General features: G+C 46.7%; 3 protein-coding genes and 1 long non-coding RNA gene across 5 annotated transcripts; 2 read left to right on the top strand and 2 right to left on the bottom strand.

Annotated features, from left to right (window-relative positions):
* Nucleotides 1-32002: 32002 nt before the first annotated feature.
* Nucleotides 32003-34063, bottom strand: LOC127580966 (protein BTG1-like). The gene is made up of 2 exons (XM_052034973.1): nt 33913-34063; nt 32003-33120 (listed from the first exon to the last, which is right to left on the bottom strand). The coding sequence occupies exons 1-2, from the start codon at nt 34022-34024 to the stop codon at nt 32789-32791; spliced, it is 444 nt and encodes a 147-aa protein (XP_051890933.1). The 5' UTR covers nt 34025-34063; the 3' UTR covers nt 32003-32788.
* A 47298-nt stretch (nt 34064-81361) lies between these two features.
* Nucleotides 81362-99375, top strand: LOC127580882 (uncharacterized). Its single transcript, XR_007957895.1, has 3 exons — nt 81362-81528; nt 87014-87284; nt 99163-99375. It is a non-coding gene; the product is annotated as an uncharacterized LOC127580882 (long non-coding RNA).
* Nucleotides 99376-103225: 3850 nt separating this feature from the next.
* LOC127580707 (acidic mammalian chitinase-like) lies at nt 103226-121152 on the top strand. 2 transcript variants are annotated; one of them, XM_052034475.1, is made up of 12 exons: nt 103226-103478; nt 109812-109841; nt 109925-110126; nt 111811-111867; nt 112018-112183; nt 113804-113928; nt 115198-115321; nt 116428-116610; nt 117053-117169; nt 117938-118076; nt 120017-120226; nt 121004-121152. In XM_052034475.1, exons 3-11 carry the CDS (start codon nt 110017-110019, stop codon nt 120220-120222), a joined length of 1227 nt encoding a protein of 408 aa, XP_051890435.1. In that variant the 5' UTR covers nt 103226-103478; nt 109812-109841; nt 109925-110016; the 3' UTR covers nt 120223-120226; nt 121004-121152. The 2 variants fall into 2 exon arrangements, with proteins under 2 accessions (XP_051890435.1, XP_051890434.1); XM_052034474.1 differs by lacking the exon at nt 103226-103478 and adding an exon at nt 105174-105297.
* Nucleotides 121153-127890: 6738 nt separating this feature from the next.
* LOC127580727 (acidic mammalian chitinase-like) lies at nt 127891-143541 on the bottom strand. Its single transcript, XM_052034509.1, has 12 exons — nt 143504-143541; nt 139058-139078; nt 138179-138367; nt 136442-136498; nt 136126-136291; nt 134381-134505; nt 132986-133109; nt 131697-131879; nt 131138-131254; nt 130231-130369; nt 128662-128919; nt 127891-127997 (listed from the first exon to the last, which is right to left on the bottom strand). Exons 1-11 carry the CDS (start codon nt 143539-143541, stop codon nt 128666-128668), a joined length of 1413 nt encoding a protein of 470 aa, XP_051890469.1. The 3' UTR covers nt 127891-127997; nt 128662-128665.
* Nucleotides 143542-144179: the final 638 nt, after the last annotated feature.

Genomic DNA, 144179 nt, shown 5'->3' with positions numbered 1-144179 from the left:
TACAGAGCAAGTGCAGTGCAGGCAGACATATGAAGGGCAAGGGCCATGATGAGGTAGATTGGGAGATCAAGAGTTCATCTTTATCATATGAGAGGTTAGTTCAAGAATCTTATAACAGTGGGTTAGAAGCTGTCCTTGAGCCTGGTGGAACGTGTTCTCAAGCTTTTGTATCTTCTGCCTGATGGAAGGGGGGAGAAGAGAGAATGACTGGGGTGGGAGACATCCTTCATTACATTAGCTATTTTCCTGAGGCAGTGGGAAGCATAGACAGAGTCAATGAAGGGGAGGTTGGTTTGAGTGATGGACTGGGCTACATTCACAACTCTCCAGAGCAGATGCTGTACCAAGCTTCGATGCATCTGGATAGGATGCTTTCTATGGTGCATCTAGAAGATGTGGTGAGGGTCAATGGGGACATGCTGAATTTCCTCAGCCTCCTGAGGAAGTTGAGGCGCTGGTGAGCTTCCTTGGCCATAGCATCCACATGGCTGTACCAAGACAAACTGGCTCGGTGACTGTGTCCCTAAACCCTCCTGGGAAGAGAATTCCAAAGATTTACCACCCACTGCCCAACGGGCCGAGTGGCCTAGTCCTGCTCCTATTTTCTTGTGTTCTTGTGTTCTCACCTGGGTCTTGAGTGGCTGACCCCTTATTTTGAGACTGCACCCTCCTGATTGTAGACTCCTTGGCCAGGGGAAGTATCCTCATCTACCCCATCAACTCTTTAGGTTAGGTGGACCTCTTGCAGTTCCTGACTGGACTTACACATGGCCTTTTGTGGAGGAGCTGAAGAGTTGTTCGACCCTCCCCCATGGTATCGAGCCTCAGGAAGTGTTGATAGCTTGAGGAGAACACCTCAGGTAATGTTCCACAATTTATGGACACACAAGAGACTGCAGAAGCTGGAATCTGGAGCAACAATCAAGATGCTGGAGGAACTCAGCAGGTCAGGCAGCATCTGTGGAGGGAAGTGGACAGTTGACATTTCAGATCGAGACCCTGCATCTGGACTGACTGACTATGGCTGGTATAAAGAGGTGAAGGGAAGGGGTGGAGCAAGAGCTGGCAGGTGATAAGTGGATCCAGGTGAGGAGGGGTGATAGGCAAATGGAGGAGTGAAGGGTGGAGATAGACAGAGGCTGGGAGGTGATGGGTGGAGGTAACAGAGGTCTGCAGATGGTGGAAGGTGGAGCATGGAAGACAAAGGGATGGTCGACGTTTCAGGTCAAGACCCTACATCAGGACTGTAGTACAACTTATGATATCTGGCCTGTCAGCAGGATCATTGAAGCAAACATGTTTCTACAGAGTGAACTACAATTCAACACAGGGTGTTTGGATAATCACCTTTCTGCTTATATTATGCTGCTTATTGGTATTGGTATTGGTTTATCATTGTCACTTGTACCGAGATGCAGAGAAAAACTTGTCTTGCATATTTTCATACAGATCAATTCATTACACAGTGAATTGAGGTAGTACAGGGTAAAGCAATAACAGAATACAGAGCAAAGTGTCACAGCTACAGGGAAGTGCATTGCAGGTAGACAATAAGATACAAGGTCAAACAAGGTAGATTGTGAGGTCAAGAGTCCATCTCATCGTATAAGTGGGATAGAAGCTGTCCTTGAGCCTGGTGGTACGTGCTCTCAGGCTCCTGTATCTTCTGCCTGGTGGGAGGGGGGATAAGAGAGAATGACCCGGGTGGGTGGGGTCTTTGATTATGCTGGCTGCTTCACCAAGGCAGCGAGAGGTAAAGGCAGAGTCCATGGAGGGGGAGGCTGGTTTCCATGATGCTCTGTGTTTGTGATGCTGCTGCAGGTAAGTTTTTCACTGCACCTGCGCACACCTGGACGTGCATGTGACAATAAACTCAACTTTGACTTTTGACTTTGACTTCAAGGCATTGTTATAGTCACCAGTTATTTGCTGCTCCATGTGACGTCAGGTTCAGCCCAATAGTGACACACCAGCAGTAGCAGAGTTACACCCGCCACACAATCCCCTGCAGCCTGTCTCTATCCGCTTTCCGTAAACCCAAGATTGAGACCCAAAAGACTGCAGATACTGGAATCTGCAGTAAAAAGCAGGACCTTGGAGGAACTCAATGGGTCAAGCACTATCTGTGGAGGGGAATGGACATTTCAGGTCGAGACCCTTCATCTGGACCTTCAACTCACGCTTGGTCACGGGGAGAAAGTGCAGACTCCACACAGTCAGCACCTGAAGTCAGGGTCATCTTTCATCCAGATAAAGGGTCTCGACCTGAAACATCGACTGTCCATTTCCCTCCACAGATGCTGCCCGACCTGCTGAGTTCCTCCAGCATCTTGTTTTTCATTCCATGAACCCCAGGTCATCCTAAACTCTGCTGCCCTGTGTACTAACTGATTGACTTTAGTTTCACAGTATGCCTACTAACAACTGAAGTTGTGGCTTGCTTTTAATTGCATTCCACTCGCAAAGACCAAGAAGCAGGTGAACTTTGGTGCCAGTCATTGTCTTTGCTTGTTGACACCGAGCTGCTGCACACTTTGTGAGACAGGGCGTTACACTGAAAATAACACACTCACACTCAACAGTTCTTTTGTTTCATCATTCCTTCTGTGTGGGAAAGGAAGCTGGGGTTGCTGCCAAGCTATTATGGCACATTATTTTCCAACACACTGAAATCTCCAAATAATGGTGTGTCCTTGCACTGAGTGATCACAGCCTGCCCTTCCCTGCTCCCTGGAGAACAAGTACTGCTGCCTCTGTAGAGAGGTCACCTTATAAATGCCCAGGGAGCATTCTTAAGAGGTTAAGGAAGTCCGGGTTTTCATCAAACACTCTAACAAACTTCGACAGATGTACGCTGAAAGTATCCTGACTGGTTGTGTTGTGGTCTGGTATGGCAATTCAAATCAGAATCAGAATCAGGTTTATTATCACTGACTTATATGCTGTTTTGTGGCAGCAGTACAGTGTAAGATATAAAGACATAACAATTAATGTAAGTTACAAAAATAAATAAATAGTGCAAAAGAGGAATAACGAGGTAGTGTTCATGGGTTCATGGACTGTTCAGAAATCTGATGGCAGAGGGGAAGAAGCTGTTCCTGAAACACTGAAGACTGGTGTGTGTTCTCCCAACTTCCCATTCCTGAAGTTCACAAACAGTCCCTTGGTCTTGCTGACGTTGAGTGTTACGTTGTTGTTGCGACACCACACAACCAGCCGATCTATCTCACTCCTGTACGCCTCCTCATCACCATGTGAGATTCTGCCAACAACAGTGGTTGCTGCTTCCCACAATCCCACAATCCTCAGACAAAAATTCACAACCCTCTCCACAAAGAATCTACTCCCAGCTGTATCCAGTTCTGGATGTGGAGATCCAGGTGTGGAGACTTGCCATAATGGTTCCAAGGATGAGCGACTTCAGCTGTGAGGCGAGACGGGAGCTGCTGGGATTGTTCTCCTCAGAGGTGAAGGGGATTTGATGGGGTCGGTGAGGCCCTGGCAGGTTTAGAGAAGATAAATAAAGAAAAACTGCTCCCATTATTTGATGGTCAGGACGAGGGAAAACAGGCGAGGATTTGGACGAGGAATGGTGGAGGGGGATGAGCGGGGTGGAAGGACGAGTTTTTAATTGGGAATAACCTGGCACACTCTGCCATGGGGAGAGCAGTACTTTGTGACCTGGACTGGGGGCATGATCCCTCCACACCATTGGTAGTGTCTACATGCAGCGCTGCCTCAGGGAGGCAATGTCTATCATCTGGGCCGCGCCATCTTCTCGCAGCTACCATCGGGCAGGAGGTACAGAAGCCTGAAGTCCCACCAGGTTCAGGAACAGCTACTTCCCTTCAACCATTTGGTTCTTGAACCAACTGGCCTAATCACTGCAGTTTAGCAAAACCATGACCACATTGCACTAAAATTGACTTTATTTTAATCTTGTTCTAATTGTATTCTTGTAACAATTAGGTATAATTTGTGTTTAATTTATGTTTTTCTTGTGAATGCTGCTTATCTGATGCTCTGTGCCTGTGATGCTGCTGCAAGTAAGTTTTTCATTGCACCTGTGCACACATGGACTTGTGCATGTGACAATAAGCTCGACTTTTACTCTGGGCCTCTTTTTAAAATCTTCTCATTAATTTGTCCTCGACGATCTCATCATGGTCCCTGGGAAATTTAAATAAAGTTAATTAATTAATGTAAATTAGAACATTTATAAGAAAGGGTACATGAATAATGGTTGTCATGAAATTACTAGTCTCCAATAAAAACCCCATCTGGTTGCTGATACCCCTCAGGGAGGGCATCAGCTGTCCTTGGCCAATCAGGCCTGTGTGTGACTCCAGGCCCACCACGTGGATGGCTTTTAAATGCCCTCTGAAGTGGCCCAAACGGTCAGGGCACTGGGAGTTCGACGGGGAATAAATGCTGGCATCTGGAACTCAGACTGAGCCTCCTCAACCCTCCAGGGTACAGAATCCCACAGGGTCACCAGTCCCTGAGTGAAGAAACTTCTCCGCATCTCAGTCCTAAATGACCTCCCCCTGGTTCTGAGACCGTGATCCTGGCCTGGACCCCTCAGCCAGGGGAAACACCTTCCCTGTCGAGCCCTATGGTTTCAATGAGACCTTGTCTTATGCTCTAATCTCTGGAGAATACAGACGCAAGACACTGTGTTTGCTGGAATCTGAAGCAAAGAAAGGGTCACGATGCAGGCTCTTGAACTGAAATGTCGACCAGCCCTTTCCCTTCACAGATGCTGCCTGACCCGCTGAGTTCCTCCAGCAGTTTGTTTTTTTGCTCTGGAGAATACAGTCAAGTCTACTCAATCTTTCCTCAGACCTGCTATCCTAGAACCAGGTGGAATCTTCACTGCACTGCAAGTGCATCCTTTCTTGGGTACTGTACACAGATGCAGTGTCACCATGATCCGATATAATTGCAGCAAAACATCTTTACTGCAGTATTCAAATCCTCTTATAATTTGCCTGCTGCACCTGCACATCAGCCTTCAGTGACGCGTCTACAATGATACCCAGATCCATCTGAACATCAGCATTTTTCAACCATTAAAAAATACTCCCATTTTCTCTTTTGTGTCGCAAAATGGAAGGCTTCACATTTTTCCACATCTGCTATGTTCTCACCCACTCGCTCTGATTGTCCATATCCCCCTAAAGCCTCTTTATTCCCCCCTCCATTCTCACTGTCCCACCTACTTTTGTATCAACAATGGCCAAGAAAGCTCACCAGCACCTCTACTTCCTCAGAAGGCAAAGGAAATTCGGCATGTCCTCGATGACCCTCACTAATTTTTACAGATGCATCATGGAAGGCATCCTATCTAGATGCATCACAACCTGGTACAGCAACCGCTCTGCCCAAGACCGCAAGAAATTACAGAAAGGTGTGAACACAGCCCAGTCCATCACACGAACCAGCCTCCCCTCCACTGACTTCATCTACACTCCTCGCTGCCTCGGGAAAGCAGTCAACGTAATCAAAGACCCCTCCCACCCCAATCATTCTCTCTTCTTCCCCCCTCCCATTGGGCAGAAGATACAAAAGCCTGAAAGCACGTACCACCAGGCTCAAGGACAATTTCTACCCTGCTGTTATCAGACTCTTGAACGGACCTCTTATACGATAAAGATGAACTCTTGATCTCCCAATCTGCCTCGTCATGGCCCTTGCACCTTATTGTCTGCCTGCACTGCACTTTCTCTGTAACTGTAACACTTTATTCTGCATTCTGTTATTGTTTTCCCTTGTACTACCTCAATGCACTGATGTAATGAAATGATCCTTATGGATGGCATTGCAAAACAAAGTGTTTCACTGTACCTCAGTACATGTGACAATAATAAACCAATTACCAATTACTATTTACCAATTACCAACTTAAAAATATGACATTTAGTCCCCGCGACTAAACTGTTGATAAAGATTTTCAGAGGCAGTGTTCAGAGACAATTATGTTGAACACAAGGGGTTTAGTCCAAGAAATCAAGGCAATTCTTGCTGTGCCTGCCTCAGTCAAGTGTGGATCTGACAAAGTGTCATGGAATTCTACAAAACAGGAGACCATGTGGCCCACCATCTCGGTGTCAGTACTTTGTGAAACAATCCCATCAGTCCGATTCCCAGCGCAGTATTTTATTTCAAAAATAGGTTTTATTCATACAGTAAATACAAAAATACAGTGAATGGCATTTTTACATTCATAGTGTCATTCAGTCCTATACATTCACAGTGTTGTCAGTTCTATACATTGGTAGTGTCAGCACATTCCATCACAGCCAAGTCACAACCAATTATGTGGCCTTATGGGATGATACAAACTTCACATGTTTAGGCTGAAGTCCCACTCCAGAGATTTAAAGTCATCGAAAGATACAGGCGCTTCAGCCCACTGAGTCCATGCCAGCCATCAACCACCCATTTACACTAATGCTATTTTGTTTTTGCCACATCCCTGTCAACTCCCCCAACATTCTACCACTCACCTCCACACTAGGGATTATTTACAGCGGCCAATTAACCTACTGACCTGCACCTCTTTAGGATGTGGGAGGAAACCGGAGCACCCGGGGGAAACCCACCAGTTCGCAGGGAGAACGTGCAAACTCCACACAGACAGCACCCGAGGTCAGGATCGAACCCGGGTCTCTGGAGGTGTGAGGCAGCTGTGCCACTGTGCCAGCCTGTTTGAGAGGCTTCTACACAGGGCTTAGCCCCTCAAAGTCTAGTAGCAGTAGGACCTTAGACAGGGCCTTTGCATTAGCTGCACCATGTGTCCCTCCCACAGCCTGGAATGTGCCAGTCAGCACCATTCCCTGCACATTCCCCATGTTATCTCCCTCCTCCACCCATCCATGGAAATCCTTTTTGGCTCGGTTTCCATCACCCCCACAGTCAGGGAATTGCGGATCACCGAACCTCTTTGCATCTTTTGCCCAAGATTTTAAATCCAGGAAAAGGTGCAAGAAGCAAAAGCCTGCGCACCATCACAAAAGAGAATGAAAATCTGAAAATGAAAACATGGATATGAAAACACATTACCATAAATTAGCATATATTTGCATATCAATATTATTACAAGCAGAAACATGATTCTATTTTAATGCTGGTACATAAAGCTCACCATGATGAAATGTATTTTAATACATATGAAAATGCAATGCCATTTTCTCTTGCTTGGCAATTGAGATTAAGGTTTTGAAAGTGTGCATAAACTCTGATGAATATCTTCATTGATAGGGAAGCAACTGTGCTCTGCACTCATTACAAACTATTCAGGAAACAACATACGGATGTTGACTACTACCAAGGGAAGCTTGCTCAGAAATTGAAAATGTTAATGCAGACTTGACAGAAGATATCTGCGTGGGCTGCCTTCCAATCATCGGCTTCCCAAATGTTGTTTATTTTTAGGAACACAGGCAGATTGGTTACATGACTTGGGTTGGTATCCAGCAACCTGGATTGGGTGTGAGAAGCTTGGATCTTGCCTCAGGACCTGGGGAAGTTGAACTCCAGTAGTTATGTAAGTCAGGAATAAAAGGCTAGTATGTTGTACAGAGGGATCTCGGGGTCCAAGTCCATAGCTCCCTGAAAGTGGCAAAGCAAGTAGATAGAGTGGTAAAGGAGGTGTGTGTCATGCTTGCCTTCATCGCTAGAGGCACAGAGTGCAACAGTAAGGAGGTAATGTTGCTGTTGTCTGAAACTTTGATTAGGCCACACGGAGTATTGTGTGCAGTTCCGGTCACCCCGTTACAGGAAGGATGTGGAGGCTTTGGAGAGGGTGCAGAAGAGGACACTGTCTGGATTAGAGGGCATGTGCTATAAGGAGAGGTTGGACAAACTTGGGAGGCTGAGGGGAGACCTGATAGGTTCATAAAATTATGAGAGGCAAAGATAGGTCAGGATCTTTTTTCCAGAGTAGAAATGTTGACTTTAAGGTGGGAGGGGAGGAGTTTAAACAGGATGTTTTTTTACAGAGAGCGGTGGGTGCCTGGAGCAGGCTGCCGGGGTGGTGGTGGAGGCAGATACAATAGTGGAATTCTAGAGGCTTTTAGACAGGCACAGGAATATACAGGGAACGGAGAGGTGTGGATCATGTGCAGGCAGAAGGGAATAGCTTAATTTGGCTCATGCTCAGCACAGACACTGTGGGCCGAAGGGCCTATTCTATAAACTATTAGTAATAGTAACCCTGAAACTGCCAGACTGGACCTTTATGCTTTCATGATGTCCATCAGGAAAGGAAACCTTCTGTTCATACCCACAGATGCTGCCTGACCTGCTGAGTATTTCCAGGTTTCTGTTCCTACCCACAGACAGACACAAAGTTGACTTGGTGTTCGGAGGAAGAGCGGGGAAGTGGAGGGTTGTTTATCAGACTGGAGGTCTGTGACCAGTGGTGTGCCGCAGGGAATTATACTGATTCCTCTGTTGTTTGTCGTATGCATTGATTTGGATGAGAATGCTGGTGGCATAATTAGTAACTTTACAGATGACAACAAAATTGGTGGTACCGTGGACAGTGATGAAGGTTTTCCAAGGTTACAACAGGATCCAGATCAGCCAAGGGAAATGAGCAAAGGAATGGCTGAGGGAATTTAACTTAGAGTCCTGTGAATTGCTGCATTTTGGGAAATTAAACCAGGCCAGGACTTACACAGTGATCAGCAGGGTCCTGGGGAGTGTTTTGGAACAGCAAGACCTTGGGGTACAAGTACATAGTTTCCTGAAAGTGGAGACACAGGTTAGACAGAGTGATGAAGAGGGCATATGGTATGCTTGCCTTCACTGAGTACAGGGGTTGGGACGTCATGTACCGTACAGTTGTACAAAATCATCAGTTAGGCACACTTGGAGTATAGTGTGCATTTCTGGTCACCACACTTCCGAATGTGATTAAGCTAGAGAGGGGGCAGGAAGGTTTCACAGGAACGTTGCCAGGACTGGAGGGCTTGAGATACAAGGAGAGGCTGGATAGGCTGGGACTGTTTTCCCTGGAGTGAAGGAGGCTGAGGGGTTCATAAAATTATGAGTGGCATAGATTTGGTAGATAGCCAAGTCCTTGTCCCCAAGTAGGGGAGTCTGAAACTATGAGGCATACTTTTAAGGTGAGAGGGGAAAGATTTAAAGGGGACCTGAGGGGCAACTTTTTCACACAGAGGGTGGTGGGTATGAGGAACAAGCTGCCAGAGGAAGTGATTGAGGCGGGTACAATTACAACATTTAAAAGACACTTGGACAGGTACATGGATAGGAAAGGTTTACAGGGGTATGGACCAAATGCAGGCAAATGGGAGTAGCCTAGTTCGGCATCTTGGTCGGCATGGACAAGTTGGGCCGAAGGGCTTGTTTCTGTGCTGTATGACTCTAATGAATCTATAAATGTGGCAAGGTTTCTGACTCCATCATCTTTTCAGCCAGAGAGTTCCAGTCACCCACCGCCCTCCGGGAGAAAATGTAAGTCCTTCCTATTTCTCTAAGTCCCTCATAGTTTCATACATCTCAATGAAGTCTCCCCTCAGCCTCCTCTATGCCAAAGGAAATGACCCCAACCTCTCCGACCTATCCACACAGCCACAATTTTCCAATCCTGACAACGTCCTCGTAAACCTTCTGCGCACCATCTCCAGGTATCGCCACACCTTCACTGTGATGCGGTGACCAGAACTGTACGCAGTGAGGAACGTTGCTGTGGAAATCCCTGCCCTTCCTCGAATGTCCGACCGAAACACAGACACCAAAGCTGAGGTCACACTTTGTAGTTTCACTTTCAGAAGCCCACTCGCCTCACCAGCTGAGCCGTTGTGGGAGATGGACTTCCCTTTGCAAACAGCATTTTATTATTTCACTTCTTCCTTGTCTTAAAATAATTTCTTCTTCTCCCTCTGGTTTCAGTCACCACCCACAGAGTAAAGCCGTGGTCAGCCTTAATGCCCAGTTTGCCACAGTAATCCCTGTACTGGGAGGAATGTGAAAGAAAGTCATTGGACTTCCCCTTGCCATTCCCTCTTGCACTTCTCCCTCTCACTGCCCTACAGAGCCGGGTCATCAGAGGTTTTACTCTCTATCAGGCTCAATGGTGAAGCAGGCTTCTTTGATATACAGAGGGATCTTGGGGTCCAAGTCCATTTCTCCCTGAAAACAGCTGCACAGGTCAACAGGGTGGTAAAGAAGGCAAATGGGGTGTTTGCCTTTATTAGTCGAAGAACTGAGTTCAAGAGTCAGGAAGTTATGTTGCAGCTTTATAAAACTCTGGTTAGGCCGCATCTGGAGTAGTGTATTCAGTTCTAGTCGCCCCATTGTAGGAAGGGTGTGGAGGCTTTGGAGAGGGTGCAGAAGAGGTTCACCAGGATGCTGCCTGGATTAGAGGGCATGAGCCATAAGGAGAGGTTGGACAGACTTGGGTTGTTTTCTCTGGAGCAGCGGAGGCTGAGGGGAGACCTGACAGAAGTTTATAAGATTATGAGAGGCACAGATAGAGTAGACAGCCGGTATCTTTTTCCCATGGTTGAAATGTCTAACACCAGAGGGCATGCATTTAAGGTAAGAGGGGGTAGGTTCAAAGGAGATGTGCAGGGCAAGTTTTGGTGGGTGCCTGGAATGTGCTGCCAGGGGTGGTGGTGGAGGCAGATACGATAGAGGTGTTTAAGAGGCTCTTAGATAGGCACATGAATGTGTAGAGAATGGAGGTTTATGGACATAGAACATAGAACACTACAGCATAGTACAGGCCCTTCAGCCCACAATGTTGTGCCGACATTTTATTTTTCTGCTCTAATATCTATCATGTGCAGGCAGAAGGGATTAGTTTAATTAGGCGTCATTAGCTTAATTAGTTCAGCACAACATGGTGGGCCGAAGGGCCTGTTCCTGTGCTGTACTGTTGTATGTTCTATGTTTGAGGTTCTATGTTCTATGTTCAGGCTTGAGAGGCCCAGTGGCCTCCTCCAGTATTCTGCCTGGCACATCCACAGGCATCAACACAGACACCAAACAATCTGCAGGAGGAACTCAGCGGGTCGAGCAGCATCTGTGGGGGGGAAAGGAATTGTTGATGTTTCAGGTTGAAACCCTGGACAATTCCTCTCCCCCCACAGATGCTGCTCGACCCCTTGAGTTCCTCCAGCAGATTGTTTGTTGCTCCAGATTCCGGCATCTGCAGCTCTTGTGCCTCCGACACAGACATGTCTTCCTGCCTCACACCAGTGATCTTTTGGGCAGAAACTTTCTGTGACCCCCCCCCCCCCCCCCCCCCCAGGTTCCCCCTTAATGCTGCCGTCTCACCGATCGGGAGGCTTCAGTTCTGAGGCGGATGTGGCTGGGGCTTGTGTGAGGTGGAGGGGTAGCTCTCAGTGTAGGACCTCGGCGAGAGATAGCAAAGGAAGCCGCCGTTTCCCTGTGTTGTCCCCAGCTCAGCCCAGCGAGGGCTTCTTCACCGGCTCATCTGAATGGCCCCAGGTCACAGCCAGAGGGGACCTCCCACCACTGCCATCGCATCCTCCTCCCCCTCCTCTCCTCCTCCTCACCCTCCTCCTCCCCCCTCCTCCCCTCCTCCTCCCCTCCTCCTCTCTTCCCCTCCCCTCCTCTACCCACCTCCTCCCCTCCTCCTCCCCTCCTCCTCCCCTCCACCTCCTCCCCTCCTCCCCCTCCCCTCCTCCTCCCCTCCACCTTCTCCCCCTCCTCTCTTCCCCTCCCCTCCTCCTCCCCCTCCTCCCCTCCTCCTCCCCTCCACCTCCTCCCCTCCTCCTCCTCCCCTCCTCCTCACCCTCCTCCTCCCCTCCTCCCCCCCTCCTCCCCCTCCTCCTCCCCTCTTCCTCCCCCCTCCTCCCCCTCCCCTCCTCCGCCCTCCTCCCTTCCACCTCCTCCTCTCTTCCCCTCCCCTCCTCATCCCCTCCTTCCCTCCTCCCCTTCCTCCTCTCCTCGCCCTCCCCTCCTCCTCACCCTCCCCTCCATCTCCTCCTCACCCTCCTCCTCATCCTCTCCTCCTCTCCCCCTCACCCTCTTCGCCTCCCTCATTTCCCTCACCTCACTTCATCCTCCTCCCCTCCCCTCCTCTCCCTCACCTCATCTCCCTTCCCCTCCCTCACCCTCCTCCTCATCCTCCCTTCCCCTCATCTCCCTCACTTCTTCTCCTCCTCCCTCCTCATCCCCTTCCTCCTCATCTCCCCCTCATCTCCCTCATCCCCTCCACATCATCTTACCCCTCCCCTTCCTCCTCCTCATTTCTGCCTCATCTTCCACTCCTCCACCTCCCCTTCCCCTCCCTCTCCTGCTCCTCATCCCCTTTCCCCTCATCCTCCTCTTCCCATCTCCTCCTCCTCTACCTTTCCTATCTCCTACCCCTCCTCATCCCCTTCTCCTCACCCTCCTCCCCTCTTCTCCTCACCCTCCTCCCACCCACCTCGTCCTCCTGTTGCAGACCTGAGGTCCTTCCCCTCTAACCACTCGAGGGGGAGCTGAGAGTTACTGCCCCTGTACCGGGCAGTGTGGCCAGGAGTCACACTCGATTAACAGAACGACGTGGTGTTCACGGCTCCTAGCACCTCACTGCTGCTCAGAAACATCATCCATTTGTGGGGGAGGCAGCTCGCTCAGGACTTCCAATTGAAGCTGACAACATCTCGCCGGCTGTAGAGAATCGGTTAGCAGAAGCTCGATTGTTATTCTTCATTTAATGGAAGACATTACTTGTTTCACCCGCAGCAATGTCAAGCTGTCAAAAATGGTTCAGGGTTTGCCTGTTATGAGCACTCTGTTGTACCGATCCATTGTTAATGATGTTATTAAGCTTTTGTTATGTGCAGAGTCGGGTGCTGCCTGGGTTAAGTTTTATTCACTTACTTGTGGCCGACTAGTCCAAGCTTTATTTGAGTCTGTTACTAAAATGGGCCGTGCTTTCTGCAGGGATTCTTCAGTTCCTCTACTTCACTTTAATCTGAAAACAGGACAAGACCAAAACATCTGTTCGATACGGGGTCCCTGGGAAGTGTGCTGTCACTCAAGTTCCTGTCCAGGTCAAACTTATCTACATTCTTTCATCAATCCTGAATCTAACTCGTGCATCTCTCCATACATAAACAGACTGAGTAAAGCTCCCTTGTGTGATGGGTGTAACTGGGAGCTTGTAATGACTATTTTCTTAACAGTGCAGACATTGTCAAAATTTTACAGGCATCTTGCAAGGTGTTGATGACTGGAAGCTTGTAACCTGGAGAGGGTGCAGACAAAATTCACAGGAATGTTACTGGGACTGGAGTACTGGAGTTCTAAGGAGAGGCTGGATAGGCTGGGACTGTTTTCCCTGGAGTGAAGGAGGCTGAGGGGTGACCTTATAGAGGTTCATAAAATTATGAGTGGCATAGATTTGGTAGATAGCCAGTCCTTGTCCCTAAGTAGGGGAGTCTGAAACTATGAGGCATACTTTTAAGGTGAGGGGGGAAAGATTTAAAGGGGACCTGAGGGGCAACTTTTTCACACAGAGGGTGGTGAGTGTGTGGAACGAGCTGCCAGAGGAAGTGGTTGAGGCGGGTACAATTACAACATTTAAAAGACACTCCGACAGCTACATGGATAGGAAAGGTTTAGAGGGATGTGGGCCAAATGCAGACAAATGGAATAGCCTAGATAGGAATCCTGGTCGGTATGCACAAGTTGGGCCGAAGGGCCTGTTTCCGTGCAGTATGACTCTGTGACCTTGTGAATCTACGATATGGGGGTTCAGTCTCTCTGGGGTCTGGGACTGAGCTACCAGGCCAGGGAAATCCAAGTTTAAAGCCTGGCCCAGCTGGGATCAGAGGATGGGATTCACTGCAGTTACTCACCTGGGTGCTTCTGCAACACCCTGCAAACCCCCAACCTCTACCACCAAGGACAGTGGCAGCAGGTGTTGGGGAACACCAGCACTGAGGGGTCAGCGCGCACACACACACACACACACACACACACACACACACACACACACACAGAGAACACAGAACACACACACACAGAACACACACATACATGCAAGCGTGCACACACAAATGCACACTCATATATACACACAAAGGCACACACACGGGTGTGCACACACACAGAGGCACACACATCCATGCACACATAAGCAGAAATGCATACACACGCACACATGCACACACATGTATGCACACACAGACACACATACAGAGGAGCGTGCACACACACGTGCACACACTCACACACACAGACACACACATGTGCACACACTCCCATACACACAGACAGACACATACACACACACGCACACACAGTACACACACACACACACACACACACACACAGGCATCAGACACACACCTGACACACACACGCGCGCGCGCACCTGACACACACACACACACACATGCACATACACACACACATACAAACACACATGCATACACGCATACACACACATGCACACACCATCCTGACTTGGAATTCTATCACTCTTTCTTCATTGTCTCTGGGTCCATCTCTTTCCCCGGCAGCACTCTGGGAGGAGTGGATGAAGGTGGTAGCTCACACCCACCTTCTGAAGGGGCAGTTAGCCAGCATGAGCACACGTGTGGTTTGTCCATTTGATGCTGTAAGATTCCAACATTTGGTGCAGGACCCATTAACTGAGCTGATGTTGGAAAACCTTTCCAGCAGGAGATCAGATTCAGGTCAGTTTATTGTCATATACACCAGGGTGAAATGAAATCCCTTGCTTGCATGAAGCCCACAGAGCAAACAGTACACACGTACCATTAGAATACACAGGGATATAAGAAGCTGCAGAGAGTAGTGGACTTTGCCCAAAACATCATAGGTAGTATCTACCCTCCCCACCATCGGGAGTATCTACAGGAGGCGCTGCCTCAAGAAGGCAACATCCATCATCAAAGATCCCCACCATCCGGGCCATGCCATCTTCTCGCAGCTCCCATCGGGCAGGAGGTACAGAAGCCTGAAGTCCCACACCACCAGGTTCAGGAACAGCTACTTCCCTTCAACCATTCGGTTCTTGAACCAACTGACACGACCCTAATCACTACCTCAGTATAGCAACACTATGACCACTTTGCACTACAATGTATTTTTTTTTGTTCTAATTGTGTTATTTCTTGTATAATTTTGTATAATTTCTGCTTTTCTTGTGAAGGTTGTGTATCTGATGCTCTGTGCCTGTGATGCTGCTGCAAGTAAGTAAATACTACAGTAATGAGCGCAAAACAGCAGAATGGTGTATAGATTGTCGTGCAGTCTGAAGTAGTGCAGAAAGAAATGCTAAAGTGACAAAAACAGAAAAACAAGAGAGGTATAACTAACAGTACAGGCAAGGGATATGAAAGGGGTTTTGGTGTTCATCTCTGATTACAGGGCAGGCTTGGTAAAGAGAGTTGCAAAGTTACCAACCATCTTACAAAAGGGCCTCTACCCAGCGCTGAAACCACCTGGCATTCTCCCTCCACTTTACCGATCATTTATTTCTGTTTTGTGACCTGTGGAAAAAAAAAATTATCACCCGATCAATATTAGCCTTCATTCAACAGGTCCAGATTCCAAAGGTTAACCAAGACGGCACAAATAAACCTCTGTAAAGATTAAACTCGACTGAAACCAGTGTTGAAGGAAACTTGTTGACTCTCACCGAAGGATGAGGAGATTATTGAAGTGCTGCCCTCAAAGTCAGAGCTCGGAGTGATTCCGGCACCTGTGTCCTGAAGGTGATGGGATCAGCTTTGGCTCCCTGCGCACCAGTAGACATTTCCAAACTAATGACAGTGCCTTTGATTTCCCTCTCGATCCGCCAACAACACTTGTTTTTACGCAGAATCCTCACTGATAACATAAGCATCGTCAAACTAAAATTCCCCTCCAAGCCACAAAAGCAGACACCAGAGCAGATCTCCGAAAGTGTAGTCGAAGATGTTAATTCTTTATGGGGATGTGGAGGGGTTAATGAAGGGAGCTGAGGGCACAGCAGCTGACAGGTGACCACAATCAAGGTCTCCAGTGGCTACACACTGGTGTGCCAATAACTATTCAATCATATTGATCTTCATCAAGATTAACAATAAAGGAAGAGTTTTGATTTGCTTCTTCCATAGAACATAGAACAGTACAGGAAAAGGCCCTTCAGCCCACGGTCTGTGCCAAGTATGACATCAAATTAACCGAATCCCATCTGCCTACACATGATCCATATTCCTCCATTGCCTGCCTGTTCATGTACCTGTATAAAGGCCTCTTGAACACCACTATCATATCTGCCTCCACCATCCCCCCTGGCAGCATGATCCAGGCACCCACCACTCTGTGTAAAAAACTTGCCCCACACATCTCCTTTGAACTTACCCCCCTTGCACCGTAAATGCATGCCCTCTGGTATTGGACATTTCGACCCTGGGAAAAAGATTCTGACAGGCTACCTCATCTATGCTTTATATACTTCTATCAGGCCTCCCCTCAGCCTCCACCGCTCCAGAGAAAAGATAAGATAAGATAAGATTTCTTTATTAGTCACGTGTACATCGAAACACACAGTGAAATACATCTTTTGCATAGAGTGTTCTGGGGGCAGCCCGCAAGTGTCGCCACGCTTCTGGTGCCAACATAGCATGCCCACAACTTCCTAACCCGTACGTCTTTGGAATGTGGGAGGAAACCAGAGCACCCAGAGGAAACCCACGCAGACACGGGGAAAACGTACAAACTCCTTACGGACAGCGGCCGGAATTGAACCCAGGTCGCTGGTGCTGTAATGGCGTTACGCTAACCGCTAGTTAGTCCAACCTCTCCTTATAGCTCATACCCTCTAATCCAGGCAGCATCCTGATAAATCTCTTCTGCACCGTCTCCAAAGCCTCTATATCCTTCCTGTAATGGGGCGACCAGAACCGCACAAAATACTCCGAGTGCAGCCTAACCACAGTATTTACAAAGCTGCATCATGACTTTATGACTCTTTGCCCCTAGCGATAAAGTCAAGCATGCCATACGTCTTCTCCACTTTCAGTGAGCTATGGACTTGGAACACCAAGATCCCTCTGTATATCAATGCTGTTAAGAGTCCTGCCATTTTTCATTTAGAATCTTTAAGGGTTAAGCTACAGGTGACTGTTAGCAACAGAGTCACTGCCCTCGGTTAGGTGTGTACGACAACAAAATTCTGATCTTTTGTACGTCTTCCTCACCCCTTGCATACAGTTATCTTTATAACAGATTTGTGGCAAAACATACAGATTTTTTGTTATTTGTCAGTGTAAATGACATTTTAAGCATTGTTTTGATGTAATCTGGAACATACGGTAGGGGTACTGGAAATGAAATATCTCAACGCTTTTATCCTAGTTTTATTCCTGTTCAGTTTGAAAGCTCCCCATTTGCATTGCAGTAGGACCTAAGTGTCATCTGTCACCTCATCAGCTCATCACAAGGAGGTGTTCAAGTGCCTTTGTGAAGCCTTCACTAGAACTTCTCAAAAGCCGGAGCAATCCCAAAGGATGTGCATATCCTTCCATGTCTCCCAAACCGTTGTGGGAAGTAGTCACATGTTTTGGTATATAATGCAAGCCCCACCATTTACAATCACAGCCAGTGCAGTCAGGATATTATTGATGATTCAATGTGGTCACATTTACTTATTCATTTCTTCAAACCTGGGCATTGCAGACAAGGCCAACACGAACAGCTTCTCCCCTCTGCCATCACATTTCTGAACGGTCGATGAACACTTATTCCTTTTTTATTGCACTATTTATTTATTTTGTAATTTATAGATTTTATATCTTTGCACTGTATTGCTGTCGCAAAACAATAAGTTCCATGTCACATGTCAGTGATAGTAAATCTGATTTATTAATCACCCTTTGGAAGGTGGTGACAAACTGCCTTCTTGAACTACTTCTAGCTCCCACAGTGCTGTTGGGGATGGAGTTCCAGGATTAAGACCCAGCGATGATGAAGGAACGACGATATATTTCCTAGTCAGGACAGTACGAGACTGGAGGGGAAACTGCCCTTGGTGGGAGAGGTCCTGGGTTCGAGAGGTGCTGCTGCTTCCTCAGCCACTGTACACTGGTGGTGTCGGATGGTGGACAAGGTACCAGTCGAGCAGGCTGCGTTGCTCTGGATGGTGCAGGGTTGGGAGCTATTGGAGACTGTACTCATTCAGGCAACTGCCAAGCATTCCCTCACTCTCCAGATTTGTGCTTGTGTTTGAGGATAGTGTTCACTGTTGCAAGATGCATGTCCCTTTTGTAAGCAATATCCCTGCTCTCAAGACAGTAATACAGCAGCCTTCCTATTAACAAGCCAGTACAGTTGGAGAAAGATTTTTGCTCAGCAAGTCCAGGGGTCTGCTCTTGCTAATAACTTATGAGATAGCTATAGCTTCCTCCTCTGGAAACACCCTGGCACTCTGATTCATGGTAAAGTTCATGTGATTCCTTGCCACAAGTATCGTATGTTGAAAATGAATACTTAAAAGGAAGAGGGAAAGGGAGTGGAACTCTCTGGGTGGCCTTCAGAAAGCCAGCTCAGATGGGCTGAATGGCCTCATTATAACAGTTCTAGGATTATTTTGTCATTGAGGATGAATTGGTGTCTGTTTTGAAACTCCCTGCTGTTCTTCATGGTTTTGACACTGACTAAACTTTTCCCCAGTGCCTTAATTACTGTTTAGTTGAAGAGTAGTAACTTAGTTCAAATCCTGAAGCTCCCTGCCACGTGAATCATGAACATTGGCAATTGGTGCTTGGTTTATTATTGTCACATGTACCAAGTTACAGTGAAAAACTTTTGTCTGCATGCCATCCAGACAGATCATTCTAGACACAAGCACACTGAGGTAGTACAAAAGGAAAAGCAATAACAGAATGTAGAATATACTGTTACAGTTACAGAGAAAGTGCAGTGCAGGCGGACAATAAGGTGCAAGGGCCATGATGAGGTAAATTGGGAGAGCAAGAGATCAGCTTTATCGTACAAGAGGTCCGTTCAAGAGTCTGATAACAGCAGGACAGAAGCTGTCCTTGAGCCCGGTGGTACGTGTTCTCAAGCTTTTGTATCTTCTGCCCGATGGGAACGGGGGGAGAAGAGAGAATGTCTGGGGTGGGTGGGGTCCTTGATTATGTTGGCTGTTTTCCCAAGGCAGTGAGAAGTGTAGACAAGAGTCCACAGAGGGGAGGCTGGTTTCCGTGATGTGCTGGGCTGTGTCCACAGCTCTCTGCAGTTTCTTGCGACCCGGGCAGAGCAGTTGCCATACCAAGCCGTGGTGCATCTGAACAGGATGCTTTCTAAGGTACATCTGTAACCAACATTTCCGACAAACACTCACTCCATGGTAGAATATTGGCGGCAGTGAGAGAATCCCGGAGTTGGAATCAGACACCTTCTAATAATTCATCAGGCTAGCTGAGCAGCCTGTCTGACTGAAGGATTCTCACAGAGAGCAAACCGGGAATGAAAAGCACTAAATCTTTTTAACTTTATAAATAGTTTACAGCTGAAAAAAACATTGAAGCATAGACCTCAGATTAAGGTAGAAGACGAAATGCCACAAAACAAATTAAGAACAATTTTCATTATTTCAAATAATCAAATATTCCCCTGACTGTTCAATTATGTAATGTTAGTTTTGAGGGCTAGAGAGGTTGTTAAACAGACAAAAACTCCGTTACACTTCACTCAAGGAAGAGTAACATTTTCGGAGGTTTTTTTACTGTAACAGCAACAGCTCCCAATCCTGTGACCTCTCTCACCAAGGAGGACAAGGGCAGAAGACACATGAGGACACCACCACCAGCAGATTGCCCTCCAGATCACACAACATAGAACATAGAACAGTACAGCACATAGCAGGCTCTTCAGCCTATGATGTTGTGCAGAACTAATTAAGCTAATGATGCCTAATTAAACCTGCCTGCACAATGTCCATACCCCTCCATTACCTGCACAGCCATATGCCTACCTAACAGCCTCTTAAACACCACTATCATATCTGCCTCCACCACCACCTCTGGCAGCCCGTTCCAGGCACCCACCACTCTCTGTGTAAAAAAACTTGGCCTGCACACCTCCTTTGAACTTACCCTCTCTCACCTTAAATGCATGTCCTCCAGTATTAGGCATTTCGACCCTGGGAAAAAGATATCGACTGTCTACTCTATCTATGCCTCTCATAATTTTATAAACTTCTACCAGATCTCCCCTCAGCCTCTGCCACTCCATAGAAAACAACCCAAGTTTGTCCAACCTCTCCTTATAGCTCATACCCTCTAATCCAGGCAGCATCCTGGTGAACCTCTTCTGCACCCTCTCCAAAGCCTCCACATCCTTCCTGTAATGGGGCGACCAGAATTGAACGTAATACTCCAGATGTGGCCTAACCAGAGTTTTATAAAGCTAGAACATTACTTCCTGACTCTTGAACACAATCCCTCGACTAATAAAGGCAAGCACGCCATACGCCTTCTTTACTACAGAAATACATTGCTGTTCCTTCATCCTCTGTCCAAATCCTGGGATTTCCTGCCCAGCAGTACTCTGGGGCCCTCCTCCAGTTAAGGAACATCCAATAGCAAGGAGCAATCAAGAGAACAGAACTGGAGGAGGGAAGGGATCTTGGAAGGTTGCAGGGCTGACGAGGACCATAGAGACACAGGAGTGTCTCCTTCAACAGAAGAACTGCAGCAGTTCATGAAGGTGGCTCAGCACTCCCTTCTCAAAGGACAGTTAATGATGGGCAATAATAATTAGCCCTCCACAAGTGGTAAATGAATATCAATAATAGCCAGTGATCGCCTGCCTTTGCTCAGAATTCCAATCTTTGGCCATTTGGTTAAACAATTTAGTCTCCTCCAAGCCTTGACTCCAAACAGAATGGCTTCTTTCTTTCCGAAAGGAAAGTTTCCAAAGTACTGCATCTATTTCACAAGGTCTGCAAACATGTATTTTGGGTCTCACTCAACTATGAATAAAGAATTATTTCACCTTGCTGAGAACCACTTTCCCTGAGACTAATTTTCATCTGTCACAGACTGAAGATCAAGTAATTTCTGCATCTCTCTACTCAGACAGTTAATTACTTCAGAGGTCACTGAAGTTCCTACAAAGACCCATTCAATCCTATAATTCTCTCATATTCCTCTAACTTTTAAAAGCTTTTCCAACTCCAGACTAAATCACAGCCACATTTGGTTTAATTGAGAAAGCTACATCTTGAATAACAGGTTATGGTGACCTTTTTACACCCAATTATTTTTTTAACCTGGGCCTAACACATTGATGCAACCACGAAGAAGGCACGCCAGCAGCTCTACTTCATTAGGAGTTTGTGAAGATTCGGTACGTCACCAAAGACTCTTATAAGTTTCTACAGACGTACAGTGGAGATCATTCTGACTGGTTGAATCACAGCCTGGTGTGGAGGCTCCAATGCACAGGATCGCAAGAGGTTGCAGAGGGTTGTAGACTCAGCCAGCTCCATCACGGGTACAACCCTCCCCACCACCGAGGACATCTTAAGATAAGATAAGATATCGTTATTAGTCACATGTACATCGAAACACACAGTGAAATGCATCTTTTGCGTAGAGTGTTCTGGAGGCAGCCCGCAAGTGTCGCCACGCTTCCGGCGCCAACATAGCACGACCACAACTTCCTAACCCGTACGTCTTTGGAATGTGGGAGGAAACCAGAGCACCCGGAAGAAACCCATGCAGACATGGGGAGAACATACAAACTCCTTACAGACAGCAGCCGGAATTGAACCCAGTTTGCTGGCGCTGTAATAGTGTTACACTAACTGCTACACCACCATGCCTTCCATCACTAAGGACCCTCACCACCCGGGACATGCCCTTTTGTTACTACCATCGGGGAGGAGGTACAGGAGCCTGAAGACCCACACTCAACGATTCAGAAACAGCTTCTTCCCCTCCGCCATCAGATTTCTGAAGGGTCCATGAACCCATGAACACTTCCTCGTTATTCCTTTTTTTCTGCACTATTTAGTTTTGTAATTCATAACTTTTTTTGTCTTTGCACTGTACCACTGCCACAAAACAACAAATTTCACATCATATGTCAGTGACAATAAACCTGCTCCTGATTCGAATTTTCCGTTCTACTCCTCAGCTTGGTTTGTGGAGACAGGCAGCAGACATGAGCTCAAACAACATTAGCATTTGATTACTTTGGAAGCGGCTTTGCAAAATTGGGACAGGATAAAGGCAACACTGAATAAATTCCCACATCTCAATGGGTCAGTTACAAAACACGGGTTGAATTCCCCACAAGTTACTCCACCGTCATTGAACTTTAACTGTAGTTTACGGTAACAAACACTCAAAAGAATGATTCGTATTTCATAACACTTTTCACAACCATAGATTGTCCCAAAGTGTTCCACAACCAATGGAATACCTCTTTGGAGAGTAGATGCATGCATAATGTAGGAAACACAGGAGCCATTTTGCGCACAGTAAGCTCCCACAACCAGCAACAATGCCACAGAGCACATCAATATACTAAAACATCCCCAGGAGCTCCACAGGGGTAATATCAAGTAAAGTTGGACTCCAAGCCACAGAAGGAGATATTAGAGGTGAAAAACACATAAATATGCAGGGCTTGGAGGGATATGGATCACGTGCAGGCAGAAAGGATTAACTTGGCATCTTGTTTGGCACAGATATTGTGGGCCGAAGGGCCTGTTCCTGTGCTGCACTGTTCTATGTTCTGTGCTCTGTGTTCTAGGGCAACTGACCAGAGGTTTGTTCAGAGAGGTTGTTTCTAAAAAAGCATTTTAACAAAGGGAGGGGGAGGTGGAGAGGAGGGGAGGAGTAGGGAGGGTGCTTGGGGTTCAGGCAACAGGGAGCCAGAACTGGAGGAAGGAAGGGATCTCAGGAGGTTGTAGGGCTGATGAAAATCACAGACACAGTGGGAGGAGCCCACGGAAGGAACAGAAAGTAGGGAGGTACCAGCTTTGGTAATAAAGTCAGGTTATGCTGCAAACACTCAGGCAGTCAGGCAGTATCTGTGGAAAGTTAATGTTTCAATGACCCTTTATCAGCTTTAGTGACTATAGAATCATAGAAATGTACTGCACAGAAATAGGCCCTTCAGCCCACCTCACCCCTACTATTTACGCAAATCCCACTTGCCCCCATTAATCCCTCTGTGCCTTTCCGATCCAAGTACCTACCAACCAACTTTTGAATGTTGTGATTAGATGTGTCTCCACTGTTAAACTGTTTGTTAAAAGCCAAATATTGTCCAGGGCACTTGGATAATTCCCCAAATAATCTCACAGGATTGTTTATTTACATCTGGGATAAAAGAAGGGTCACTGTTTAACGTCTTGTTTGAAGGACAGCGCCTCTATCAGCAGAACTTTCCCACAGCATTGCTTGCTGTTTTGTGTTCAAGTCTCTGGAGTGGGAATTGAACCCACAACCTCTGAATCTGACAAGGTGCTAACCATAAAGCCCTTGGATGAAACTTGATGTTGCCTTTGTTAGGATATCCTTTCCTGCTTCTCTACGTCTTTTAGAAACACGCAGAGAGCCCGAGCTATTTCCACTTCTGACGCAGTATGGTGTTTCTTATTAAGTTTGCAATATATTAGAGAAGACTTCAGAGATTTAAAACATGTGGTGCATGGCCATTTGGACCAACTGCCCGTCACAGCCACTCAAGAAAATGGATCAGAACTGCAGGGAACTGCCATCAAGCTCCTTGAACTTAGTTATAGATAACTTGTTAATTCATTAACCAATAATAGAAATTTATGCCATGGGAGGAAGCCATTCAGCTCAGCATGTCCATAGAACATAGAACATAAGATAAGATAAGATGTCTTTATTAGTCACACGTACATTGAAACACACAGTGAAATACATCTTTTGCGTAGAGTGTTCTGGGGGCAGCCCGCAAGTGTCGCCACGCTTCTGGCACCAACATACCACGCCCACAACTTCCTAACCCGTACGTCTTTGGAATGTGAGAGGAAACCAGAGCACCTGGAGGAAACCCACGCAGACACGGGGAGAACGTAAAAACTCCTTACAGACAGGGACCGGAATTGAACCCGGGTCACTGGCGCGGTAATAGCGTTACGCTAACCGCTACACTACTGTATCTAAAAGGTAGAACATAGAACAGTACAGCACAGGAACAGGCCCTTCGGCCCACCATGTCTGTGCCAAACCTGATGCCAAATTAAACCACATTTCTTCTGCCTGCACATGATCCATATCCTTCTATTCCCTGCATAGTCATGTGTCTATTTACAGCCTCTATCATATTCACCACCCCTGGCAGCCCATTCCAGGTTCCCAGCACTCTCTGTGTAAAAAACTTGCCCCGCACATCTCTTTAAGCTTACCCCCTCTCACCTTAAATGCATGTCCTCCAGTATTTGACATTTCTACGCTGGGAAAAAGATTCTGACAGTCTACCCTATCTACGCCTCTCATAATTTTATAAACTTCTGTCAGGTCTCCCCAAAGCCTCAGATTCTCCAGTCACTCAAAGAAAACATACAGGGGCAGCAAACAGTTAAGAAGGCAGCCAGTGGGTTGACATGGAACATAGAACAGTACAGCACAGGAACAGGCCCTTCAGCCCACGATCTCTGAGCTGTCCATAGGTCAGCTTTCACTGCTAGAGGTTGTGGCTACAGGAGCAAGAATGTCAAACCACAGTTATACAGCAGACACAGGAGACTGCAGATGCTGGCATCTGGTGCAAAAAAACTGCTGGAGGAACTCAGAGGGTCAGGCAGCGTCTGTGGAGGCAAAGGGATGGCTGACATCCTGCAGCACAACTGGATCCAGAAACATCAATCCATCTCAAGCCAAAACACCGCCCATTCCTTTGCCTCCACCAGCACTCCGTTGAATCCTCCAGCGGTCTGATTTTTGCTACAATTATACAGGGCCTCGGTGAGACCACCCACACCCGGAGTATTGTGGACAGTTTTGGTCTCCCTATCTGAGAAATGATGTACTTGCCATAAGAGTGCAATGAAGATTCACCAGACTGATTCCTGGATATCAGGACAATGAGACATTGGGTTAACCAGGACTGTATTCAGGAGAGCTCAGAAGAATAAGAGGAGGGTCTAACTGTAACATACAAAATTCTGATATGCTGGACACACTGGATACATTAAGGATGTTTCCCTGGCTGGGAAGTCTAGGAACAGGGGTCACAGTCCCACCGGGTAAGAGATCTGTGTCTGAGATGAGGAGAAATTTCTTCACTCAGAGGGTGGTGAGCCTGTGCCATTTTCTAACATGCTGGACTGTGGAGGACATGTCCCTGTGGAGGACACGTTCCCATGGAGGACACGTCCCGTGGAGGACATGTCCCTGGTCATACATTAGCAAATAGGCAGATTTCTAGATACAATAAATATGGGGAGAAGATGATGTTGACATGGAAGATCGGCCATTATCATGACCATGAGTGGAGCAATTGAATAGAACTGTGTGTAGCGGTTAGCGTAACGCTATTACAGCGCCAGCGACCCGGGTTCAATTCCAGCCGCTGTCTGTAAGGAGTTTGTACGTTCTCTCCGTGTCTGCGTGGGTTTCCTCCGGGTGCTTCGGTTTCCTGCCACCTTCCAAAGACGGACAGGTTAGGAAGTTGCAGGCGTGCTATGTTGGCGCCGGAAGCGTGGCGACACTTGCGGGCTGCCCCCAGAACACTCTACGCAGAAGATGCATTTCACTGTGTGTTTCGATGTACATGTGACTAATAAAGATATCTTACCTTATCTTATCTCATCTTAGAATCTCAAATGGCAACGAAGAGGCGTACAGGAGTGAGATAGATCGGCTGGTTAAGTGGTGTCACAACAACAACCTCGAACTCAGCATCAGCAAGACCAAGGAATTGATTGTGGACTTCAGGAAGGGGAAGTCGGGAGAACACACACCAATCTTCGTTGAGTGGTCAGTGGTGGAAAAGGTAAGCAGCTTCAAGTTCCTGGGCGTCAACAACTCAGAGGATGTATCCTGGGCCCAACACATTGATGCAATCACAAAGAAGGCACGCCAGCGGCTCTACTTCGTTAGGAGTTTGAGGAGATTTGGTATGTCACTAAATTTCTACAGATGTACGGTGGAGACCATCCTGACTGGTTGCATCACTGCCTGGTATGGAGGCTGCAATGCACAGGATCACAAGAGGCTGCAGAGGGTTGTAGACTCAGCCAGCTCCATCACGGGCACAACCCTCCCCACCATCAAGGACATCTTCAAGAGGCGGTGCCTCGAAGCGGCGGCGTCCATCACTAAGGACCCTCACCATCCCGGACATGCCCTCTTCCCGTTACTACCATCAGGGAGGAGGTACAGGAGCCTGAAGACCCACACTCAATGCTTCAGAAACAGCTTCTTCCCCTCCGCCATCAGATTCCTGAACGGTCCATGAACCTTGTTATTTATTTTTTATGCGCTATTCATTTATATTTGTAATTTATGGTAATTTTATGTCTTTGCACTGTACCACTGCCACAAAACAACAAATTTCACTTTGTATAAGTCAGCGATAATAAATCGATTCTGATTCGGATTCTGAGTGCGACAGCAATCTCAAAGGCCGAATGGCCTCTTCTTGCTCCTCTTTTCCATGCTCTAGGTTCCTACACTGGAGCTTGTAATCTGGTGTTCCTCATGGAAAGCCACACCAGTTTCATTTCTGCCTGTGGTTCTGGCCCTGGGCTGAGTAGTAATGAATATTGAACCTCTTACTTGTGGATTAACCTTTATAAACAAAACCCTGTTTACTGAAGGGGATGTTTTGGGTTTTACTGAGCTCATTTTCATAGCTCATCAATGCTATAACAGCTTTGCATTTACATTAGAACAGGAAGATCCAAATTGTGGTTTGACAGGGACTCTCCAGTAATATTGCTCAACCTTTGGGAGCAGTAGTGCATTACACAGCTTTATCCAACCCAGTCCAAAACAATTCCGCCTACGTTATACCTGAACAATATGCAAAGTCAATGAAAGCTGTGTTCAGAGCTTTTTCAAGCAAGTTAAAATTTCAACAGAGAGCAGGGAAAAAAGGACTTTACAACCCAGTGAATAGGTCTATTTAGAGTTTTCAGGACACTATGAGGGTTAACAACCAGAAACCATCTCCGCTGGTTGGCGAGTTGAAGGCCAGGGGTAAAACTGAATTATCAGAGGCTGCGTTTCAGGAACAAATTTCAGAAAGACTTCTCCACAGAGGGAAGGAGGAATTTGAAACTCTCTTCAGCAAATGACAAGATTAATTTTAAATCTGGGACTGTCAGATTTACAGCCATAGAGTCACCGAATCCATGCTGACCATCAAACACCCATTTGCACCAATCCTAAACCAATCCCATTTTTATTCCCCCCACATTCCCATCAACTCCCCCCCAACATTTTGCCACTTACCTGCACACTAAGGGCAATCTACGGTAGCCAATTAACTTAATACCTGGGAGGAAACCGGAGCAAACTCGCACCATCGCAGTCAGAGCGTGCAAACTCCACACAGGCTGCATCGAAGGTTAGGATCGAACCAGGGTTGCTGGGGCTGAGAGACAGCATTTCCTGCAGGTGTACCGCTGCGCCACCACGATTTGTGTTGACCTAAGGAATTAACAAAGGTGGATTGAGTTTGGGTCACGGTCTAGTGGTCTCCAGGTCTACATGATCTGTCCTGATGTAGGGTTTCGACCCAAAATATCGACAATTCCTTTGCCCTCCACCAACCCCCCCCCCCCCCAACTCCACAGATGCTGCTCAACTGGCAGAGTTCCTCTAGCAGGTTGTGTGTTGCTCCAGGTTCTAAAATCTGCCATCTCGTGTCTTTATATGATCTCCTCCTGTTTCTCGTTTACAGTAATTCAGGTCTCCAAGAGAGCTCTCCTATAAACTGTTGCTTGCAATCTCTCCAAAGGATGGCTGGAATCTGGAGCACACTGCCTGAGCAGCTGGTGGAGGCAGAGACTCTCACAACATTTTATAAGTATGTAGACAACCACCTGAATCACCAAGGCAGAGAAGGCTACACACCAAGTGCCAATGAATGGGATTAGTATACAAACACTCAGGTCCTGATGCAGGGTTTTGATCCAAAACATTGACATTGCCTCCCCACCCCCACACCCCCCACCCCCCACACCCCCAACAGATGCTGCTCAACCGCTGAGTTCCTCCAGCAGATTGTTTGTTGCTCCAGATTCCAGCATCAGCAGTGCCTCCAATGGGATTAGGATAGATGTGTACTTGATGGTCAACATGGATATAGTGGGCCGATGGGCCTGTTTCTGAGCTGTACGACTCTGTGACACTGAGTGAGAGGGATTGTCAGTGAGATACAGAGTGCAGAAGTCGTTTAATATTCCAGATGAAAGGACAGTTTCTATCCCACTGTTATCAGACTATTGAACAGTTCCCTAGTACAATAAAGTGGACTCTTGACCTCACAATCTACCTCGTTATGACCTTGCATTTTATTGTCTACCTGCACTGCACGTTCTCTGTAACTGTAACACTTTATTCTGCATTCTCTTATTGTTTTCTCTTGTACTACCTCAATGCACTGTTGTAATGAAATGATCTGCATGGATTGCATGCAAAACTTGGTTTGTACCTTGGTACATGTGACAATGATAAACCAATTTATTATTCACCAATTTTTTTTACTCTTTGATTTTCCTTTTGGTGTGATTACCACAATGAATGTGCCACGTGTACAAACTTGAACCTTGTGCCAAGGTCACAGTGTGAATGAACTACAGCAAACTGCTTCAATCCACCAGTCAGCTTGTTTCAGGCTGTTCTGACCTAATTTAAAGCTGTTAACTAAATGCATTATCGGAAGGTGACACTGATTTGGTTACCTGTCTCCACCCCTCTTCAGGCTGTGTGTTCCAGACTGCATGCACACTTTGGGTGAAACAAATTCCTCAGATCTCCTCTAACACTCTTAATTCTTACGTTCAACCTCTGCTCTCTCTGTTATGGGGAAAAGATTCTCACCATCTACACTTTCCCCTCACAATCTGGTACATCCATATATCTTATTATGCAGCAAATGTTCGAATCAGCAACATTTCATTGCAATAGTAAAGATGCCATTGAAGAAAATGTGAAAATCTAAGACAAATAACTAATGCAGATGCTGTAAATCTGAAGCAAAAACAGAAAATGCTGAAAAACTCAGCAGGTCAGGCAGCATCTGTGGAGAGAGAAACAGTTTTAACATTTTAGTCCTGACATTCTTCATCAAAACTGGGAAAGAGAGAGATGCAAGTTAGTTTTCAGCAGGAGGGAAGGTGGGGAGAGATGTGTAGAACAGAGGGAATGCCTGTGATAGGATGAATCAAAATGGCTTAATGGTGGTAGTTACCAGCTCATTTCTCTTCTGGGTCTGTGTAATGTGTTGCTCATGGTAGAGTGGTGGGACCTGTATAGTTGGCTAGACTTAATGAGTAGAATAAGAAAAACTGAGCCAACAAAAAATGGAAAATGCTGGAAACATTCAGCAGGTCAGGCAACATTGATGAAAGAGCATCAGTTACCGTTTCAGATGAGGGATACTTCATCAGTCCTGAGAAAAGGAAACAAGTTAGTCGAAGTAGCAGTGAAGTGTCTCTGGAACCAGGGCAGGTGGCCCCAGGCAGTGGTCAGGCCAGGTTCACGTTGGTTGTGATCAGTCTGGAGTTGGATTGGTCATGACTGGGTATGGGTCAATGGAACCTAATTCCCATCATCAACGTTACCACCAAGTAGACAAGTCCCAACCCCCAAATAAAAATGGAGAAATCATCAAGGTTATGATATTATATCTGCACAGGGTTGTATTTCAACTTCACACCCAAGAATTGCTCTGCACAGAAGATCAAGGATTGTTCTTCTTGGTTCTGGCATGTGTGTGTTGGATGGACAGCCTGCAAGATTCCAACAATGGAAAAATTATTTTGGAACAGAGTTGTGGAGGTGTTCAGCACTGTGAAAGAATGATCTTGAGATGTTTCCAGGTAGGATTTCTATGTCATTAAATGTCCATCCCTGGATCTGGAAACAAAGAGTACTTAAATCAACATCGGTTAACAACTGCAAAAAATGTTTTGACTCATGATGAAAAGAATGTGAAAGGTTCCATGAATGTCTTTACAATGAGTTGGTTACAAAACCACATTGACATTAAATGCTTAAGTGCATAGCTTGGCATAAAACAGCAAAATAGATTTTAAAATTTGCATGCACAGTGCACTCAATTCTAAAACTCCATTAATGGGACTGAGCTTTCAGGTATTCTCTGCATATTTGAAAAGCAAAACTGCTGATTATTTGGTTAGACCTACTGAGACTATGACATAGTGGGCTTGAGCCAGGATCTTTACAGGAAATAATGAGCTATCAGCAATTTGAACAAACATTATACTTTGCAGTGTACTGTACTCAGTTGTGGCAGTGCCAAGTTACTTGAAACTTGAAGAAACTTTGCAAGGTTTGGTCTCACAGAGCCAAGCTTCCATTGCAGAGTGGGCAGGGGTTTCATCAATGCAAGGCATAACTAGGTCAAATGACTGACCTTCCATATTTATAACTTCTTGTGCCCACAAAGACAAAAGGGTAACATTTATACAGCACAACCTTGCTGCTCTGAAGTCCTTTATAGCCCGTTAAGCATTAAAACCTAGGAAACAACCATTTGTACACAGCAAGATTTCAGTGATTAACAACAAGGTACTATTTCTAGAGAGATAAAAAATAGGAGAACAGGATAACTCCCCTGAAAAATACACCTACACATGACCTTTGTCTATGGTTGGACAAAGTGGCCAGGGTCAGACTTACCCAAGACCACCCAAAAATATGGCACTGTAGCATTCCCCTTTGTACTGCAACAAGGCACAAGAAATTCTACAGATGCTGGAATCTGGAGCAATACACAAAAAGTGCTGGAGGAACTCAGCAGGTCAGGCAGCATCCACGGAGGGAAATGAACAGTCAACGTTTGGGGCCGAGACCCTTCATCAGGACTGGAAAGGTAGAACAGAGAGAATAAGGTTGCTGAGAGGAGGAAAGGAGTACATTCAGGCAGGAGAGGTGAGTCCAGGTGAGAGGGAGAGATGTAATAAGCTGAGAGGTGATAGGTAGAAGAGGCCAAGGGCTGGAGGAGGAGGAATCTGGTAGGAGTGGGCTGTAGATCATGGAATAAAGGATGGGGGAAGGGAAGGGGAGGCAAGGCAGGGGGAGGAGCCATAGGAATACTGCAAATGAGAGCTTAGATTTGTACTTAGGTCAGGTGGATTCATATTACAATTAACCAAAACCTGATGCAGTCAAGTCAATGTTACAACCTGGGAGTATAGTTCCACCCCTTCCCCCCCCCCCCAAATGTAGATGGAAGAATCGGGAAAGGCTATGGCGGGATCAGAGAGCTTGGGAAAGGCTATGGCGGGATCAGAGAGCTTGGGAAAGGCTATGGCGGGATCAGAGAGCTTGGGAAAGGGTGCGGCGGGATCAGAGAGCTTGGGAAAGGGTGCGGCGGGATCAGAGAGCTTGGGAAAGGGTGCGGCGGGATCAGAGAGCTTGGGAAAGGGTGCGGCGGGATCAGAGAGCTTGGGAAAGGGTGCGGCGGGATCAGAGAGCTTGGGAAAGGGTGCGGCGGGATCAGAGAGCTTGGGAAAGGGTGCTTATGTCCAGGTTTCTTCAATTATATTGAGGAACAATTGGAGGTAACACAGTTAAGGAAATGAAAACCAATTTCAAACTGTAGGCCAGCTGGCAAGTTACAAATCATCCAAGGTAGCCAAGATAAACAGCCCAAGTGACAGATCCACATGGGAGTTCCATGGAGTATTCATGATGACCAAATGTGCAAGGAATATAGTGATCTGAATTTCATGTGTTCACTTCTGTGCAAAGGATGCCTCCCATATCAAGACTTCATGTGCACTCAACCCCATTCATGCACCAGAAGGTGGTTTCCAAGCAAAAGTATACTTTAATTAAAACTTAGAAAACTGTACAATTTCTCCAATACAGCTGTACAATACTTAAAAATGTACAACAGTTTCCATTCACATAGCTTAGACTCAACTTATGTACATCGACCAGAATAGATCCACAATATGCTACCAAAGGGATTTTTCCTCAAGCTCATTTTAAACAGCATTATACAAAATCCTGTTGGTATTACAAGCTACTGGAAATCATTCACAGTTTAGTCCAAAAGGCAGTGTCCCCTTAAACATGGGATATGCAAAACATGTTTTAAAATGGGTTCATGACAAAACAATGAATCTCTTTACAAGTCTGATGTGTGCACTGTTAGCAAGTTCCCAAAAAACAACTTACTAGAGTCAGACTTGTAAAGTGATACAATTTTAAAAACCAAACTCGTTTTTGATCAATACACCATGTTTGTGAAAAAGTCAAATAGGATTAAAGTGTTTTTTCAGTGCTTTATCAAGTTTCCAACGCTCAACGTTGAATTATCAGAATAAAGTTTAATTAGGTGCCAACCTTAGTTACATTTACTCAGCTAAAGTAGCCATGAAAACCCAGTTATGAAGCTATTGTTAAAATAGTTTCATAATTAGATTACAGCCCACTTGATACTCCCTTGGAAAATCCCTTTTCAGATAACTGTTAAGTCATACCAGACACCAAGTTCTGCTTATGCAGGTTGATAAGATCCAATGATTTAAGCCACAGAACTTTAAAAAAAAATCCACTTAAGGTATATATTGTTCAGTTACAGCAGTGCTTCAGCTCGAAACGGTCATCCAGTAGTTTTTGGGAGGACTTGTGCGCCCCAGGTTCAACTCATCTTTACAAGTTAGCATTCCAAGGTTATTGGCTGGTGTCGCTTCATAAAGAACACAAATGGAGCCATCTTCACCGATGCGGTAAGAGACCTCGTATGGGTCGACCCAGAGGGTCAGCTCACTGGGCAGGAGTCTGTAGAGCTGCTGACTGCTGAGCCCTATTCTGCTGGCGGCCTTCCCAATCAACGGGTCCATTTTGTGATTTATTCGGATGCAGCGGTAACCCGACCCTTTGCACGGCTTGTCTGGGAACCAGTGATGTCTGTAGTGCTCTGCAGGAGAAAATGGATGCCATCGTTAACGTTAATCAACTCCTAAACAGCAAAAGTCGATCACCCAAATTTAAATCAAGTTATTCACATCAAGAATGGAGTCTCAGTCCTTGTGGATGAAATTCTATTCAGAGGTTTTAGACAGATTCTTGCAAGCAGCTTCAGAAGCAAGCTGAATTTAAAGATATTCCTCCAAAACAACTTTGAGGAAGTGTTAATTTGGCACCAGATTTCAATCAACATCGTGTTGCACAATCTTGCTCAAATCAGAGCTAGTTTAAGTTTATTTTGGAATATATGAAAACAATCAGAGCTCCAGACTCAAGTCCGGAGAACTCTAAGGAATCTTTTAAACTTCAAACCGACTTATTTACCCCCTGCACTCGGTACACATTCTACAGTCGTCGGGGGCGAGGCCACGAAGACACAGGAGCGAGAGCTAGCGCTAGCATAACATCGTCTAGGGGGACCTGGGTTATATTGAACTGCTCCCGACCACGGCTGATGTTAGTGACCAGGTTGGTAAATTAGGATTAGTTAGAAGCTAGTTACGCCAAGTTTAGAACTAGTTGTAAAAAGTTTAGAACAAGTTTCTAAACAAAGTTTTAAGTTAATGCAAGCTGGTTACAGGAGTGTTGCTAGTTGAAGGGTTACAGCAGCCAGCGTTCAGGGAGCCCCGGGACCGGCTGACCCTTCGCCCGGCTTCTTCTCCCCACCGTCCCGTCCCGGGACGCCGCTCCCCCAGGGGTGGTGGTGGTGTATGTCCGGGGGGGGAAGAATAAAATAACTCACCGGCCAGCGCGTCCTGCAACGAGCGGCCGAAGACCTGGAGCTGCGCCGGGCTGACGAGCCCGGTGTTGCGGAGCAAGCGGCTGACGAAGCCGACGGCCGCCGCGATCTCCATCTTCGCTCTGCCTGCCCGCCGCTCGCCGCCGCGCCCTTATAGAGCCCGAGCCGCCGCCGCCCCGCCAATCAGAGCGCGGCCGCCCTGAGCGGCGGCGCCCCCGCCCAATGGCGTGCGGCCCGCCCGGCCAATCCCCCGGCGCGGCGGCGGATCGGGGCGGGATCGTCGGCGCGCCATTGGTTGGCTGGGGGATTCTGACGACAGCTGTCACCTCGGCCAATGGGATCGCGACGGTCTGAAAAGGAAGCATGACGTTCGCGGTGACGTCAGGAGAGTGGTCTAATTATAGAGACAGGAATAATTCGGAGTAATAATGGTCCTAGTAACAACTGAGTAATAATGGTCCCAACAACATCAGAGTAATATTGGTCCTTGCAACAGGAGATGTTTCAATGAGTAATAATGACCAAAGGTACCATTAGATAACTAAGTGAGTAATAATGACACAGCAACAATAAATAACTAAATGAGCAATAACGTCCAATAGCACCAAGATAACTGGAGTAATAATAACCAATAGCAAGAAGAAATAACCAAAAGAATAATAATGACAAAGAGCACCGAAAAAATTGAGTAATAATGACTTATTGCAGCAAGAAATACCTAAATGAGTAATAATGACCCAGAGCAACAAGAAATAATTAGATGAGTAATAATGGCCTAAAGCAATTGGAGATAAGGGGAGGGATATTTGGGAGTAACAACAGCCCAGAGCAACATGGGGAGTAACTGAATGACATTGGTCTATCGTAATAGGAAAGTAACATGGCTCATAGCACCTGGGGAGGAGTAACTGATAGCAACAAAGGAAGTAACTAAGGGGTAGGAATGGTGAGCAGCAAAAGGGCAGTGGCTGAGAATAATCTATAGCAAAAGAGGTGGGAATAGGTGAGCAGAGAGGATAATAATGGTCCGCAGCAACAGGGAGAGTAATAATAACCCAAAGCAGCGTGAATAACAGAAAATAATACACCTTAAAAATGGGGTAACAAGAGGATTAACAGTAACAATGGAGCAGAGTAAAAAAACAATAATTGAAGGGAACAGAGAGTAGCAAAGGATCTTTACAACAAACAGAGTAACAGACAGTGGCACTGGACTAAAGCGAGAGTGGGACTTACAGAGAGAGTGGCCCACAGGAATATGGTAGGAACAGAGGTTAATAACAGGGGGAATAACAATGGGAGTAACAATTGGAGGTAGAGGAGTAATATTGAGATGAATACAGTGACTGTAAAATGTAACAATGGACATAACTAAGAGTAACAGAGGATAAGAATGGATCATAGTAACAGAGGGAGTAACGAAGGGTGTACTGACGGGAGTGAGTACATGAGCAACGATAGCACATTGTGTGACAAGCATCTCTGAGCCTCCTTGGGCTAAGCCCCTCGCCAGCACCTCTAGTGACCCCTGTTTGGTTCAGTGTCACATTCTTCATTTGACTTCAAACCTACGAAGCTCCCTGTGACTATGTTCCATGTTAATGGCCTCTGTATAAATGCAAGTTGTTGAGACAGGGAGTGCAAATATTAATTTAGAAGCAACTTTTAGCAACTTGGGCAGCACAGTGGTGCAGCGGGTAGTACTTCTGTCTCACAGCTTCAGCGACCCAGGTTCAATCCTGACCTCGGGCGCTGTCTGTGTGGAGTTTGCTCATTCTCCCTTTGACAGTGAGTTTCCTCTGGTTTCATCCCACATCCCAAAGACGTGTGGGTTGATATCGGCCACTGTAAAATACTCCAAGTGTGCAGGTGAGTGGTAGGACCTAGGGAGAGTTGATGGGAAGGTGTGGGGATTAGAAAATTAGTAGGGAATGGGATCGCTCTGTGAGCTGGCATAAGACTCGATGGGCTAAATGGCCTTCTGTTTTGTTTGAAAGGAAATAATAAGATTTTCAAAGCAACAATAGCAGAAATAATTAAAGTATCAAGGTAACAACCACAGTAGTATCAAACAATCTGTTGGAGGAACTCGGTGAGTCGAGCAGCATCTGTGGGGGGGAAGGAATCGTCAACATTTCAGGTTTAAATCCTGCGGGTGGTCAGAGAAATGGCATCTTCTCCCTTCCATACACCAAAGTCAGACATCCTATTGCAGGGCCAAGGTGTAAGGCTGATGAGTTGGTCTTATGAGATAAGTGATTGGGACAATGACTACCTGTGCTGTAACTTCCATCTGCACAGTTCTGGATGAACCGCTGGATAATGGGATTGAGTTAAGGTGCATGGGACCCAGGCTGTGAAGATGCCATCACCACAAGTCCGGCCCAGAGGGGTAAGTAACACCCCAGGACATTCTGCATCTCAGCCAATTCTGTCACTTAATAAGATCATGGCTGTTCTGATTGTAACATCAATCTGATTCCCTTCTGATAAGATATTTATTTATTAGTCACATGTACATCGAAATACACGGTGAAATACGTCTTTTTGCATTGCTAAGAATGTGCTGGGGGCAGCCCGCAAGTGTCACCACGCTTCCGGCGCCAACATAGCATGCCCACAGCTCCTAACCCGTACATCTTTGGAATGTGGGAGGAAACCGGAGCACCCGAAGGAAACCCACGCAGGCACGGGGAGAACGTACAAACTCCTTACAGACAGCGGCCGGAATTGAACCCAGGTCGCTGGCACTGTAATAGCATAAAGCTAACCGCTATGCTACCATGCCGCCCTCAGTATGATGAAGATGATCCCAATCCCCAAGGTCTAACAGTTGATGGGTTGTAGAGGAGCAGGGGAAGTGGGGAGTTGGCTTTGTTGTGGCTGCAAGATGTTACAAAGCCAGAGGGAGCTGAAACCATGAAGATATTTAAAGGTGAGGAGAGTGATTTTTACCCTACAGCACCAGGAACTGTTTCAGTTGGGTGAGGATGTGCTTTGTACGGGCTGAGGTTTCTGGTTGTGGGTGGACAGAGGGCGAGCTGAGCCAGTGGGTAATGGGGACGTGTACACTGCAGTGGCAGATGCACTACGATGGGGACAAAGATATGCTGTACTGGGGAGGCAGAAGAATAGAACACTGGTGATGGAAAGTACCTGGGGTTGGAAACTCAGCTCAGGTTTGAACAGGATGCTGAGGTTGAAGGAAACTTACTCAGCCTAAACCCCAAGAGGTGTCTGAGTGGGAGGGCTGATGAGGAAGTGAAATTTGTTTGGAGGGGTAAGGAGGGCTTGACACAATAAAAGATGGGAAGACTTGCATTTCTATAGCGCCTTCCACACCTTCATTGGGGGATTTTCAAAGCATTTTACAAGCATTGAAAGACTTTGCAGTTCTGTAAAGCAAGAGCACAGCAGACAATCTGTGTGTAGCAAGCTTCTGCTAACAGCAACCTGATAACATCCATGTAATGTGTTTTGGGATGCTGGTTGAGAGAATAAATAATTGGCAAGGGGACACTGGAGATCACCTTCATCATATTATCCTGGAATGTTTTATACAGGAGCATAGACACACAGTCCACCCACCTCCCTTATTTGGTTCCTCTCCTATCAGATTCCATCATCTGCAGCCCTGTTGCCTCCACCCATCACCTCCCAGCCTCTGTCGCCGTTCCCACTCCCCCCTCCTCCATCTGCCCATCACCCCTCCTCACCTGGATCCACCCATCACCTGCCATCTCTTGCTCCACCCCTTCCCCTCACCTCCTTGTACTGGCTATCTCCCTTCTACCCTTTCAGTCCACATTGAAGGGTCTCAACCCCAAAGCGCCAACTGTCCATTTCCCTCCACAGATGCTGCTCAACCCACTGAGTTCCTCCAGCAGATTGTCTGTTGCTCCAGATTCCAGCGTCTGCAGTCCCTTGTGTCTCTTCAGTCTGATATCTCATCTCATCCCAACGGAGTGTCAGCTTGGTGCTCAAGTCTCTCAGTCGTAATCGGACTCAGAGGCAACAGTGCATTACAGCTACAGGATGTAATGATAATGATGGCTGGCCCCAATCTTGTGCTTTGTCCCCTGATGTCTTCTCACTAACCTGACCAGCACTGCCCTAATCCAGCCTTCTGATTAATAGCATTCTCTCACATGGAATGGCATTCTTTTATCATCTCTTCCAAGAGGTCCCTCTTGATCTCGGCAGCCAGATACCTTGCCTCTCCTCCCCCTGAGGCACCAGGTCTCAAGAAGAGAAGGGAAGGGAGGGGACATTGATGGAGAGGGGCCCTGATAAAGAGCATCCTTTCATGCACCATGTTCTTTGCCTTTCCACATTGGGTCCGAGTCTTTCATTGCCTCAAATTTAAGACTCCCTATGCATCCCTACTGTTTCTCTCACTCTGCTCTCTTGAGGGCTCCTCAGTCCCGTTCCCACCCACCACCAATAGGACAGAGTTCACACAGCTAACCACGGCCTACTTCTGGAACACTCTCCCTAAACCTGTCCAGCTCCTTTGAGACATTCTTTGACCCAAGATCTTGCACCCAAGATCTCCGTTTTTGAGACACAAGAGACAACAGACGCTAGAATGGTGAAAGGTCTCGACCTGAAACATCAACTGTCCAGTTCCCTCGACAGATACTGGAGCTCCTCTTTTGACTTGGATGATATCTCCAAGAAGAACCCTGGAGTGTTTCTCTACATTAAGGCTGTCCATTGACACATTGTCCATGCACAGTCATTCTTTTGATTTGGGAGCGACTGGCGCATCATCCGACAGGTACTCCCAAATGGAAATATTGAAAAGTGACTGAGTTTTATTAGTTGAGAGATTGTCCTTTCTCATTGAACTGAAAGACTATTTTTAGTGTTTGTTTTTATTCAAATCGCTCCACAACATTACCTCTCCCTTTCTCCAACCCTTTAATCATCCCAGAAATATACCTTCCCCCACCTCAGGACTTTTGCCCATTCCCAATTATAATAACTTTGAGGAGCTGAGCTTTGAAATTCCTTCCCTGAAATTTTCAATATCTCCAAGCAAAAAGAAACAAAAATTGCAGATGCTGGAAACCTGAAACAAAAACAATGCCGCAAACACTCAGTAGGTCAGGCAGTGTCTGTGGGGGGAGAGAGAGTTAACGTTCTAAGTCAGTGACCTTTCATCAGCCAACGACACCACCACTAGCGCTATTCACACTCTCCTGGTCTCTACCCTATCACAGACATTCCCTTTCTCCACTCCACTTCCTCCTTCCCTGCTGCTCAAAACATTTGTTTTCTAATGTTTCCAAGTCCTGATGAAAGCTCATGTTCTTAATTCCACCTCTCTTCCCCTCTTTCCTCTTTTATGACGCTCTGTCAAACCTATCTCAAGCTCAGCATCTCCTATGTAGCCCCATGTCAGTTTTTGTTTAGTAATGCTCTGGTGAAAAGCTTTAGGATGTTTGGCGATGTTAAATGTGCTACAGGAATGGGTCTGCTGTTGTTGGAAAGTGTTAATATTGAGAAGTTCCTGAGACATAACAGTTCTGAGGAACAGTGGTCTGGTTCCGGGCCAGAGTTGGGCTGAATCTGAAACAACAGCAAGAAGTGAAACTTGCAGTTGAGTCTGATTGAAACCTTTGTGGCAACAATTGTAAAACAGGAAAAACAAAACTTGACATCCTGCAGCAAAGTGCCAAAGCTTCTGAAGTTGCATAACTACTAACAACTTTGTTTTTAAGGCAGCACCTCAGAATACCTAGACTTCCAAGAATATTTGCAAGGTAAAACAGTTTGAAGAGCCTTTTGCCCACAGTGCTTTTGATGTTCCTTCACATCCTCCTCAGCTTGAATTTACCAACAATGGAAATAACTACGAAACTGCATTTCCTTTTACGTCACATATGTGATGCTTTCCTACATCCCCTTCCCAATGCGTTTCAGTTAGGGCAGAAAAAACGGTTTTACAGCAATTGCTAATCTGATGTAACATATCCTTCTCCAGCTTATCACGGAAGAACATTACCCTGAAGGAGTAGTAGCTATTATTCACACATGGTGGTTGAGATTTCTAGATGTGGAGGTTGCCCCATGAAAAGACATTGTGTAGGATGTTTTTATACTGATAGATGTTCAGAATAAGAGTAGATCTCAGTGACATTGAATGGAGAATAAGGTAGAAGGAGCTGAATGAGTTTCCGCTTTGTGTTCTTATGTAGGATTTGATCAAGTAGGGGCTGTTTTCTTGGGATAGAGTGTCTAAAACTAAGAGGCATAGTCTCCTGATGAGGGAGTCAGCCATTTAGCACAGATGAGAAAAAAGGCTTGTAAATCTGTGGAATTTTCTGAGCCAGAGGGCCTTGGTTCAAAGGGATGGATAGTGTTTTGGATATCAAGGGATATGGGGACTAGTGGGAAGATGAACGAGTCACAGGATCAAAAACCTTATTAAATAGTGAAGCATGCACCCGCACTGCACTTTCTTTGTAACTGTAACACTATATTCTGCATTATTTTTTTTCCTTTCAGTAAATTGGTTTATTATTGTCACATGTACCAAGGTACAGTAAAAAACTTTGTTTTGTATGCTGTCCATACAGATCATTTCATTACAACAGTGCATTGAGGTAGTACAAGGGAAAACAACAACAGAATGTAGAATAAAGTGTTACAGTTACAGAGAAAGTGCAGTGCAGGCAGACAATGTGCAAGGACATAACGAGGTAGATTGTGAGGTCAAGAGTCCATCTTATTGTTTTTACCTGTACTATATCAATGAACTCTGTACTAACCCAATGTAACTGCACTGTGTAATGAATTGACCTGTACGATCGGTTTGTAAGACAAGCTTTTCACTGTACCTCAGTACAAGTGACAATAATAAACCAAATACCAATACCAATAGTGGACCATTCAATAGTCATAACAGTGGGATAGCAGCTGTCCTTGAGCCTGGTGGTACGTGCTTTCAGGTTTTTGTATCTTCTGGCTGATTGGGGGGGGGGGTGGTGGAGGAGAAGAGAGAATGTCCGGGGTAGGTGAGGTATTTGATTATGTTGGCTACCTCAATATAGTGATGTATGGAATGATCTGTCTGGGTGGCACGCAGACAAAAGCTTTTCACTGTATCTCAGTACATGTAACAATAATAAACCAATTACCAATTACTATGGTCAACTCCTGTTCCTTCTTCTCATGCCCATGGACTGTTCTTGCAGGTAAATTTTCGACAAGGACCACAGGTTGGGGAGGATGCCTGCAGAGAGAGGACAGTTCTCTTCTTCTCTATGTTGACTTGCTCCTGTCAGTTTAACTCGCCGTGGTTCCATAAGCTGGGATGTGGTTTAGACGTCACACTGACTGGACTCACCACTGGAGATGTTTTGTTTTAACGTGTTTGATTTCTAACAGCTGTAACGTTAAATCATCTTGCAGCAAACTCACTGTTCCTTCAGCACTTTCAAAATAGCAACAAGCTGCTGAAATTGATATTGGTTAAATTAAAGCACATCTTCCAAATTCCAAAATAACAGAGCTTTCTAATAGTTTAAAAATATGTTTCCACCTCTGTAACATTGCCTGACTCCACCCTTGCAACAGCTCATCATATTTTTGGTTTTATTACCTCTACATTAGATTAATCCAACAGAGACAGCCTCCCTTGTTCCATTCTCCAACCCATCCTAAACTCTGTTTCCAACTCACACTACATCTGGTTTACCCCTCACCCTCCTGCTTACTGACCTATGCTGACTCCCATGTAACCAGCACCTCTGAATTTTCTCCCTAAATCTCTCAAGTCTCTTTTAAGATGAGACAGTATATAACCCACTCTCAGTCTTGATGCAAGGTTTCGACCTGAAACGTCAACAGTTTCTTTCCCCTCACAGACGCTGCTCAACCCGCTGAGTTCCTCCAAGAGATTGTTTGTTGTACCATGGTCTGCTTCGCTCACTGAGGAGTTTTGGATGAATTTGAACACTGTACAACCATTGAGACACAAGAGATTGTAGATGCTGGAATCTAGAGCAACAAACAATTTGCTGAAGGAACTCAATGGGTCAGGCAGCATCTGTGGAGATAGAGAGAATTTTTTTGTATATTTCAAAAATAAACTTTATTCATAAAACAAATATATACATGCAAAAAGTAAAATTCAGTACAAAAACTTTTTACATATTTGGACAGTCAGGGACTTTTTCCCAGGGCAAAAATGGCTAACACGAGGGGACATAATTTTAAGGAGATTGAAGGAAGGTATAAGGGGGACGTCAGGGGTATGTTATTTACACAGAGAGTGGTGGGTGCGTGGAAATGCACTGCCGGTAGAGGTTGTGGGGGCAGATACATTAGGGACATTTAAGAGACTCTTAGATAAACACATGAATGATAGAGAAATGGAGGGCTATGTGGGAGGGAAGGGTTAGATAGAACTTAGAGCAGGATAAAATGTCGGCACAACATCGGGCTGTATTGCTACTGGTATTGGTTTATTATTGTCACTGGTACTGAGGTACAGTGAAAAACATGTCTTGCAAACCGATCGTACAGGTCAATTCATTACACAGTGCAGTTACATTGGATTAGTACAGAGTGCATTGATGTAGTACAGGTAAAAACAATAACAGTACAAAGTCAAGTGACACAGCTACAGAGAAAGTGCAGTGCAATAAGGTGCAAGGTCACAACAAGGTAGATCATGAGGTCAGAGTCCATCTCATCGTATAAGGGAACCGTTCAATAGTCTTATCACAGTGGGGTAGAGGCTGTCCTTAAGTCTGGTGATACGTGCCCTCAGGATCCTATATCTTCTACCCGATGGAAGAGGAGAGAAGAGAGAATGTCCCGGGTGGGTGGAGTCTTTGACTATGCTGGCTGCTTCACCAAGACAACGAGAGGTAAAGACAGAGTCCAAGGAGGGGAGGCTGGTGTCCGTGATGCGCTGGGCTGTGTCCACAACTCTCTGCAGCTTCTTGCGGTCCTGGGCGGAGCAGTTGCCGTACCAAGCCGTGATACATCCTGATAGGATGCTTTCTATGGTGCATCGGTAAAAGCTGGTGAGAGTTAAAGGGGACAAACCAAATTTCTTTAGCCTCCTGAGGAAGTAGAGGCGCTGGTGAGCTTTCTTGGCCGTGGCATCTACGTAATTTGACCAGGAGAGGCTGTTGGTGATGTTCACTCTCAGGGACTTGAAGTTCTCAACCCTCTTGACTTCAGCACCATTGATGTAGACAGGTTCATGTACACTGCCCCCTTTCCTAAGGTCAATGGCCAGCTCTTTTGTTTTGTTGACTTTGAGGGAAAGGTTATTGTCATGACACCATTCCACTAAGCTCTCTATCTCCTTCCTGTACTCCGACTCATCGTTATTTGAGATGCAGCCCACTATGGTGGTATCATCTGCAAACTTGTAGCCGTGTCATTTGGTCATTACGTTCAGTAGTATCAACAACACACAGAAAGTGCTGGAGGAACTCAGCAGGTCAGGCATGGAGGGAAATAAGCAGTTGACGTTTCAGGTTGAGACCCTTCATCAGGACTCACTTTTTTTTAAACCATAGCACCATTGCCACTCAGGTGGCTCTCCCTGGGGTGATGCACCCTTTCAAAGTTTGAGGGGCTTCCTCACCCAACTCAGCCCCTCCACGTACAGTGGAAGCACTTAAGACTGTGGTTCTTTCTGTGGAGGTAAAGGGATAGGTGACTTTTTGGGTCAGGATCTTTCAACCAGACTGAAAGAGTATGGAGGAGATAACCAGTAATAAAGAGGTGAGGGGGAGGGGGGGGGGGCAAGAGCTGGCAGGTGATAGGTGGATCCAGGTGAGGAGGGGCTGATTGGCAGATGGGAGTCAGGTGGGGGAGGGAAGGGTGGAGGCAGCGACAGAGGCTGGAAGGTGACAGGTGGAGGTAACAAAGGGCTGCAGGTTGTCCAAACTGAGGAAGGAAGGTGCAGAGTGGAACCAAATGAGGGAGGGACAGTGAGCCAATGGGAACAGTGGGGGAGGGGTGTGTGGGGGAAGAGAAAGAAACTGGGTGATGGGGGCTGGGGGGGTGGGGAGGGGCTGGGAAGAAGGGTATGTGCGAGTCATACAGAGTCATAGAGTCATGCAGCATGGAAACAGGCCCTTCGGCCCAACTCGTCCATGTAGACCAAGATGCCCATCTAAGTTAGTCCCATTTGCCGGCATTTGGCCCATATCCCTCTTAACCTTTCCTATCCATGTACCTGTCCAAGTACCTTGGTATTGGTATTGGTAAATTATATTATATATTAATGTACCTGCCTCAACCACTTCCTCAAGCAGCTCATTCCATATACAGACCACCCTCTGGGTGAAAAAGTTGTCCCTCAGGTTCCTGTTAAATCTCTCCCCTCACACTCTAAATCTACACCCTCTGGTTATTGATTCCCTAACCCTGGGAAAAAGACAGTGCATATTCAGAGGGCCTGGGTAGATCAGGAGAGAGAAAGGGACAGAGGGGGAGCAGATTACCTGGAAGTGGAGAATTCAACGATCAATGTACTAGTCTTTCACACCGGCCAAGACCTTAAATTAACACCTTGGCCAATAATATTTTGCATTTTAGCAAGATCTTCCATTCCCTGGAGATTTTTTACTGTTCAGATAGATCATGGGCTAATATGTGTCTTCACACAATTACCGGCCTTGACTCCATAACTCAGTTTAACAGCGATCTCTCAATCCCAGTTTGGAAGCTTTCAGTTTACCTCCTGCCTCAGTGGTTTTTTTGGAGTAGGAGTTCCCCATTTCTCCTCCACTTTGTGTAAAGGAGTGCCTTTTGACAGCACCCCTCAATGGTGATTCTAATTTTGTGCCTTCTGTTCTGGATTCACACCCTATAATTACTAGGCTGGTAATCTGGGAAGGTGAGTTCAAATCCCACCTCAGCAGCTGAGGAATTTATATTCAATTAATTAAACGCCTGGAATGAAAATCTACTATTGATAATGAAGCAACTGCACTGTTTCAAATGCCCATCGGGCTCACTGATGACACCCGGGGAGGAAATCTCCCACCTTTACCCAGATGGCTCCAGATGTGACTCCTTACCCACACGGTGTGGTTGACTCTCCACATGTGGTCCCACTTATGAAGAAAGCGACTCACTGCCACCTTCCCAAGGGAAGTTGGGGAGGGCCAATAAATGGGTTGTGCAAATGAATTTTAACAGATGTTGATTAGTCTATTCACCAGAACGGAAATGGAAAACCTGAGGTTTTTTTTAGCGATAATTAGTGATTGGTTTATTGTTGTCACATGTACTGAGGTACAGTGTTTGCGCCATCCAGCCTGCAAGTGCTGGGATCTGGAGCAAGAAACGAGCTGCTGGAGGACCATAAGACCATAAGATACAGGAGCAGAATTAGGCCATTCAGCCCATCGAGTCTGCTCTGCCATTCAATCATGGCTGATTTTTTTTTCTCAACCCTATTCCCCCGCCTTCTCTCCATAACCCTCAACCTCCAAGATCAAGGACTTGGGTCAGGCAGCATCTGTGGAGGCAAAGGGATAGTCAATGGGTTGGATCAAGACCCTGCTTCAGGGCTGAGTGTAAAGGGAGACAGCCAGTATAAAGAGGTGTAATGGTCATGTGTGCTGTGTTCCCCACAGCATCTAAACACTGATGTTGGGAACTAGCTGCACATAAAATGCTGGAGGAACCCAGCGGGTCAGGCAGCGTCTATGGAGGGAAGTGGACGGTCAACGTCAGGACTGCCTGATGAAGGGTCCCGACCCAAATTGTCGCCTGTTTATTTCCCTCCATAGATGCTGCCTGACCTGCTGAGTTCCTCCAGCATTTTGTGAATTGCTCCAGATTTCCAGCATCTGCAATCTTTCATGTGTCTCCCTGTTGGGAACTAGCTATTCAGGTTTTGTCTAAATGGCCTCATTAACAATTAGTGGGGAGGCTGAATTCTCCATTGCCTTCCTTTAGCCCTTGCCTGCCCTCCCCCCAACACACGTAATTGTCGGGCAGACTGTTTATCTCTCTGCTGCTCAGCTCTCAGCCCAGACAGATGGAGGATCAGAGACGTGGCATCTGCACATTACTTAAGCACTTCACATATTTACAGCTCCTTGAACGGTTTGGCTGCAGAGTTTCCAAGACCAGCTTACGCTGTTTATGTGGCCTTCCACACACCACATTAGCGTTGCAAGATTTAAGCCGTCGGATATCCCACAGTATTTCTGAAGATGAAGTCAGTTTCCTGTCATTAAAGGCCAACCCTGCAATATTTTAGTGTATAAATAGCTCTTTGAATGTTAATTAAATTGGTTGAATTAAATGTTTGATTTAAAATAAATCACTCAGATTGATGATGTCCCTGATTTAAATCTGCTGTGAGATAAGACCCATGCATCACACCCACCATTGCACTGACACTGATTTAGCTGAGAAATGGCTAGGAATGAGACACGCCCCAATGCTGGCTAGTTTCTCAGCCACAGGTACAGTGAAAAACTTGCTTGCAGAAACATCACAGGCACATAGATTCAGACACCACGGAGAATACAAGTTATACATCAATTATACAAGACAGTGAAGAGAAAAAAAATACCATGCAAAACAACATATTAGTGCAAAAGACAACACAATCAGAGACAAGTCCACTGCAGTGGAAGAGTTGGTCGGTGGTGTTCCGTTGCTGAGGTAGGGTTAGGGTTGTGCAGGTTGGTTCAAGAACCTGATGGTTGTAGGAAAGTAACTGTTCCTGAACCTGGTGGTGAGGGACTTCAGGCTTCTGTATCTCCCATCTGATCCCTAACTTTTCTCCCTGACCCTTGATAACTTTCTCCCACAAATATTTCCTGCCCCCTTGTCCATTGGATGTTTCTCCATTGACCAAGATCTTGGACCTCTGTCCTTCTGTTTTCCTTCTTTCAAAGTGTCAGCTTTGGACTGATTATGCTCCTGAATGGTGCCTTTGGATGATTCAGGGTGCTATATAATTGCACATTGTTGTCCCAGGATGAGGGAGCTGTGTTAACACTAAAACCTGGCAAATGGAATCCAATCTCTCATGGTCTGAACTAAAAAGACAGCAGTGGATATAGTCCACTTTTCTGTTAGTATAGCATGTTGTACATCTGTCAGCACTTAGTCCATGTGAGCTGTAGTGCTGCGAGTGTGTTTCAGGCAATTATTAATCAGGAACACTGTGACATTCACAGCAAGAGGTGTGACTCCACCTCTTGTGCTTTGTTCCTGAATAAACTGCTTCAGATGAAATGCAGAGCAGTTGGGATTTCAGGTTGTTATATCTTCAGTCAATACCAGGCAGTCACGCTGCATTTTATGTGGTGTAAAGTAGATTAAAGTTCAGGCTGGTTTTAATGTTCGACCTGACCCAGTGTGTAGCGGGCCTTTTGCTCCTGGCTTGGCCTGTTCGCAAAACTTTTCAAAATCAAAGTTTAAAGAGTTAACAGGGATGTTTCACCGTTAAAATTTTGTAATTTTATTTGAAATCTTGTGTTCAGAAGTCTGGTGGCTACACTAGAGTTCTTTGGACCTGGTGTCCGTTACGTAGTAATGATGTGGTAAGGTGGACCCAGCCAGTTCCATCACGGGTACAGCTCTCTCCACCGCCGAGGACATCTACAAGAGGCCACGTCTCAGGAAGGTGACATTCGTTAAGGACCCCCACTGTCTTTTAAAAGACACTTGGACAGGAAAGGTTTAAAGGGATATGGGCCAAATGCTGGCAAATGGGACTAGCTTGGATGGGCATCTTGGTCAGCATGGACCAGTTGGGCCAAAGGGTCTGTTTCCGTGCTGTATGACTCTATGACACCACCCGGGCCATGGGCATTCTCGACGCTGCCATCAGGCAGGAGGTACAGGAGCCTGAAGACCCACACCTCACGTTTCAACAACAGCTTCTTCCCCACTGCCTTCAGGTTCTTGAACCCACCTGAAAATCTCTAATTCTACCTCAGACTGTATTTCCCTCAACTTGCACTGATGTCGTTCTGTTTATTTTGGTTTATTGTGTTGTGTAAGTTATGTATAACATATGTTCATCTGAGTTTATGTATTTTATGTTTGTTGTGTCTGTAATGCACTGTGCTGCTGCCGTAAAAAGCTCATTTCTATGGCATTTATACCCTGGGTATGTTTGCCTGTGACAATAAACTTGAACTTGAAAGGGAGGGATTCCAATACGAGTGACCTGTGCAAGGTAAATCCAGTAAGTACTTCAAGAGAAAACCCTTTGCTCATTTTTTTTATTTAAAGGTAACGTGTGTACTTCAAGTATTTTTGTAAGGCCTTTCAGCCCATCTATGCCAGCTCTCAGAGGAATCCTATCTGTTCCAGTCTCCCACTTAATTCCCTGCAATCCCGTTCCCTTTCACACGCCCATCAGTTTCGCCCCCTGATTCCCCCCATCGCTCACCTATACAGGGGGGAATTTACACAGTGGCTGACTTACCTGCCAACGCGTCCATGGTGGTGTAGTGGTTAGCATAACACTTTACAGTGCCAGCGACCTGGGTTCAATTCCGGCCACTGTCTGCAAGGAGTTTGTACGTTCTCCCCGTGTCTACGTGGGTTTCCTCCGGGTGCTCCGGTTTCCTCCCACATTCCAAAGACATACAGGTTAGGAAGTTGTGGGCGTGCTATACTGGTGCCGGAAGTGTGGTGACACTTGCGGGCTGCCCCCAGAACATCCTACGCAAAAAGATGCATTTCACTGTACATTTCAATGTACATGTGACTAATAAAAATATCTTATCTTATCTTGTGGTGTGGAAGGAAACCAGAGCACTCTGGGGAAGTCCACATGATCACGGGGAGTGCATGCAAACTCCAGACTGACAGCACCAGAGATCAGGATCGAACCCGGGTCCCTGCACCAGTGAGGTATCAGTACTACCTGCTGCTTCCCATTTGTGTATGTTAGTGGTCTATTGACCCTGAGACCCTGACTGATGACCAGGAGACTGGAGTTCAAATTCTAGGGAACTATCTTATCACAGTTTTTGGAACAAACAACACCAGAGACAGTTGACACATCTTTGATACTGGGCCAATGCTTATGGAGTCATATAGCGCAGAAACAGGCCCTTCAGCCCAACTGGTCCATGCCGACCAAGATTCCCATCTAAGCTAGTCCCATTTGCCTGTGTTTGGCCCACATCCCTCTAAACCTTTCCCATCCATGTACCCGCCCAAGTGTCTTTTAAATGTTGTTATTGTACCTGCCTCAACCACTGCCTCTGACACCTCATTCCATATACGCACCACCTTTGTGTGAAAACTTTGCCCCTCAGGTCCCCTTTAAATCTTTCCCTTCTCACCTTACACTGATGCGTTCGTCTTAGACTCCCCCACACTGGGGAAAAGACTGTTACCATCCACCTTATCTCTGCCCCTCATGATTTTATAAACCTCTATAAGGTCGCCTCACAGCCTCCTTCGCTCCAGGGAAAACAGTCGCAGCCTATCCAGTCTCCCCTTATATAACACAGGCCCTCCAGTCCCGGCAACATCCTTGTGAACCTTTTCTGCACCCTCTCTAGCTTAATCCCATCCTTCCTCTAGGATGGCGACCAGAACTGCACACAGTACTCCAGGTGTGGTCATTTGAATCAAAAGAATTAGACCTATCAGAAACCTGAAACATAAACAGAAGATGCTGGAAGCATTCAACAGGTCAGGCGGCATCTGTGGAGATAGGAACAGAGTTAGCATTCAGGTCAATGGCACTGATTTGAGACATTAACTCTAGTTCTCTCTCCACACATGCTGCCTGGGCTCGGTGTTTGCAGCATTTTCTGTTCATTGATTATTACTGAGCAATGGATGGTGGACTCCACAGGTATCTCACTTGTCCTTGAGTCACCCTGGAATCTGCAAGCCATCTCCTCCCAGTACCAGTGGCAAGAAAACGCTTACTCATCAATATTTCCCAGCTGTGAAAGGACGCCATGTATTTTAACATCTTCCATTCCAGATTTCTGTGGTGTTATTTTCTTTCAGGCAGGAAAAACATTTTGATCGTTACTGTTTGGACACTGTAACCGCACAACAGTTGACTGTAAAGTGAGTGACACATGGAAGATAACGACATGAATCACCTCTCTGCCATTTGATGAAAAACATCAAGTTGTTGCACAATTTAGGAGCAGAATTCCAGGAATTTTACTCCCACTCGTTTTGTGGTTCCGAAGGTTTTTCAAGTAAAAAGGCCTTTCTCTGAACATCGCACCTGGGGCTACCAACACTGCACTAGTTCCATTAGCCAGCAAGATTAACAACACCCCTGTGGTTGTTGATAATATCAGGCTCACCAGCATCTCTACTTCCTCAGAATACTAAGGAAATTCAGCAAGTTCCCGATGACTCTTACCAACTTTTACAGATGCACCATAGAAAGCACCCTATCCAAATGCATCACGGCTTGGTACAGCAACTGCTCTGCCCAAGACCGCAAGAAACTGCAGAGACTTATGCACACAGCCCAATACATCAGGCAAAACAGCCTCCCCTCCATTGACTCCGTCTACACTCTCCTTCCTGTACCAAAGGCAAGAAAACACTCATCAATATTTTCCAGATGTCAATGGACTTGCAGTGTATTTTAGCATGGCGTCCATTCACATCTGCCTCAGGAAAGCAGCCAAATAATCAAAGACAACCCCCCCACCCCACCACCACTCCTGACATTCTCTCTTCTTCCCCCTCCCGTTGGGCAGAAGATACAAAAGCTTGAGAACACATATTACCAGGCTCAAGGACAGCTTCTATCCAGCTGTTATCAGACTCTTGAATGGACCTCATAGGATAAAGATGAGCTCTTGATCTCTCAATCTACCTCATTGTGGCCCTTGCACTTTACTTGTCTCCCTGCACTACATTTTCTCTGTAACAGTAACACTATATTCTGCATTCTGTTTTCTTTTGTACTTCCTCGGTGTCCTTATGTCTGGAATGATCTGTCTGGATGGCACGCAGACAAAAGCTTTTTACTGTATGTCAGTACATGTGACAATAATAAACCAATTACCAATTACCAAACCTTCATCATCAGAATCAGGCACCTCTCAGTTCCACGTCAGCATGGTAGTTTCACCAAGGATTAGCAGCTAGAGTTCTGACTCAGTGTTGGTGAGATGAGAGTTTTAATTAAACAAATATGGAATGTTTTTCGAAAGTGTAATACAGTGGCCGTAAAATGACTGGATCTCCTTTAGAGCTCATCTGGCCGACTAATGTCCTTCAAGGAGGAAATCTGCTGTCCCTACTCAGACAGTGAATCCAGACCCACATACACTGTTGACCCTCAGGGAGGGATGGGCAATAAGAACATAAGAAATAGGAGCAGGAGGAGGCCCTGGCCGTGGACTCAGATCCAACTACCTGCCTTTTCCCCATAACCCTTAATTTCCCCTACAATGCAAAGATCTATCTAACTGTGTCTTAAATATATTTAATGAGGTAGCCTCCACTGCTTCCGTGGGCAGAGAATTCCACAGATTCACTACTCTCTGGGAAAAGCAGTTCCTCCTCATCATCCTAAATCTACTCCTCTGAATCTTGAGGCTATGTCCCCTCATTCTAGTCTCACCTACCAGTGGAAACAACCTTTCTGCTTCTATCTTATCTATCCCTTTCATAATTTTATGTTTCTATAAGATCCCCTCTCATTCTTCTGAATTCCAGTGAGTATAGTCCCAGGGACTCAATCTCTCCTCATAGGCTAACCCCCTCATCTCCGGAATCAACCTGGTGAACCTCCTCTGCACCGCCTCCAAAGCCAGTATATCTTTCAAGTAAGGAGACCAGAACCGCACGCAGTACTCCAGGTGCAGCCTCACCAGTACCCTGTACAGTTGCAGCATAACCTCCCTGCTCTTAAATTCAATCCCTCCAGCAATGAAGGCCAACAGTCCATTTGCCTTCTTGATAACCTGTTGTACCTGCAAACCAACCTTTTGCGATTCATGCACAAGCACTCCCGTCCCTCTGCACAACAGCATGCTGCAATCTTTCACCATTTAAATAATAATCTGATCTTCTATTTTTCCTTCCAAAGTGGATGACCTCAGATTTACCAACATTGTACTCCATCTGCCAGACCCTTGCCCACTCACTTAACCTATCTATATCTCTCTGCAGACTCTCCGCATCCTCTGCACAATTTGCTTTTCCACTGAATTTAGTGTCATCAGCAAACTTAGTTACGTTACACTCGGTCCCCTCTTCCAAATCATTAATGTATACCGTGAACAGTTGCGGGTCCAGCACCGACCCCTGCGGCACCCCGCTCTCCACTGATCGCCAACCAGCGAAACACCCATTTATCCCAACTATCTGCTTTCTATTGGTTAACCAATCCTCTATCCATGCTAATACATTCCCCCCAACTCCATGCATCCTTATTTTATGGATAAGTCTTTTATGCAGCACTTTATCAAACGCCTTCTGGAAATCCAAGGATACAACATCCACCTGTTCCCCTCTATCCACTGCGCTCATTATATCCTCAAAGAACTCCAGTAAGTTTGTCAAACAGGGCCTGCCCTTCCTGAATCCACGCTGTGTCTGCCTGATGGAACCACTTCTATCCAGATGTCTCGCTAGTTCTTCCTTAATGATAGCTTCAAGCATTTTCCCGACTACAGACGTTAAGCTAACTGGTCTATAGTTACCTGCCTTTTGCCTACATCCTTTTTTAAACAGTGGTGTGACATTCGCTGTCTTCCAATCCGCCGGGACCTGCTCAGAGAATTTTGGTAAATTCTCACAAACGCCTCTACTATAACTTACGCCATTTCTTTCAGTCCCCTGGGATGCATCCCATCAGGACCAGGGGACTTGTCTACCTTTAGGCCCACTAGTTTGCTCATCACTACCTCTTCAGTGACAGCGATTATATCGAGGTCCTCACCTCCCATCACATCCAAACATCTCTCTTTGGTACGTTGGACGTGTCCTCCACCATGAAGACCGACACTAAATAGTCGCTCAAAGCCTCGGCCATTTCTTCATTATCCAATATTAAGTCCCCCTTCTCATCTTCCAAGGGACCTACGTTCACTTTAGCCACCCTTTTCCGCTTTATATAATTATAAAAACTTCTACTCTGTTTTTATATTTTGTGCTAGTTTACTTTCATAATCTATCTTCACTTTCCTCATTGCTTGCTCAGTGGTTCTTTGTTGCTTTTTAAAGTTTTCCCAATCTTCCAGTTTCCCACTACTCTTATCAACTTTGTATGCATGAGCTTTTAACTTGATGCCTTCTTTTATTTCCTTAGTTATCCGAGGCTGGCTCTCCCCACCCCTACTGTCCTTGGCTTTTAACTGGAATATACTTCTGTTGGGCACTGTGAGAAATCTCTTTGAAAGTCTTCCATTGTCCCTCAGCTGTCTCACCAGACAGTCTGTGTTCCCAGTCTACGCTGGCCATCTCCTCCCTCATCCCGTTGTAGCCTTGTTTAGATATAATACACTGGTTTTAGATCAAACTGTTCAACCTCCATTTGTATGAGAAATTCAATCATACTATGATCACTCATTCCAAGAGGATAATGTTGACCTGGGCAGTGGCATCCATGTCCTCGAGTCATAGAGTTATACAGTATGGAAACAGGCCCTTCGGCCCAACTCGTCTTTGCTGTCCAACTTGCTTCTCTGAACTAGTCAGTCCCATTTGTCGGTGTTTGACCCATATCCCTCTAAATGTTTCCTATCCATGTACCTGTCCAAATGTCTGTTAAATGTTGTAATTGTATCCGCCTCAACCACTTCCTCTGGCAGCTTGTTCCATATACTCACCACCCTCTGTGTGAAAAATTTATACCTCAGGTCCCTTTTAAACCTTTCCCCTCTCTCCTTAAATCTATGCCCTCTCATTTTACTCCCCTACCCTGGGAAAAAGACCATTCACTTTATCTATTCCCCTCATGATCTTATAAACCTTCTTAAGATCACCCCTCAGCCCCCTTCACTCCACAGAAAACAGTCCAAGCCTGTCCAGTCTCTCTTTATAACTCAAGCCCTCCGGTCCCAGTAACATCCTGTTGAATACATGCTGCCCCTTTCCAGCTTAATAACATCCTTCCTCTAGTTGGGTGACCAGAACTGCACACAATACTCCAAGGGTGGTCTCACCAACACCTTGTGCAAATGTAGCATGCCATCCCTACTCTTTGAGTACAAGAGTAGTGTCCTGACCAATGAAGGCAAGCATCTGGGAATGGGATTGATGGAGATGTCAGCAGAGATTCAATGGGCTGAATGGCCTCTTTCTATGTCATAAGAAAATAATTATAAAATGAATGATAAGAATCATAAGTTCCCAAGGAGCTGGAAGGGGTGTGCGGCAACAGCCTACAAAACTCCCAGAGATGTCTTATGAGCGAGCTAGGGCTTTTCTCTTTGGAGAGGAGGAGGATGAGAGGTGACTTGATAGAGGTGTACAAGATGATAAGGGGCATAGATCGAGTGGACAGTCAGAGAATTTTTCCCAGGGCAAAAATGGCTAACACGAGGGGCATAATTTTAAGGTGATTGGAGGAAGGTATAAGGGGGATATCAGGGGAAAGTAAGTTTTTTACACAGAGGGTGGTGGGTGCATGGAACGCACTGCCGGCAGAGGTTGTGGGGGCAGATACTTTAGGGACATTTAAGAGACTCTTAGACAGACACATGAATGATAGATAAATAGGGGGCTATGTGGGAGGGAAAGATTAGATAGATCTTAGAGCAGGATAAAATGTCGGCACAACATTGTGGGTTGAAGGTCCTGTACTGTGCTCTAGTGTTCTATGTTCTATAAATATAAATAAGACATTTGATTTTGATTCATAAAATTTATGGGTTTAATTAAACTTTCCAACAATTTACGAACTGTAGGGGTTTACATTGGAGCGTACAATGTTAACTTGCCTTGGTTTAGGTGCCTGTGAGAATGGTGGTTTATGTTATTGTTTGCTTTAGCCTGAGAGCCTCTGCATTATCTCAGCTTTCTCCAATAAAGGAAAGTTTCCAGTCTGCTGTGGGCTGTGACGAACACAACTACACCCGCCTCAGGTCTCTCCAGTTTGTGAAGTCAGAGGGATACGTGTCATTGCTTTCTGAGAACTTGCACTACATGTTCTGTGTGCTAACTGGTTGTAAAGTTGGGAGGTGCTGACTGCGTAAACAGAGGGCTTTTGATCTGAGTACTGGCAAACTCCAGCGGAACTAGCTGTCCTCTCCAGCTCACGTAAGGACAGCTGAGTGCTATTATTACTCCAATAGTACTCACTGTCCGTTGCACTGATCCAATTCAGGGCTAAAGTATTCTCCAAAGGATAAATTTGTGCTGCAGTACTCATCAGAAAAAACCAACAATTTTTTTCTTAAAAAGGCATTTTGCCAAGTCTAAATGTAATTCTGTCAGAACTTAATAAGTAAGCCTACTCCATGTGTAAATAACGAATATTATTTAACATTTACTAAGGAATGCTTATAATTAGATATTTTCCTGAAGGCATGAATTTTGTCACCAAGTTGGTATTTGAACCCAAGTCCACCAGATCTTCTCATGATCTAAAATGGATGCCTTTAATCTGATGCAGATTTATTTTCCTCTCAAAGAGCCAGACTTATTCTCCTTCCGGACACCCACATCTGATGCTGCTGACAGTGCCTTGAGATTGTTTGGATGAGGCACTCACCTGAACCTTTCCTCCAGCATCATAGTGGTTTTCACCTTGACCTTTGTTCCCTCCATACTCGACACGTCCGATGTTTTGCTAATCAGTCCTGCACTTGATTCGACCTCCACGATCCTTCAGGGTAGAGAATTGCAGAGACTCACCACTTTCTGTGAGAACACATCCCTACTACTCTCATTTACCTGCGCTTGGTCCATACCCTTCTGTGCATTGGTGATGCAAGTGCTCATCTAGGTGCTTTAAATAATTAAATATCATCAGGGTTCCTGCCTCAATCTCCCAATCAGTCCGTGTGTTCCAGTTTCCAACTCTCCCAGTTCAGTTCTGACGAGAAACAGAGGTTGTTTCTCTCTCCACAGGTGCTGCCTGACCTGCTGTTTCCAGTATGTTCTGTTTTTATGTTAGTTCATTCAAACTTATGGTTACAGGCACGGTAGTGTAGCGGTTAGCGTAACGCTGTTACAGCACCAGTGACCCGGGTTCAATTCCGGCTGCTGTCTGTAAGGAGTTTGTACGTTCTCCCCGTGTCTGCGTGGGTTTCCTCTGGGTGCTCCGGTTTCCTCCCACATTCCAAAGACATACAGGTTAGGAAGTCGTGGGCATGCTATGTTGGCGCTGGAAGCGTGGTGACACTTGCGGGCTGTCCCCAGAACACTACGCAAAAGATGCATTTCACTGTGTTTCGATGTACATGTGACTAATAAAGATATCTTACAGTCTTACAGAAAGGTCATTGAGCTGAAAGGTTAATTCCATTTCGTCCCCTACAGGTGTTGCCTGCCCCACTGAGTATAAAGTCAGCAAGGTGACAAAGTGGTTAGTGCTGCTACCTTGTAGGTACAGCGACCCAGCTTCAATCCTGATCTCCGATGTTCTCTGCATGGAGTTTGCACGTTCTACCTGTGCAGGGTTCCTCCAGGTGCTCCGATTTCCTCCCACACCCCAACGATGTGCCAATACGGCTACTGATAATTATCCCTTAGTGTGGGTAAGTGGCAAAACAAATGAAAGAAGGAAGAGTTACTGGACATAAACTGCAGGGAATCAGGAGATGGGGAATGGGAGTACTGGAACTGTGCCCTTAGGAGCTTCCATTGACTTGATGGCCCGTAGTAGTAGTATTCCAAACCTGTTCCTTTGACTGAACACTTGGTCACCTGAGCTGATATCTCCTTCTATGGCTCAGCATCAAACATTGTTTGAAAATTGCTGCTATAAAACTCTGGGGATGTTTTATTACATCGGCGGTGCTGTGTAAGTGCGTGTTGTCATTGTACAGGAGGCGCAGTTGTTGCTTGAGGCTAATTTTCAGAGTTAGACATTAACAATTCTTGATTGCAGGTTGAAGTTGAGAAATCACTATTGCGTTATGAACAAACAGAAGCTATCACTATGCCGACTGCTTTCACGGGGATCTGAGTCTGTTCAAAATAAATCAGCTAGTCACTCCTTCAAAACAGTAGACAATGTCTGTTGTGCAAAGACAGGCAATTGTCCAAATGCTTACAGGGCAAACAGATTACAACCTAACATGAACCAATGTCATGCCATGACATATTAAAACAATAAAGGGCTTCTCTAAACATATACAACTACAGCATTGCTAAGGCGATGCATTACCATTGGTTTTGTTCTTTCTTTGGGATTTTATGTTTATTTCGTTATTTTTTTCCCACATAAATTCCCTAAAGACCAAATTGTTATTCCATATCTCGGACTTTTAGGTTGTGATTTGGCAAATTCCATAAGTAGAAGTTTCGGTTACCCACACTGCTGTAACATGGAGGTATATTGTGTTTCCAGCACTGTTTTAATTTCCCAATTTGTTGATCTCAGTCCCAATGGTAGCTGAGGAAATAGAATGAATTTAGAGCTTCTGAACTTAGAGTGAGGAGAAAGCCAGGCCATTGGCTTTCAGGACCACCATCCAGTGACCCTCACTGGATCATGAGGCATTTGTGGCTGTTGGAGGAGTTACAATCTTGTTTGATCTCAGTAGCTGGAACTCTAAACCCTGGAGTCAGAAGGTTATGGATTCAAGTCCCACTACTGATACTTGAACACAAAAATCCAGGTCTGAATCTGACACAGTACTGAGGCAGTACTACACTGTCAAAGGCACCAACTTTCAGTTGAGATGGTAAATTGGCAAATTGGTTTATTATTGTCACATGTACCAGAGTACAGTGAAAAACTTTGTTTTTCATCACAACAGTGCATTGAGGCAGTACAAGGGAAAATAATAACAGAATGCAGAATGAAGTGTTACAGTTACAGAGAAGGTGCAGGACAGGCAGATAATAAGGTGCAAGACCATGACAAGGTAGGTTGTGAGGCCAAGGGTCCATCTTATCAAACTAGGGATCGTTCAATAGTCTTATAACAGTGGGATAGAAGCTGTCCTTGAGCCTGGTGGTACGTGTTTTTGCTAACCAAACCCCCATAACTCTTACTGATGAAAGTAAAGACCCCATAGCGTTATACAGAGAAGATCAGAGAAGGTCCCGCTGGTGTCATGGCCAACATTGTACCAGAATCAACATGCAGATTATTTGGTTATTATCACTTTGCTCTTTGTGGGAGCTTGTTGTGCCTAAATTTACTGTTGCATTTTCTGCAAGAGTAACAAGCATTCTAAAGTATCTCATTGGTGATAAAACAGGTCGGGACGTCCCGAGATCACAAAAGACATCACTAAGAACCCTCACCATCTGGAACATGCCCTCTTCTCAGATACAGAAGCCTGAAGACCCACACTCAACAATTCAAGAACAGCTTCTTCCCCTCCACCATCAGATTTCTGAATGGTCCATGAACTCAAGAAACCTACCTCATTATTCCTTGTTCTTTGCACTGTTTATTTGGTATTGGTATCAGTATTGGTTTATTATTGTCATTTGTACTGAGGCCTAGGACGGGCCCATCCTCGAAGAAGCCTTCGCAGGGTGAAGAGCCGACCCCACGGAGCCCCCATCGCCGAGACCCAACTCCCGGACCCCACTGGAGCTCCCGACACTGAGATCCGAGGACCCGGAGTGAGGACCCGACTAGCGGGAGCGCCCGACCCCGACCCCCATGTCCCGATCTGTCCGGAGGCCCGAGCAGCGAAGGCCAAGTCCCAAGGCCCGACCCATGAACCCACGAATACTGCCTCGTTATTCCTTTTTATGCATTATTTATTTATTGTAATTTCTAGTAATTTTATGTCTTTGCACTGTACCACTGCCACAAAACAACACATTTCACGTCATCTAAGTCAGTGATAATAAACCTGATTCTGATTCTGAGAAATGTTTATTTTACAGTTATTGTTTTTCTTGAGATCTTAGCATAGCTGGTTAAGCCGGCATTTATTCCCCATCCCTAACTGCCCTGGAGAAGGTGGGAGTGAGCTGCCCTTCTGAACTGCTGCAGTCCTTGTGGTGAAGGTGCTCCTCACTGTACTGTTGGGAAGGGATTTGACTCCGTAACAATGAAGAACCATGAAGATATTTCCAGATTAGGATGGTGTGTGACCTGGAGGGGAACCTGAGGGTGGTGGTGCCCTTGTCCTCATTGGTGGGAGAAGTCACAGGTCTGGGAGGTGCTGTCGGAGTAGCCTGGGTGAGTAACTGCAGTGCACTTTATGGAAGGACATTGTATGCCAGTGGTGGTGGGAATGAATGTTTAAGATGTTGGATCAGGTGGGCTGCTGAGTCCTAGATGGTGCCAATCTTGTTTAACATTGTTGGCTCTGCACCCATCCAGGTAAATGGTGGGTATTCTATCACACCCCTGACTTGTGACTTGTAGATGATGGAAAGGTCTTAGGGTGTCAAGATGTTGATTCACTCATCACAGAACACCCAGCTTCAGACCTACTCTTATAGCCATGGTATCTATGTGCCTGGTCCAGTTGAGTTTCTGGTCAATGGTCTCCCCCAGGACATTGATATAGGTGCCATTTGAATGCCACGGAGAGGTGGTCATTGCCTGGCACTTTGTAAATGTTACCTGCTAATTATAAATCCACACCTGAATGTTTTCTAAGTCTTGCTGCATGCAGGCATGGGCTGCTTCATTTACTGAGGAGTTTTGAATGGAATTGAACATTGTACAATCATTGAGACACAAGGGACTGCAGACACTAGAATCTGGAGCAACACACAATCTGCTGGAGGAACTCATAGACACAAGAAATTCTGCAGATGCTGGATGTATCTGGCGCAATACACAGAAAGTGCTGGAGGAACTCAGCAGGTCAGGCAGCATCTGTGGGAGGAAAGGAACACAGTGTGAAGAGGAGAAGCCCACCTCGCCTCTCCACTCTCAGTCCTGATGCAGGGTTTCAATCCGAAACATCGACAATTCCTTTCCTCCCACAGATGCTGCTCATCTGCTGAGTTCTTTCAGCAGGTTGTTTGTTGACTGTACAACCATTGGTGACCATCCACTACTTCGTGAAGTAGCTGAAGCAAATGGAGCAAATGGGACTAACTTAGCTGGAAAGCTTGGTCAGCATGGACCAGTTGGGCCGAAGGGCCTGTTTCTGTGCTGTATAACTCTATGACTCTACTTTTGATGTTCGCTGAATGTATGAACACACTGGGGACAATTTAGTTTGTCATGTTAAGTCAGGTATAAGACCAACTGTGCGTGTGAACCTGCCCCCAGCTCATTAGAATAAAAGACCTCTTTCTGTGTAAAATCTCACATAATTGGCCACTGACATAAACCAAAGCAACTTTGCCACTCTTCCTGAAATAACACCCCAGAAAGAAAAAAGAGGAGAAACTTGTAAAGAAAATATTCCATTCAGTGAAACTCCGTAGCTACGTAAAAAAAATGTTTTTTTGTTCTCTGTGTCAGTCCCTGTGTTGACAGAGTCCTATGTTTGGCAAAGCCACAACTTAAACAAGAAGTGGAAATTCCACACACCCAGAATTACTGGAAACAGCATTCAGATATAATTTGTTATAACTGGAGGCTTGGGCTAACAACGGTGCAAAACAACAGCTGTCTTCTAATCCTCCCAATCATATTCGCACAAACTATGGTGTCGTTCCAGACGGGAAATGGATTTTGAGTCCCTCACTGCTTTGCTCTAATTTAGGACATTAATCATTCATTTCCAACTGAATTATTTCAGGAAGCATAAGTTATTTTTTACCTTAATTCACTTTATATTCAGTAAACTCGGTGCTGAGCATTCAACTTTTCCGAGCATTGTTTCTTTTCTTATTCCAATGTACACATAACAAAACAATGCATGGCCTCATTATTCTCATATCCCTCTTGCATTGCCAAATCTGTACCTTCACTTTTCTCAGCTGGAGATATAAATGGGCCCTTTGTGATGTGTTCCTGGGAGTGTTAGACTTAAATCAAATCTAGACAAATACTTGAAAAATTACACAGGAATAATGCCAAGGGAACTGGATGTATCTGGATAAATAATTATTCACATTCCAATAATGGAACATGTGCTTTATTGATTTATATCTTATTGCAGCACTATTTAATTTTAACTTGCTGTGCTTTCAAACATTGTATTAGAAAGTAGAGACACAAGGGACTTCAGATGCTGGAATCTGGAGCAAAAATCTCAGCGGGTCAGGCAGCATCTGTGGAGGGAAATGGACAGTCAAAGTTTTGGGTCGAGGCCCTCCACCTGGACATGATGATAAACTCAACTCAAAATGCCTCTGCCTGAACCTTGCTGGTGTGCTTTTGTGAGCTTTCCTCAACATTAACTTCAATGGAAAATGAGAACGTTGTCAGTAACTTGCCTTGACTCTGGCTGGCCATTGTTGTAATGATGTTATGCATGACCAGTTAACACTGGAAGGATTTACCACCTGCTGTGAAATATTTAAATACTTTAAGATGAATCACACCTAAAGTGATCATATTCACTAAGCTTCAAAGAGTTTGCAGTTTATCATAGAACTTAAAGAACACAGAACAGTACAGAACAGTACGGGCCCTTCAGCCCACGATGTTGTGTCGACCAATATAAACCTTGTCCCCATTTAATCTATCCCCCTCTCTACCTCACCTCCCATAACCCTCTTTATTTTTCTTTCATCCATGTCTCTCAAATGACCCTATCATATCAGCCCCTACCCCCACCCCCAGCAGTGTGTTCCAGGCACCCACCACTCTCTGTGTAAAAAACCTACCTCTGACATCTCCCCTGAACTTTCCTCCATGCATCTTAAACAGGTGACATCTAGTATTGGCCATTGCCGCCCTGGGGAAAAAGGTGCTGGCTGGCCACTCTGTCTATGCCTCTCATAATCTTATACACCTCTATCGTCGCCTCTCATCCTCCGTCGCTCCAAAGAGAAAAGCCCTAGCTCGCTCAACCTCTCCTCATAAGACATGCTCTCCAATCCAGGCAGCATCCTGGTAAATCTCCTCTGCACCCTCTCCAAAGCTTCCACATCCTTCCTATAATGAGGCGACCAGAACTGAACACAATACTCCAAATGTAGCCTAACCAGAGTTGTAGAGCTGCAACATTACCTCTCGGCTCTTGAACTCAATTCCCAACTAATGAAGGCCTGCACACCATATACCTTCTTAACGACCTTGCCAACTTTGAGGGATCTATGGACTTCGCCCCCAAGCACTCATTCCTTGAGAATGAAGAGGGCTAATCATTGACACTGAACTGTTGGGACCCAAGCTCTGACAGAGTTACAATGGAACACACATAACAAATAGGAGCAGGATGAGTCCATTCAGCCCATCAAGCCTGCTATGCAATTCATCGATTGTGAATGATCTTCTCCCTCAGCTCCATTTTCCTGCACTATCCCCATGGTCCTTGACTCCTCTGGAAATCTATACACCTCGTTGTTTCCATTAACTCAACCATTGAGTGTACTTCATTCCAAAGGTTCACCAGCCTTTAAGTTTAGAAATGTCTCTTTATCCCAGTCCCACACAGCCTACTCTCTGTTCTGAGACTGTGACCCCTAGTTCTAGACTTCTCAGTAACAGAAAACATCCTCCCTGCATCCACCCTGTACAAATGTTATATATTTCATACAAGCCTGATTTGATTTATGGAGCAGTTGAAGAGAGGCTGGGCAGGTTGGGTCTGTATTCCTTGGAGTCTAGAAGAATGAGGGGTGACCTTATTCAAACAAATAAGAATCTAGGAGGACCTGACAAGGTAGATGTTGGAATGATTTTGCTAGTGGGAGAGTCATGAACAAGGGAACACAGCTGTAGAGTAAGGGCGCATAGAAATTTCTCTCAGATTGTGGTGAATCTCTGGAATTCTCTTCCCCTGAGGGCGGTAGAGGTGAGATCATTAGAAGTATTTAAGGTGAAGGGAAATAAATGGACAAATGTTTGAAAGATGGGGAATTGACACAGAAGGGGAGCTGAAACCAGCATCTATAAGCCATGATCATATTGAATGCCAGAGCAGGCTAGAGGAGCCGAGTGGCCTCCTCCTGCTCCTATTCCCTTGCGTTCAGAGACTGTGAAGCAAGAGGCTGTGACCACACTTGGCCAGCTCCAACGACTGGACCACGTTGTACCTGACACCAGACTCCACTCTAGTTACACAGGGCCCTGGTTGGACAAAACCTCGAGCGCTAAGAGCTGTTCTACCACAGAACTGACACAAAGGATGAACTTAATTGACCTTGTTCTCACTAATCTACCCGTGGCAAACATTGCTGTCTACGACAGTCTTGGTACGGGTCCTTGTGGAGATAAAGAGAACCTTCCATCTTGTTGCCTGCCACTGTAAAAGGGCTAAATGATTAACTCTCAGCAGGTCAGTGGAGAGAGAGAGACAGAGATAATGTTTCAAGTCGAGAATCGTTGTCAGGCTACAGTTGTACAATTGTGTCACTGTTTCTGCCTGATGGTGTGGTGTCTTAAAATAAACCTCTACCTCCGCTGTATATATACATATATTTGCAATGTTTCAATGCATGCTCAGGACATTACACTGCTCCTTCCTCAATTTCAGGATGTTTACCAAGCTTTAGCCTCAGGGTCCTTTCCCTTGTGAGTCTCCACATCTCTGGAGCTTGAGGGTGGGAGAGTTTAGAGTGGAAAGCGTTGGGGGAAGATGCAGACAGAGAGAAACAAAGACTCTTAAGACATTATTTCTCCCCAGGAGCTGCATGCAAGCATTTTCTGCAAGTAAAAGAGTGCTTGATGTTGTTATTCACAGTCAGTTTAATTTGACAGCTTGTGGAGCACTCTCATCATTTCTGTTTGAGAGAACTCCCACGGAGAGAGTGAAGCTTCAAGAAGCGTGCATTCATCACAGGAGGCGGTATCCATTAAACTGAATTCTTCCAGATGCAGCTGCAACAGCAGAGCCGTTCCCTGAGCAAAGGTGTCGGAGCTGCAGTATACCTTTAAATCGAAATCTGGATTTTATCCACGAAAAGTGAATATTGAAGTTGTACGTAGCCATCACACCAGCCTCTGTAGGAGGTTTATATCGCAGCTCTGTCAGAGTCCCAGTACACAAGAACACAAAAAATAAAACGGCCCCTCAAACCTGCCCCACCATTCAGTGCAATCATGGCTGACAGGTAATAGAAAATTAAAGTCATAGAATTGTACAGCACAGAAACAGGCCCTTCATTCCCACTCATCCATGCCAACCAAGATGCCCATCTATGCTAATCCCACTTGCCTGCATTAAGTCTATATCTTTCTATTCCTTTCCTGTCCCAAGTGCCTTTTAAATGCTGTGATTATATCTACCTCCACCACCTCCTCTGGCAGCTCGTTCCAAATAACCGCCACACTCTCTGTGAAAAACTTACCCCTCAATTTCTCCCCTCTCAAACTTATGCCCTCCAGTTTTAAACTCCCCTACCCTAGGATTTTATAAACCCCACTGAGGTCAACTCTCACCACCTATGTTACACTAAGAACAAACCCAGCCTATCCTATCTCTCCTCATAACTACAGCCCTCCATTGCAGGCAGCAGCCTGGTGAATCTCTTCTGCAATCTCTCTATTGCTGCCACATCCTTCCTGTAGTGTGGCAACCAGAACTGTACACAATACTCCACGTGCAGTCTGACTAATCCTTTGTACAGTTGCAACATGATGTCCCAACTCTTATACTTAATGCCTCAGCCTACGAAGGCAAGTGTGCCAAATGCCTTCTTCATTGCAGAATCCATCTGTGTTGCAATTTTCAGAGAGTTCTGAACTTGTACCCTAACGTCCCTCTGTACATCAAGATTCCTGAGGTCCCTGTTATTTACTCTTTAGGTCCTGTTAGAATTTGACATCACAAAATATATTACCTTGTACTTTTCTGGATTAAATTAAATTTGAAATATACTGACTGGTTGCATCATGGTCTGGTACAGTAATGTAAAAAGCTGCTGGGTGCAGTGGACCCTGCCCAATAAATCACAGGCACATCGCTCCCCATCCTCAAGAAGGCGACATCTATCATCAAAGATCCCCACCACCCAGGCCGTGCCATCTTCTCACAGCTGCCATGGGTCAGGAGGTACAGAAGCCTGAAGTCCCGCACCACCAGGTTCAGGAACAGCTACTTCCCTGCAACCATTCAGTTCTTGAACCAACCGGCACAACCCCAATGTTTAGCAATGCTGTGACCACTTTGATCGCTTTGCCCTAAAATGGACTTTCATTTTGTTCTAATTGTGTTCTTGTAAAATTTATTTTTATCTTGTGAATGCTGCTTATCTGATGCTCTGTGCCTGTGAAGCTGCTGCAAATAAGTTTCTCATTGCAGCTATGCACACAGGGACGTGTACATATGACAATAAACTCGACTTTGACTTTTGACTAAATTCTATCTGCCATTGCTCCGCCCAACTTTCTAACCGCTCAACGTCCCACTGTACCATTTCACTAACCTTCTTCGCTACCTACTACTCCAGCAGTTTGTGTGTCATTAATAAATTTGCTAATCTGTTCACTTACATATTAATCCAAGTTATTTACATATCTATGATTAACACTGATCCGTGTCATACACCACAGGTTACAGACTTCCAGTCAGTAAACACCCCTCAACCACTACCGTATGCCTCCTATCACCAAGCCAATTTTGGATCCAGATTGCCAACACACATTGGATCCCAAGTGCCCTAACCTTCTGGACCAGCCTACCGTGCAGGACTTTGTCAGGACTTTGTCCGTGTAAACCATGTCTACCACCCCGCCTCCATCGATATTTTTTTCATTACCTCCTCAGAAACTCAATCAGATCTGTGAGACAGGACTTCCCTTGCACACAACCATGCTGACTCCACCTAATCAGTCCCTGCCCTTCCAAATGAACATAAATCCTGTCCCTTGGGAATTTTTTCCAATAATTTCCCACTACTCATATCAGGCTCACTGGCCTGTAGTTTCCTGCCTTAACCCTACTGCCCTTCATGAATAAGGGAACAACATTAGCAATCCTTCTTCTTTGCTCTGATGCACAGGATCGCAAGAGGCTGCAGAGGGTTGTAGACTCAGCCAGTTCCATCACAGGCACAACCCTCCCCACCATCGAGGACATCTTCAAGAGGCGGTGCCTCAAGAAGGCAGCATCCATCACTGAGGACCCTCACCACCCAGGACATGCCCTCTTCTCGTTACTACCATCAGGAGGAGGTACAGGAGCCTGAAGACCCACACCTAATGATTCAGGAACAGCTTCTTCCCCTCCGCCATCAGATTTCTGAATGGTCCATGAACCTCATTATTCCTTTTTTATGAGCTGTTTATTTATATTTGTAATTTATAATAATTTTATGTCTTTGCACTGTTCTGCTGCTGCAAATCAACAAACTTCACTACATATGTCAGTGATAATAAATCTGACTCTGATTTTGATTCTGCTCTTTTTCTGTATCATATAAATATTCTTTGAGGTTCACATAAAAAACAAAGCCGTATGGGTAAGGGAGTGGAGGGTGCCTGGGGTGAGAAGGGAAGAGCATACGAACAAATGAATCAAGAGCAGGAGTTGATTGAAGCCTGGAACCACTCAAACCTGCTTCACCGTTTGATCAGTATCAGAGCTGATCGGATTGGAACTTCTACTCCCCATTCCTGCCTTCCCTCGGTAACCTTTCAACCTGTTGCTCATCAGAAAGTGCCTTAAAAATATTCAATGGTTTTGTTTCCACCATCCAAAGACTCACAACCCTTCAAGAGAACAAATTTTGCCTCATCTCTGCTTTCCGTAGAATAGCCCTTATTCTTAAATGGCGACTACCTAGCTTTTGACCCTCTCACACAAGGAAGTGTCCTCTCCGCATCCGCCAAGGTTCTGTAGGCTTCAATCAAGTCTCCTCTCACTCACTCTAAATTCCATCAGATAGAAGCCCAGCCTGTCCAACCTTTACTGATAAGACAAAATGCTCATTCCAGTTATTATACCAGCAAACCTTCACTGAACTGTTTCCAATGCATTGACATCCCTCTTTAAGTAAGCTGTGTTCTCATCAAACCCCTATGTAATAAGCACAGGAGATTGAGGGGAGATCTTACAAAGGTATATAAAACCTTGAGGGGCATAGATAAGGTGAATGCACAGAGCCTTTTTCACAGGGTTTGGGAATCAAGAACTAGAGGGCACAGGTTCAAGGTGAGAGGGGAGAGATTTAAAAGGAACCTGAAGGGCAACTTTTTCACGCAAAGGGTGGTGGGTATGCGGAACGAGCTGCCAGAGGAAGTGGTTGAGGCAGGTACATTAACAACATCTAAAGGACATTTGGACAGGTACATGGATGGGAAAGGTTTAGCGGGATATGGGTCAAATGGGGGCAAATGGGACTAGCTTAGATGGGCATCTTGGTCAGCATGGACCAGTTTCTGTGCTGTATGACTCTGTGACTCTATATAACTTTCCACTAGAAATAAACAATATTATTCAGTTAGTTTTCCTTATTATTACCACACCGGCAAACTAGTCTTTCGCAAATCAGGAACTTAGACCCTCAGATCCCTCTGCAGCCCAGAGCTCTGCAATCTCTCACAGTTAGCATTTTCTTTTGCTGTCAAAATGGACGACTTCCTGTTTTCCCATAAATTACTCCATTCTCCAGCTCCTTGCCCACTCACTTAACCCGTGTCTCTGTCACCTTCCCCTGCCACCTTCACCACTTAGTTTCCCACCTGTCCTTGTGTCATTAGGAAAGTTAGCGACCATGCCTTCAGTCCTTTCATCCAAGTCATTTGTATAAATTGTAAAATGTTGAGACCCCAGCATCACTCTTCACTCCTGCCAACCTGAGAAAGGCCCAATAAAGCCTCCTCCTTTTCTCTTCTTCGCCAGCCAACCTTCATTCAATCTAACGTGTTATCTTCTACACCATGAGCTTTTATTTACTGCAATGACCTTATCAAAAGCCTTCTGGAAATCTTAGAGGATGTCCACAAGTTCCCCTTTACCTGACTTCCTCAAAATAGTCTAATAATTTAGTTAAATGTGATGTTCCTTCCACAAAACCAAGTTAATTTTGCCTGACAACCTAAAATTCTTATAGGCATCTTTAACGAGAGCTTCTTACAGTTTCCATTATTAAATCCCACTCACTTTTTAAAGGACCCATATTCACTTTGTCAGCTCTTTTCTTGGTAGTTGGTTTATTATTGTCACATGTACCGAGGTACAGTGAAAAACATTGCTTTGCATGCCATCCAGATAGATCAAACATCAAGATAATGCAAAAGGAAAAGCAATAACAGAATGCAGAATATAGTGTTCTGGTTACAGAGAAAGTGCAGTGCAGGTAGACAATAAGGTGCAAGGGCCATGACGAGGTGGACTGAGAGAACAAGAGTTCATCTTTATCATACAAGAGCTCCATTCAAGAGTCTGATAACAGAGGGATAGAAGCTGTCCTTGAGCCTGGTGGTATGTGTTGTCAAGCTTTTGTATCTTCTGCCCAACGGGAGGCGGGAGAAGAGAGAATGTCTGGGGTTGGAGGGGACTTTGATTACGTTGGCTGCTTTCCCGAGGCAGCGGGGAATTAATTATCAGTAAAAATTCTCACGAGCTTTTTATATTGCTGGTGGGTTTTATCTTGTACTCTTTAGATTCCTTCCTTATTAATATTTTAACCAATCTTTGATGTGTTTTTATAATCTTCTTAAGAAAGGAAGTTCAGACTTATTTTACATTCAAACTACACTAATCCATTTGCCCACATTAGGGATGTATCTCACTACGCTTTTCCCATCAAATGTCCCTTAGACGTAGCGATTGTACCTGATTCCATCACCACCTCTCGCAGTGTGTTCCAGATATCAACCACTCTGCATAAAAAAAAATCTTTCCCTTCAAATCAGCTTTAAACCTCCTCCTCTCACCTTAAACCTATGCCCTCTATCGTAGGAAAAAGATTCTGACTACCTCCGCCATCTGTGCCTCTCATAATTTTACGTACAGGTCCTCCCCAGGTTACGGCAAGATCCCGTTCCTGTGAACTGTTCATCACCCAGACAGTTCACAAATCAGAATGGCCTCAGCCCAAGTTCCTACTCGGCAGAAGGTGGCTGCAGCCAGCAAATCCAGCCCCCCAGTCTCCCCAACGCTTGTTCGTACGTACGGGCTGTGCACAAGCTGGGTGCCCGTTACCTGGGGTGAGCTTTACTTCCATCAGGTCACCCCTCAGTCTCCTCCAAGTTAGGGCACAACTTTAAGCTTGGCTTCCCTCCCTTTCCCAACCCTAAGGTGGGCGATTGGATCTCTTGGTCTTCGAGCATCTGGACTGCAGCATTTCCTGCAGCAGTTACGGTGCAGCTGCTGATATTCTGGCGAAACTCATATTTCCTTATTTGAAGTTCTGATTTAAATCATTCAGCAGATGTCCCCCGACCTGCTGGCTGCTGTCAGTCTGTATCTCCTCTGCAGGTTCCTGCAGAGGTAAAGCTCCTGTGTTTACATGTGGGGAGAGTTTACATTGTGCAGCCAGTGCTATACACAACACCACGGCAGTCACGTATCCAAATCTAAAACTGGTGTGACTGTATCTCTCACTGGGTGTTTGGGAAAACTTTTGCCTGCTCACAGGGTCTGATGAATGAACAAGAGATTCTGCAGATGCTGGAATCTGGGGCAATACACAAAATGCTGGAGGAACTCAGCAGGTCAGGCAGCATCCGTGGAGGGAAATAAACAGTTGATGTTTCGGGTCGAGACCCTTCATCAGGACTGGAAAGGGAGAGGGGAGAAGCCAGAATGAGGAGGTCGGGGGAGGAAGAGGAGCAGAGCCTGGCAGGTGATGGGTGAGCTCAGGTGAGGGGGGAAGGTAGGTGAGTGGGGGAGGGGGGATGAAGGGGAGTGATGTAATCAGCTGGGAGGCAATAGGTGGGAGAGGCAAAGGCTGAAGAAGAAGGAATCCGGTAGGAGAGGGCAGTGGACCATGAGAAATGTTACCTTGACTCATGTCCTGTCAACAGACTGAAGTCAGAAACACCAGGTTACCAAGGACTGATACCGCACGAAGATTATAATGTTCAAAGGAATAACAAGGTCTTTTGTGCTTGCCACTGTGGAGTCCAGCCAACCAATGAGCAGAGCAAAATAAAGATTTATCTTAACATGGAAAATTTGGGTTTATTTTTACCACCAGTTGCTTTCATGAACTTCTTTTAAAGTTTGAGGGGGGGGGGGGAGAGAGAGGGAGAGGGGGGAGAGTGAGAGAGACAGAGAGAGAGAGAGAGAGAGAGAGAAAGAGAGGGGAGAGAGAGGGGGGAGAGAGAGGGAGAGGAGAGTGAGAGAGACAGAGAGAGAGAGAGAGAGAGAGAAAGAGAGGGGGGAGAGTGAGAGAGAGAGAGGGGAGGGGGAGATGGAGAGGGGGGAGAGTGAGAGAGAGAGAGAGACAGAGAGAGAGAGAGAAAGAGGGGGGAGAGTGAGAGAGAGAGACAGAGAGAGAGACAGAGAGAGAGAAAGAGAGGGGAGGGGGGGAGAGAGGGAGAGGAGAGTGAGAGAGACAGAGAGACAGAGAGAGACAGAGAGAGAGAAAGAGAGAGGGGGAGAGTGAGAGAGAAAGGGGGGAGAGTGAGAGAGACAGAGAGAGAGAGAGAGAAAGGGGGGGAGAGTGAGAGAGAGAGAAAGAGAGAGAGAGAGAACAAGATCTATGTTTAACTCTTTGCTTACTCAAAAGTCCAGGTGTCACTTGGTTCTCTTGTTAACATACCCCTGATTCTAAGCTTCTGCTTTCCTTCTCCAGAGACTTCTTATTTACCTATTACAATACAGGAGGCTATTCAGCCCATTGTGTGCATGCCAGCTCCCAGCAGTCCAATCCCTTCAGTCCCATTCCCTGCCTCTTGTTATCCTGCTCCTTCCACAACTTGTTCTCTCTCACACGCTCAACTGCCTTTCATCTTTTTTCCCCACCCTCTTGCACTACGGGATAATTTACGCGGCCAATTAACCTACCCAACATCTTCAGGATGTGGGAGCAAAGCAGGGCATCTGGGGGAAACCCACGCGGTCAGAGGAAAAATGTGCAAATGCAGCAGCTCTAACGTCTGCACCCCGGTGCTCTCCGTACGCAACAATCCGGTCTGTCACACCAGTTGGAGGCGCCGTCTTTTGGTTGAAATATTAAAGCATCTCTCAGGCTGCTCTCTCAGTTGTGTATCAAAGACCCTGTAACATTATTCTGAAATACCGGGGGAGTTATTGATACCTTGGTTAATATTTCAATGATTAAAAAAGAAAAGGCTGGAGATAGTCGGCAGGTCAGGCACCATCTGTAAATAGTGGTTGTTGACTCATGGACTGGGTACGGTGGAGTGCTGGTTAAATTATTAGATGTATCCAAACATCTGGCTTTATTGACATGCAGACATGAGGTTGAATCCCACAGCAGAAGCAAGTAATTGACTTAACCTTCAATTAAAAGACTTGCAGTTTTGTAAAACCGTCAGTAATAGATTCATGGGATCATACAGCACGGAAGCAGCCCAACTCGTCCACGCCGACCAAGATGCCCATTTAAGCTACTCCCATTTCCTCATTTTTGGCCCATATCCCTCTAAACCTTTTTTTATCCATGTACCTGTCCAATTGCCTTTAAATGTTGTTAATGTACCTGCCTCAACCACTTCCTCTGACAGCTCGTTCCACATACCCACCACTCACTGTGTGAAGAACTTGCCCCTCAGGATCCTTTTAAACTTTTCCCCTCTCATTTATGCCCTCTGGTTCTTGATTCCCCTTCCCTGGGAAAAAGACTGTGTGCATTCACCCAACCTATGCCCCTCATTATCTTTTACACCTTTATAAAGTCACCCCTAGTCTCCTTCACTCCAACCTCTCCCTCGAACTCAGGCCCTCGAGTCCTGGCAGCACGCTCGTAAACCTTCTCTGCACTCTTTCCAGCTTAAAGAAGTCTTTCCTCTAACAGGGTGACCAAAACTGTCCACAATACTCCAGGTGCAGCCTCACTAACATATTGTACAACTGCAACATAACACCCCAACTTCTATGCTCATTACCTCGACTGACGAAGACCAGCGTGCCAAACGCCCTCTTCACCACCCTATCTACCTGTAACACCACTTTCAGGGAACCATGTACCTGTACTCCTAGCTCCCTCTGCTCTACAACACTCCCCAGGGCCCTACCATCCACTGTGAAAATCCTACCTTGGTTTGACTTGGTGGCCATATTGTAATGCAAATGTCCTTCAAGGAAGAGAATCTGCAATCTGCTATCCTTACCTGAGTTATACGTGATGATGTGCCCACCAGTGGAGTTGGAGTTTAACTTCCCCTGAGTAGCACTGTGAGTCCCTCAGTCCAGAGGGGATTAAGGATGCTCAGTAAATGCTGTTACTGAAAGCCATGGCATATTATGAAGGAATCGATAATTATTAGAATTGTTATGACTTGGCTAATTGTGGGTGCTTGCTGTGCATGTTGGCTGCACAGTGGCTGCACTACAAGAGAAACTTCACGGAGACATGCAGAGATCGGGAAAGGTGCTATAGAAATGCAACTGGGAGACAGCTGCTTGCTCAAACCCATTGGCTTTGAGAACCTGCATCTGCTTAACGTTGGAATGCGAAAGGCTATTTGAAGAAGTGTCCAACATTCTGGCCTCAGCCAACACCACAGATAAGGTCATTTATCTCATTGCTGTAGGTGAGACCTTCCCCTGCCCTCATCGGCACCTCGACTATCCTGAGGCAGGGAAGCTTTGGAATGCCACAGAGAAGGGGGAGGAATACAAATATTTCCTTCTCGCTCTTATTTCAGAATAAACAAGGAATCTTGTCTCTGAATTTCTACCTGTCTGGGATTAGTCTGTCAACGAGAAAATGGCAAGAGTGTGAACTGTGATTCCACAAGAAGACATGAACACAGAATCAGGTTTATTATCACTGACATATGCTGTGAAATTTGTTGTTTTGCAGCAGTACAGTGCAAGACATAAAAATTACTATGTTACAAATATAAATAAATAGTTCAAAAGACGAATAATGAGGTAGTGTTCATGGGTTCATGGACCATTCAGAAATCTGATGGCGGAGGGGAAGAAGCTGTTGCTGAATCATTGAGTGTGGGTCTTCAGGCTCCTGTACCTCCTCCCCGATGGTAGTAGTGAGAAGAGGGCATGTCCCAGGTGGTGAGGGTCCATAGTGACTGACGCCACCTTCTTGAGGCACCTCCTCATGAGGATGTCCTCGATGGCCCGTGATGGAGCTGAGTTGAGCTGAGACGGGTTCCACAGATAACTTTGAGGAAAAGGGCGAAAAATGATTCAGGAACAAAAAGATACTCTGAGTTGTTAAGATGGAAGAACTTTGTGAGAAGTTTGTCAAATTTGTCCCCAGTCCCACCCCTCCCTTTATAACGTAGAACATAGAACATAGAACAGTGCAGCACAGAACAGGACCGTTGGCCCACAATGTCGTGCTGACATAGCTAATCCCTCCTACCTACAGAATGCTCATATCCCTCCATTTTCCTCTCATTCATGTGCCCATCCAAGCCCCTCTTAAAAGCCCCCAATGAATTTGCCTCCACCACCCAATCGGGCAACACATTCCAGGCATCCACCACTCTCTCAGTAAAAAATGTACGCCTCACGTCTGTTCTGAACCTACCCCCTCTCACCTTAAATGCATGCCCTCTGATATCGGATCTCTCAATAATGGGAAGAAGGTATTGCTTGTCCACCCTATCTATGCCCCACATAATTTGATACACTTCCAACAGATCACCCCTCAGCCTCCACTGCTCCAGAGTAAAGAGCCCAGGTTTGTCCAGCCTCTCCTGATAGCACATGCCCTCTAATCCAGGCAGCATCCTAGTAAACCTCCTCTGCACCCTCTCTAAAGCCTCAACATCCTTCCTATAGTGAGGTGAGCAGAAATGCACGCAATACTCTAAATGCGGCCTAACCAGAGTTCTATAGAGATGTATCATAACTTCTTGACTCCTGTACTCAATACCTTGATTAATAAATGCAAGCATTCCATACACCTTCTTAACCACCCTATCTACCTGTGTGGCCACTTTCAATGAGTCACGGACCTGCAACCCAAGGTCCCTCTGCTCTTCAATACTGTTAAGCGTCTTGCCCTTAAGAGTGTACTGCCTCCACCTCCAAAGCCCTCCAACTATCTGTGCTCCTCCAACACCAGCTTCTTCAAAGGACCTGAGGTTAACTGCTCCACCACTGGTAGCCTGGCCTTGAGGTCCCTTGTTCCCATTCCGACATTCAATATCATGGCTGATCTTTGAGTCATAGAGAGATACAGCACGGAAACAGGACCTTCGGCCCACCGAGTCCGTAAAGACCATCAAACACCCATTTACACCAATCCTACATTAACCCCATTTTTTATTCTCCCCACATTCCCATCATCCCTTCCCCGATTTTACCCCTCACCTACACACCAGAGGAAATTTAACCTACAGCGGCCAATTAACCTACCCCAACATCTTTGGAATGCGGGAGGGAATCGGAACCACACGGTCACAGGGAGAACGTGCAAACTCCACACAGGGAGCGCCCGAGGTCAGGATCGAACCGGGGTCTCCAGGGCTGTGAGGCAGCGGCTCTACCCACTGTGTCAGCCACATCCTTTTGTCAACAGTCCAGGACTGAAGGAGTGCTGCACTGTCAGGTAAACCTTTGTTTAACAAGTTCAAGTTCAGGCTTATTGTCATTGACATGAACATGTCATGGGAATTAGATTTTTGCAGCAGCACAGTACATGAAAAACATAAGCTAAACTTAAATTGAACTATTTTCAAAACTTTTGATTACTATTATCTGTTTAGGGTGGGTTTTTTTTGTCTTTTTTTTACCAAACAGTTTCAATCTTGGTAGTGGGTTTAGATTTTTTTTATAATAAAATTCTTCCAACTTAATTGTGGTTAATTACCTATCATTTTTGTTTATCAATAATATGGGAAAAAGAACAACAGAGGTGTTAACCCATTGTTGACCTTTGCAAAAGCAGATTCTCTGCACATTAAAACATTGCAGGAAGCTTGCTGTTCACAAATATTTGGTCATAGGCCTTCCTTTGAAACAGTGATCAGATTTCATTGGTTGAACGTGCTCTGGCATTTCCAGAGGAAGTGAAAGGCAAATTTTTTCCCCCACAGTTACCTGTCACTGCGGGTAACCCCGAACTTCCTCAAACAGAGCCATGGTGTGGGCAAAATGGAGCTTTAAATGTTCGTTGAGGCACCGCATGACATTGAGGCAGAACACAACGCCTTACCTCTTTTGCATACACTTTAATTTTTGATACAAGAGCAGTGTAATGTTTCCAAACCCTTCAAAAGAGCTGCAGAACCAAAAAAAAATTAACTGGATAAACGGTAGTTTGATATTTTTAACTTGGTAAAACATCAAAAGTTGCTCAATTCTCCACATGGAAAATATGACGAGAAGTACTAACCCTGGCCAAGCAAATTCTGTCATCGAATACAATATTATTTATGCAGCTAGATTCCTATCCAAATGTTTGTCCAAAGACGCTGACTGTGAGTTTAAGTAATACATCAGAGTTTGCCTTTTCAAATGCGCGGCTGAGAAGTGCTTTGTTCCGAATTTAATGTCACCAGTGTTGACCAGTGCAATTAGACACAAGTTGTAAGGGCATTGAGGTCACTGCCCACGGGTTGGGCCTTATTGTTAGCTGATAAACAAGCATGTAAAATTATAAGCGGCACAGATAGGGTAGGTAGTCACGATCTTTTTCCCATGGTATAGGTATCAAAATACAAGAGGGTATTGGTTGAAGGTGAGAGGAAGGGGTTTTAAAGGGGATCTGAGGGGTAATTGTTTTACACAGGGAGTGGCTGATATCTGGAACGCGCTGCCAGAGGAGGGGGTGGAGTCAGGTACAACCACTACATTTAAGACAGAAACTTAAATGGGCAAGGCTTAGAAGGATACAGTCCTAATGCAGGCAAGTGAGATTACTGCAGATGGGCAAAAAGGTTGGCATAGGCGTGATGGGCCGAAGGGCCTGTTTCTGTACTGTACAACTCTGTGACTCTGTGACTGTAAACGTCCGAAATCAGATAAGGCTGTGTTTGAATACTGCGTTCATGTGTATGTCTCTGCTCCCTAGAACATTATGGCAATCGTCATTTGGACGATTAGAGTTCAGAATGTCTCCTCTGCATTGCCCGACCACTTGCTGCAGGAGTGCGTTCCGCATTCTACTGCTCTATGGGTAAGGGATTCCTTCCAAATTCACAATCGTGGAAGTTCCCAAGCCTCTTTGCTGTGCCCACTCCAGAGAGGTTTGCTCCCCTGGGTTCCCATCACGTAAAAATGACTTGCTTCTTTATAATTCTTCCTCTTCCTGACTTACCAAGCAAGGGCCTGTCCCCAAGGATCGATTGGGGTTACTAGGGGGCATTGATGGTCACTAGTTTTGTTCTTCCTCACTGACCTTAGATCGTGGGCGGAAGGGCCTGTCCCTGTGCTCCACTCCTCTGTGACACACTGACTCAAAATCAATGTCACCTCAGTCCATTAAGTTAATGCAAGGATGCAGGATGAATGGTCTAGTCCCCTGTGTAGACCCCAAGAGAAATGGGTGTACGATGCATGTCATGCCCAGACTACTGCAGGGTTCCGTTCCCGTGAACTGTTTGTAACCCCGGACAGTTCGTGGGTCAGAAATGTGGCCGCAAACCAGAGTTCCCACACGGCGGAAGGTGTCTGCAGCCCCACAGCAGCCAGCAAATCCATCCCTCTGGTCTCCCAAACACTTGTCTGTGTGTACGGGCTGTACATAGGTCAAGAGTTCGTAACCTCAGGGGTCCTGTGTATCTGCCGTTACTTCTGGAATGCGACTCTGGAACACCAAAGATCGTGGGAATGGTGGCTTGGACAATCCAGAAGACCATAAGACACAGGAGCAGAATTAGGCCATTCAGCCCATCGAATCTGCTCCGCCATTTGATCATGGCTGATTTATTTTTCCCTCTCAACCCCATTCTCCTGCCTTCTCCCCATAACCTTTGACATCCTTACTAATCAAGAACCTATCAACCTCCGCTTTAAATACACCCAATGACCTGACCTCCACGGCCGTCTGTGGCAATGAATTCCACAGATTCACCACCCTCTGGCTGAAGAAATTCCTCTTCATCTCTGTTCTAAAGGGACATCCTTCTATTCTGAGGCTGTGCCCTCTGGTCCAAGACTCTCCCACTACTGGAAACATCCTCTCCACGTGCACTCTATCCAGGCCTTTCAGTATCCGGTAGGTTTCAATGAGATTCCCCCCCTCATCCTTCTAAACTCCAGTGTGTACAGGGCCAGAGCCATCAAACACTCCTCATGCATTAAGCCTTTCATCCCCGGGATCATTCTTGTAAACCTCCTCTGGACCATCTCCAATACCAGCACATCCTTCCTTAGGTATGGGGCCCAAAACTCCAAATGTTGTCTGACCGATGCCTTATAACGCCTTATAAATCTCATCCCCTCCTGGCTGAGTACAACTTTTAAAATGGGCACAAAAGGAAGTCCTTAAATCCTCTGATCTCCTTGTTTCTGCTTTTAGATATTAATTGCCAGTTTCCTCTCTTCCTTCCAAGGGACCTTGGTGGATTCCCACTTCACCAATGGCTGGCAGCTCAAGCCAATTACTTGTGAGCTTACGGGATCATGCGTTGTTGGGCTGGTTACTGGTAAGAGGCATCACAATGTAAGCGGTCCCAGCCCTCACTCTCTGCAGGTGTGTTCTGCCAGGGTCAGGTTACCAGCACACGAGTCCAGCAAATCTGGCTCCAGGTCCCTTCCTTGACCCACTGAGGCCATTTTATGTACTCTACACAGAACCATGACGTCGCTGATAAGACCAGAATGTATTTCCCATCCCTAATTGCCCCACAACTGATTGGGGCCAAGTTGGTGGATTGCACTGGGGGGGTCTGGAGTCCTGTATAGCTGGGGGCGTCAGGGAGGCACAGCGGGTAGAGTCACCGCCTCACAGCTCCAGTGACCCGGGTTCAATCCTGACCACGGGCGCTGTCTGCGTGGAGTTTGCACGTTCTCCCTGCGAGTCTGTGGGTTCCCCCCGGGTGCTCCGGTTTCCTCCCACGTCCCAAAGATGTGTCGGTTGAAGGGTTAATCAGCCACTGTAAATTGCCCCGAATGCTAGAATCCGGGAGAGGTTGATGGGAATTGTGGGGAGAATAACAATGGAGTTAATGTAGGATCAGTACAAATGGCTGGTTGAGGTCAGCACAGATGGGCTGAAGGGCCTGTTTCTGAGCTAGATCCCTCTATAACTCCAAGGCAGACAGTAAAAGGACACCAGATGAATTTTGACCATAATCTGGTAGTTTCATGAACACTACCTCGTTATTCCTCTTTTGCACTATTTATCTATATTTGTAACTTTTAGTAATCTTTATATCTTTATGTCCTGCACTGTACTGCTGCCGCAAAACAATAAATTTCACGACATATGTCAGTGATAATAAACCTGATCGTGATTCTGATTCATGACTACTATTACTGAGTTTGCTTACTAATTTCATCCTTATCTCGTTGATGAAATTTAAATTCCCCAGTTGCCCTGGAGAGGACTTGAACTCAAGTCTCTGAATAATTAGTTCAGGTCTCTGGATGGTAAGTTATTCACCATGCAACTGAATCCCAATTAAAGAACTAACCTTTGATCTTCTTGGCCTGAGTTTGCTGGCCACTCACTGATACTCTTGCTGACTCTTCAGTGAAACTAATGGGACTTTAACAGGGCATTATATAACCATGGTGTGACCCTCATTTGATACATGTGTTTTCAATGCCATTCACACCAGCAGACTGCTGTATTTACGCAGAGGCCAGAGGAACTGTGTGGTGGTATTACCCTGATGACTATTCCCTGATTCTGTGACTAATATCAGGATGGGGAATTGTTGATCTGTACTGAGAATCATAGAGTCATAGAGCAATACAGCACGGATACAGGCCCTTCGGCCCAACCAGTCCATGCCGATCACGGTGCACACCCAGCTAGTCCCAATTTCCTGTGTTTGGCCCGTATCCCTCTAAGCCCCGCCCCTCCATGTACCTATCCGAGTGCTTCTTAAGTGAAACTATTGTACCTGCCTCAACAACTTCCTGTGGCAGCTCGTTCCATATACTCACCACTCTGTGCTTGAAAAAGTCCCTTTTAAACTTTTCCCCTCTCACTCTAAACCTATGCCCCCTAGTTTTGGACTCTACTACCCCGGGGAAAAGACTGTTACCATCCACTTTATCTATGCCTCTCATAATTTTAAACACTTCAATAAGATCGCCCCTCATTCTCCTACATTCCAAGGCTTAAAGACCCAGCCTGGCCAACCTCTCCCTATAACTCAGGCCCTCTAGTCCTGGCAACATCCTCGTAAATCTTTTCTGCACTCTTTCCAGTTTAACCACGTCTTCCCCACAACAAGGTGACCAAAACTGTACACAGTGCTCCTAGTGTGGCCTCAACAGTGACTTATACAACTGCAACATAATGTCCCAACTCCTATACTCAGTGCCCTGACTGACGAAGGCCAGCGCGCTAAACGCCTTTTTCACCACCGTCTACCTGTGATGCCGTTTTCAACACCTTGCATTCAATCCAAATCAACAACTTCCATTTATTTATTTGTTCTTCAGGATCTGTACATCAATAAGCCCAGCATGTATTGCCCATCCCTAATTGCCCCCAAACTGAGTTTCATGTTTCAACATTTCAGAGGGTACTTAAGAGTCAACCCCGTTGATTGGGCTGGAGTCAGATACAGGGCAGAGTGAGTAAGCATGGCAGTGAACCCACCAACCTGTCCAATTTAGGGATGTGGGAAGAAGCCGGAGCACCCGGGGAAATCCACGCGGTCACAGGGAGAACATGCGCTAACAGCAGCCAAGGTGAGGATTGAACCCAGGTCGCTAGTGCTGAGTGTGTTGCTCTACTATCTGCACCATTGCACTGCCTCTGTTCCTATGGCAGTTTCCAGTTCATAAGTCCAATTTGTTTATTTCTTAACTTAGAAGAAATTCCCTTCAAAATAGTTCCCTTGAAGTGCCAAAGACTAAAGACTGCAAATTATTAAGTTAACTTTGGTCATCAGGGACTGACGCCAAAGGTCACACTGTAAGCACTGATCATAAACTTACCTTCTGAGGTTTTGCCTCAGCTTTCAAAGAAATTGAGGATGACATAACATCAGAAATATCACGGCTAATTTGGTCACTGCGAACTTCCACAAAAAACCATGAGGTAATTGCTATTGATTGATGAACAGACATTGGTATTACCAGTGAGAGGATTACCCCAACTTACTCTGAAGAGAGTAGACCGCAAATCCAACTGTCAACCCGAACATTACGCTCAAGTCTTGGGGTAGGGATGGAACCCATGACCTCCTGACTCAGAAGTGAGTGCACAAGCAGAGAACCACTGACAAATTTTCAGGGCGCAGTTAATGCCACAGATGTAGACAACCATGTAGACCTTGTTTCTCTCTGTTTCCCAGTTATGACAAAGGGTCTGGGATCTGAAATGCTAACTGTTTCTCTTTCCACGGATGCTGCCTGACTTGCTGAGTGTTTAGCAGTGTCTTCTGTTTTGATTATAGATAATCATGAGCTCAGTTCTAAAGACAATTGCTTCTGATGAACTTTAGAAAATGGAAAATAGAACACAGAAAGTAGAACAGAGTACAGCATAGGAACGGGCCTGTTGGCACACAACTTACACCCCCAACCCAATGCCAAATTAAACTAATCCCCTCTGCCTGCAAACGATCTATATCCCTCCAACCCTGCATATTCAGGTGTCTGTCTAAAAGCCTCTTAAACACCACTATCATATCCACTTCTACCCCACCCCTGGCAGCCTGTTCTAGGCATCTACCACTCTCTGTGTAAAAAACTTGCCCTGCACATCTCCTTTAAACTTTCCTCCTCTCATCTTAAATCCACGTCCTCTAGTATTTGACATTTCTATGCTGGGAAAAGGATTCTGTCTATCTACTTATCGATGCCTCTCATCACTTTATAAACCAGCTTGGACGGGCACCTTGGTCAGCATGGACCACTTGGGCCGAAGGGCCTGTTTCTGTGCTGTATGACTCTCTAATTGGTCACCCACAAGGTAATTCATCTGACGATGTGCCACCTCTTTATAACTTCCTCTGTGTTCCTTCTCTGTTAATGTACTTGGGATTGGCAATCCCATGGCAACTCATCACAGGGCTGGCATTGTCTTCCCTGGACAAGCGTACTGTCAGGCAGAAGCATAAGGGGTTGTGTGAGATGAAGTAAACAGTGAAGTGATTGTGGCAATGCCAGATGGTCCAGACTGCCCAGGGTTTGGACATGCCAGAATTCAGGCACAGTCTATATATGGTGCCCAGCAGAAGGAAAAAGTGGAAAAAGGCACCCGTAATTGAGCTCAGATTTGAGTTTGTTTTCAATGGCAGACGGAAATGGCACTAATATCAAGGTTGGTGACACTAATGTGAAGTCTTGTGAACTTGGATGCTTTATTTTCCTTTGAAAGTAAGGGCTGGGTGTGCCCTGGTTTGTTTGCATTCCAGCCATGAGCTATGTAGAAAGTACCCAGGCTGCAGCCTGTCTGAAAGACAGACTTGAAGCACGTAATCAACTTGTGCGTCAGCACATATTATTATATCAGATGTTGAAATGTTGTGTGCAGTCAGTGTTTAGAATGCCTTCTCATCAGAGTCATCGCTTTAATTTGGAAGCTGCTAACTGTGGATGGTATCATGCTTTTGCCAACAGAGCAAGCTGCCTACTTTCTTTGTGGAAAACAAAGATACGTCTCCCACGAATGTGGCGAAAAACATTAACCCTTTCTGCTCCTGCTCCAACTGTCCAATTTCATGCAAGCTTCTTCTTCCAGCTCCTGGATTCTCATCAAACCCTTTCATTTCACTTCGAAGCAAGTGCCCCTTTCAAGGTACCATTCTCCAGGTGAACTCCACCTCAAAAATGTTACCCTCAGAATAACTCAGTTGAAAGAAAATCTTACAATTTCATAATGGAGACACAAGAGGCTGCCGTCGCTGGAATCTGGAGCAACAGACAATCTGCTGGAGAAACTGTGGACATGACCAGTCTCGACCCGAAACATCAACTGTCCATTTTCCTCCATAGATGCTGCCTGACCCACAGCAACTTGCTTGTTACAATTCTATAACATCTGTTTCACCCTCAAGTTGCCCCAGCCACTGATGGTCTCAAAGTCAAAGTTGAGTTTATTGTCACATGCGCAAGTCCATGTATGTACAGGTGCAATGAAAAACTTACTTGCGGCAGCATCACAGGCACAGAGCATCAGATAAGCAGCATTCACGAGAAAAACAAATTAAACATGAATGATAGAGAAATGGGGGGGCTATGTGGGAGGGAAGGGTTAAATAGATCTTAGAGCGGGATAAAATGTCAGCACAACATCGTGGGCTGAAGGGCCTGTACTGCTGTAATGTTCTATGTTAAACAAAAATTATGCACAATTTTTACAAGAAAGAACACAATTAGAACAAACAAAAACTGTCCACTTTATGGTCCCAGCGTTGCTATACTGAGGTAGTAATTGGGGTTGTGAAGGTTGGTTCAAGAGCTGAATGGTTGAAGGGAAGTAGCTGTTCCTGAACCTGGTGGTGTGGGACTTCAGGCTTCTGTACCTCCTGCCCGATGGTAGCTGCGAGAAGATGGCACGGCCAGGATGGTGGGGATCTTTGATGATAGATGTTGCCTTCTTGAGGTCACACCTCCTGTAGATACGACCGATGGTGGGGAGGGATGTGCCCGTGATGTACTGGAACTCCTTGTAATCACTTTGTAGTGTTCAAACGTGTAATCTGTACACAGCCAAACTCTCACAAAGGTCAGCTTGACCAGTAACCAGATAATGTTCTTATAATGTTGACAGTGTAGCCTTGAAAAATGCAGAGCAATTTCTAGCATATCTTACATGAATAAAACTGGTCTGGATCATGTATTTATATTTGTAATGTAATTGCAAGATTTTGCTGATTTCATGGAAACTTCTCTCCTGACTGGAATTCTTTTACTGTGCCACAGAGTAACATTCAGGAATCCAGCTACTGTTTCCAAAAAGTCAGCACATTTCCTGACAACATGTCTGCATAATAATTACTAATTTTATTGAAGTTCCATAGTTACTTTTAAGTTAAGGATCGCCTGGTTCTTGGGCACTGTGGCACAGCAGGTAGTGCTGTTACCTCACAGCTCCAGTGACCCAGGTTCAATCCTGACCTCGGGTGCTGTCTGTGTGAAGTTTGCACATTCTCCCTGTGACTGTGTGGGTTTCAGTGGGTGCTCTGGTTTGCTCCCACTTCTCTATGTTACTGGAACTGGCAGCTGTAAATTGCCCCCAGTGTGTAGGTGAGGGGTAAGATCTGAGGAGATGTTGATAAGAACGTGGGAATAAAATGGGGTTAATGTAGGATTGTGTATGTGTATGTATTTGTGTCTGATAATGTAAATGGGTGGTCAATGGTTAGCACAGACACAATGGACTGAAGGGACTGTCCTTTACTGTTTCTCTCTATGACTCCATGATTCTAAACAAAGGCATTGGGAACTCCTGGAGCTGAGTTGGACTACCTGGGAATTTCTGAAAATTGCAAAAACTCTTTTGACTTTGGACTGAACTCCAGTTGACTTCACACCCAAAGACCCTGCTGCACTAAAGGGTTGCCTGGAAAAAGGTCAATGCAACAGAACCACACAAGTGCACAGCCTACAGAAGAAAGGGAAAATAATTTGTTAACTTATTATTACATTTGTATCTCAGCTTATTCAGTAAGAAATAATTTGATGTATTTTGGTAACTTCCTAAAAAGGTTTTTTTCTATGAGGAGGTGGTTTAAAAATAAATCTCCTTAAAGAGCAATAAAACAATCTCCCTCCAGAATTGTGCCACACGCACGGGGGAAAAGAATTCAGCTTGAATGCTGAAGCGTTATTCAATAATCTAAAAGTAAAGTTGTTGGTTGATTTTGGGACTGTGTGACTTTAAAAATACCGAACTCTGAATCGCCGTAATTTCCCTGCCCCACCACACCACTGAGTTGTGGCAGACTCCACGTTCTTTGCGGGTAAGGTACAGAACAGAATCACACTCAGGAGACACAACACACAATGAATGTTTATTACAAGAAGCTCCACCAGTTACTTTGGCACCATCCATTTATAGTTACTCAGCATTACCAGATCTAAAATATGAACATATCATAAGGGAGCCTTAAAATAATTGTATTTTTTGGTATATTGCTAATTTTGAATAATATACCAGTTGAAGTCCTTATCTTATGTACAAGCTGTGATGTCATGTTGACCTGTGGTGTGAAATTAAAACAGAAAATGCTGGGAAGTACTCAGTAAGTCAGGCAGCAATCTTAAATCTATTTCTATCTCCACAGTTGCTACCTGTCCTGCTGAGTGTTTCCAGCATTCTCTGTTTTCATTGCAGATTTCCAACATCTGCAGTATTGCTTTTTAGTGGCCCATAGACATGGTGTGAACTGTTTCATCACATGCATGTGGTGTGAACACAGGTGGTGTCAGCAAAACGCAAGAGCTGGTCATTGACTTCAGGAAGGGAGACGGTGCACGTGCTCCTGTTTATATCAACAGTGCTGAGGTCGAGAGGGTTGAGAGCTTCAAGTTCCTAGGAGTGAACATCACCAATAGACTGTCCTGGTGCAACCATGTAGATGCCACGGCCAAGAAAGCTCACCAGCGCCTCTACTTCCTCAGGAGGCTAAAGAAATTTGGCACGTCCCCTTTGACCCTCACTGATTTTTATAGATGCACCACAGAAAGCATCCTATCCAGATACATCACAGCTTGGTAAGGCAAGTGCTCTACCCGGGACCACAAGAAACTGCAGAGAGTTGTGGGCACAGCTCAGCACATCACAGAAACCAGCCTCCCCTCCATGGACTCTGTCAACACTTCTCGCTGCCTTGGTAAAGCAGCCAACATAATCAAAGACCCCACTCACCCCTGGCATTCTCTCTTCTCCCCCCTCCCATCGGGCAGAAGATACAAAAACCTGAAAGCACGTACCACCAGGCTCAAGGACAGCTGCTATCCTACTGTTATAAGGCTACTGAAAGGTCCCTTAGCATGACAAAATGGACTCTTGACCTCACAATCTATCTCATTAAGGCCTCGCACCTTATTGTCTGCCTGCACTGCACTTTCTCTATAAATATATCAATTTATTCTGCATTCTGTTGCAACACACACAAAATGCTGGAGGAACTCAGAAGGTCAGCCAGCATCTATGGAGGGAAATAAACAGTCGACGTTTTGGGTTGAGACCCTTCATCAGGACTGGAAAGGAAGAGGGCAGAAACTAGAATGATTCTGTTATTCTGGTATTGTTTTCCCTTATACTTCCTCAATGCACTGATGTGATGAGATGATCTGTATGGATGGCATGCAAAACAAAGTTTTTCACTGTATCTCGGTACATGCGACAATAATAAACCTATTTACCAATTTACCAATTTTACCTTTAGAGTCAGTCCCAGATGCTGTGGTTATAATGACTCCGGGTAACTTGAGAGGGACACATCCAATCCTGCCACTTCCCAACTACTCAATGCTGATTGAAGGGAAGTTGGAACTATGAAGGCACCCAGGGTAGCTGGGGATTTGCTGAGGTGGTTGTCAATCAAATGACTTGTGGATTGAAATCAGGTTAAATTGGATTATCATAAAACATGAACACATCGTAGACTATAGGTCAGACACTGGACAAAGGTTTGAAACATTGTCTAAATCTTCTTCTGAGGTAATCCCTTGGGATCAAAGGTGACTTGCTTCTCCTCCTCTGGTTGTGTGGGTTCTGAGGTGGATGTTGAGGCCAGAGTTGGATCACAGTTGCGAAGGAGGTACTGAGGATGCAGCTGGTTGTCTGTGAGGTGGTGCTGTCCATCCACAGGACCTTTGTGTGCTCCCGATGCATGGACTCAAGGTCATGGGCCTGCGGGTCCCAGGAGTCTGTGGGGATGCTGCATTTCTTCAAGGAAGCTTCGGGCAGCTCCTTGGATTCTTTTCCCTGTCCGATCTTCCCGTGACAAAGGTCGGAATGCTGACTGTTGGCAACACTCCAATTGGCTTAACCCAGAGAGCAGTCGATCACATGACTCTGTAGTTAATGAGGTAATAACCATAAAGCCAGAGTCACACGACAGCAATTCCATGCCATAATCAAGGGCAGGACAACACATTGTGTCCTCCTAATAGCGAGTGTGACTCCATTCCCTCAGTTCCTTCCTTGCTTTCTAACGCTCTCTGGGTTGGTTACATAGAACATGGACACTACAGCACAGGAGCAGGCCCTTCGGCCCACCATGTCTGTACCGACCAAAACGCCAATCCAAATTAATCCCACCTTCCTGCACATGGTCGATATCCCTCCATTCCCTACTTGTCCATGTGTCTGTTCAAATGCCTCTTAAACATTGCTTTTGTATCTGCCTCCACCACCACCCCTGGCAGCCCTTTCCAGGCACCCACCACTCTCTGTGTAGAAAACTTGCCCCGCACATCTCCTTTAAACTTTCCTCCTCTCATCTTAAAGCTATGTCCTCTAGTATTTGACATTTCCGCCCTGGTTAAAAGACTCTGATTGTCTACTATATCTGTGCTTCTCATAATTTTATAAACTTCTGGCGGGTCTCCACTCTGCCTCTGACATTCCAGAGAAAACAACCTAAGTTTGTCCAACTCTCTAATCCAGGCAGCATCCTGGTGAACCTCTTCTGCACCCCCTCCATAATCTCCACGTCCTTCCTGTAGTGTGGTGACCAGAACTGCACACAGTGCTCCAAATGTGGCCTAACCAAAGTTTTATACAGCTGCAAGTTATCTGTGTATTTTGAAATACTTTTCTTCCAAATAAATGTCTTTTATTATATTTGCAGGAAGCACTTTCCCTGGCTCTGTTCAAATGGATATTCTACCCTGCTCTGGCCATGAACTAATACAGGAATGTACAGACAGAAGCCAGCATCAGAACTCTGTGTTCCAGATGACAGCTTGTGCCTCTCAGACCTCCCTGGGCATTGGGAGAGGTTTGCTCACCTCAGGAGAACAGTGGCTACAAAATGTACTTCTTCTAATGCATGGGGTATGGTGACATATGATTATGTTACTGGAATAGCAGTTGGAGTTCTGGATCGTTAATCCAAAGATGTGAGTTCAAATCCCACCATGGTAATTTAAATTCAAGTAATTAAATAAAGCTGGAATTTTTTTTAAATGTTGTAACCATGAACATAATAAAAAAAATAGGAGCAGGAGTCGGCTATCTGGCCCGTCGAGCCTGCTGCACCATTCATTAAGATCATGGCTGCTCTGGCCGTGGACTTAGATCCACCTACCTGCCTTTTCCCCGTAACCATCAATTCCCCTACTAAGCAAAAACCTATCTAACTGTGTCTTAAATGTATTTAATGAGGCAGCCTCTACTGCTTCCCTGGGCAGATTCCACAGATTCACTACTCTCTGGGAGAACCAGTTTCTCCTCATCTCCGTCCTAAATCTACTCACCCAAATCTTGAGGCTATGTCCCCCAGTTCTAGTCTCAGCTACCAGTGGAAACAACCTTCCTGCCTCTTATCTATGCCTTTCATAATTTTATATGTTTCTCATTCTTCTGAATTCCAGTGAGTATAGTCCCAGGCAACTAAATCTCTCCTCATAGGCTAACCCCCTCATCTCCAGAATCAACCTGGTGAACCTCCTCTGCACGGCCTCCGAAGCCAGCATATCCCTCCTCAAGTAAGGAGACTAGAACTGCAGGCAGTACTCCAGGTGCGGCCTCACCAGTACCCTGCACAGTTGCAGCATAACCTCCCTGCTCTTGAATTCAATCCCTCCAGCAATGAAGGCCAACGTTCCATTTGCCTTCTTGATAACCTGCTGCACCTGCAAACCAACCTTTTGCGATTCACGCACAAGCACTCCCGTCCCTCTGCACAACAGCATGCTGCAATCTTTCACCATTTAAATAATGATCTGAAACGACTGAATAGCTGTAAAGAGTTCAACCAGTTTACTTACTAACATATTTCAAGGAAAGGATTTTGCCGCCTTAATTCAGTCTGGTCTGCATGTGACTCCAAATCCATCAGTGTCATTGACTCTCAACCACCTCCTCAATTGAGGGCCAATCAAAGATGGACAATAAATTGAGAAGATTATGGAAGTTTATGGAAGCGTTAGAAGTGTTTATAGAACTTTATTAGATGTGTTTAAAGAACTGTTTAAGACCTTATAGAAGTGTTTAAAATTATGAGAGGCATGGATAAGGTGGACGGTAACAGTCTTTTCCCCAGGGTAGGGGAGTCCAAAACTAGAGGGCAAAGATTTAGGGCGAGAGGGGAAAGATTTAAATGGGACCTGAGGGGTAACTTTTTCACGCAGAGGGTGGTGAGTATATGGAACGAGCTGCCAGAGGAAGTGGGTGAGGCAGGTACAACAGTATCATTTAAGAAGCACTTCGATAGGTACGTGGAGGGGTGGGGCTTGGAGGGATATGGGCCAAACGCAGGAAATTGGGACTAGCTGGGTGGGCACCGTGGTCGACATGGACTGGTTGGGCCGAAGGGCCTGTATCCGTACTGTATTGCTCTATGACTCTATTAAATGTTGGTACTGCCAATAACCTCCACAGCTGAAATAAAAATGAGTGTGCTGTAATATTTTCCCAATTTTAACTTCTACATGATATCTAGCCCCATGTGTGAATGGCAGCAACATTCATCGTTTACGACAGCCAGATTAGCTGGAGTTCTCTTCCAGTGGTTTTACTTAGAACATAGAACATTACAGCTCAGTACAGGCCCTTCGGCCCACAATGTTGTGCTGACATTTTAAGATCTATCTAACCTTTCCCTCCCACTTGGTCCTCCATTTCTCTATCATTCATGTGTCTATCTAAGAGTCTCTTAAATGTCCCTAATGTATCTGCCCCCACAACCTCTGCAGGCAGTGCGTTCCACGCACCCACCACTCTCTGTGTAAAAACCTACCCCTGACATCCCCCTTATACCTTCCTCCAATCACCTTAAAATTATGTCCCCTCATGTTAGCCATTGTCGCACTGGGAATAGGTCTCTGACTGTCCACTCGATCTATGCCTCTTATCATTTTGTACACCTCTATCAAGTCACCTCTCATCCTCCTTCTCTCCAAAGCCCTAGCTCACTCAACCTCTCCTCATAAGACTGGCAACCCTTGTCCTGACCCTCTCCCAACCCACAGATATACGTGATGTCATGTGAATGACCGAAGACCCTGTAGGCACACGGCATCTGATGGCTCAGAGATGGGTTGGCTTCTCTATGGAAGACCCCATCAGGGGAGCCATGCAAGGGAACTATGATGTTTTTCACAGATCAGTGGTGAGCAAAGGTAGTTCAGTAGTACTTGCAAATAGTTATTGAGTGATACAGCCCAGAAACAGGCCCTTCGGCCCAACTCCTCCATGCCAACCAAGCTGCCCATCTAAGCTAGTCCCATTTGACCCATATCCCTCTAAACAGTTCCTATCCATGTTCCTGTTCAAATATCTTCTAAATGCTGTTATTGTACCTGCCTCAACCACATCTGGCAGCTCGTTCCGTATACCCCGTCCCTCTGTCTGAGAGAAGTTGCCCCTCAGGTCCCTTTTAAATCTTTCCCCTTCACCTTAAACCAATGCCTCTGGTTTTTGATTCCCGTTCCCTGGAAAAATGACTGAGTGCATTCACCCAATCCCTGCCCCTCATGAGTTTATACACTTCTATATGGTCACCCTTCAGTCTCCTACACTTCAGAAGTCCTAGCCTGTCCAACCTCTCCCAATAGCTTAGGCCCTTGAGTCCTGGTGATATTCCTGTAAATCTTCTTTGCACTCCTTCCAGCCTAATGACATCTTTCCTATAACCGGGTAACCAATACTCCAGGTGTGACCTCACCAATGTCTTGTACAACTGCAACATAACATCACAGCTCCTATACTCAATGCCCTGAACGATGGAAGGCCAGCGTGCCAAATGCCTTCTTCACCACCCTGTCTACCTGTGATACTGCTTGCAGGTAACCATGTACTTGTACTCTTAGGTCCCTCTGTTCTACATCACTCCCCAGGGTCAACTGTTCACTTGCAAAATGCAACGCCTCGCACTTATCTGGATTGAACACATTTGGGGATGGTGTTCAATCACGGAAACTTGTGCTTCCAATCTTTCACATCTATTCTGGAGTCTCCAGCAGTTAAAGATTAATTAATCTCCTGAGCTCTGTTGTGAGTAACCAGGCAACATCAAAAACATCTTTCCCTTCCCTGAACAGTTCTGTTTGTCAGTTTTGACAAATACTTCAGTGGTATAGTTGTAGGCTGACTGAGCATGGGAGATCTTAAGGTGAAATCTCTAACTACAGTTGACAACCCTGGAGGGGATCTGTGTCCTAAGCGTTGGAGGGTTTGTGGGGGTGGAGAGAGGGGGGCAGTAGGACCTGGTTAGAGCACAATTGCCATCACTGCCTCGAGAAGGCAGCATCTATCAGCATCCCCCACCTCGCAGGTGATGCCCTCCTCACTGCTACCATCAGGCCTGAAGTCCCGCACCACCAGGGTCAGGAACAGTTACTTTCCTACGACCATCAGTTTCTTGAACCGACCCTAACCCTACCTCAGAAAAGGAACACCACAGACCACCTCTCGCACCACCATGGACTTCTCGACTGTGTCTGTTTTTGCACTAAGGTCTTGTTTTTGCACAGTCTTGTTTTTTTTCTCTCTTTTCACTGTCTTGTATAATTGATGTATAATTAATATTCCATGTGTCGTCTGTACCTTCATACCTGTGATGCTGCTGCAAGTAAGTTTCTCATCGTATCTGTACCTCACGGTACTCTGCACATGACAATAAACTCAACGAACTGACTCAGTGGCTTGCTGGGGGTTTCAGAGGATAGTTACTACCCTCATTGCTCTAGAAATGGACACACCTCCAGGCCAAATTGGACAGACTTCCTCTCCAAAAGGACATTAGGAAATCAGAAGGTTTTCCTGCAGTGCATAGAATTTGTAACTCTTTGTAGATGAAAAGGTTTGTAAGGCTTTGGGAAAAGTGCACAGGGGCACGGTAATGCAGCAGTTAGCGTAACACTATTACAGCAGTGATCCAGGTTCAATTCCGGCCACTGCCTCTAAGGAGCTTGTACATTCTCCCCGTGACTGCGTGGGTTTCCTCCGGGTGCTCCGGTTTCCTCCCACATTCCAAAGACGCACGGGTAGTAGGTCAACATGGGTGTAATTGGGTGGCGCGAGGTCGTTGGGCCTGTTACCGTGCTGTATAAATAAAGTTTTAAATAAAGTTTTAATGTGAGACAGACTACAGAGTCAGCAGAGCTTGATAGGTCAAAAGGCCTTCTTTACAACAAGAACAATTCTGCAATTTTTCAGCCACTGGGTGTTGAGGGGGAAATGCTAAAGTTGGTGACCTGTACAATTCCAGAGCATCTTCCATCTGAGCCTGTCACAGCCTTGGGACCCAACAATTTCAGATATCCATCCTTTCCAGTTTGTATCAGAACTGTCCAATTCTGATGGAAGGTCATAAGCGAGCAACACCTACTCTGTGTCTCGCTCCACAGATGATGCCTATCCTGCAGTTTTCCACGTTCTCTTTTTTACTTCAGATTTCCAGCATCTGCAGCTTTTTATTTCCCCTTACAACTCCTCACAGATTCAGCATTTCTTTTCACTTTCTCTCTCTTTCTGTTTCCATTCACCTTCTGCTATTTACACTTTCTTCAAACAGATCAGCTGTGATTGACAAGTTGAGTTTATTGTCATGTACACAAGGACAGTGAGGTACAGGGACAATGAAAAACTTGCTTGCAGCAGCATCACAGGCACGTAGGTACAGACAACACACGGAATATAAATTATACATAAATTATACAAGACAGAAGAAAAAAGACTGTGCAAAGCAAGACATTAGTGCGAAAGAAACACCATCAGAGAACCCAAGTCCACTGCAGTGCAAGAGGTGGTCCGTAGTGTTCTGTTGCTGAGGTAGGGTTAGGGTTGTGCAGGTCAGTTCAAGAACCTGATGGTTGTAGAAATGTTCCTGAACCTGGTGGTGTGGGACTTCAAGCTTCTGTACCTCCTGCCCAACGGTAGCAGTGAGAAGAGAGCATGGCCCAGATGGTGGGGATCTTGATGACAGATGCTGCCTTCTTTAGGCAGCGCCTCCTGTAGATGCTGTCAGTGGTGGGGAGGGCTGTGTCCACTACTCTGGAGCCTTCATCACCCTTCTCCCAACATTACTAAAAGCAGGACAGATATGAAAGATCCAGATCCCTTAAATTGCCAGCATAGAAGGCAATGGAAAAGTGCTGGTAAATGGATTTGTGTGAATGGGCAATTGACGGTTAGCATGGGCATGATGGACCGAAGGGCCTTTCTCTGCGCTGTGTGATTCAATAACTCTATGAGGGAAGCCTGGAAATTCCTCCACATTCAGTTGCCGTGCCTCTAAACTTCTTTTAACTTCAGCGCATCACAATTTGGGAAGTAGAGTAGGAGGCCCACTCATTGCCAGACAAGCAGATTTCTTGGGAGAAATTAAGTCAGATAGTCATACAGCACAGAAACGGTCCCTAGGGCTCACTGAGTCCATGACAACCATCAAGTATTTGTCCCTGCAACCTTTCTCACTCCCCTGCGTATTCCCCTGAGCTCCGCAGACCTTTTCATCACAAATAGTTACCTGATACCTTTTCCTTCTGTGCATTGTAAGGAACCTTCCCAAGGGCCTGTTTCATTCCAGAGCCTGCTACACATGGCCTTTGAAGCACCCACGTAAATCAAGATTGAGTCTCTGCCTCCATCATGCCCTCAGGCAGTGCGTTCCAGATTCCAACCACCCTCTGGGTGAAGATATTCTTCCTCAGATCACCTCTTACCCCTTCATTTAAACCTACGCCTTCTGGTCTTGGACACCTCTGCTGAGAGGGAACGTTTCCCACTATCTAACCTATCCACGCCCCTCATAATTTTGTACATATAGTCATCCCTCAGCCTTCTCCGTTCCACAGCAAACAAAGGCAGACCGTCATGAAAACCAGCCTCCCCTCCTTTGACTCCGTCTACACTTCCCGCTGCCTCGGGAAAGCAGCCGACATAATCAAGGACCCCTCCCAGCCTGGTCATTCTCTCTTCTCCCCTCTCCTATCGGGCAGAAGGTACAAAAGCTTGAGAACATGTACCACCAGGCTCAAGGACAGCTTCTATCCCACTGTTATCAGACTCTTGAACCAAGGTCTTGTACACTAAAAGATGAACTCCTGAACTCTTAATCTACCTTGTCATGGCCCTTGCAATATATTTGTCTACCTGCTCTGAACTTTCTCCGTAACTGGAACACTATATTCTGCACTCTGCTATTCTTTTTCCTTCTTACTACTTCAATGTACTTAAGTATGGAACCATCTGTCTGGATGGCACACAAGCAAAGCTTTTCACATTATCTTGGTACATGTGACAGTAATAAACCAATTACCAATTACTGCCGTCTCACAGCTCCACCACAGGCAACATTAAATTCCATTTGCCAGTTCTCTGCCCAATGTAGCAACATGTCAATAGTGTTCTGTGGACAAAGATTACCCTCCTTACTATCCATAATACCACCAACCTTAGTGTCATCTGTGAATTTACTAATCATATTTCCTATATCCATATGCAGATACATAACAGCAAGGATTCCAGAACAGATCGCTGCTGGTTACAGGCTTCCAACCGCAAAATTAACCCTCCACCATCACCCTCTGCCTCCCACTAATCTTGATCCAATTTGCTAAATCTGGTCACTTAGTTTGTTGCTGTTGGTGGGATCTTGCTCTGCATGCATTGACTGCAATATTTCCTACTTTAGAGCAGTGATAGGTTGCAGGCCCTGCCAGAACAACCTGAGGTTCTGAAGTCTAAGTTTACTTTGTCTACTGTCCTCAAGAGTCAGAGTCATACAGCACAGAAGCAGGGCCTTTGGCCCAACACATCCATGTCGTACCCTTTAACCATCTATATTAATCCCATGTGCCCGCATTAGGTCTGTATCCTTCTATGCCTTAATGATTTAAGTGCCTCTCTAAACTTCTCATAACCCAGTGATTGGATCTGATTCCACCCCCTCCTCCGGCAGTGAGATCCAGATATCACCCACTCTCTGCGTAAAACAATTTCCTCAAATCCCCTTTAAGACTCCCTTCCTCTCACCTTAAACCTATGCCCCTTTGATACCCCTACCCTATCTATGCCTCATAATATTATATATCTCTTTCAGATCACCCCTCAGCCTCCTTCGCTCCAGGGAAAACAAGCGCAGCCTGTCCAATCTTTCCCCATAACTAAAGCCCTCCAATCCAGGCAACATCCTGGTGAACCTGCTCTACACTGTCTCCAGCACAATCACATCCTTCCTATAGTGTGGTGACCAGAACAGCACACAGTGCTCCGTGTAGTCTAACCCATGTTTTGTAAAGTTGCAACACAACATCCCAACCCTTATATCCTATGCCCCAAGCTATGAAGGCAAGCATATTATACGTCTTCTTCACCACCCTATAAACCTGTGTTGCCACTTTCAGGGAACTATGGACTTGGACCCCAAGGTCCCTCTGTTCATCAACATTCCTAAGCACTCTACCATTTACAGTGCATGTCCTACCACTATTTGTCTTCCCAAAACGCATCACCTCGCACTTGTCAGGATTAAATTCCATCCGCCAACGCTCCGCCCAAACTTCCATCTGACGAGCAGAGCGGGAATTTTCCCACAGATGAATTGATCTGACCTGTTTGGGCAGGTTGACTCACTTACCACGAGAGACGGCGGGTGCCACAAACCATCTGCTGGAGGATCTCAGTGGGTCAGGCAGAAGTATTTCAGGTCGAGACCCTTGATCTGGACCTGAAATGTTGACTGTCCATTCCCCTCTATGGACGCTGAGTTCCTCCAGCATCTTAAGAGCTGCTCATTCACCAGAGCTTCTGGTTTGGTTCCCCCTGCACCACTTGGTGACCTCAGGCTCACTCCAGTAAAATTCCGATGATCTGGCACCCTTGGTGGTGCGGGATCAGCAGATGTTCCAGACTTTTGGATGTTACTGCTAATAAGATCCAATCGCACACTTTGAATTCACTTCTTTTACATGTCACACAGTGGGATAATAAATTCTCCAGTGAATCTGGTGAGTTTAAAGGGAATGTGAAATGTACCAGTGCTCCGGATCCCAGTTCCAGCCCGAAACCTGCCCACCTTCCTGATCCCTGGTGTTCCTGATCCGAAGCCTGGCTCCAGCTTCGGATCCAACCCACAATCCGGACCCTGGTTCCTGCCACAAACCCTGCTCACACTCTGCAGGCTCTGCTCACTGATGAGTGAGCCAGAGGCCGAACTATCGGAATTCTCGAACAATCGAATGCCGGATTATCAGAGTTGTGCTGAACTTGTCTACTTATGTAAGCAGCCTGAGTACTTCTGACACCCAGGAGCCACTTCCTGCTGCAACCTTCTGACTAGAAGCCAAACATTCACATTCACCACTCCAGTTGGAAAATGATTACAATTACTGGCCTCAAGATCCCAAATTTACAATCTTTATGTCTCTGCCTTAGTCAAAGGCAAATCCACACCATCCGAAGGCAGTCTACATTTTCTGGCTCATCGAAGCCTCTCCTTCCACCACCAGTGTCTGCAGAGTGTTCCATCTACAGTCTATCCAGCTTACTCCTCCCAAACCCACAACCTCGACCACCAACGGCAGCGGGTACGTGGGAACGCCACCACCTGCACGTTCCCCTCCAAGTCGCACACCATCCTGACTCGGAAATACATCGCTGGGTCTAAATCCTGGAGCTCCCTCCCCAGCAGCACAGTGGGGCACTTTCATCAGAAGGACTACAGCAGTTGGACAAGGCAGCTCACCACCACCTTCTCAAGGGCAACTAGGGATGGGGAGTAAATAATTCACCACCCCACAAAAGAATAAAAGAAATCACCTTTCATATTAAAATATGATAGCTTCTAACATACAAAGAGAAGCATCTTGCAAGATTCAGTAATATATCATAAACTGGTTAAATTGGTTTATTATTGTCACATGTACCAAGATACAGTGAAAAGCTTTTGCCTGCATGCCATGCAGACAGATCATTCCATATGCAAGTACATTGAGGTAGTACAAAAAGAAAAACAATAATAGGTATCTTAGATATCTTTATTTATTAGTCACATGTACATTGAAACACACAGTGAAATGCATCTTTGCGTAGAATGTTCTGGGGGCAGCCCGCAAGTGTCGCCACGCTTCCGGCGAAAACATAGCATGCCCACAACTTCCTAACCCGTACGTCTTTGGAACGTGGGAGGAAACCGGAGCACCCGGAGGAAACCCACGCAGACAAGGGGAGAACGTACAAACTCCTTACAGACAGCAGTGGGAATTGAACCCGGGTCACTGGCGCTGTAATAGCGTTATGCTAACCGCTACACTACCGTGTAGTGTTACAGTTACAAAGAAAGTGCAGTGCAGGCAGATAATAAGGTGCAAGGCCATGACGAGGTAGATTATGAGGTTGAGAGTCCACCTTATCGTACTAGGGGACCGTTCAGTAGTCTTATAACAGCGGGATAGAGCCTGGTGGTACGTGCTTTCAGGCTTCTGTATCTCCTGCCTAATGGGAGGGGAGACAAGAGAGAATGTCTGGGGTGGGAGGGGTCCTTGATTATACTGGCTGCTTTCCCGAGACAGCGAGAAGTGTAGACAGAGTCCATGGAGGGGAGGCTGGTTTCCGTGATATAAACAATGAATATTTAGGAAAATAAAAATCTGATGAATCTTAAAAGATATGCAGTGTTCCATAAAACAATGCAATACTTTGCAGAACATGAGGACAGACAGCAAGGGAGAATTTCGGGGACAAGAGCACCCCTCCCTTCAAAGGAGCTGGCTTCTGTCTATGTTTGGCTTGTTGTTATCTCCAGACTTCTCTCCCATCACAAGCTGGGACAAGCCACGCACGTTAAACACACCAGACTTTCTCTGGAATACCCAGGCCTATTGTGATTTGAAGCCAGAAGCTTCTGCTAATAACAGTTGTAATGATTACACAGGGACTTACTGTCAGAGTACTCCAAATAAACAGGAAAACCCTGGAGACAAGGTGAAACGGTTACGCCATGGTACCCGAAATAGGGTAGTCAGTGGGGTTAGGTAAATTCTTCTGTTTGGATAATTAAACACAAGTAAAACAAACTGAGGTTATCTTCAAACAATTTTTAAAAGTTGCCCAATAGCCACAAAATGAACGCAGTCGGTGAAATTACGCAAATTGTTCGATTTAGAATTAACTAGTAAAGCAAATTGAGTTCTCCATAAAACTTTTATGAGGTTATCCGACGGCCATAAAATTAATGGAAGATGATCAAATTATTTCTTCTGAAAGAATAACCTTTAACTCTTTACTATCTGAAGGATGAGAGGTGGGGGGATCTCATTGAAACCTACCGGATACTGTAAGGCCTGGATAGAGTGGACGTGGAGAGGACGTTTCCATCAGTGGGAGAGTCTAGGATCTGAGGGCACAGCCTCAGAACAAAGGGACGTCCCTTTAGAACTGAGATGAAGAGGAATTTCTTCAGCTGGAGTGTGGTGAATCTGTGGAATTCGTTGCCACAGAGGGCAGTGGAGGCCAAGTCATTGGGTGTACTTAAGACAGAGATTGATAGGTTCTTGATTGGTGAGGGGGTTAAGGGTTATGAGGAGAAGGCAGGAGAATGGGGATTACAAAAAAATCAGCTATGATTGAATGGTGGTGCAGACTCAATGGGCTGAATGGCCTAATCCTGCTCCTATATCTTATGGTCTGAGAGGATGTTTTATGGTATTTTTCAGTGGCATTCATTGGGGAGGGGAGCTTAAAACACACTCCATCTGTTGGCTCCATGCAATTTAACCCTGAAGTTCAGAAATTCATAACCTGTGCCATGATTTCTTATCCCATTCGTATCTCCAGACCTCACTATTCCAATGCACTCCAGCCCCATCCTCCTCATTCTGCCCTCCGTTAACAAGGTCATTCCCAACACAGCTTCCCACATCTTAATTATCATACAGAACCTCTTCCTGTCCCAAGCAGCACACAAAGCACTGGAGGAACTCGGCGGGTCAGGCAGCATCTGTGGAGGGAAATGGACAGTCGACATTTCGGGCCGAGACCCTTCATCTGGACTGAAAGACAGAGGGGAGAGATCTGGGGTGGAGGGAAGGGGAGGGGCAAGAGCTGGCAGGTGTTGGGTGGATCCAGGTGAGGAGGGGCGAGAGGCAGATGGAGGAGGGGGGAGTGGGAATAGAGACAGGGGCTGGGAGGTGATGGGTGGAGGTGACAGGCTGCAGATGGTGGGATCTGATAGGAGAGGAGGGTGGAACATGGAATCAGAGGAGGGAGGTGGGCAGGGCAGATGGGAACAGTGGGGGGGAGGGGACCCAGTGGGAGGGGTGTGTGGGTGATGGACGGAGTGTGGGGGAGGGGAAAGAAACAGGGTGATGGGGGGTGGGGGTGGGTGCAGGAGGAACTGGGGAGATCAGGAGGAGAGAGAAGAGGGACAGAGGGGGAGCAGGTTACCTGAAGTTGGAGAATTCGCCGTCCATGCCGTCGGGGTGTAGACAGCCCAGGGGGAATGTGAGGGGCTGTTCCTCTAGTTTGTGATTAGCCTCGATCCCGGCAGTGGAGGAAGCTGAGGACAGAGAGGTCAGTGTGGGTGCAACCAGGAGCTCCAGATGGCCACAGTAGACAGAGCAAAGATGATCAATGCAGCGGTCATTTCCCTCTATAGATGCTGCCTGGCCTGCTGAGTTCTTCCAGCGCTCCAGATTTTGCTCCAGATTCCAGCATCTGCTGTCTCTTGTGTCTCCTCTTTCCTGGCCTTGCCCTTCCCTATCTCTCTAGCCTCCTCTTACCCAATAAACTCTCTTCACTCCTTCACTCCTCTGATTCTGACCCCTTGTTCAGAATGAATCCATCGGGAGTATCTACAGGAGGCACTGCCTTAAGAAGGCAACATCCATCATCAAAGATCCCCATCATCTGTGCCGTGCCATCTTCTCGCAGCTACCGTCGGGCAGGAGGTACAGGAGCCTGAAGTCCCACACCACCAGGTTTGGGATTGACTACTTCCTTTCAACCATCAGGTTCTTGAACCGACCTGCACAACCCTAACCCTACCTCAGCAACAGAACACTACGGACCACCTCTTGCACCGCCGTGGACTTGTCTCTGATTGTGTTTCCACAGTCTTCTTTCCCTCTCTTTTCACTATCTTGCATAATTTTTGTATAATCTGTGTATTGTCTTTACCTACGTGCCTGTGATGCTGCTGCAAGCAAGTTTTTCATTGTACCTGTACCTCACCGCACATGGCAATAAACTTGACTTGCTGGGACCCGAGGTCAGGATTGAACCTGGGACTCCGGAAATGCGAGACAGCAGCTCTACCAGCTGTGTGAGGTGAGGTCACAGCTGACTGAGGAACCTCCAACTGGAATGAAAACTCATGGATCAAAAAGCAAACTGCAGAGGGAACTCCGCAGGTGAGGTGGCATCTATGCAGGCAAAGGAATGGTCAACGTTTCAGGTCGAGACCCTGCACCAGTTGTCCTGTTACAGGATCTCAACCCGAACCTTTGACTATCCCTTTCCTTCCACAGATGCTGCTCGACCCGCTGAGTTCCTCCAGAAGTTTATTTTGTGCTCCAGATTCCAGCACTGGGCGGTGCCTCAAGAAGGTGGCATTCATCACTAAGGCCCCTCACCATCCAGGACATGCCCTCTTTTCGTTACTACCATTGGGGAGGAGGTACAGGAGCCTGAAGACCCACACTCAATGATTTAGGAACAGCTTCTTCCTCTCTGCCATCAGATTTCTGAACAGTCCTTGAACCCATGAGCACTACCTCGTTATTCCTTTGTTTTTGCACTATTTATTTATTTTATAGTAATTTTATGTCTTTGCACTGTACTGCTGCCACAAAACAACAAATTTCACATCATATGTCAGTGATAATAAACCTGATTCTGATTCTGTGTCTCTGAAAACTCATGGAATTGTGCATGAAGCTGGACATCAGCATTGCAATATTAGAAAAGCTAAAACATTTTTAAACACATTGAAGCAAACTGTATTAAATAGGATCTAAAAGTGCCAATACTAACCATAATGTCCCACAACCTTTCTCCTGCACAGCACCCTCCTCAGCACGGACTGGGTGAGTGAAATCCCCCTGGGATTTGCCGGAATCTCTCCTATGAGGCACCAGTGATGGGGGTCAGCTGTTGAGAGGTCGACAAAGGACAAGTCTGGGACTTTCCCTTTGTGCTTAGCGAGGAGGAAGTAGAACCAGGAGGAAAATCCCAGCCCAGGCAACCGACACACCAGGCGTGGAGTCATATTCAGTGATTCTTTACAACATAGAAGGAGACCAGTCAGCCCATCGAGTCTATGCCAGCTCACAGAGTAATCCCTTCTCCCGCTAATTTTCCCTGTAACCCACATTCCACCAATTCCACCACCCACCTACATTTATGGAGGACATTTAACCAAGCAACCTGCACATCTTTGGGATGTGGGAGGAAACGGGAGCACCCGGGGGAAACCCACGTGGTCACAGGGAGAACATGCAAACTCCACACAGACAGCACCCAAGGTCAGGATTGAACTCGGGTCTCTGGAGCTGTGAGGCAGTGGATCCACCAGCTGTGCCACAGTTTTGGAATAGCACACCAAAACTGGAGGATCGCGTGTATCTTGTGTCAATGTAGCATTGAGATAGAGAGAAGAAAGAAAGATGATTGGAAAACAAATTCTATGGCATTTAAAAGACATCTGAACAGGTACATGGATAGATGGATATGGGCCAAACTCAGGCAAGTGGGACTAGCTTAGGTGGGCATCTTGGTCACTATGGACCACTTTCCGTGCTGTATGACCTCTATGAGTCTATGACTCTAAGAATTTTAAGACTCTATCAGGGACCTGAGATTATGAGGACTTCAAGTTCATGGATGTTAGAATAAGTGAAGACAGATGTGAGAAAGCACCAAAGGCTTGGTCGAAGGTTCTAACAGCTGATTGGTTGAAGCAGCCAATCGAAACAGCCGGTCTTCGTGACTCACAGATTTGGTGGTTCAAAGTTCACCTTGAGCCCAATCTGATTGAAAACTAGAGGGGGACGGAACCAAAAACTAGAGGGCATAGGTTTCTGGTGAGAGGGGAAAGATTTAAAGTGGACCTGAGGGCAACTTCTTCACTCAGAGGGTGGTCCATATATGGAACGAGCTGCCAGAGAAAGTGGTTGAGGCAGGTACAATAACAACATTTAAAAGACATTTGGATAAGTACATGGATTAGAGGGATATGGTCCAAACTCAGGCAAATGGGACTAGCTTAGTGGGCAGCTTGGTCAGCATGGACAAGTTGGGCCGAATGGCCTGTGGCTGTGCTTTATGACTCTGTGACTCTCTGATTCAAAGTCTGGGAAGCGTCTCCTGAATTATGAGCAGAGGGGCGAGTGGAGCAGGTAACTCATGGGACCAAAGAAATAAAATACTCTTTCAGAGGTGTACAGAGACAGATGTATGTCTGAGAAATCCAGATCAGAATGGTTTTCCAATCAACACCTTCCGACATTTGGTTTCCATTCTATGAAATTCCAGGACTGTGTACTCAAATGATTTTCACCGCTCAGTCCAAGCACTGAGGAACTCACATAAATTAAATTGGGACAGATAAATCTGTCATGCATTGAACCACCTGTTGAACCATAGAAAGCATCCTATCTGGATGCATCACGGCTTGGTACGGCAACTGCTCTGCCCAGGACCACAAGAAACTGCAGAAAGTTGTGGACACAGCCCAGCACATCACGGACACCAGCCTCCCCTCCATGGACTCTGTCTTTACCTCTCGTTGTCTTGGCAAAGCAGCCAGCATAATCAAAGACCCCATCCACCCTGCCTGAGGGCACGTACCACCAGACTTAAGGACAGCTTCTACCCCACTGTGATAAGACTATTCAATGGTTGCCTTATACGATGAGATGGACTATGACTTCAAGATCTACCTTGTTGTGACCGCGCACCTTATTGCACTGCACTTTCTCTGTAGCTGTGACACTTTACTCTGTACTGTTATTGTTTTTACCTGTACTACATCAATGCACTCTGTACTAACTCAATGTAACTGCACTGTGTAATGAACTGACCTGTACGATCGGTATTCAAGACAAGTTTTTCACTGTACCTTAGTACATGTGACAATAATAAACCAATACCAATACCAATATCTCAAAGATGTCAAAACGTGCAAATGGGGCAGTCCTGCAGTTATAGTCATACAGCAAAGTGCAGAAGCCTTCAGTCCAACTGGTCTGTGCTGACCAAGAATCCCACCTAAGTTGGTCCCATTTGCCCGCATTTGGCCCATATCCGTCCAAACCTTTCCTATCCACATACCTGTCCAAGTACCTTTTAAATGATGTTAATGTACCTGCCTCAACCACTTCCTCAGGTAGTTGGACATCATTCCCACTAACAAAGAACAAACTAGTGGAGGTACTCCGCGTCTGTGGGGGGAAATAGACAGTCGACAGATGAAGGGTCTCGACCTGAAATGTTAACCATCCACTCCCTTCACAGATGTTGCCGATCTACTGAATTCCGACACTAGTTTGTTTGTTGCTCCAGATTCCAGTGTTGCAGTCTCTCGTGTCTCCAGCATTCCCACCGGACTTGGCAACTGGGTGCAAGGCTCTCTCACTCGAGGTTAGAGGGCTCACAGTGCAGAATAAGTGTCTCCCATTGTCCAGCCTCAGTCAGGATCTGTCCCTAACCATGGACTGCGATTATACAATGACTTCTTTCATATTGTGTTATTGCGCCATCTTGTGTGATCTGATGATGCAGCAGATCATGGATTTCAACATCCACTGATCTACCAGCGGTTCCTGCCCTAACACTCAGTCAGTTCTACAGAGCAGGCCTTGATATTCTGTGCCCAATACTGGACTCCTGAAACAGATGCTTTATTCCGAACTCTGCGATGCCCAAAATTACCAGGCTGACACAGGAAGAATGGTCGCAAAGTATCCTTATGAGGAGGTACAGAAGTCCCTCACCACCAGGTTCAGGAACAGCTATTTTCCTACAACCATCAGGTTCTTGAACCAACCTGCACAACCCTAAGCAACACACGAAATGTTGGAGGAATTCAGCGGGTGAGGCAGCATCTCTGGAGGGAAATGGACAGTGAACGTCAAGACAGTGCAGTCCAGGTAAGGAGTTGACTGACCCGCTGAGTTCCTCCAGCGTTCTTTGTGTTGCTCCAGGTTCCAGTATCTGCAGTCTCTTGTGTTCACACAACCTTAACCCTACTTCAGCAATGGAACACTACAGACCACCTCTTGCACTACCGTGGACTTGTTTCTAATTGTGTTTTGCACAGTCTCACTTTTTCTTCACTGCCTTGTAAAATTTATGTATAATTCATGTGTACCATTTCACACTTACCTAGACACAGAGGAGCCCATTTGGAATTGGAATTGGAATTGGTTTATTATTGTCACATGTACCAAGATACAGTGAAAAACTTAGTTTTGCATGCCATCCAGACAGATCATTTCAAAACATAAGTACATCAAGGTAGTGTAAAGGGCAAAACAATACCAGAATGTGGAATATAGTGCAGAGAAAGTGCAGTGCAGGTAGAAAATAAGGTGCAAGGGTCATGATGAGGTAGATTGTGAGGTCAAGAGTTCACCTTTAATGTACAAGAGGTCCATTCAGGAGTTTTATTACTGCGGGACAGAGGCTGTCCTTGAGCCTGGTGGAAGGGGGGGGGAGAAGAGACAATGTCCAGGGTGGGTTGTCAGCCCATCACATGGGTTTGGCACATTATACCCATTCTGGCTCCCAACAGAACAACCCCATCAGTGCCCTTCCCCTTATTTCCCTGTATCCCTGCAATTTATTCTTTCCCACACGCCCATCAGCTCCCCTTTGATTTTTTTTTGCCTCTTACCTACAGAAGGCGAAAGTTACATTGGACAATTAACCTACCGGCATGTCTTTGTGACATGGGAGAGAACTGGAAGCTTGTGCAGTCACAGGGTGAGCTGTAGATGGTGCACGCTGCAGACACTGTGCACCGTTGGTGGAGGGAGTGAATGCTTAGGGTAATGGACAAGGAAACAATCAAGAGAGCTGCTTTGTTGAGCTCCTGAAGAGTTGTTGAGCTTCTGTTCAAGCTGCACTTATCAGGGTGACTGGAGAGCACTCCAGCGTTCTCTGGGACCACGGAAGTTGTCATTGTTACAACCGCTGTCTCTAGCAGGGAATTCCACAGGCTGACATGGTGGAGTTCCCCTTTTTAACTAACTTCTCCTTTAGATTCTTTAATTAAAAAGTTCACATTTATGGTGAAAGGGGGAGATGTGCGGGGCAAATTTTTTTACACAGAAAGTGGTGGGTGCTTGGAATGTGCTGCCAGGGGTGGGGGTGGAAGCAAACACAACAGAGGCACTTAAGAGGCTCTTATATGGAGGGATATGGTTCATGAGTAGTCAGATAGATTTATTTTAATTTGGTATCACAGTCAGCACACACATGATGGGCTGAAGGGCCTGTTCCTGTGCTGTCCTGATGCTGTGTTCTATGTTCTATATTTGAACCATGGACTTCTGGAATGCAACTGCTGTGGCTATCCTTCAGCAAGCTGCATGAAGTGCAGGCATGTGTTAGTTATCCGAGACAGAAGGCAGTGCTCTCAGTCCAGGTGAAGGTCTCAACCCCAAAACATCGACTGTCCATTTCCTTCCACAGACGCTGCCTGACCCGCTGATTCCTCCAGCAGCTTGTTTTTTCTCCAGGAGGTGGTGCAATAAAGATAAGACAAGATAAGATTTCTTCATTAGTCACATGTACATCAAAACACACAGCGAAATACATCTTTTGTGTAGAGTGTTCTGGGGGCAGCCCGCAAGTGTCGCCACGCTTCTGGCGCCGACATAGCACGCCCACAACTTCCTAATCCGTACGTCTTTGGAATGTGGGAGGAAACCGGAGCACCCGGAGGAAACCCACGCAGACATGGGGGTAACGTACAAACTCCTTACAGATAGCTGCCGGAATTGAACCCGGGTCACTGGCGCTGTAATAGCATTACGTTAACCGCTACACTACTGTGCCTGCCACTTCATTCCATTGCAATGGGGTTGGTTGTGATTAGTGGTAAATAGGTAGTTGCAAGGTAACCCAAGAGAGGGCACCACAACTGGTTATGGTAATAAATCAGCAGGTAGTTTGTGAGATTGGCAGGGATTGGCATTCTGACTAGGTGCATCGCCGCCTGGTATGGAGGCTGCAATGCACTGGATCACAAGAGGCTGCAGAGGGTTGTAGACTCAGCCAGCTCCATCATGGGCACAACCCTCCCCACCATCGAGGACATCTTCAAGAGGCGGTGCCTCAAGAAGGTGGCATCCATCACTAAGGACCCTCACCATCCGGGACATACTCTCTTCACGTTACTACCATCGAGGAGGAGGAGCAGGAGCCTGAAGACCCACACTCAATGATTCAGGAACAGCTTCTTCCCCTCCGCCATCAGATTTCCGAATGGTCCATGAACCCATGAACACTGCCTCATTATTCCTCTTATTGAAATATTTAGTTTTGTAATTTATAGTAAATGTATATCTTGCACCGTACTGCTGCCACAACACAACAAATTTCACGTCACATAAGTCAGTGATAATAAACATGATTCTGATTCTGATTCTGAAAGGCAAAAGGATTAAATTTAGAAATCAGGTTGTGCAGACTAGGAGGGTATTTCTTTCAGTGTAAAAAGATTAAGGAGTAATCCCACTAAACCATTTAAGGTTATTAAACGATTTGATATGGTGCATCCTGACCTGCTCGAGTACCTTGCCCCTGTGTGTACTGTCAGATATTGCTTTGCAATCAGACTGCCAAAATAAACCTGCAGATGCCAGAAATATAAAATAAAACCAATGGAGGCACAAGAGATTTTTTTTTACACAGAGTCATACAGCACAGAAACAGGCCCTTCGGCCCAACTGGTCCATGCCGACCAAGATGCCCCATCCAAGTCAATCCCATTTGCCAGAGTTTGGCCCATGTCCCCCTAAAACTTTCCAATCCGTGTACCTGTGCAAATGTCTTTTAAAAGTTGTTATTTTACTTGCCTCAACCGCTTCTTCTGACAGCTCGTTCCACATGGATACCACCCGCTGTGTAAAAATATTGCCCCTCAAGTTCCTATTAAATCTTTTCCCTTTCACCCTAAACCTATGCCCTTTTGTTCTTGATTCCCCATCCCTGGGAAAAAGACTGTGTGCATTCACCCTGTCTATGCCCGTCATGATTTCATACACCTCCATTAGATCACCTCTCAGTCTCCTGCACTCCCAAGGAGTAAAGTCCCAGCCTGTCCAACCTCTCCCAATAACCTAGTCCCTCAAGTCCTGGTAAGTGCAGATCTGACAGATTAGACAAACATCCTCAAGGGGATGAGTACCCTCCTTCTCATCCTTTGCCCTTACTTCTCATTGAGCCTGGAAATTAGTAGCAGTGTTTGATACCTTGGAAGTCCTCGGAGGTTGATCTTGGGGCCCCTGGGTTTCCCTCCAACCTCTCCACTGCCTTTCCCTCAACCCCTCTGGAGGGCACTGTGTGTTTACTGTGGAAATAAAAGCCATTTTATGTAAACAAGTGGAAAGTCAGTTTGTTTGCTTGTATTCCTGACCCTGCGCAGGTGGCATCCCATGAACGGATCATAGGTTTACAGTGTTCGCAGAGTTACTCTCCAACAGTTGTTAGTGAGAGCTGTTAACCTGAGGAGAGGGAGGTGTGGAGATACAAGAGAGTAGAATGGACCTTGTTTTGTTTTGTTCTAATTGTGTTCTTTCTTGTAAAAATTGTGTATAATTTATGTTTAATTCATGTTTCTCTTGTGAATGCTGCTTATCTGATGCTCTGTGCCCGTGATGCCGCTGCAAGTAAGTTTTTCATTGCACCTGTGCACACATGGACTCATGCAGATGACAATAAACTGGACTTGACTTGACTGCAGAGGCTGGAATCTGGAGCAAGACACAAACCACCAGAGGAACTCTGTGGGTCGAGCAGCATCTGTGGAGGAAGAGGGACGGTTGACGTCTCAGGTCGAGACCCTGCATCAGGACTGAGAGTGGAGAGTGGAGACGGCCAGTATAGAGAGATGGGGGGTGGGTGGTGTGGTGGGACAGGGGCTGATAAGTGATAGGTGGAACCAGCTGAGGTTGGGGGATGATGGGGCCAGGTGGGGGGAGGGGGGAGTGTGGAGACTCGTAGGCGATCGGTAGAAAACAGATGTAAAATGGGCAGATGGGGCCAGGTGGGGGCAGGGTTAGGAAAGGTAGAGTGTTTTTGCGTAGAGTGCTCTGGGGGCAGCCTGCAAGTGTCGCCACACTTCCAGTGCCAACATAGCACGCCCACAACTTCCTAACCCCTACGTCTTTGGAATGTGGGAGGAATCTGAGAACCCGGAGGAAACCCACGTAGATACAGGGACAAGGTGCAAACTCCTTACAGACAGCGGCCGGAATTGAACCCGGGTCGCTGATGCTGTAAAGCGTTACGCTAACCGCTACAATACCGTGCCTGCACATAGAAAAGGTTCAAAGGGATATAGGCCAAACATGGGCAAATGGGACTATCATGGATGGGCATCTTGGTCGGCATGGACCAGTACTCTCCAACCTGTTCAAAGAGAGTACTCTTCCCTACCTTCAATAGAGGACATTATTCCAAAAGTAAAAAGTCCTCCCATCTTTCTAAGGTTTTAAAGTATTTTGCCTCGAAAGAAAACAAGGGCAGAGTTCAAATGAAGGGCAAATTTCGAGGTGGGTTTACAGGTATTTATCAAGATAAGGTTCACTATAAGATTATCAAGAAAAATAATTACTTAGGTAAATATCAAATGCATAGTTGATTACTTTTCCAAAGCCATAAGCTCTCAACACCCAACATTATTAATAAATAGAGATAAACCCAGTTTATAAAGAGCCAACAGGGCTCACACCGTTCACTGGCTGCAAGATGGCAAAGCTCATAATCAGCATAGGTGAGTTGTTCTTCCATTTCCACACCTTTATGTATCGTTGAATTCTTATGTGAGGTTAAATGAAGGAATCTAACAGAGTGAAGCTTAGATTCAAGGAATCCAGATGAAAAAGCTAGCATCAGGAATGATGATCACGAAACTACGGCACTGGTAAATTGCTTTATTATTGTCACATGTACCGAGATACAGTGAAAAACTTGTCTTGCAAACCGATCGTACAGATCAACTCATTACACAGTGCATTGAGGTAGTACAGGGTAAAACAATAACAGAATGCAAAGTGTCACAGTTACAGGGAAGTGCAGTCCAGGCAGACAATAAGGTGCAAGGCCACGACGAGGTAGATTGTGAGGTCAAGAGTCCATTTTCACATCTAACATTGTCATTAACACCCATCTCACTGAAGTGGACAAAATTCTTACTGGGCTTGACAGGGTGGATGCAGAGCTGATGTTTCCCATGACTGGGGTGTCCAGAATTAGCGGTCACTGTCTCAGTGGGTGACCAATCAGGGCAGAGACGAGAAGAGATTTCCTCACCCAGCGGTTGGTGAATCTCTGGAATTCTCCACCTGATTTGTGGGAGTTGATGTGTTGATGGGCCTCTGGGCAGTGAGTGGTTGATCTCTGGATATTAAGGGGATCGCGGGATATGGGGATGGTGCAGGAAAGTGGTGCTGAGGTCAAAGACCCGCCATGATCTTGTTGAATGGGGCAGCAGACCAAGGGGCAGAATGGCCTTCTCCTGTTCCTATTTCTTGATTCCTTTTGCCACAGTTGCTCAGTGAAGGTCAAAGTGTGCAGCAGCTGGTGGGGTCACAGCCTCTCCTCACCCGAGACCGGAGTTCACTCCTGACCTCGGTCCTGTCTGGGTGGAATTTGCACTCTAACTGAGTGGGTTTCCTTCGAGTTCCAGGTTCCTCCCACATCCCAAAAACTTACGGGTTGGTAGGTTAACTGACAATATTAAATTACCCCTAGTGTGTAGGTGAGGTGTAGAACCTCAGGGGAATTAATGGGAATGTGGGGAGAATGAACGAAAAGGATCGATGCCGGATTGGTGTCCATGTGTGGTTGATGGATAGTACCGATTCAGTGGGACAAAGGGCCTGTTTCGGAGCTTGATCTTTCTCCGACTCTATAATGCAATGAGCAGCTCCAGTCAACAGGTCAGTGCCAAACTCTGAGGAGCAATCAGGGATGGGCAATAAATGCTGGGCTTGTCAGTGACTCCCAGACCTTGTGAATGAACAGACGGACAAATCCAATCGTCAACTCAAGGTGAATTATTTCAGGAATTGTGAATCAGTGAAACGTTAAGGAACCGAGCACCTCAGTGTCACGGAGCGAACAGCTCATGCTTCATGTCACGGAGACCAGGTCCAAGACTCAGACTGCACTTGGGAAAAGTGCAACAGGTCTGAATGTTTGGGGGGAATCCGATCATACTTCAGAAACTTACCCTGTGTTCTCTGTTACAGCGGTGGTTTTGTTGGCGTGCCTGCAACTGGGTGAGTCTTTGTGCATCGCAAGCTTTGCTTCACTTTGTCTGTTGGGTGGAGGCATTCTGCTGACCCCTGTTTCCCACCCACAGGCTCTGCCTACAGACTGGTGTGTTACTTTGCAAACTGGGCTCAGTACAGACCAGGAGCAGCGAAATACGTCCCCGATGACATTGACCCCTGCATGTGCACCCACCTGATCTACGCCTTCGCTGTGATGAGCAACAATAAAATTGTCACCTACGAATGGAATGACGTTACTCTCTATCACTCATTCAACGCTCTGAAGACCAGGTACTGTGAGCTAGACCCAACGCCCAGGTCTTGTGCTCCCATTCTCAGTGGGCAGAGCCGCTGCCTCACAGCTCCAGTGACCCAGGTTCGGCCCAGAGCTCGGCTGCTGTCTGTGTGGAGTTTGTTTGTATAGGTATTGGTTTATTATTGTCACTTGTACCGAGGTACAGTAAAAAACTTGTCTTGCATACCGATCGTACAGGTCAATTCATTACACAGTGCAGTCACATTGAGTAAGTACGGAGTGCATTGATGTAGTGCAGGTAAAAACAATAACAGTACAGAGTAAAGTGTCACAGCTACAGAGAAAGTGCAGTGCAATAAGGTGCAAGGTCACAACAAGTTAGATCATGAGTCCATCTCGTATAAGGGAACTGTTCAATAGTCTTATCACAGTGGGGTTGAAGCTGTCCATATTCCTTCTAACTCCGTGGGTTTCCCCTGGGTGCTGTGGTTTCCTCCAATATCCCAAAAAAGTGCTGGTGGGCAGATGAATTGGCGACTGTAACTTGTCTTTAGTGTGTGGGTGAGTGGTGGAGCCTGGGGGGAGCTGGTGGGAATGTGGGGAGAACAAAGTGAGATTAATGTAGGATTGGTGTGAGTGGATGGCAGATGCCAGCATGGATTCGAGGGGCCGAAGGTCCTGTTTCCCAGCTGTCTCTCTCTGTGACCCGATGACTGACCGGAACTCTTGGTGTTCTGCACCGAGGGGGAGCACACAGGCGAATGGGACGGCTGGACATTCCAGGTGCAGGGGTCCATGCTGAGCGACACACTGAGTCTCAGTGCAGCCACCACGAAGGCTCTGTGGGGACGGTCCACAGTCTCGGGTCGTGCAACCGGTGGCTGGGCCCTGCGGAACAGGCTCTCTGATGCGGGGTTTGGGGATGGGGCACAAACAACTTTGGCATGTTGCAGGGGAATGTATTGAATGGGTTGTTACAGTGAAAGACAACAGAGACATCTCCTGATTGTGTTCACTGTATATACTATCAATATTTTTGTCGAAGCACTCTGTGTTGTACAGGCTGATACCAGGGACACCCAGTCCGTTCCCCAGGAACAGTGCGTAGACCACAGAGTGAAAGGTGCCCTCTGGTCAGTTCGAACCTCACGGGTCCGCCAGTGGATGGAGGTGTCCATGACGGAACATCTCCACGGACACATTACTGGGTCCAGGGTACGTGCCGAGGGACTCACTGAATCTGGTGCAGACTTAGTGGGGAAAGGTCACAGGTTGAGGCTCTGCTGGTATCACACGGGGGGGGAGGGGGGGCAGTGGTTGGACCTTGTGAAAACCCTCGAATGCCTCCTCTGGGAACGCGTGTCAAGGGACATTAATGTCCTGCTGTCAGAATGTGAATCTTGTACATAAATGGAATGAACTCTCGTCCTGTGAATGGTGACATCGAATGAGAGAGTAATGAACAGATTTGGTATCAGGGGAGAGAGAGAGAGAAGGAGGGAGAGAGTGAGTGTGTTGGGGGGGAATAGAGGGAGAGAGAGAGAGAGGGAGAGAGGGAGAGACCACTGTTCAGTTGATCAAAATTCTAAAACAGAGGACAATGAACAGCCACCACTTATGGTGCCTTTCACTTGGGAGAGAGACTGAATTCTTGGAGAAGGGACTGGGATATTTTAATTCCGGGAATCACTCTCCAACAATCTGTTTAATCTTCAACAGGAACAAAAACTTGAAAACACTTCTGTCAGTCGGAGGCTGGAACTTTGGAACTCAACAGTAAGTCTGAACAACTTTTTGTTTTGTTATCGGATTGGCAGCTGAGGTGAGAATTGATGACTGACACGTTGTCCACACTGGGAACCGTTACCCAGCCCAGAGAGAGCAGTCAGCCAGTTATGGTCACCAGTTATACTGTGCCCCCTCCAGATTCAGCACCATGGTGTCCACACCTCAAAACCGTCAGACCTTCATAACGTCAGCCATCAGCTTCCTGCGTAAATATGGCTTTGATGGTCTGGACATGGATTGGGAATACCCTGGATCAAGAGGAAGTCCTCCACGTGACAAGCACCTCTTCACGGTCCTAACTCAGGTAAGATCGAACACAGCTGATCTATTAGTTACTCATCCTGAGTGGTTCGACCTCACCGTAGCTCCATCGTCAGGGACAGAGGAACAGATCAGTGAAACACATGGAGCAGGATCCAGTGGCTCTGTGGGGGTGGTGGTGGAGGGAATCGCTGTCCACTCGCCCACTGCTGTTGAGCCGGCCTGGACACAGCGACACCGTGGGTAGAGCTGCCGCCTCATTGACTCCAGCGACCCAGGTTCGATCCCAACCTCGGGCGTTGCCTGTGTGGAGTTTGTGGGTTTCCTCTGGGTGCTCCGGTTCCCTCCCACATCCCAATCAGATGCGGGCTTGTAGGTTCATTGTCCGCTGTAAATGGTCCCCAATTTGGAAGTAGAATCTGGGGGGGAGTTGGTGGGGATGTGGGGAGAATAAAAAGTGGGATCAGTGTAAAATTAGTGTAACACCAGGTGCTTGAGGGTCAGCATGGATTCAATGGGCCAAAGGGCCTGTATCCCTGCTGTATCTCCTGTCATTGCTGTATCCCACACTGCAGCTTTGAAGTACGTCAGGGGCTGGAGGTCAGACCTCAGCTGTTCTCCGGCTCCCCCACTCACCTCAACACTGGGTCGGGAGGCAGGTTCCTCATCACCTGGGCTCAGGGGCTGCTTACACTTCACATCTGGCCCCTCACTCTCCACCATCCGCAGCTGGCACATCTGGGACAGCTGTTCATGGAGCAACATCTGTGTCTTATCTGTTCCACCCCATCGCTGGGGATGGAGCAGGAGCTCCCGATAATTCCTCCACCCGTCCTGCTCCGTGACCAATATGGACACAGGTCACGTGGGGAGCAGCTCACGCTCCTGGGACATTGATCCCAAAATGGAAGTTCAAATCCCAATGCCCCAGGATTCACCTTTAGTTGGATAAACCTAGGAATAAAACACAGGACTGGGCAATGTGAGCAGCAGCGAACAGACCACCCTGACCCAGTCTGGCCCACGTGAGACCCCACACCCACAGCGACAGGGTCGACCTTGTACCCCCTGACATATCCCGGTATGCCCCTGCATTCAGGGTGACAAAGATTGGACAATAAACGTTGACCTTGCCAGTGAAGTCCGCACCCTGTCTGTTCAATGATTGGTTTTGCCCCGACTGGTGCCGGTTTAAGACGGGGTAAAGTTCTGTTGTCGAGGTGAACCCTGTGGCTCAGTCACACCCCCCTGGCTGGAAGGTGCTCCTCAAGCTGACGAAACTCACGTGTGTTTCCCAAAGTCCATGGTGAGGCCAATTACTGAGGGAACTGCCACATCGTGGCAGTAATGTGGGCAGTCATGGTAGTGTAGTGGCTAGCGTAACGCTTTACTTTGCCAGCGACCCGGGTTCAACTCCTGCCGCTGTCTGTAAGGAGTTTGTACATTCTCCCTGTGTCTACGTGGGTGTCCTCCAGGTGCTCTGGTTTCCTCCCACATTCCAAAGACGTACGGGTTAGGAAGTTGTGGACATGCTATGTTGGCGCCGGAAGTGTGGCGACACTTGTGGGCTGTCCCCAGAACACTCTACACAAAAGATGCATTTCACTGTGTGTTTCGATGTACATGTGACTAATAAAGACGTCTTATCATCGTTGTCCTTCAGGAGCTGATCGCAGCCTTCGAGGCAGAGGGGAAGAGCACCAGCAGGCCGCGCCTCCTGCTCTCGGCGGCTGTGGCGGCAGGAAGACCCACCATCGAAACGGCCTATGAGATTCCTCAGCTGGGAGAGTGAGTGTTGGTGCCGTTCTTGTGGGTCAGAGGTGGTCCTGGCGTTGGGGAGGGATCGGGAGAGGCTGGGAACCTGCTGGGTCTTCAGGTCTCACCTCACCCACTGGCTTCCAGGGAACCGTTCCTTCTCCAGATGGAAATGCCACTGGGAAACTCCCACGATGCAGCTCACTCCATATGTTGAGGTGTCCAACTGGTAGATTGTCCGGATGTTGGATGTCATTCCCACTAATTCCCAAACCCATTCACTCTTATAGATGTTGCACAGGCTTAGAACAAATGTTCCAGTGAACCCAAAGTTTAAATAGTCTGGTGGGTTTCAGAGAGGGGGGTGTGGGAATTGGGGTCCAGGTGGGTTTCAGGGGGTGGGAACCGGGGTCTCGGTGGTTCACATAAACATAGATTGACATAAGTTATACATAAATTACACGACTAAATAAACACAACGACATCAGTCCAAGTTGAGAAAGGGACAAAGAAATACAGTCCAAGGAAGAATTAGGGTTTTTCAGGTGGGTTCAAGAACCTGACGGCAGTGGGGAAGAAACTGTTGTTGAACCTTGAGGTGTGGGGTCTTCAGGCTCCTGTACCTCCTGCCCGATGGCAGCATCGAGAAGAGGGCACGGCCCGGATGGTGGGTGTCCCTGATGGTGGATGTCACCTTCCGGAGACATCACCTCCTGTAGATGTCCTCGACGGTGGGGAGAGCTGTACCTGTGATGGGACTGGCTGAGTCTCACCACTCTCTGTAGCCTCTCGTGTTCCTGTGCATTGGAGATCCCACACCAGGCCGTGATACAACCAGTCACAATGCTTTCCGGCGGGTAGAGCTGCTGCTCACAGCTCCGGAGACCTGGGTTCAATCCTGACCTCCTCTGGTGTTGCGTGGAGTTTGCACGTTCTCCCTGTACCCGTGGGGGTTTCCCCCTGGTGCTCCGGTTTCCTCCCACATTCCACAGACCTCCAGGTTTGGAGGTGAATTGACCACTTTACGTCGACCCTTGTGTCGGTGGGTGGTCTGAGCTTTGGAGTGGGTGGGAGATGTCGTCAATGGGCATGTATGAGGGAACAGGGAAATAAGTGGGGGGACGGCACGGATGGGAGAGCTCTGAGCCAGCATAGACTAGATGGGCCAAATGACCTCGTTCTGTTTGGAAACATGGGAAAAGCAGAGGTTCCAATGACTGAGGTGGAAGTAAAGATTGAGGAAAGGAACAAATATATTTTACTGGTGACGTCAGCGTTTCTCACAGCTCTTCCCTCTTGCAGAACTCTGGACTTCTTCAACGTGATGACATACGATTTCTATGGTTCCTGGAACCCCTTCACCGGGGAGAACAGTCCCCTCTACGCACTCCCGGCCGCCCAAGGCAACAACAAGTACTTCAATGTGGTTCGTCTCCCTCACTGTTGCTTCATTCAGTGTGCAGTCGGGAGCCTCCTTCTGCCGGCCGCAGTGGCCATCCCTGCCCCTCTCCCTGTCTCCCCATCTCTCCACAGGGCCGATTCCAAGCTGCTGGGTCAGCTTCGGGGAGCTCCCAGGCCGTGTCTGGATTGCCCTGGAGTAACCAGCAGGTCACGGGCGATGTGTGGTCTGCCACTGGCTGCTGCCCTGGGTCTCGGCTGTCCCAGCTCAGCCCCATTACACAACGTCAGTGTTGGACCAGCCGGCCGGGGTCTGGAGGAGGTTTAGAAGCTCCCAGTTGCCCCTGACCCCCTGCAGGAAGCTGCCTGTTTGCCCCAATACCCTCATTGACCTCAGTGTCAGGGTTTACAGGTCGCCTCCTGTCTCAGGCCCTCACGGCCAGCTGCAGCGGAGCCTGTCTTGTCCTGAGGAATATCTTGTGAGAACGCGGACCTTTCCTGCAGCAGGGTAACCATGCATCTGCCGACCACTGTTTCCTGTCTCCTGGTCTGGTCTCAGCTCCCAGGGTCCTGGTCCGCAGCGAGGGTGTGCAGGCTGACGTGGTTCCTCAGGTGTGGGTGACAAAGTGGGGTCACTCTGCCCTGGGAACTATGTTCCCACATCCCGGAGGGACCCAGTCCTGGGAACATTATTCCCACGTCCCAGAGGGACCCAGTCCTGGTATCAGTGTTCCCACATCCCAAAGGGATGCTGTCCTGGGAACTATGTTCCCACATCCCAGAGGGACCCAGTCCTGGGATGAGTGTTCCCATATCCCAGGACCCAGTCCTGGGAACAGTTTTCCAATATTCCAGAGTCACTCAGCAGTGGGAACTAAGCTGAAATATTTATCCCTGCGATACGTACTTCTACATCTCGGGGGAACACAGTTCTGGGATTGGTGTTCCCAATTTCTGGATGTGGTCTCATGGACAGTGCTCCCACATCGAGGAGGCACTCAGACTTGGGAAGAGTGTTCCCACATCCCAGAGATGTTCCACACAGGGAAGAATGTTCCCACGTCCCGGAGGTAGACAGCCTAGGAGTATCCGGGCTCCCTGCAGCCACCCACTCATGGCCCTTCCTCTCCACAGGCCTACACCATCAAATACTGGAAGGATAACGGCGCTCCGGCTGAAAAGATCAACGTGGGATTCCCTGCCTACGGACGCTCATTCACACTCAGCACGTCCAGCACTGCTGTTGGAGCCCCCTCCGTTGGCCAGGGGCCTGAAGGTCACTACACTCAGGAAGCTGGCTTCATGGCCTACTTCGAGGTATTTATAGACCTGCAGACACACCAAAAGTCCAAATTCCTAAAGCAGCACGTCCATGATGGGGATTAATCACAGCAATCCCTTCAATCTCGCACAGGTAGAGGGCTCACAACCCGGGGTGGGTGGGGACTCGGTCCTTTCTCTGCCTGTTTATCACCAGTAAGTCATGGTTGGGGGAGACATGTTAGTTCTGCCTTGCAGACAGACCCACAAACCTCTCGCTGAACCCTCCAGCTGCTGCTGAACTTCTCCCAGAGTTCTGGACTCCACTGTTTACCATGGAAACAGGCCCTTCAGCCCAACTGGTCCATGCCGACTGTGTTGCCCAGCGAGCTAGTCCCATCACCTGTGTTTCACCCATAGCCCTCTAAACCTCTCCTATCCATGGACTTATCTAGATGGCTTTTAAACATTGCTAATCCTTCTTTCCTTGTTTCAACAGATCTGCCTCTTCTTAAATGGTGCTACGCAGAAATGGGACGGACCACAGATGGTGCCGTACGCATACAAGGGAAGGGATTGGGTTGGATACGATGACCCCAAGAGTTATGAAATCAAGGTCAGCTCTTCTCACTGCTGTTTGCTTTAGTTCTGTGAACCAGTTTCCTCCAGAGATTGTGATGTAAACTGAGATAGAATTTCCTGAGCATTTATTGTAAAGGCACACATACCTGTGAATCCATAAGAAATCATAGATTCATAGAGTTATACAGCACGGAAACAGGCCTTTCAGCCCATCTCATCCATACCGACCAAGTTACCCACTGGACGCGTCTCATTTGCCTGCCTTTTCCCATCCTCCTGAACCTTTCCTGTCCATGAACCTGTCCAAATGTCTTTAAAATGATGGAATTTTATCCACCTCTACCACTTTCTCTGGCAGCTCGTTCCACATACCCACCACCTTCTGTGTGATAAGGTTGCCCCTCAGGTCCCCTTTAAGTCTCTCCCCTCTCTCCTTAAACCAATACCCTCTCGTTTTAGACTCCCCTGCTCTGGGAAAACATCTGTGACCATCCACCTTATCTATGCCTCTAATGATTTTATACAGTATATCACCCCTCAGCCTCCTTCACTCCAGGGGACACAGTCCCAGCCTCTCCAGTCTCTCCTCCATAACTCAGGCCCTCCAGTCCCGGCAACATTGCTGTGAATCTTTCTGCAGCCTCTCCAGCATCACCTTCTTGTAGTGCGGCAGCCAGAAACACCATTGCACACAGAGCTTTCCTCAGGCGTAACACGTGAATCGGTCCACCGACCTTCTTGGTTTGGGGTGTCCCAGATCTCACTGAGCCCGCAGTGACTTTCAGAGTGATTTTCCTTCCAGATCAAATGGCTGAAGGAGAATAAGATCGGAGGGGCCATGGTATGGACACTGTCCCTGGATGATTTCAGTGGTACCTTCTGCCACCAGGGTCGCTATCCTCTCATCAGCAAGCTGCACACTGAGCTCAACATTAATCCAGGTAACTCCCCTTTTACATGCGGATGTACCAGGGGTGAGCAGGGGTAGGCCATTCGGCCCCTCACGCCTGTTCTACCACTTCATAACATCATGGCTGGTCTGAGTGTAATGTCCACATTCCCATCTACCCCTGTGGCTTAGTGGAGGATTAGCCCGGAGAGGCACTGAATCATCACTCATGGCAGGGCAGCATTGATCACCTCAGGAAAGCCATGGTGGACTGTCTATCTTGCTCTTGAATGGACCTCTCGTGGGCGGGCACAGTAGTGTAGCGGTTAGCGTAATGCTATTACAGCGCCAGCAACCTGGGTTCAATTCCCGCCACTGTCTGCAAGGAGTTTGTACATTCTCCCTGTGTCTGCGTGGGTTTCCTCTGGGTGCTCTCAGGTTTCCTCCCACATTCCAAAGACGTATGGGTTAGGAAGTTGTGGGCATGCTATGTTGGTGCCAGAAGCATGGAGACACTTGTGGGTTGCCCCCAGAACACTCTATGGAAAGATACATTTCACTGTGTGTTTCGATGTACATGTGACCAATAAGTAATTCTAATCTTATCTAAAAGATGAACTCTTGATCTCCCAATCTACCCTTGCACCTTACTCTCTATCTGCACTGCACTTTCTCTGTAGCTGTAACAATATATTTTACCCTCTGTTTTGCTTTCACTACCTCAATGCACTTCTGTATGGCATTGTCTGTCTGGCAAGCAAACAAAAGCATTTCACTGTACCCTGGTACATGTGACAATCATAAACTAATATTCCAAAATTCTTGAGCGGGTATAGTCTATTGGTGAATGTTCTTGCATGGTGATACAACTGGGCCATTTCAGAGGGCAGTGCAAATGTCAACCACATTGCTGTCTGGAACCACACAGCAGACTTCCTCTGCTAAAGAGCATCAGTGAATCTGTAGTTGGCTCCCTCACTGACACCAGTGTTTTATGCTCCAGATTTAATTAACTGGTTTTAAATGCTGGGATTTCAAAATATCTCTGAGTGATCAGTTCAGGCCTTTGGAAATTCATCCAGTGTTTCTTAACACTAGAGTGACAGGGTCATACAGTTGGCAAACAGGCCCTTCAACCCAACTGGTCCATGTCCACCAAGATGTCCTTCTAAGCTAGTCCCATTTGACCGTGTTTGGCCCATATCCCTCTGAACCTTTCCTATCCATGTACCTGTCCTAATGTATTTTAAATACATAATGTTATTGTACCTGCCTCATCCACTTCCTCTGGCAGCTCGTTCCACATATGGACCGCCCTCTGGGTGAAGAAGTTGCCCCTCAGGTTCCTATTAAATCTCTCCCCTCTCACCTTAAACCTGTGCCCTCTGGTTCTTGATTCCCCAACCCTGGGAAAAAGACTGTGTGCATTCACCCTATCTATGCCCCTCACGATTTTATACACCTCTATAAGATCACCCCTCAGTGTCCTACACTTTAAGGATAAGAGTCCCAACCTGCTCAGCCTCTCTCCATAACTCAGTCCCTTGAGTCCCGGCAACATCTCGTAAATCTCCTCTGCACTCTTTCCAACTTAATGGCATCTTTCCTATAGCAGGGTGACCAAAACTGAACATAATATTCCAAATGCAGCCTCACCAATGTCTTGTACAACTGCAACATAACATCCCAATTTCTATTCTCAGTGCCCTGACTGATGAAGGCCAGCGTGCCAAACACCTTCTTCACCACCTTGTCTAGCTGTGACTCCACTTTCAGGGAATATGTACCTGAACTCCAAGGTCCCACTGTTCTACAACTCTCCACAGGACCCTACTGTTCACTGTGAAAGCCCTCCCATGACTAGTCTTCCCAAAATACAACACCTCACGTTCATCTGAATTAAGCCCCATTTACCATTCCTCGGCCCACTTCATCACTCGTATCAAACTGTTGAAAACTAACTGTGAACCAATAAAACTCGTTTCTTTCCAGAATGTGTGGCTCCTCCTCTCCCCACCAGTGCTCCCATGAAAAGCCCTGGGAACCTCAACTTCTGCAAAGGGAAATCCAATGGCTTCCATGCCGATGCACAGAACAAGAACTACTACTACCAGTGCATGAATGGAAAGACCTACTTGCGAAAGTGTGACACTGGTTTAGTCTTCGATCCATCCTGCGACTGTTGTAACTGGGCTTAAGAAGGTACGTGCACTCCACTGGTATAAGTAACAACGTTGGCTGGTCCTTCAGATCCTGTCATCTCAGGATGTCCGAATTCCTCGGCTAGGGAGGGATCTCATTCATCCGCTGCCTCCCCTCTGGCACACATCCCTATAGAAAGATCACCAGTCTGGGCTTCAACTTGCAAGAGTGCAGAACCCCTTCCAGATCTCAGGCATTCTTCAGCCATTGAAGGGTAGTCATGTAGGAAACAAGGCAGCCAGTTCATGCATAGCAGGATCCCACAAACTGCAGTGCCTTAGTAACCAGTGAACTCTCAGTAACATTGACTGAGCAATAAATGGAGCAAGGGATATGTTGTACCAACACTTGGGGGAGGGGGAACAAATTTAGTTTATTGCAGCTTGTTTGTTGCTAGAGTGGAGGCCCTTCAGCCCATCATGTCCCATGTTAGCCCCCAGCAGAGCAATCAGTCCCATTCCCACTCTCCTTGTCTCTTCTTAAAAATAGCATCTCTGCCAATGCGGCGCTCCCTCAGTACTTCACGGGATGTGTCAGCAAAGCTTAGCTGCTCGATTCCCTGCCGAGGACTTGTGACCCCATTTGTTTATTAGCCAAGAGATGAGACGGTCGCCAACTTGGACAAGATTGTTGTTCTGGTGTCAATGGCAGAGCGTTAAAGTCTTGCAGTTAAACTCCAGCACAGCTGCCCCCAGAACACACAACGCAAAAGCTGCATTTCACTGTGTGTTTCGATGTACATGTGACTGATAAAGAAATCTTATCTCTTACATGAAGCCACAGGCCACCCCGAGCAGACTGGAACTGAAGCAGTGAAACAGGTCACCGTGTCCTAGAGTAAGTGTCCACCAACCGTCACCTTGACCGCTCCAGCAACGTCTCTCAAGTAGTGATACCGATTGTAACTGAAAAATAAAGAATTTGCAGAGAACAGGCTTTGGATAATTATGGTGAATTTGTGTAAAACCTCCAACTGCTTTATGCAATGCATTATCCAAAATGCGGTGACTATCTGATTTTCCCAAACGTTATTCATTTATACTCCAGAGCTAGCTGTGTTTCCAAGTAAGCTGTTCCAAAACAGTTCCGATAAATACATCTACCTGACAATGCAGAAAATTGCCTAGGTACATCCTGTCCACAAGAAGCAGGAAAATCCCACTCCAGCTAATCACTGCCCAGTCAGTCTTCTCTGAACTGTCAACGACCATGGCTAACATGAGGGTACACAATTTTAAGGTGATTGGAGGAAGGTATAAGGGGGATGTCAGGGGTAAGTTTTTTACACAGAGAGTGGTGGGTGTGTGGAACGCACTGCCGGCAGAGGTTGTGGGGGCAGATACATTAGGGACATTTAAGAGACTCTTAGATAGACACATGAATGATAGAGAAATAGGGGGCTATGTGGGAGGGAAGGGTTAGATAGATCTTAGAGCAGGATAAAATGTCAGCACAACATTGTGGGCTGAAGGGCCTGTACTGTGCTGTAGTGTTCCATGATCTATGTTCTAAAGTGATGTAAAGTATCACTGCCATCCAGTAGTACTTACTCATCAAAAAGCTGCTCACTGATGCTCAGCCTGGGCTTTCCCCAGAGACACTTAACTCCAGACGTGACCACAACCTTGGTCCAAACGTGGACCAAAGAACTGGGTTCCCGAGACGAGGTGAGAGTGACCGGTCTTGACATCAAGGCAGCACTCGACAGTGTGGCATCAGGTATCCTGGTCTTGTGAGAAATCCACATGGCTGTCACGTGGCAGTAACGACACTGACCCCCCACTGACCGGAGGACAGTATTGCTCCTCTGATCGGAAGTGATACCACTGTCAATCAAGGTGCGGCTCCACCCACCCCTCAGATGTGAGAGTACCTTTTGTCTCTGAACTTGCCTGACCATTGACTCGTTTAAATCACAACAGTGAGGCTCCACCCAGCCTCCTAGCACCATAAAAGGGGCTGCAATCCCCTAGCCCTTCCTCTTTTGACAACCCCAGGAGTAGTGAGACAACGCTGCAGAGATCACTGGTAAGAGTGCATCACCATGTGGTTTGGGAGTGTTTCACTCAGATTCCAGACAGTCTTAGAGCCAATGCTAGTGTGGGTCAAGCATTGAAGTATTATATCCTGAAGTTGTACATTGTTATTGTGTGCTCGTGTGTGTCAGTGTGTATGTGTGAGTGTATCTTATCCCAGTTGCAACTTCCCCCTCGCATTTGTGGTCTCCTGCGTGTATGTGAGTGTGTGTCTGTTCCCATCCATTCTGTCCCCGCATTTGCCTTTGTGATTAAATTAGTTTTGATATCCAAAGCTCGTGTCCAGAGTCCTTGATCCTTAAGGCTGAAAAGAACCATTTCGCACAACAACTGGTAAAACTAATGCCAATGGGTGTCAAGGGGAAATGCTCCAATGATTGGAGTCATAATGATTGTGGGTGTTGGAGGTCAATCATCCCAGCCCCAGGACATCACTGCAGGACTTCCACAGGGCAGTGTCCTCGACCCAAACATCTTTAGCTGCTTCGTCAATAACCTTACTTCCACCGTGAGCTCAGAAGTGGAGGTGATCACTGAAGATTATGCAATGCTTAATTTCATTCACAACTCCTCAGAACATGCAGCAGCCCGTGCCTGCTTGCAGCAAGACCTCCACAACATTCGTGCACGGGCTGAGCAGTGGCAGTAAGAGACACATCATAGACATGCCGCGTAATGACCATCTCCAACAGGAGAGTAGGATGATGATGGGGGCCACGCAAGGAAGGGAGAGAGGAAAGGTTTCACTGGGGCAAGCATCAAAGGTGGAGAGGCTGAGGGAGCCAGTGAGCAGCTTGGCAAAGCTAGAGACCCAATGACCAAGGGGGAGTTGTATCTAGCTCAGGAGGCGATGCTGGCTGGAGGTGGTGAATGAGGCTGAAGGCAGCGAGTGACAAGGCAAGGTTCCTGTAAAGGCCTGAGGTAGTGTCGCTGTCAGTTACCAGACCATTAATGTTGTAGGGTCCTACAGCAGGGATACAGACCCTTCAGCCCATCGAGTCTGTGCTGAACATCAACCATCCATTTACACCATCACCCCTCCCCACTACATTCTCATCAACTGCCCCCAAATTCTACCACCACACATACACACTAGGGGCAACTTAGTGTCCAATTAACCTACAAACTCACACGTCGTTGAGATGTGGGAGGAAAGTGGAGCACTCGGGGGAAACCCACGCAGTCACAGGGAGAGTGTGCAAACTCCACACACAGGCAGCAGAGGAGGCCAGGATTGAACCTGGGTCCCTGGAGCTGTGAGACTGCGGCTCCACTGGTTGCGTCTCTATGATGCTCCGAGTGTTGGAGCAACAGTCCAGAGGTATGAGTTCAACTCCCACCCAGGCATTAGATCAAAACCACAGATTGTTGTAAAAACCTATCTGGTTCCATTGTGGCTTCTATCATGGCTGACACGTCGTAAGAACACGGAAAGCAAACTGTGTCTAGAGTCATAGAGCCACACCAGAATGTAACAGGCCCTTCAGCCCACCTTGTCCATTCTGAACCCCAAGCACCTATCTATACCAACCCCATTTGCCAGCACTTGCGCCATAGCCTACCACACCTTGGCAATTCACGTCAAAAGCCAGAACATGCTGGAAGTACACATCAGGTCAGGCAGTGTCTGTGGGAGGAGAAGCGGAGTCACATTTTGGGTCAGGGACCCTTCATCAGAACTGTTCTAACAAAGGGTCTGTTATCTGTTATCTCTATCTCCCCTCCCACAAGTGCTGCTATTTCCACCATTGTCCGGTTTTGCTTTAGATTTCCAGCATCTGCAGTTTCTTTTTTGATTTGGTCAATTCTAGTTCTCATCCAGGTGCTGCTTAAATGTTGCGAGAGTCCCTGGCTCCACCACCCCTAAGGTAGTCCGTTCCAGATTCCAACCCTTCTCTGGGTGAAAGAATCTTCCTCAGATCCCCACTGACTCTCTCACTCCTCTTAAACCGAAGCCCTCTCTCTTAGATATAAAAGTTTCCATCTACAAACAATCTGCTGGAGGAACTCTGTGGGTTGAGAGGCATCTGTGGGAGGAAAGGAGTTGTCGATGTTTTGGGTCAAAACCCTGCATCAGGTAAATACTGGGGGTAGTGTTGCTGCCTGTTACCAGAACAGTAATGAGTCATGGATACAGGCCCTTCGGCCCATCGCACCAACCGTCAAACATCCATTAACACTAATCCAATTTTATTCTCTCTACATTTTCATCAACTCCCCCAAAATTCCACCACTCACCCACACATGAGGGGTAATTTACAGTGGCTAATTAACCTACAAACTCACACATCTTTGGGATGTGGGAGGAAACCTTTCATTGAGATCAAGTAAAGTAGATAAATCCCCAGGGCCAGACGAGGTGTCCCCTCGGACCTTGTGGGAGGCTAGTGCAGAAATTGCAGGGATCCTGGCAGAGATTTTTAAAACATCCTTAGCCACGGGTGAGGTGCCGGAGGACTGGAGGATAGCTAATGTTGTTCCGTTGTTTAAGAAAGGCTCTAAGAATAAGCTGGGAAGTTATAGTTCAGTGAGCCTGACATCAGTCCTGGGTAAATTATTGGAAAGTAAGAGACCAGATATATAAGTATTTGGATAGACAGGGTCTGATTAGGGATAGTCCACATGGCTTTGTGCATGGCAGGTCATGTCTAACCAATATTATAGAGTTCTTCGAGGAGGTTGCCAAGAAGGTCGAGGAGGGAAAGGTAGTAGACGTTGTCTACATGGACTTTAGCGAGGCATTTGACAAAGTCCCACATGGGAGGCTGGTCCAGAAGGTTAAGTCACTTGGCATTCAGGCTGAAGTAGTCAACTGGATTCAACATTGGCTTAGTGGGAGAAGCCAGAGAGTGGTAGTAGATGGTTGTCTCTCTGACTGGAGGCCTGTGACTAGTGGTGTGCCACAGGGATTGGTGCTGGGTCCGTTGTTGTTTATCATCTATATTAATGATTTAGATGATAATGTGGTAAACTGGATCAGCAAGTTTGCAGAGGACACTAAGACTGGAGGCTATCAAAGTTTGCAAAGTGATCTGGACCAGCTGGGAAAATGGGCTGAAAAATGGCAAGATTCGAAGGTGTTTTATGCATACAAATTTGAACCAAACACTTTGCATATTGGTGAATTACATGCGCAAGTCCCTCTGACACATTTCAGAGATAACTATGTACAAAGTAGATGGAGTTTGGTACACAGTTACTTTATACATTAATGAGAGGGTATCATAGTGGTTCAGCTACTGGCTTGGTATCCAGGGGCGCAGCACTGGTGACAGATTCAAAACCCACCACAGCAATTGAGAAATTTGTAGAGCTTCAAGTTCCTAAGAGTGAACATCACCAACAGCCTGTCCTGGTCCAACCATGTAGATGCCACGGCCAAGAAAGCTCACCAGCGCCTCTACTTCCTCAGGAGGCTAAAGGAATTTGGCATGTCCTCTTTGACAGTCACCAACTTTTACTGATGCACCATAGAAAGCATCCTATCTGGATGCATCACGGCTTTATATGGCAACTGCTCTGACCAGGACCGCAAGAACTGTAGAGAGTTGTGGACACAGCCCAGCACATCAAGGAAACCAGCCTCCCCTCCATGGACTCTGTCTACACTTCTTGCTGTCTCGGTAAAGCAGCCAGGATCGTCAAAGACCCCACCGACCCCAGACATTCTCTCTTCTCCCCCCTTCCATCAGGTGGAAGACACAAAAGCCTGAAAGCTCGTACCACCAGGCTCAAGGACAGCTTCTATCCCGCTGTTATAAGACTATTGAATGGTTCCCTTGTATGAAAATATGGTCCCTTGACCTCACAATCTACCTCGTTATGACCTTGAACCTTATTGACTACCTGCACTGCACTTTCTCTGTAGCTGTGACACTTTACTTTGCCTTCTGTATTGTTTTACCCTGTACTACCTCAACGCGCTATGTAATGAATGGATCTGTACGAATGGTATGCAAGACAAGTTTTTTACTGTACCTCGGTACACGTGACAATAATAAACCAATTCCAGTTAATGATCTGGATGAAGGAACTGATGACATTGTGGCCAAGCTTGCAGACAATACACAGATAGGTGGAGGGACAGGTAGTATCGTAGAGGCAGGGAGTCTGCAGAAGGACTTGGACAGGTTGGGAGAGTGGGCAAAGAAGTGGCAGATGGAGTACAGAGTAGGGAAGTGTGGGGTTATACACTTTGGTAGGAAGAATAAAGGTGCAGACTATTTCTAAATGGGGAGAGAATTCAGAAATCGGAGGTGCAAAGGCACTTGGGAGTCCGAGCTCAAGATTCCTTTAAGGTTAACTTGCAGGTAGTAAAGAAAGCAAATGCAATGTTAACATTCATTTCAAGAGGACTAGAATACAAAAGCAAGGATGTAATACTGAGGCTTTATAAGGTGCTGGTCAGATTGCTTTTAGAATATTGTGAGCAATTTTGGGCCCTGTATCTAAGAAAAGATGCGTTGGAGAGGATCCAGAGGAGGTTCACAAGAATGATTCCAGGAATGAAAGGCTTAGTGTATGTGGAATGTTTGACGGCTCTGGGCCTGTACTCGAAGGAGTTCAGAAGAATGAGGGGGGATCTCATTGAAACCTACTGAATACGGAGGGCTGTGGAGACCAAGTCATTGGGTGTATTTAAAGCAGAGATTGATAGGTTCTTGACTGGTGAGGGGGTTAAGGGTTATAGAGAGAAGGCAGGACAATGGGGTTGAAAAAAATCTGTCATGATTAAATGGTGAAGCAGACTCGATGGGCCAAATGGTCTAATTCTGCTGCCATGGTCTTATGATTAGTTATGGGGTCTGCTTCCAGAATGATGAGTTTTAATAGCCACCTCTGTGGCATCTGACACAGGTACAGAGTTGTACAGCACCAGAATAGGCCCTTCAGCCTACCATGTCCATGCCAATCATTTTTTTCCCATCAACATTGACGCCATTTGCCTGTGTTGGGTCCATATCCTCCTATGCCTTGCCTATTTAAGTGCCAGTCTAAATGTCTACTAAACGTAGTAATTGTATCTGAGACACATTCCGTGCAAAAGTCTTTCCCCTCAAATGTTCTTTAAAAATACTTCCTCCCACTTTGAACCTATGCCCTCTTGTTTTTCATACGCTTACCACGGGTAGAAGATTCTATCTACCCCATCTGTGCTGCATATGATTTGATGGAGATAATCAGGTCACCCCTCAGCCTCCTTCGCTCCAGGGAAGACAGTCCCACCCTGTCCAATCTCTCCCCATAACTAAATTCCTCCAATCCAGGCAACATCCTGGTGAATCTCCTCTGCACTCTCTCCAGTGGAACCACATCCTTCCTGTAGTGTGGCGACCAGAACTGCACGCAGTGCTCCAAGTGTGGTTGTAAAGTTGCAACATGGCATCCAAACTTTTATATTCTGTACCCCGACCTCTGAAGGCAAGCATGCTGTACGCCTTCTTCACCACCCTGTCGACCTGTGTTGCCACTTTCAGGGAACTATGGATTTGAATCCCAAGGTCCCTCTGTTCATCAATATTCCTTAGTGCCATAACATTTATTGTGAATGTCACCATAAAAGAAAAGTATCCAAAGCCTGTTCCCTGCAAAGTCTTTATTTTTCAGTTGCAATCGGTATCTCCACTTGAGAGATGTTGATGGAGCGGTCAAGGTGACGGTTGGTGGACACTTGCTCTAGGACACGGTGACCTGTTTCACTGCTTCAGTTCCAGTCTGCTCGGGGTGGCCTGTGGCTTCATGTAAAAGATAATATTTCTTTATTAGTCACATGTACATCGAAACACACAGTGAAATGCAGCTTTTGCATCGAGTGTTCTGGGGGCAGCCATGCTGGAGTTTAACTGCAAGACTTTAATGCACTGCCATTAACACCAGAACAACAATCTTGTCCTAGTTGGTGACCGTCTCATCTCTTGGCTAAAAAACAAATGGGGTCACAAGTCTGGAATGATTGGTCTGATGGGGGCTAGCATGGTACATGATGGGCTGAAGGGCCTCCTATCCAGTAACAAACAAGCTGCAATAACTCAAATTTATATGCATCCCGAGTGTGGACATAAAATTTCAATTGCCTCCATTTATTGCTCAGTCAATGTTACTGAGGGTTAACTGGTTACTATGGCACTGCAGTTTGCGCGATCCTGCTGTGCGTGAACTGGCTGCCTTGTTTCCTACATGACTACCCTTCAATGGCTGAAGAATGCCTGAGATCTGGAAGGGGTTCTGCACTCTTGCAAGTTGAAGCCCAGACTGGTGATCTTTCTATAGGAATGTATGCCACAGGGGAGGCAGTTGATGAATGAGATCCCTCCCTAGCCGAGGAATTTGGACATCCTGAGATGACGGGATCTGAAGGACCAGCCAACGTTGTTACTTATACCAGTGGAGTGCACATACCTCCTTAAGCCCAGTTACAACAGTCACAGGATGGATCGAAGACTAATCCAGTGTCACACTTTTGCACGTAGGTCTTTCCATTCATGCACTGGTAGTAGATGTTCTTGTTCTGTGGGTCGGCATGGAAACCGTTGGATTTCCCTTTGCAGTAGTTAGGGTTTCCAGGGCTTTTCGTAGTTCCCACGGCGGCAGCAGAGGCCGGTGTAGGAGCTTCAGTGGAGAGAGGGGAACCGGTGGGGGCAGGACCAGCCACACATTCTGGAAACAAAAAGTTTTATTCAGAATAAGGGTCTTGACACAAAACTTCAATCGTCCATTTCCGCCAACAGATCCTGCTCAACCTGCTGAGTTCCTTCAGCAGCTACCATCAGACAGGAGGTACAGAAGCCTGAAGTCCCACACCACCAGGTTCAGGAACAGCTAGTTCCCTTCAACCATTCGGTTCTTGAACCAACCTGTACAACCCTAATCACCACCTCAGTGTAGCAACACGATGACCACTTTGATTGCTTTACACTACAATGAACTTTATTATTTTTTGTTCTAATTGTGTTCTTTCTTTTAAAAATGTATGTTCAATTCATTGTTTTCTTGTGAATGCTGCTAATCTGATGCTCTGTGCCTGTGATGCTGCTGCAAAGTTTTCATTGCACCTGTGCACACATGGACTTGTGCATGTGACAATAAACTCAACTTTCACTTTTGACTTTCTGCTCCAGATCCCAGCATTTGCATCTCTTGTGTCTCTGTTTTATTGGTTTGATACAAGTTGGTGCTGACAGACCCTCGGGGAATTTCCAGAGGTTTAGACTTACCATGCAGAGACATTTTCAACTCCCAGCATTTAAATCCAATTAATCAAACCTGGGGTATAAAATGTTAGTGTCAATGAGGGAATCTTGAAATCACCACTCTGTTGTAAAGACCCCTCTGTGTACTGATGCTCTTCAGCAGAGGAAGTCTGCTGTGTGGTTCCAGACAGAAATGTGGTTGACTTTTACACTGCCCTCTGAAATGGCCCAGTTGTATCACCATGCAAGAACATTCACCGATAGACTTTACCATCTCAAGAATTTTGCAATATTAGTTTATTATTGTCACATGTACCAGGATATAGTGAAACGCTTTTGTTTGCGTGTCATCCAGACAGATCATGCCATACAGAAGTACATCAAGGTAGTAAAAGGAAAACAGAATGCAGAATGCAGGGTAGCAGCTACAGAGAAAGTGCAGTGCAGGCAGACATTAAGGTGCAAGGGCCGCTGAGGTAGAATGGAAGATCAAGAGTTCATTTTTTATTGTATGAGAGGTCCATTCAAGAGTCTGATAACGGTGGGATAGACAGTCCACCATGCCCTTCCTGAGGCCAATGGGGATGAGTGATCAATGCTGCCCTTGCCATGAGTGATGATTCAGTGCCTCTCTGGGCTAATCATCCATAAAGCCACAGGGGTAGATGGGAACGTGGACATTACACTCAGACCAGCCATGACCTTATGAAGTGGTAGAACAGGCGTGAGGGGCCGAGTGGCCTACCCCTGGTACATCCACGTGTAAAAGGGGAGTTACCTGGATTAATGTTGAGCTCAGTGTGCAGCTTGCTGATGAGAGGATAGCGACCCTGGTGACAGAAGGTACCACTGAAATCATCCAGGGACAGTGTCCATACCATGGCCCCTCCGATCTTATTCTCTTTCAGCCATTTGATCTGGAAGGAAAATCACTCTGAAAGTCACTGCGGGCTCAGTGAGATCTGGGACACCCCAAACCAAGAAGGTCGGTGGACCGATTCACGTGTTATGCCTGAGGAAAGCTCTGTGTGCAATGGTGTTTCTGGCTGCCGCACTACAAGAAGGTGATGCTGGAGAGGCTGCAGAAAGATTCACAGCAATGTTGCCGGGACTGGAGGGCCTGAGTTATGGAGGAGAGACTGGAGAGGCTGGGACTGTGTCCCCTGGAGTGAAGGAGGCTGAGGGGTGATATACTGTATAAAATCATTAGAGGCATAGATAAGGTGGATGGTCACAGATGTTTTCCCAGAGCAGGGGAGTCTAAAACGAGAGGGTATTGGTTTAAGGAGAGAGGGGAGAGACTTAAAGGGGACCTGAGGGGCAACCTTATCACACAGAAGGTGGTGGGTATGTGGAACGAGCTGCCAGAGAAAGTGGTAGAGGTGGATAAAATTCCATCATTTTAAAGACATTTGGACAGGTTCATGGACAGGAAAGGTTCAGGAGGATGGGAAAAGGCAGGCAAATGAGGCGCGTCCAGTGGGTAACTTGGTCGGTATGGATGAGATGGGCTGAAAGGCCTGTTTCCGTGCTGTATAACTCTATGAATCTATGATTTCTTATGGATTCACAGGTATGTGTGCCTTTAAAATAAATGCTCAGGAAATTCTAACTCAGTTTACATCATGATCTCTGGAGGAAACTGGTTCACAGAACTAAAGCAAACAGCAGTGAGAAGAGCTGACCTTGATTTCATAACTCTTGGGGTCATCGTATCCAACCCAATCCCTTCCCTTGTATGCGTACGGCACCATCTGTGGTCCGTCCCATTTCTGCGTAGCACCATTTAAGAAGAGGCAGATCTGTTGAAACAAGGAAAGAAGGATTAGCAATGTTTAAAAGCCATCTAGATAAGTCCATGGATAGGAGAGGTTTAGAGGGCTATGGGTGAAACACAGGTGATGGGACTAGCTCGCTGGGCAACACAGTCGGCATGGACCAGTTGGGCTGAAGGGCCTGTTTCCATGGTAAACAGTGGAGTCCAGAACTCTGGGAGAAGTTCAGCAGCAGCTGGAGGGTTCAGCGAGAGGTTTGTGGGTCTGTCTGCAAGGCAGAACTAACATGTCTCCCCCAACCATGACTTACTGGTGATAAACAGGCAGAGAAAGGACCGAGTCCCCACCCACCCCGGGTTGTGAGCCCTCTACCTGTGCGAGATTGAAGGGATTGCTGTGATTAATCCCCATCATGGACGTGCTGCTTTAGGAATTTGGACTTTTGGTGTGTCTGCAGGTCTATAAATACCTCGAAGTAGGCCATGAAGCCAGCTTCCTGAGTGTAGTGACCTTCAGGCCCCTGGCCAACGGAGGGGGCTCCAACAGCAGTGCTGGACGTGCTGAGTGTGAATGAGCGTCCGTAGGCAGGGAATCCCACGTTGATCTTTTCAGCCGGAGCGCCGTTATCCTTCCAGTATTTGATGGTGTAGGCCTGTGGAGAGGAAGGGCCATGAGTGGGTGGCTGCAGGGAGCCCGGATACTCCTAGGCTGTCTACCTCCGGGACGTGGGAACATTCTTCCCTGTGTGGAACATCTCTGGGATGTGGGAACACTCTTCCCAAGTCTGAGTGCCTCCTCGATGTGGGAGCACTGTCCATGAGACCACATCCAGAAATTGGGAACACCAATCCCAGAACTGTGTTCCCCCGAGATGTAGAAGTACGTATCGCAGGGATAAATATTTCAGCTTAGTTCCCACTGCTGAGTGACTCTGGAATATTGGAAAACTGTTCCCAGGACTGGATCCTGGGATATGGGAACACTCATCCCAGGACTGGGTCCCTCTGGGATGTGGGAACATAGTTCCCAGGACAGCATCCCTTTGGGATGTGGGAACACTGATACCAGGACTGGGTCCCTCTGGGATGTGGGAATAATGTTCCCAGGACTGGGTCCCTCCGGGATGTGGGAACATAGTTCCCAGGGCAGAGTGACCCCACTTTGTCACCCACACCTGAGGAACCACGTCAGCCTGCACACCCTCGCTGCGGACCAGGACCCTGGGAGCTGAGACCAGACCAGGAGACAGGAAACAGTGGTCGGCAGATGCATGGTTACCCTGCTGCAGGAAAGGTCCGCGTTCTCACAAGATATTCCTCAGGACAAGACAGGCTCCGCTGCAGCTGGCCGTGAGGGCCTGAGACAGGAGGCGACCTGTAAACCCTGACACTGAGGTCAATGAGGGTATTGGGGCAAACAGGCAGCTTCCTGCAGGGGGTCAGGGGCAACTGGGAGCTTCTAAACCTCCTCCAGACCCCGGCCGGCTGATCCAACACTGACGTTGTGTAATGGGGCTGAGCTGGGACAGCCGAGACCCAGGGCAGCAGCCAGTGGCAGACCACACATCGCCCGTGACCTGCTGGTTACTCCAGGGCAATCCAGACACGGCCTGGGAGCTCCCCGAAGCTGACCCAGCAGCTTGGAATCGGCCCTGTGGAGAGATGGGGAGACAGGGAGAGGGACAGGGATGGCCACTGCGGCCGGCAGAAGGAGGCTCCCGACTGCACACTGAATGAAGCAACAGTGAGGGAGACGAACCACATTGAAGTACTTGTTGTTGCCTTGGGCGGCCGGGAGTGCGTAGAGGGGACTGTTCTCCCCGGTGAAGGGGTTCCAGGAACCATAGAAATCGTATGTCATCACGTTGAAGAAGTCCAGAGTTCTGCAAGAGGGAAGAGCTGTGAGAAACGCTGAGACGTCACCAGTAAAATATATTTGTTCCTTTCCTCAATCTTTACTTCCACCTCAGTCATTGGAACCTCTGCTTTTCCCATGTTTCCAAACAGAACGAGGTCATTTGGCCCATCTAGTCTATGCTGGCTCAGAGCTCTCCCATCCGTGCCATCCCCCCACTTATTTCCCTGTTCCCTCATACATGCCCATTGACGACATCTCCCACCCACTCCAAAGCTCAGACCACCCACCGACACAAGGGTCGACGTAAAGTGGTCAATTCACCTCCAAACCTGGAGGTCTGTGGAATGTGGGAGGAAACCGGAGCACCAGGGGGAAACCCCCACGGGTACAGGGAGAACGTGCAAACTCCACGCAACACCAGAGGAGGTCAGGATTGAACCCAGGTCTCCGGAGCTGTGAGCAGCAGCTCTACCCGCCGGAAAGCATTGTGACTGGTTGTATCACGGCCTGGTGTGGGATCTCCAATGCACAGGAACACGAGAGGCTACAGAGAGTGGTGAGACTCAGCCAGTCCCATCACAGGAACAGCTCTCCCCACCGTCGAGGACATCTACAGGAGGTGATGTCTCAGGAAGGTGACATCCACCATCAGGGACACTCACCATCCGGGCCGTGCCCTCTTCTCGATGCTGCCATCGGGCAGGAGGTACAGGAGCCTGAAGACCCCACACCTCAAGGTTCAACAACAGTTTCTTCCCCACTGCCGTCAGGTTCTTGAACCCACCTGAAAAACCCTAATTCTTCCTTGGACTGTATTTCTTTGTCCCTTTCTCAACTTGGACTGATGTCGTTGTGCTTATTTAGTCGTGTAATTTATGTATAACTTATGTCAATCTATGTTTATGTGAACCACCGAGACCCCGGTTCCCACCCCCTGAAACCCACCTGGACCCCAATTCCCACACCCCCCTTTCTGAAACCCACCAGACTATTTAAACTTTGGGTTCACTGGAACATTTGTTCTAAGCCTGTGTAACATCTATAAGAGTGAATGGGTTTGGGAATTAGTGGGAATGACATCCAACATCCGGACAATCTACCAGTTGGACACCTCAACATATGGAGTGAGCTGCATCGTGGGAGTTTCCCAGTGGCATTTCCATCTGGAGAAGGAACGGTTCCCTGGAAGCCAGTGGGTGAGGTGAGACCTGAAGACCCAGCAGGTTCCCAGCCTCTCCCGATCCCTCCCCAACGCCAGGACCACCTCTGACCCACAAGAACGGCACCAACACTCACTCTCCCAGCTGAGGAATCTCGTAGGCCGTTTCGATGGTGGGTCTTCCTGCCGCCACAGCCGCCGAGAGCAGGAGGCGCGGCCTGCTGGTGCTCTTCCCCTCTGTCTCGAAGGCTGCGATCAGCTCCTGAAGGACAACGATGATAAGACGTCTTTATTAGTCACATGTACATCGAAACACACAGTGAAATGCATCTTTTGCGTAGAGTGTTCTGGGGACAGCCCACAAGTGTCGCCACACTTCCGGCGCCAACATAGCACGCCCACAACTTCCTAACCCGTACGTCTTTGGAATGTGGGAGGAAACCAGAGCACCTGGAGGAAACCCACGTAGACACAGGGAGAATGTACAAACTCCTTACAGACAGCGGCAGGAGTTGAACCCGGGTCGCTGGCAAAGTAAAGCGTTACGCTAGCCACTACACTACCATGACTGCCCACATTACTGCCACGGTGTGGCAGTTCCCTCAGTAATTGGCCTCACCATGGACTTTGGGAAACACACGTGAGTTTCGTCAGCTTGAGGAGCACCCTCCAGCCAGGGGGGTGTGACTGAGCCATGGGGTCCACCTCAACAACAGAACTTTACCCCGTCTTAAACCGGCACCAGTCGGGGCAAAACCAATCATTGAACAGACAGGGTGCAGACTTCACTGGCAAGGTCAACGTTTATTGTCCAATCTCTGTCACCCTGAATGCAGGGGCATACCGGGATATGTCAGGGGGTACAAGGTCGACCCTGTCGCTGTGGGTGTGGGGTCTCACGTGGGCCAGACTGGGTGAGGGTGGTCTGTTGGCTGCTGCTCACATCGCCCAGTCCTGTGTTTTATTCCCAGGTTTATCCAACTGAAGGTGAATCCTGGGGCATTGGGATTTGAACTTCCATTTTGGGATCAATGTCCCAGGAGCGTGAGCTGCTCCCCACGTGACCTGTGTCCACATTGGTCACGGAGCAGGACGGGTGGAGGAATTATCGGGAGCTCCTGCTCCATCCCCAGCGATGGGGTGGAACAGATAAGACACAGATGTTGCTCCATGAACAGCTGCCCCAGATGTGCCAGCTGCGGATGGTGGAGAGTGAGGGGCCAGATGTGAAGTGTAAGCAGCCCCTGAGCCCAGGTGATGAGGAACCTGCCTCCCGACCCAGTGTTGAGGTGAGTGGGGGAGCCGGAGAACAGCTGAGGTCTGACCTCCAGCCCCTGACGTACTTCAAAGCTGCAGTGTGGGATACAGCAATGACAGGAGATACAGCAGGGATACAGGCCCTTTGGCCCATTGAATCCATGCTGACCCTCAAGCACCTGGTGTTACACTAATTTTACACTGATCCCACTTTTTATTCTCCCCACATCCCCACCAACTCCCCCCCAGATTCTACTTCCAAATTGGGGACCATTTACAGCGGACAATGAACCTACAAGCCCGCATCTGATTGGGATGTGGGAGGGAACCGGAGCACCCAGAGGAAACCCACAAACTCCACACAGGCAACGCCCGAGGTTGGGATCGAACCTGGGTCGCTGGAGTCAATGAGGCGGCAGCTCTACCCACGGTGTCGCTGTGTCCAGGCCGGCTCAACAGCAGTGGGCGAGCGGACAGCGATTCCCTCCACCACCACCCCCACAGAGCCACTGGATCCTGCTCCATGTGTTTCACTGATCTGTTCCTCTGTCCCTGATGATGGAGCTACGGTGAGGTCGAACCACTCAGGATGAGTAACTAATAGATCAGCTGTGTTCGATCTTACCTGAGTTAGGACCGTGAAGAGGTGCTTGTCACGTGGAGGACTTCCTCTTGATCCAGGGTATTCCCAATCCATGTCCAGACCATCAAAGCCATATTTACGCAGGAAGCTGATGGCTGACGTTATGAAGGTCTGACGGTTTTGAGGTGTGGACACCATGGTGCTGAATCTGGAGGGGGAACAGTATAACTGGTGACCATAACTGGCTGACTGCTCTCTCTGGGCTGGGTAACGGTTCCCAGTGTGGACAACGTGTCAGTCATCAATTCTCACCTCAGCTGCCAATCCGATAACAAAACAAAAAGTTGTTCAGACTTACTGTTGAGTTCCAAAGTTCCAGCCTCCGACTGACAGAAGTGTTTTCAAGTTTTTGTTCCTGTTGAAGATTAAACAGATTGTTGGAGAGTGATTCCCGGAATTAAAATATCCCAGTCCCTGCTCCAAGAATTCAGTCTCTCTCCCAAGTGAAAGGCACCATAAGTGGTGGCTGTTCATTGTCCTCTGTTTTAGAATTTTGATCAACTGAACAGTGGTCTCTCCCTCTCTCCCTCTCTCTCTCTCTCCCTCTATTCCCCCCCAACACACTCACTCTCTCCCTCCTTCTCTCTCTCTCTCCCCTGATACCAAATCTGTTCATTACTCTCTCATTCGATGTCACCATTCACAGGACGAGAGTTCATTCCATTTATGTACAAGATTCACATTCTGACAGCAGGACATTAATGTCCCTTGACACGCGTTCCCAGAGGAGGCATTCGAGGGTTTTCACAAGGTCCAACCACTGCCCCCCCCCCCCGTGTGATACCAGCAGAGCCTCAACCTGTGACCTTTCCCCACTAAGTCTGCACCAGATTCAGTGAGTCCCTCGGCACGTACCCTGGACCCAGTAATGTGTCCGTGGAGATGTTCCGTCATGGACACCTCCATCCACTGGCGGACCCGTGAGGTTCGAACTGACCAGAGGGCACCTTTCACTCTGTGGTCTACGCACTGTTCCTGGGGAACGGACTGGGTGTCCCTGGTATCAGCCTGTACAACACAGAGTGCTTCGACAAAAATATTGATAGTATATACAGTGAACACAATCAGGAGATGTCTCTGTTGTCTTTCACTGTAACAACCCATTCAATACATTCCCCTGCAACATGCCAAAGTTGTTTGTGCCCCATCCCCAAACCCCGCATCAGAGAGCCTGTTCCGCAGGGCCCAGCCACCGGTTGCACGACCCGAGACTGTGGACCGTCCCCACAGAGCCTTCGTGGTGGCTGCACTGAGACTCAGTGTGTCGCTCAGCATGGACCCCTGCACCTGGAATGTCCAGCCGTCCCATTCGCCTGTGTGCTCCCCCTCGGTGCAGAACACCAAGAGTTCCGGTCAGTCATCGGGTCACAGAGAGAGACAGCTGGGAAACAGGACCTTCGGCCCCTCGAATCCATGCTGGCATCTGCCATCCACTCACACCAATCCTACATTAATCTCACTTTGTTCTCCCCACATTCCCACCAGCTCCCCCCAGGCTCCACCACTCACCCACACACTAAAGACAAGTTACAGTCGCCAATTCATCTGCCCACCAGCACTTTTTTGGGATATTGGAGGAAACCACAGCACCCAGGGGAAACCCACGGAGTTAGAAGGAATATGGACAGCTTCAACCCCACTGTGATAAGACTATTGAACGGTTCCCTTATACGAGATGGACTCATGATCTAACTTGTTGTGACCTTGCACCTTATTGCACTGCACTTTCTCTGTAGCTGTGACACTTTACTCTGTACTGTTATTGTTTTTACCTGCACTACATCAATGCACTCCGTACTTACTCAATGTGACTGCACTGTGTAATGAATTGACCTGTACGATCGGTATGCAAGACAAGTTTTTTACTGTACCTCGGTACAAGTGACAATAATAAACCAATACCTATACAAACAAACTCCACACAGACAGCAGCCGAGCTCTGGGCCGAACCTGGGTCACTGGAGCTGTGAGGCAGCGGCTCTACCCACTGAGAATGGGAGCACAAGACCTGGGCGTTGGGTCTAGCTCACAGTACCTGGTCTTCAGAGCGTTGAATGAGTGATAGAGAGTAACGTCATTCCATTCGTAGGTGACAATTTTATTGTTGCTCATCACAGCGAAGGCGTAGATCAGGTGGGTGCACATGCAGGGGTCAATGTCATCGGGGACGTATTTCGCTGCTCCTGGTCTGTACTGAGCCCAGTTTGCAAAGTAACACGCCAGTCTGTAGGCAGAGCCTGTGGGTGGGAAACAGGGGTCAGCAGAATGCCTCCACCCAACAGACAAAGTGAAGCAAAGCTTGCGATGCACAAAGACTCACCCAGTTGCAGGCACGCCAACAAAACCACCGCTGTAACAGAGAACACAGGGTAAGTTTCTGAAGTATGATCGGATTCCCCCCAAACATTCAGACCTGTTGCACTTTTCCCAAGTGCAGTCTGAGTCTTGGACCTGGTCTCCGTGACATGAAGCATGAGCTCTTCGCTCCGTGACACGAGGTGCTCGGTTCCTTAACGTTTCACTGATTCACAATTCCTGAAATAATTCACCTTGAGTTGACGATTGGATTTGTCCGTCTGTTCATTCACAAGGTCTGGGAGTCACTGACAAGCCCAGCATTTATTGCCCATCCCTGATTGCTCCTCAGAGTTTGGCACTGACCTGTTGACTGGAGCTGCTCATTGCATTATAGAGTCGGAGAAAGATCAAGCTCCGAAACAGGCCCTTTGTCCCACTGAATCGGTACTATCCATCAACCACACATGGACACCAATCCGGCATCGATCCTTTTCGTTCATTCTCCCCACATTCCCATTAATTCCCCTGAGGTTCTACACCTCACCTACACACTAGGGGTAATTTAATATTGTCAGTTAATCTACCAACCCGTAAGTTTTTGGGATGTGGGAGGAACCTGGAACTCGAAGGAAACCCACTCAGTTAGAGTGCAAATTCCACCCAGACAGGACCGAGGTCAGGAGTGAACTCCGGTCTCGGGTGAGGAGAGGCTGTGACCCCACCAGCTGCTGTACACTTTGACCTTCACTGAGCAACTGTGGCAAAAGGAATCAAGAAATAGGAACAGGAGAAGGCCATTCTGCCCCTTGGTCTGCTGCCCCATTCAACAAGATCATGGCGGGTCTTTGACCTCAGCACCACTTTCCTGCACCATCCCCATATCCCGCGATCCCCTTAATATCCAGAGATCAACCACTCACTGCCCAGAGGCCCATCAACACATCAACTCCCACATATCAGGTGGAGAATTCCAGAGATTCACCAACCGCTGGGTGAGGAAATCTCTTCTCGTCTCTGCCCTGATTGGTCACCCACTGAGACAGTGACCGCTAATTCTGGACACCCCAGTCATGGGAAACATCAGCTCTGCATCCACCCTGTCAAGCCCAGTAAGAATTTTGTCCACTTCAGTGAGACGGGTGTTAATGACAATGTTGGATGTGAGATGGACTCTTGACCTCACAATCTCCCTCGTCGTGGCCTTGCACCTTATTGTCTGCCTGGACTGCACTTCCCTGTAACTGTGACACTTTGCATTCTGTTATTGTTTTACCCTGAACTACCTCAATGCACTGTGTAATGAGTTGATCTGTACGATCGGTTTGCAAGACAAGTTTTTCACTGTATCTCGGTACATGTGACAATAATAAAGCAATTTACCAGTGCCGTAGTTTCGTGATCATCATTCCTGATGCTAGCTTTTTCATCTGGATTCCTTGAATCAAAGCTTCACTCTGTTAGATTCCTTCATTTAACCTCACATAAGAATTCAATGATACATAAAGGTGTGGAAATGGAAGAACAACTCACCTATGCTGATTATGAGCTTTGCCATCTTGCAGCCAGTGAACGGTGTGAGCCCTGTTGGCCCTTTATAAACTGGGTTTATCTTTATTTATTAATAACCTTGTGTGTTGAGAGCTTATGGCTTTGGAAACCTAATCAACCATGCTTTTGATATTTACAATCCAACCTAAGCAAGTATTTGTCCTGATGGTTGTATTGTGAACCTTATCTTGATAAATACCTGTAAACCCATTTGGGAATTTGTCCTTCCTTAGAACCCTGCCCTTGCTTTTTTTAAAACAATGGGAGGATTTTTGTGAGAACCTTTGGAACAACGTCCTTAAATGAAGGTGGAGAAGGATACTTTAATGTGTTCCAGTTATCACTAAGGTTGAGAGAAGAGTCCCTCTTTGAGTCTGGCCTTTCAGTTAGTTAACCACAGACGGAATCCCACACCAGTGATCCAAACACAGAATCAAGTGGAAGGTGTGGGAGGAAGGTGTGTCTGGATCTGACCTGGTTCCTTTCCAACAGTTCAGTGATAAGTGCTGAGAAAACACGGTGCAAAATTAGCGTGGCCCAATGGCACAAGTAGCAGAGTTTCTGCCTCACCGTTGAAGCAACCTAGGTTCAATCCTCGCTTCTGGTACTAACTGTGTGGAGTTCGTATGTTTTCCCCCTGACCGTGTGGGTTTCCCCCAAGTGCTCGAGTTTCCTCCCACTTCCCAAAGATGTATGTTGGTAGGTTCGTGGGCCTAGTGTCTGGGGGAGTTGACAAGAACGTGGGAGAAATAAAATAGGTTCGGGTAGGATTCGTGCTTGATGTTCCATGTTGATTCAATGGGCTGAAGGGCCTGTTTCCATGCTGTCTCTCTCTATGACTGGCTCTGCCTCATGCCCGGTGGGAAGGTATGGGCCTGATGCTTCAGCCCTATCCAGTTTCAGGGCTGGTCGATCAGCCGGTGAGTGTTAAACACTCCTTAGCAGATTCCAACTTCCACGGCCATCGTCCAATCAACCAACAGTTTTTGTGGGGTCTGATGAGTGTTAGAATCAGGCGCCTTAGACCATAAGACCACAAGATATAGGAGCAGAAGTAGGCCATTTGACCTATCGTGTCTGCTCCACCATTCAATCGTGGCTGATTTTTTTCAACCCCATTCTCCCGCTTCTCCCCATAACCTTTAACCCCCTTCACCAAGGGGGCCAAGCCTTAAATACACTTGGCTTCCACAGCCGTCTGTGGCAACAAATTCCACAGATTCACCACCCTCTGGCTGAAGAAATTCCTCCTCATCTCAGTTTTAAAGGGACATCCCTTTATTCTGAGGCTGTGCCCTCTGGTCCTAGACTCTCCCACTGATGGAAACATCCTCTCCACGTCCACTCTATCCAGGCCTTTCAATATCTGGTAGGATCTCCCCTCATCCTTCTCAACTCCATCAAGTAGAGGCCCGGTGACATCAAACGCACCTCATATTTTAAGCCTTTTGTTCCTGGGATCATTCTTGTGAACCTCCTTTGGACCGTCTCCAGGGCCAGCACATCGTTCCTTAGATACCGGACCCAAAATTGCTCACAATAGTCCAAATGCAGTCTGACCAATGCCTTATAAAGCCGTAAGCCGGCTTTTGGTTCTAACAGCCTGAAACGTTGAATCTGTCTCTCTTCCCACAGATGTGGCCTGGCCTGCTGAGTATTTGCAGCATTGGCTGTTTTTGACGAATTGCCAAGGCTATGGACCAAGTGCTGTCACATGGGATTGGTAGATGGGTGCTTGATGGACAGCATGGGCAAGATGGTTGGAAGGGCCTGTTTCTGTCCTGTGACTCGAAAGGACACAGTTTGTTATCCTTGCTCTTATGATGTGTCAGCGATACATCAGTCAAAATAAACTCAAAATAAAGGGAACTCACATGTTTGTGAACTATGCTGTCCATTTCTCAAGAGCAGAACACAGTCACCTCCAATCAATTCCTCTTTTCTTTAACCTCAGAATTTCCTAATCCTAAATTGCAACATCAATTGCAAAATCAGGCAAGGAAATACTGAAAAATCACACATACTCAGTACTAATCTCATGACATGTAATATTATTTTTTTTTCACAGGTCTCAGTTTACGGGGAAAGCGCAGAGGATTGAGTTCAATTAGCTCTGCGATTCTCTGTGCGTTTTTAACAGAAAGTGGTGAAGAATTATTAACATCTGCACCTGTATCTTAGTAAAATGTTCCCATTGTTCCTTATTTTTTTTGTGCTTAGTCACCGCTGGAAGTAACAAGGAGAGATTGGATAGGCTGAGATTGTTCTCACTGAAATGAAGGAGGCTGAGGGTGACATTATGGAGGCTTATAAAATTATGAGAAGCATAGACAGAGTTGACAGCCAGTATCTTTTTCCCAGGGTGGACATGTCTAATACCAGGGGGTAGACAGTCAAAGTCTTTTTCCAGGGTAGGGGATCCTGAAGCCAGAGGGCATAGGTTTAAGGTGAGAGGGGAACGATTTAAAGGAGATTGAGAGGAACATTTTTCGTACAGAGGGTGGTGGGTGCATGGAGCAAGCTGTCAAGGAGGTGATAAGGGTGGGTACAGTCACAGTATTTAAAAAGCATTTAGATTGAAATGTAATAGAGGAATATAAGCCAAATGCAAGCAAATCAGAATCAGGTTTATTGTCACTGACTTATATGACATGAAATGTGTTGTTTTGCGGTAGCAGTAAAGTACAAAGGCATAAAATTACTATAAATTACAAAAATAAATTAATCGTGCCAAAAGAGGAATAATGAGGTGGTGTTCATGGACCAATACACAATTCCAGTATCTGCAGAATTTCTTGTGTCTCAGTGTTCATGGACAGTTCAGAAATCTGATGGTGGAGGTGAAGAAGCTGTTCCTGAATCGTTGAGTGTGGGTCTTCAGGCTCCTGTACCTCCTCCCCAGTGGTGGTAACGAGAAGAAGATGGGATTAGCATAGATAGGCATCTTGGTCGGCATGGACGAGTTGGACAGAAGGGATTGTTTCCATGGTGTACGACTCACTGTGTCTATTTACAGTGACACTGCTTGCAAAGACTAGTCGCCATGAGTATGGTGACCTCCTTTCACCCCTGAACCAAGATGGAAGCTTTTGTTTTTGGAACAGAAAGACAAGACTCCATGTGAGAGAAAAAAATAACAAACTCAGATGGAATGTGCCTTTGTGCCTTGAAAACAAGGACAGAAAAAGCAAAGAGCAGAGGCAATCCTTGCCACTGGGGCCTTAGCAATGTCCAACTCATGTGCCACATTGACACGTGTCCATTTACCAAACTTCACAACGGAGGTGGCATCATCTTAAAACAGCCGGCACATTAATCTGAAACCCCAGAGGTTAAGCAAATGCAAAGTGCTCTTAACATCTCCCTTTCCTTTCTTCATTGTGACCTTTAGAACGGGTGCATCACTTTGATTGTGTCTCTGTTTCTTTATGCACTCACGTTTTGTTTTGCACAGTCTTTTCTTCACTGTCTTGTATAAGTTATATATAATTTATGTTCTGTGTGTTGTCTGTACCTACATACCTTTGAAGCTACTACAAGCAATTTTTTCATTGTACCTATACCTCACTGTACGCGCACATGGCAATAAACTCAACTTTAATGAAACTAATACTGTTGATTCATTATGAAAGACAATGCTTGTGGTAGTTTTTTTAAGCACTGGTAGCATCCAATGCATTTTCATATTTTATTGTGTGTTGATTGAGTTCCATTCCTTCATTGGCCAAGCCGTGAGCCTCTGCACCATTGGTGTTGACACGGGCTGCACAGTGTGGATGGCCCACCAACTGTGGGGAACTATTATTGCAAGCTTACCCCATAGTGTTCCAGGATTCCAATTCACACAGGGGGCCAAAGAAGCAACCTGTATGGAGGACTGGATTTTGTTATGGCATGAAATGAGTTGGAAGTCACTTCTTACAGTCAGACCATGGTAAACTGCTGAGCAGTCAGTGCTGTTAGCGTTAGTCCTGCCCGATATATAACTGAGCCACACTACTGGGAAATAAGTAGAGGTACTTTACAATGACTGAAATGATTCTTCTCTGGAAAATGTGCATTGCTTAAACAATGAAGATTGTAAAACCTTTGAGGCTCAGTCACTGAATTAATTGATGTCACCAATATTTTCAGTCTGTTGCAGTTACCCCAACCATCACCGTAGAAACCAATGATTGTGTAAACTCTTG

The sequence above is a fragment of the Pristis pectinata genome, chromosome 20 (genome assembly GCF_009764475.1).
Source record: "Pristis pectinata isolate sPriPec2 chromosome 20, sPriPec2.1.pri, whole genome shotgun sequence".
Classification (NCBI taxonomy): domain Eukaryota; kingdom Metazoa; phylum Chordata; class Chondrichthyes; order Rhinopristiformes; family Pristidae; genus Pristis; species Pristis pectinata.
The sequence above is the reverse complement of the archived record's forward strand: the minus strand, read 5'-3'. Positions and strand labels throughout refer to the sequence as shown.

Excerpts from the sequence above, each read along its gene's own strand:
- LOC127580966 (XM_052034973.1), bottom strand. The coding sequence starts at position 34,024 with ATGGAGATCGCGGCGGCCGTCGGCTTCGTCAGCCGCTTGCTCCGCAAC. Across the intron at positions 33,121-33,912 it reads GTTGCAGGACGCGCTGGCCG|AGCACTACAGACATCACTGG; the intron begins GTGAGTTATTTT and ends TTTCTCCTGCAG.
- LOC127580707 (XM_052034474.1), top strand. The coding sequence starts at position 105,249 with ATGTGGGAGGAAACCGGAGCACCCGGAGGAAACCCACGCAGACATGGG. Across the intron at positions 111,868-112,017 it reads TGGAACTTTGGAACTCAACA|ATTCAGCACCATGGTGTCCA; the intron begins GTAAGTCTGAAC and ends TGCCCCCTCCAG. Across the intron at positions 112,184-113,803 it reads TCTTCACGGTCCTAACTCAG|GAGCTGATCGCAGCCTTCGA; the intron begins GTAAGATCGAAC and ends GTTGTCCTTCAG.
- LOC127580727 (XM_052034509.1), bottom strand. The coding sequence starts at position 143,541 with ATGAAAAAATTGCTTGTAGTAGCTTCAAAGGTATGTAG. Across the intron at positions 136,292-136,441 it reads TGGAACTTTGGAACTCAACA|ATTCAGCACCATGGTGTCCA; the intron begins GTAAGTCTGAAC and ends TTCCCCCTCCAG. Across the intron at positions 128,920-130,230 it reads TGAGCTCAACATTAATCCAG|AATGTGTGGCTGGTCCTGCC; the intron begins GTAACTCCCCTT and ends TTTTGTTTCCAG.